We start from the raw sequence: 144179 nt of genomic DNA on the forward strand, positions 1-144179 counted from the left end.
ATGGACCCGGCCAAGGTACAGGCCATTTACGATTGGGTTCAGCCCACTTCTTTGAAGGCCCTCCAGAAGTTTTGGGGTTTTGCTAATTTTTATCGGAAATTTATAGCAAAATTTTCTAGTATTGCCAAGCCATTGACTGATTTGACTAAGAAGGGTGCTGATGTGTTAAATTGGTCTCCGGAGGCTGTTTCTTCCTTTCAGGAGCTGAAGCGAAGATTCACCTCCGCCCCGGTTTTGCGGCAACCTGATGTCTCACTTCCGTTCCAGGTAGAGGTGGATGCTTCTGAGATTGGTGCAGGAGCTGTTTTGTCCCAAAAGGATACTGTAACATCTAAAATTAATCCCTGTGCTTTCTTTTCCCGAAAGTTCTCTCCATCTGAACGTAATTATGATGTGGGGAATCGGGAACTGTTAGCCATGAAATGGGCATTTGAGGAGTGGAGACATTGGTTGGAGGGAGCTAAGCATCAAGTCGTAGTCCTCACTGACCACAAGAATTTGATTTAACTAGAGTCGGCTAAGCGCTTGAACCCTAGACAGGCTAGGTGGGCCTTGTTTTTTACACGTTTTGATTTTGTGGTTTCTTTTCTTCCTGGAACTAAGAATGTCAAGGCTGACGCCCTCTCTAGGAGCTTCTTTGCTGATTCTCCTGTGGTGACCAAGCCTGCTACCATCTTAGGCGAAGGGGTAGTTCTTTCTGCCATCTCGCCCGATTTGAGACGTGCTCTGGAAGAGTTCCAGGAGGACAAACCTGAGCGTTGTCCCAGTGGAAAGTTGTATGTTCCTGACCAGTGGAAGAAGAGAGTGATGTCTGAAGTTCATTGCTCTGCTTTGGCTGGTCATCCAGGTATTTTTGGTACTAGAGATCTGGTGAGTCGGTCTTTTTGGTGGCCCTCCTTGTCTCGTGATGTCAGGAACTTTGTGCAGTCCTATGGGACGTGCTCCCGGTCTAAATCGTGTTCTCGCTCTAGTGGGTTGTTGATGCCTTTGCCTGTCCCCAAGAGGCCATGGACCCATATTTCAATGGATTTCATCTCTGATATGCCTGTCTCTCAAAGGATGACTGTTATTTGGGTGATTTGTAATAGGTTCTCTAAGATGGTTCATCTTGTACCACTCCCTAAGTTGCCGTCTTCCTCTGAATTGGTGCCCCTGTTTTTACAACAGGTGGTTCGCTTGCACGGGATTCCTGAGAACATTGTATCTGACAGAGGAGTCCAGTTTGTGTCTAGATTTTGGAGAACTTTCTGTTCCAAGCTGGGAATTAAGTTGTCCTTCTCCTCTGCTTTTCCCCCTCAGACCAATGGGCAGACAGAGAGAACAAACCAGACCTTGCAGTCATATTTGAGATGTTTTATTTCTGCTGATCAGGATGATTGGGTTTCATATTTGCCCTTGGCCGAATTTGCTTTAAATAATAGAGCTAGTTCTGCCACTTTGATGTCTCCTTTTTTTGTAACTTTGGGTTTCACCCTCGATTTTCTTCAGGGCAGGTGGAGCCCTCTGCCTGCCCAGGGGTTGACACTGTGGTGGAGAGAATGCACCAGATCTGGGACCAAGTGGTGGATAAGTTATCTCTCTCCCAGGAAAAGGCCCAGTGGTTTTCCAACCGACATAGGACCATTGGTCCCCAATTTAAGGTTGGTGATATGATGTGGTTATCATCAAAAAATATTGCTATGAAGGTGGCTTCTCCTAAGTTTAAGCCTAGATTTATTGGACCTTACAAGATTTTGGAGATTATTAATCCGGTCTCTTTTCGTTTGGCTCTTCCTGTCACATTTAAAATCCATAATGTGTTCCATAAATCTTTGTTGAAGAGGTTTGTTGAACCTGTTGTTCCGGGGGTTGCACCTCCAGACCCTGTATTGGTTGAAGGTAACATGGAATATGAGGTAGAGAAAGTACTGGATTCCCGTCTGGCTAGATGGAGACTCCAGTATTTGGTTAAGTGGAAGGGTTATGGCCAGGAGGATAATTCCTGGGTCTCTGCCTCTGATATTCATGCCAAAAGATTGGTGCGTGCCTTTCATCGGGCTCACCCTGATCGCCCTGGTGGCGTGGTTGAGGGTTCGGTGACCCCTCCTCAAGGGGGAGGTACTGTTGTGAGTTCATTTTCCCCTTCACTACTGAGGCCCGAGGAACTCCCTCTTCTGGTGAAGAAAGGTAGTGAGCCTGATTGTCAAACACCTGGGGCTGATGATGATGACTGGCTGAGTGGAGTTAATGACTGGATATAAGGCTACCGACGCCCTTCTGGCCTGCGGGTGATTTCTCTGTGGACTTCTAGGAAACCAGTCTGATTCCTGCTCATCTAAAGCTAAGATTTCTGCTTTGCCTTTTTGCATTAGTGTTTTGTTTTTCCTTGCTTTTCTGGATTCTGCCATTCCCTGCTGGGGTGAGCTGAATCTCCTTTTGCCTGTTGCTCTGTCTTCAGAATATTCCTGAGTACTGACATAGCTTTTTTGAAGCCTAGCGTCTTCAGGGCCTTTTTTACTGTCAGTTTGTTGGCTCTTATTTTCATAGTTTTTTTCACGGATTGCAGACAGCAGCCTTCCTGTCCTTTCCTATCTAAGCTAGCGTGGGCCCCATCTTTGCTCAGTCTATCTTTCTGTCTGTGTTTTGTTCTTTCTTCTTGCTTCACCGTCATTATATGTGGGGGGCTGCCTTTTACTTTGAGGTCTGCTCTGGGGCAGTTTAGATTTCCCTTTCTGTCTTTAGGCTATGTTGTCCTCCGGCTGTGATCGAGGGGCCTAGGGCATCGTAGGAGCCCCCCACAGCTACTGCTAGTTGTGTTGATAGGTTCAGGGGTCTGCAATCCGATAGCTGCCAACTTCTCTGGTTTTCTGGACTTAGCTAGCATTTCTATTTTTGCCTCCTACGGTGACTCAATCATAACACTGTAGCCTGCTTCGGGGACTCCTTACCACCAAGTCCCGACTCACTATCGTTGCTGTTGTGCCCCCAAGTCTTGTGTGGGAATAAAGTGGTGACAACTTCTATTCCTCCGGTGTCTGTTGTGGGACCTTTAGTATCCAAACAACCTCAGGGACCGGACCCCGGCCTTGCGCTTAGAACTTGGGAAGGGTTCTCCTCTGACCCTCCTCCTTAGTTCTCTTCTTCTCCTCATGTTCCGTACTACTCCTTTCCTTCTTATGGAGAGTCAGGCTTTCTATTAATGTTCCTTTCCTGTGCCAGCGGACCCAGGTCACTGAGGTCGGCTGCAGCACTTCCTTCATCCATTCCACTCCGGGGATCTCCTTTTACAGACTGACCTCATCAGACTCCTGTGACTAACTGCCCGAATCCTAACCTCTTCCCGTTCTTTTGATGCAGAACTAAACTCCACCCGCCTCCCAGCACGCTTCGTGTTCCATGCAGGGAGCCACCAAAGGGTGCTTTGCTACACTACTATGTTGTGTGGGATGCAGGTGTTGGAGCGTGGTCAGGTGTCTCCACCTTACCTGGTTGGTGGGGTACCACACCTCAGGAGGAGGTGCAGTACCTCTGTGGCGACTGAACCCTCAGGGGCGCCACATCAGCATTCAGGAATACATTATTTTTTACCAAATCCCCAACTCCATTGCTGAAATGCAGCCCCAAACTTACAAAGAACCTCCACCATGCTGCACTGTTGCCTGCAGACATTCATTATTGTACCTCTATCCACCCCTTTGGTGCCCAAACTGCTTTTTGTTCCAACCAAATATTCCACATTTTGACTAATCAGTCCAGAGCACCTATTGCCATTTTTCTGCACCATAGTTCCTTTGTTTTTATACATAGCTGGTTTCCATATTAAAGTTATAGTTTTTGGCTGCGATTTTTCAATGAAGACCAATTTTGGCAAGACTTCTATGAGCATTCTATTGTTGTAGCTGGATCCAACTGGTTGCTGATAATGCTAAGCTGATGTCACTGCTTTACACCTTCTGATTTTGAAGGAAAGCATGATGAGTCTTTTATCTGCTCAACTAATTTCCTTGGCTGATCACTGCATCTACAGTAATCAACATTGCCAATTTCTTGGTGCTTCTTCTAAAGAGATTGAACAGTAGACCAGAGATTGTAATAAACATAGGATGTTATAAAAAAAACTTATCGCCCAGCTAAGGGTAGTTTCACATTTGCGTTTAAGGCCGCAGCGGCGGCCTGCGCACGGCCGCCGCTAAGCCCCACCCCCAGCCGCGCCTCCGCGGGTAGCTCCGCCTACGGTCGCATGTCGCTGCATGTGTCCTGCGTCCCCTATCTTTAGCACTGGGGACACAGGCCGTGCACAGGTATGCGTTTGGTGGCGCATGCGTCCTTTTGACGCCAAACGCAACCTGTAGCAATTTGGTGCGCTCGGCGCAGCGTCAAAAGGACGCATGCACCGCCAAACGCATACCTGCGCATGGCCTGCGCCCCCAGTGCTAAAGATAGGGGACGCAGGACGCATGCAGCGTCATGCAACCGTAGGCGGAGCTACCGGCGGAGGCGCCGCCAGGGGCAGGGCATAGCAGCGGCCGTGCGCAGGCCGCCGCCGCGGCCTTAAGTGCAAATGTGAAACTACCCTAACCTGTTTTTCTGTCTCTACAGGCCTGCCTTTCAGTTCTATGCACCTCTTTAACTTCTCCCTGTCTAGCGCATTCTCTTTGTCCACTTCACTTCTATGCCTCAGGCGGCACCATGCTGTCACAGGCAAAATGTGAGGTGATGTGCGCCAAAACAGCATGGAGCGCATGGACATTAGAGGTCTAATTGTCTCGTAAATTCCTGGCCTGGGGTAAAGAATCTGTACATGATGGGGGAATGACAAAAGAAGAGGCGCAGAGGACTGCATGGGAGCCTGTGCGGGTGGCGGGACAGGTGAGCTGTGAGATTTTTAGTTTTTTTCTAACTGTTATTATTGGAGTTGTTCAATCTCAATTTTAACATTTTATTCAGGTCAGTGTGCACCATTAGAACTATATCTGATTGTCAAGCTGACAATCAGATACAAAAAGACCCCCTACCACTAACCAATTAAATAAACTACAAATGACAGAAAAAACTGACGGTACATCTAGAACTAGTCTGAATAGGTGCATACCAAAAAACAGCTTGCATATCAAATAAACAATGGTTGCACTCAGTTGCATTACGGCATATCAAATATGAAATATATGAAGTACAAATAGCATAATGGCTTTTGTAATCTAGAAAAAACATATGAGATACTTAGCACAAAATTTGGCCAAAAGATGTGAGCCCATTCACCAAAGTCAAGGTGATCTCATTGAACGGGTCCCTATTCTAACTGCCTACTGTGAACTAACCTCTGGCTAATAACATGGTAAAGCCTGTATATATAGGAAGATAGGAACCAAAATGTGATTGGATGTAATTAAAATCACAACTTGATGAAGGGTGGTGTGCTCAGTCAGAAAGCTAACATACAAATGACAGAAAATTTGTATGTTAACTTTCTGACTGAGCACACTGCCCTTCATCAAGTTGTGATTTTAATTACATCCAATCACATTTTGGTTCCTATCTTCCTATATATACAGGCTTTACCATGTTATTAGCCAGAGGTTAGTTCACACTAGGCAGTTAGAATAGGGACCCGTTCAATGAGATCACCTTGACATTGGTGAATGGGCTCATATCTTTTGGCCAAATTTTGTGCTAAGTATCTCATATGTTTTTTCTAGATTACAAAAGCCATTATGCTATTTGTACTTCATATATTTCATATTTGATATGCCTTAATGCAACTGAGTGCAACCATTTCTTTATTTGACAATTAAATAAACTGACGGACATTGGAGAGAATCTAATATATTAATACTCTTTCCCATGACTAGCCCTCTATGGTTCAGCAAATAAGTCTGGCATGTTTAGAAGTGAAGGCACATACAACTGATGTGTCACATTTCACCCGATCAAAAACTGGCTTCATACCTAGTGACCAGGAGGGGTCTCGTCCGTAATTGATTTTTCTCCATCTGCCAGATCATGTATGATAATTGGTTTCTTATGAGCATATAATACAGACGTGTTCTGTCTCAGTAAATATCGGACATCAAACTAACCAATGTAATTCAGTAGGGGAGTTCAGATGACAATTTTTTCTCTCGGACCGATTGTGAGAGAAAAATCACAGCACACACTATTGTTTTGCTTTTTGTATATCAGATGAGACCTGTGCGCTCAAGTCTATGGGTGCAAAGAAAAAACTGTATCCATATGAAACATCTTTGCTGCATCCGATTGTTATGAATACCTTGTCGTTAGTCCATATAAAAACAAGATGATTATATTCAGTTTCCTATATTAATTATTTTGTAACATGGCAGCTTCTCAATGCTTCAGTATTTGATCATGTACATTTTGAAAATGATGATCTATACATACGGATGTCACATGGAAGTTTAATACAGAGACACGGAAGGCACATGGATAACAATACGAATGAAAATCATCCATTTTTTTATTCATTCGCCTGACCCCAGCCTTAAGAAAACAAATACAAGTTTTTATTTGAAGGTTTTTATTTTTATACAGAAGTATGTTACGGTATATAGTGCAATTTGATTCCAACAGATATAATACTGACAATGTGTTGTTTTTTTCATTGTTGCAATTCACTCATACATTAAAACACGCAACAAAACATCTTTATTGTGAAATGTAGCACTATGTAGTTCTGTAGAATTTTAATTAAAATATATGTCTATATAAACTCTTCTTCTGCTTCTACTACAATGTATAGCTTTTATTTTGTATCCATGTTACACTGAAAAAGAAGGAAAAATGTTCCCTTACATGGTGAACATTAGCATTATTTATTATTAAAGAATTCTCCCTTACATTTTCAATTAATTGAAAGTGTCCTTTTACATCAACATGCTTAAAGGAATTTTCCATCTGGGCAACCCCATTTCTAGGAGGATCTGCTGGTGACCAAGTGATTCATCCCAGCATTTGGGGTTTTATAAAACTTAAAAAATATACAGAAACAAATGACACATGTCTATATGCTCACCATGTAATGCTACCTTAGCTCGTATGTAGTTAGTTTACATTATCTTACCTAGTTATGTGCAACATGGTTGTTGTCATGCTGTAGAGCTTAAGTGAAAAGGATTATCAATATGGGATGAGCGGATCCGTGCAAAGACGGGTTCAACCGAACTTTACTTCAAAGATAAATCTGAGAGTCTCTCTCCTCGGACTCACATTCAGCTAAAACCTATTGTGGAGCAAAGACTCATCAAGTCAGTGCGCGGCTGTAACAACCCTGCCGGCATCAGTGCATGGCCTGCCATCCCCCACACACTAGGTTGGCCTAGTAAAAACGTACCAGGTGGTCGAGAAGTCCCTTAGGAAGCCGGGTGGTGTTGCTTCTCCAACTTGGGTTACCAGATGGAGCCTGAATATCATAAGAGGGGTAGTAGAGCCACTACTGGTGGGATTTCAAGGTCCCAAGGTGTTGTTGAGGAGTTGCCAATGGCCACAGGTAAAGACTTGATCTGCAGGAGATGTCACGTCCTGGACACATAACTACCCGGTGTCCTATGTTCTCTGAACAGATGGACTGCAGCCTAGGGAGACCATGTTCATACTATGCCTATCCCGCCTCCAGTGTGGACTTTTAGCCCAGTGAAGGACCGCAGGCATGTCCTATGACAATAAATGGGGTGCTGGTGTTGGGACTCTTAGACTCAGGGAGTTTGGTGACCCTGATAAGGGACAAACTCCCTCACTATTGATCCCAGGAAAACATGTGGCCGTCCACTGTTGCCAGAGTGACGATAAAAACAAATTGTGGCACTGAAGCCCATGAGGTTGGGGTAGTAAAAGACTTGCTACAACCAGTGCTAATCAGGTGGGACTTGAGCCTGTTCTGGGAATTGTGGGAAAAGGCGAAGGTGCCCACTAACTCAGACAGGAGACGGTCCACCCAAGAAGAATCTTCATTGCAGTCATAAGCGGGTGAATTCCTCTTGTGTGTCATTGCTGGCGACGAGGTCAAGACAGTGAACCATGAGGATTAGATTCCTGAATTGGGGGTTTCTGGGGGGGAATTATGGGACTGCCCAAATGCAAGATCTTATGTTGAAAGGGGATTTTGATAATGTGATAAATGGGGTTTCTCAAGACCTGGGGGTCGACACCAGGTTTCCATATTTTACTTTAAATGAGAAGCTGCTTTATCGGATCACTAACCAAGAGGGGAAGTGATAGAGCAGTTGTTTGTGCCAGGTCCCTATAGGAGTAGGATGTTAGATCTGGCCCCTTCTCTTGTCTTGGTTGGGAATCTAGGAGTAGAAAAAACACAAGAGCAGGTCCTTCAGAGGTTCTACTGGCCTGGTTGTCACTGGGACATTGTTAATTTCTGGTGATCCTGACCTACCTGTCAGCTAATTGCTCCCATATCCCACTTCCACAGTCCCCTAGCGCCATTGCCCATAATTCAAAATCCCATTTGACCGGATTGCCAAGGACTTTGTCGGGCCCTTAGTTAAGTCCACCAGGAGTCACCAATACATTCTGGTGATAATGGACCATGCAACATGGTACCCAGAGGCGGTACCACTGAGAAACTCCAAAAGGTAGCATGACATTGATGTGCCTTACTAAGCAAAGTGAAAACATGAAGAGAACCATTATGTGTAAATCTATGTTCACATTAGTGTCATTATTTCTGTTCATATCAGAGTATATCAAAGTATGACAATTATGGTAAATTTGCCTTGATATGAATTCTGATGAATAACGAAGGGCCCTATTGACCTAGAGTGGGTCTGTCTCATATTCCTTGGGGCTTTTAGTATTTTAGCCATCAAATAAGGTAGTTATGTAATGTCATTACAGCAATATGCTGTTATCAGAATATGTTTTGGTCATCTTACAATGATATACACATTGTAACTGCCAGGGTAGAAACAAGGTGCCGTAAGGAAAGAAAATTTTAAAGGTTGTCAATTGATGTTTCCAATCCCATATATTTTCTCCCTTCCAACTAAAACCATGTTTACACAGTGCACATTTCAGCATTATGTCCATGAGCTTTGTCTGAATCCCAGAAAAATGTGATTTAGACAGAAACCCCCAAAATGAACTCTGTTTGTATTATTTAGATGGGCCCAAGAACATAATATTCTCCAGTCTTGTGCAAGTCTGAAACGGCAGACACATTAAGAAAAAAACACAAACTGAGTCCATTTAAACTCTGTTCAGGATATAGCAGGCACTTGTGGGCTCTGTCTAAATCCCATTTCTTGGGAAATTCAGACATAAAACCTAGATGTAATGCAAAAATGCATTGTGAACAGGGTATATGCTTTTATAAACATCACTATGAATAAAAGATACAATATATATGTGATTAACTAAAAAGAAATAAAGTTTGTGCATTAGCACAGTACTATTGTACACACTGTAATAAAATATACTTCTAAAATATAACGCCAGAAAACATCTAGCTTATAAACTTATATGAAGCTCTAACACTTGTAATTCGCATCATCTATCATATATAATCTGCTCAGGGATATAAAGGACCAACCCACCTGGGTCACTGTAATAGGGAACAACACACAATTTGTACATATTTCTTGAAGCATACATGTTATATTGTTGATTTGTTAGTCTTATGCTTTTGTCTGTCTTTTTCATATTTCTTTTTATATATCCTTTCCACATTCAGGACATAGAATGTCATCTCTTTCGGTAAGAAATCCACGACCAACCAAGGAAATAGCACACTTCTTACAATTAAAGCAATCACTGTGCCATTGACGTTCCTCAAATGATATGTATTTTGTTCCTCCAAGCCCTGGTATTTGAAAGAAATCACAAATATAAAACAACATTACAAAAACTAATACACAATATGAAAATAACTACAGGAATATATTATTGTTCATATAGAGGACCAAAGATCTCCCAAGTATCGCAAAATGAATGACATCCTGGGAATATCACTATACTGTATATAGCATGGAAGTAGCCTTAAAGCAGTTCTGTATATTCTTTGGGTGTGAATACTTTTCTGCCCAATGATGACAAAACTATTCTCGGAGTGATACCTTTAGAATTTGTTATTGTACATATGTATATTCTTTAAAAGAAACCTGTCAAGTTATACATAGGTGTGATCTGCAGACAGCATGGTATTGAGAAAGAAAGGCTGAGCAGAAAGATAAATAGGTTTGTAAGAAAGAATTAGTATAAGTTACAGTATATTTTATTTCTTGAAAATCCTGGTGTTTGTATGTACAGTGGATATAAAAAGTCTACACGTCCTTTTTAAAATGGCAGGTTTTTGTCTTGTACAAAAATCATACAAAGAATAATCTTTTCAGAACTTTTTCCACTTTTAATGTCAGCTCTAATCTGTTCAAATCCATTGAGAAACAAAGTAAAATCATTTTGAAGGGGTTAATAAAAATAAACTAAAATAATGTGTTTGCATAAGTGTGAACACCCTTTTATAACTGGGAATATAGTTGCGTTCACCACTAGTCAATCACATTTAAACTCACGTTTAATAGTAGTCAGTACACAGCCACTGTCATTTACAGGGATTCTGATTAATCCCATATAATGTATAGCTCTTATGATTTTCCTGATGTTTTCTTAGCTGCATTTTACAGCAAAAGCCATGGTCTGTAAACAGCTTACAACACAGCAAAGGGATCTCATTGTTGAAAGTTATCAGTCATGAGTGGGGTACAACAACATTTCCAAGGCATTAGATACATACCTTGTATATCATGGAACACTGTGAATACAGTCATCAATAAGTGGCTTAAATTTGGTGCAAAAGTGACATTACCTAAAAATGGATGTACCTCAAAAATTAATGAAAAGACAAGAAGAAAATTGTTCCAAGAGGCTCCCAAAAGGTGTATAGCAAATTAAAGAATCTGCAGGAATTTCTGACAATTACTGGTTGTGACAACAATCACCCGTATTCTTCATAGTTCTGGTGTGTTGGGCGGAGTGGCAAGATGGAAGCCTTTTTATACATAGAAAACTTCCAAGCCCAACTATATCTTGCCAAAACTTACATCTGCCATAAGAATGTGGTTAAACTTGTTATAGTATGATAAGACCAATATTGAATTTTTTGTCCATAATTCCAAAAGGTAAGTTTGGTGCAAAACAACACTGCACATACCCAAAAGAACCCCATCGCCACAGTGAAGCATGGTGGAGGCAGAAATATGCTTTGGGGCAATTTTTTTCGGCAGTCAATTTTGCATCAAAACCTTCAGGCCTCTGCTAAAAAAAACTGAACATGAAGAGGAATTTATTGTCCATAATTCCAAAAGGTATGCTTGGTGCAAAGGCAACACTGCACATCTCCAAAAGAACCCCATCTCCACAGTGAAGCATGATGGAGACAGAATTATGCTTTGGGGCTATTTTGAACATGAAGAGGAATTTCACCTTTCAGCACAACAACGACCCTATGCATAACTCCAAATCAATGAAAGAATGGCTTTGTCTGAAGATCAAAGTTTGGGAATGGAAAACGCTTTGAAATTATTCTTGGTATGATTTGTTTACATGACAAAAGCCTGGAATTTTAACAGGGATGAGTAGACTTTTTACATCCACTCTATATAAGTCAACTGGATGGTTCCTCTAGTGAATAACAGCGATCTCTGAATGCACATACAGTATCATACAGGAAATAAGATCAATCACTGAATAGGACCCACCACTGGTTCATGTACATACAAACCTCTGAGATATCTAGAAATAAAATGTAGGTTTTATTGAAACTTTCCCACAAAAATGTGTATAAATCTGATCAGCTTTTCCTGCTCTATAATATCCTGCCTGCATTAGATACCATTTTCAACATGACAGCTTCCTTTTAGAGACCTTGTTTGTTGAAAACCGTTTTTCCAAAATCATTTTAGATTGGATTCATATTTGGAAGAAAACATATCAGTCTAAACATTTTTTTTCTTTTTGCATATACTCCTTTTTTGGCTTATTAATACTTCGCATCAATACAAGACTAATGTGAACTAAGATTGTCAGTAGTACAAACTGACATCAGTTATCTCCTATGAGTATTTTGTGTCATTATCAGGGAAGAGTGGACCCGTGGAAGTTCGGATTCTGGTACCCGACCCGAACTTTATTCCAAAGTTCAGTTCAGTTAGGCTACTTTCACACATCAGTTTTTTGCCGTCAGGCAGGATCCGGCTATTTTTAGAAAAAACGGATCCGGCATAAATTTTGGAGAACTGTAGAAACGGATCCGTTTTTTTGCTGGATCCGTCTAGCAGGTTATATCTGTTCCTGGGGGCTGGCCAATTGGATCTGAGCATGCGCAGACTTAAAAAAACCGGATCCGGTGGCTGGATCCGTCTTTTTCTGGATCCGGCGCATTCCGGCGCCCATAGACTTTCATTGTAGCAAAAAGCTGGAAGCGCCGGATCCGGCGCTTCCGGCTTTTTCGCCGGAGACAAAAAAGTTACAGTAGCCGTTTTTTCCAGACGCCGGAATGAGACAAGTTGCCGGATCCGGCAAAAAACGGATGAAACGCAATGCCATCCGGCACGATCCGGCGCTAATGCAAGTCAATGGGGAAAAACTGGATCCGGCATTGCATTTTGCCGGATCCGGTTTTACAAAAAAAAGCCGGATCGCGCCTGAAGGCAAAAAACTGATGTGTGAAAGAGGCCTTACCTGAACTTGAACCAGAACCCAAACCCCATGCAAAAGAATAGAGACCCAGACTTTTGAGCTGGAAAATTCTCTCTCTCTGCAACAGACTTCCCATGGAACTCCAAACATTGCAACAGAAACAGACTTCCGGGAGTTCCATGCAACAGACTTCCATGTTCGATGTTTAACACCGGACACTAGCTGTCCGGTACAAACCCTGAATTTTTAAGATAGGGTTCGCTCATCTTTAGTCATTATGAGACTGTTGTTCACTAAGATTGTTATAGCTATTGCAGTTAACTGTATCTATTGTGGAAAAAATGTTACATGGCTGGGTATGGGACATATGCATGTCCACAGCATCCCATTTTAGGGTTAATAATTTGCTTTTCAGGTGCTGCTAATATGTGCTGCCATCTAATTAGTGGACATTATTTGTTTTCGTTGCAATATTTTTGTCATTTTCTTACTTTATCTATGATTAACAGTCAGCCAGAGTATTTTTCTATGGCCATGCTACTATTTTAATGAAGTCACTATAAAGATTTATTTTATGCTTTTAGTTCACTTTGCTGGATTGAAAAAAACTTTTTTATCATTTCGAACAAAGCTGCTAAATACCTCACAAGCTTTATCAGCGCACAGTGGAGTGGATTGCCCAGGAACAAGACCTAACAACATCCATTTAGCTGGATCCACAAACTTTCTTACAGTGGGGCAAAAAAGTATTTAGTCAGTCAGCAATAGTGCAAGTTCCACCACTTAAAAAGATGAGAGGCGTCTGTAATTTACATCATAGGTAGACCTCAACTATGGGAGACAAACTGAGAAAAAAAAATCCAGAAAATCACATTGTCTGTTTTTTTTTCATTTTATTTGCATATTATGGTGGAAAATAAGTATTTGGTCAGAAACAAAATTTCATCTCAATACTTTGTGATATATCCTTTGTTGGCAATGACAGAGGTCAAACGTTTTCTGTAAGTCTTCACAAGGTTGCCACACACTGTTGTTGGTATGTTGGCCCATTCCTCCATGCAGATCTCCTCTAGAGCAGTGATGTTTTTGGCTTTTCGCATGGCAACACGGACTTTCAACTCCCTCCAAAGGTTTTCTATAGGGTTGAGATCTGGAGACTGGCTAGGTCACTCCAGGACCTTGAAATGCTTCTTACGAAGCCACTCCTTCGTTGCCCTGGCGGTGTGCTTTGGATCATTGTCATGTTGAAAGACCCAGCCACGTTTCATATTCAATGCCCTTGCTGATGGAAGGAGGTTTGCACTCAAAATCTCACGATACATGGCCCCATTCATTCTTTCATGTACCCGGATCAGTCGTCCTGGCCCCTTTGCAGAGAAACAGCCCCAAAGCATGATGTTTTCACCACCATGCTTTACAGTAGGTATGGTGTTTGATGGATGCAACTCAGTATTCTTTTTCCTCCAAACACGACAAGTTGTGTTTCTACCAAACAGTTCCAGTTTGGTTTCATCAGACCATAGGACATTCTCCCAAAACTCCTCTGGATCATCCAAATGCTCTCTAGCAAACTTCAGACGGGCCCGGACATGTACAGGCTTAAGCAGTGGGACACGTCTGGCACTGCAGGATCTGAGTCCATGGTGGCGTAGTGTGTTACTTATGGTAGGCCTTGTTACATTGGTCCCAGCTCTCTGCAGTTCATTCACTAGGTCCCCCCGCGTGGTTCTGGGATTTTTGCTCACCGTTCTTGTGATCATTCTGACCCCACGGGGTGGGATTTTGCGTGGAGCACCAGATCAAGGGAGATTATCAGTGGTCTTGTATGTCTTCCATTTTCTAATTATTGCTCCCACAGTTGATTTCTTCACTCCAAGCTGGTTGGCTACTGCAGATTCAGTCTTCCCAGCCTGGTGCAGGGCTACAATTTTGTTTCTGGTGTCCTTTGAGAGCTCTTTGGTCTTCACCATAGTGGAGTTTGGAGTCAGACTGTTTGAGGGTGTGCACAGGTGTCTTTTTATACTGATAACAAGTTTAAACAGGTGCCATTACTACAGGTAATGAGTGGAGGAAAGAGCAGACTCTTAAAGAAGAAGTTACAGGTCTGTGAGAGCCAGAAATCTTGATTGCTTGTTTCTGACCAAATACTTATTTTCCACCATAATATGCAAATAAAATGAAAAAAAACAGACAATGTGATTTTCTGGATTTTTTTTTCTCAGTTTGTCTCCCATAGTTGAGGTCTACCTATGATGTAAATTACAGACGCCTCTCATCTTTTTAAGTGGTGGAACTTGCACTATTGCTGACTGACTAAATACTTTTTTGCCCCACTGTATATTATTGCTCTGTAGGGTGTAGCAGATGGGTGTTGAACCTCAATCAATCAGTATCACAAGACATGACAAACCCTTTGAGTGCAGAATTGCTTTAAACCTTTTACTTTTCACTGTTGCATTTTTATGCTTCCCTTGTAGAATACAATGCTTTGAAGCATAAAGGAAACATATGTTGAAAATGCATCTGATCTGCAGGCAGGACATTATAGAGCAGGAGGAACTGATCAGATTGATGTATATTGTGGTGGGAAAAGTTAAGCAAAACTTGTATATTATTCACAGAAATCCCTGGTATCTATATAAGTCCAGTGGGCGGTCCAAATCAGTGATCGGCAGTCTTCCCTCTATGACTGAGCATGCAGAGAGAGCTGTCAATCACTGAGTAAGTCCGCCCACTGGACACCTATATATACAAACACCTGGGAACTCTATGAATAAAATATAAGTCCCATAAACCTGTATATTACTCCCTTTAATCTTATATAACACAATTAAATGTCTACAGTTCATACTTTTCAGAGCAGTGCTTTTTAAAAAGGGGTTTAAAAGAATAGGTTAGATTAGGATTTGTTTGACACTTGGCATTTCCACATATCAGCTGTGATCATCTTGGTATGGAGTGGAATACCATAGCTCAACTCCCATTTAAGGCTACTACCAAATCTGATCACACCTGTTCAGTGGAAGTGCCAGGTGTTGGGCCCCCAATGATCTGACAGTGAGTACGTATCTTAAAGATACTGTAGGTCACCATTCAATCTAAAAGTAGTGGCCAACGTTTTTAATGTCAGATATAATAAACTAAATATAAAAAAAATTATGTATATATACCACTTATGGGACTGGTGCATCCAGCACATTTCTTGGCATACAAATTGCAGAAGCAATTCAGGCAGTAAGCAAACTCATCCCGGGAAGTGAATCTTTGCCCAGACAATGGTTTCTTGCAGCCCGTACAAATAAAACATTCCTTATGCCAGGGCTGATCCCGATAGGTGACACCTCCTGTTGTGATGGCCTTGAATTAAAAAAAGAGTTGATATCAGATCTTAGCTTTTGGAAATAAAAGTTTTATTTATCTTGAAGATATGAAATGCTTTAAAAACAAGATCTTAAAGAGTAACTAAATATTAATAAATGTAGTTATTTATTTAAGTCCAGAATGTTATGAAACTTTGAAAATTAATTTATTAGGGGATTAGTCTTCATTCCTGTGAGAGAATTGCATTTTTGTGGCTTCCAAACCCCTTCTTTCCCCCAATCTGATGTCGGAATGTAACCATTTGGAATAACAGATGCTGGCAGTGAAAAGGTCAATGCTCGTCTCCTCCTCCGAGTGTTGTGCTTATCCAATCTCCTGCAGCAGCTGGTCCCCAGATTTAAAAGGGTTGGTCAGGACATTAATGGCTTATCCTAAGGATAGTTCATCAATACCTGATCGGTAGGGGTGTGACATCTGGAAATCGACTGACCATTTGTTCTCAATGTGCTCAGTTGCAAAGCTACCCAGCACAGCTCCATCAACGGTATAGTGGCTACGGCCGGGTACTGCACATTCGCCCTCATCCGAAGCAATAGGCTCCGGGAGCAGCTAATTGGCGGGGGTTCTAGGTGTCCCACCTTCACTGATCAGATATTGATGACCTATCCTAAAGGTAGACCATTCATGTAAAAGTCCAGGACAACCCCGTCAAGATTTGTTTACATGAGTAGATAATCATTTAAATGATGAACGATGTAATCATATCTCACAACTAGTAAACTTCGTCAGACAAGTGTTTATATAGGAAGACAATCATAAATGAAATGGTTGAATAGTGATCATGACATCAAACATCATACACTGTGATCACACGGACAGATAATCTGAAGCATAAGCGCGTTAAGTGCTCAAATCCCACAAGGGCTCATTCACACTTCAGTTTTTCCACATATGAGTGCTATCCGTTTTTTCACGGCTAGCACTCGAACCTGTGATGGTCTATTATGGGGCTGTTCACATGTCCAATTTTTTTACTCGGACCAAGATGTCCATGCAAAATCACAGAGACATGTCAGATTCTTATCCGAGTGTCAGATCAAAATTGTCACTACAAGTCTGTGAGTCTGTGAAAAACATCGGACATCATTCGGATACCAACCGTGTGCTGTCCGTTTTTCACGTACTGATTAGAGAAGATGGAGAAACTTCATTTTTTCCAAAAACTGATGAAACTCAGATCAAACTCTGATGAAAATCACTAATGAAACTCGGTCCGTTTTTCCTGGACATCAAAAAACTGATGTCCGAATAATGTCTAAGTGACACTATTTATTTCAATTACATGAATTCACAAAGTATTGTACAAACATCTCCGCTGATACTGTACAAAGAAAGTGAAATTGAATTAGTGAAGCGAACATTCTTTGCTAGTCACGAACACGTACTCATTCCAATGCTCCAAAAACTACTGAGCCATTTTTTGCCTTGAAACAAGTCAACAGTCTCCATTTACATTACACAATATTCTAAAGTTGAATGAGTTTTTTTTGCTTTCCTACACAATTTCATACACCATGGACGACACGTTAACTTGCTCAACCCAGTCACGCTACACAATCATCGTGACTGATGGATCGTTAGCATTATAATCAATTATTGGCCAGTGTAAATGCAGCTTTTGTGAGACACAGATGCCAAGCTGACTATTTCACTGCCAACACCTGTACTCCCAAATAGACTAGGGAAAAGAATGGCTTTGGAAGCGACAGACATGCAAAATTTCATAACTTTCTAAGATGGACAAAATTATGAAAAAACTAAAACAAAAGTTTAGCTACTCTTTATGTTGTCCTCTTCTACAAACCAGGTAAAAAAAATCTCTTGAACTTTTAATAAGTCATATGTGTTTCGTTAAACGCCTGTTGACAACAAATGTTACAGCTCCCAGATGTTGTTTCCAAGAATTACTAGATTCCTGAATAGCAGATCTGTCTAGTTCGGCTGTGATTTATTCTCTGCTTTGCCATTCAGGAAATTGGGAAACCTGCATAACAATCCTAATGGCAACCATTACATCTCCCACCCAGCATTCCCAAGAATGGAAATAATGGAGAACTTGGTGAATATATGGAATTTTTATCAGCTTGATACTAGGTATACTACAGTCCTGACTTGCTTGATATCTTTTCAATGGTATTTCAATAGTCTTCATAAATCTTATATAATGATGGAGAACTGTCACTTTAGAGCCAAAAATTGACCATCATTATTTCTTCATGTTCCATCTGAGCAACATTGCTAAAATTAAAGGGAGCCTGTCATGTTCCCAAACATTATTATCCTGTAGATATGGGGATAATCTGCCGGTTAATAGCATTCTAAAGCATGGCAAACGGGAAATTAATTTGTTGGAGATTAATGAAGACTTTTTTGATTTGAGATCTCAATCTGCGCATGTGCCATTTTATTGAAGACCAGCCGTAAAATCAAACTGTGCACGCGCCACCCATGCTGAAGTGAAATTTCAAATAGGAGGCAGATTACTGAATAAACAGTGACATGCCATTGAAACCCCAGAGGCAGATGGAAGGGCCGGAGCAGTAGGAGATTTCCCTACCCACAGTCCCACCCTTGTGCAATGAAATATCATTAGAATAAAACTTCAAATCCTGATTAAATAAGACCCACAGATCGGATTGATTCACCAAAGGTATCAATTTAATCTGTATAGCAACACCATTATGACCATACCTTTACTTTATATTGCGAAATCCTACTGACAGGTTCTCTTTAAGGATTCGTTCACACTGCCATATATGCTATCATGTGAGAGAATTGGGTCGATTAGACTAATGACACTGGGATAAAACTCTATCAGAATTTGATTCGAGTGTTATCCGAGTGTGATCCGAATCGCTTGCATGAAAAAATTGTACCACAGGTGCGGAGAAGATGGAAAACATAATTTCTCCATTGTATCTGTTCACGTACATCGGATTCCACTTGGAAGACACCCGAGTGCAATCTGATGATTTACAAGCCCCCGTAGACTTGAGTGCGCGTGATCCGAATTTCGAGGCCATTTGCAGTATGCTGCTATTGTTTTCTCAAGCCAAATCGGTATGAGAAAAAAACTGCAATCAGCACTGCCCCATAGTATGACAATGGGCCAAGTACAGTAATATCCAGTAAACCATCGGTTAGCACTCGGCTGTGTTATACACAAGTGTGAGCTAGCCCTTAAGGAGACACAGTTTATTACTTTTTACTAATAAATTCCTATATAGTGGAAAGTCAGACATACTGTGGGGATTTTGATCACCTACTTTTTTACACTGGATGCAGTGCATTGCAAACTGCTTTTCATAACATGGCACACAAAAGTTTTGGTTTTCTTTGGGGATGAAGCTTTTTGTTCCAATTGGCTGCTGGCATCGGGCACAAATAAAACAAGTCTCATGCCAGCTGTTCCCCTTGTATTCCATCTTGCGGGTTCCTGTATGGCAAAAAAAAAAAAAAAAAATTTGATCCTCATTGCAAGGAATATAACTATTAGATTAGCCCAGAGAGAAACAAACTGTGCAAAAAATACAGAGTGAAGAGACAGAAACAAATCTAATATTTTTGATTATTCTTAATAAAATATACTCAATACATTATAAAAGGGTGTGAAAACACAAGGTGGTTAAAGCAGTTATAAATATTAGAAATTAATATTTGCAGTATTGAAAATTACAAAGAAATTCAGGAACAGTGAACAAAATTCCTTTTATTTCCATCTTCTTACAAGTCCCCAATAATGAACTAACCTGGCATAATTGTTTTCTTGCATTCATTGCACTTGGAAGAATATTCATTAGAGTAACATTCAGTACAAATGAGATGCTCATCCTTAGCAGCAAATGGTTTATCCACCAATGAGCGCTTGCACTGGAAGCAGTGAAAACAGGCTTCATGCCAGTGGCGATCCTTGTAGGAAAGATCCTGAAACATTAGCAGGCCATACATTGGTTAGTATAGTCTTGTATTTTAAGGCAGTTGTACCAAGTTTGGAGTTTATCCCATATCACTGATTGCTGGGGTTGTAACCCCTGAAATCTCCACTAACCGTAGTAATGGGGCTCCGGAGAGCTCAATTTGAAGTTGAGGTTGATCATTCACACGTTCACTCTTCTATGGCTGCAGCAGCAAGCCAAGAACATTTGGTAATCTCCGGCAAAATTAGAGAGCAGGGGTGGGGGAACCTCAGATCCGCGGGACCTTTACAGCCCGCTATGACCTTTTATCCAGCTCCCGGACAGATTTTGGAGGACCACAATTTTTGGGCCGGCTGCTTGTTTTGACGGCCACCGGCCATTGTTATGTGAGCATGTGTTATACTGAGACGCATGCGAAGGATTACGTCCTGACACCAGTGTCAGCTTCAAGACGTACTTTGTGGGTAGAGTTAATGTGCTGATTTGTACGGCCCTTGAAGGATGGTATAAATATCCAAATGGCCCTTGCAGAAAAAAGGTTCCCCACCCCTGTTATAGAGAATGAATGGAGCGGAGATGAGTATGCTTGATCTCTGGCCCCTTCAGACAGGGAACCCCAGCAATCAGGACGTTACCTCATATTCTTTAAATAGAGGATAACTTGCAAACTTAATACAACCCCTTTAACAATGTTGTTTGAGTCACATATCACATATTCAAATATCCACTTATTCTACTATAATAACATACAGTCCTAAAGAATACCTACATTAATTATCCAGCAGGGCGAGCAGCTCCAATGAGTGTCCTTCTAAGTGGAGGACACAACACATTTGAGCATTTCAATGATTTCAGGATGAAAGACACAACACAGCTCTATCTATGACTGTGTATCAGTTCCCTATAAAGTGGGTGGCATGGAGTGTAGGTGTGCACGGAAAATGTAGAGGGGCAGGAGACCCATGACTTTTGGCTCTTCGGGCTGGAGGTCGTCTTAGACTAGTCTCACATTAGCGCTTTTTAGCGCTGCACTTCGTGCACAATAGAATCGCAAACAAAAAACGCATCATGCGTTAAAGATAGGGGCACAGGGCGCATGCGCAAGGACACGCACAAAGCGGAGTGCTAAAAAATGCTAGTGTGAAACCAGCCTTAGCAGGGACACATTTATAAGATTATCTCAGCTCAGGAACATTTTTTTAACACATCCAGTGGTGGAAATTATTATTATTTCAAGAATCTATTGATTAAAATCAACTTTAAAATTAACTTTGTGAGAAAACCCTTTAATAACAACCTCTCTTCGGCTGGCCCACAGGGAAACCGGTGAATCCCTTGATGGGCCGCTATACACGAGTGGGATACGACGACCCTATATGAGTAAGAGTTGGCACAACACACAAGATTCTATATGTACAGTACAAACCGAAGCAGGATCTCATTGTTCATTTAATAAGCCACCCAATTTATTATTCTAAAGAATCATAGGTACATTTGTGAATGAGGGTAATGTAATATTTGCATGTAGCTGAATAGTGGTCCCCCAGAGTCAATGTTATTGGTGGTCTTATGTGGCGCCCCTGAGGGTTCAGTCGCCAGAGAGGTACTGCACCTCCTCCTGAGGTGTGGTACCCCACCATTCAGGTAAGGTGGAGACACCTGACCACACTCCAACAAATGCATCCCACACAACACAGTAGTGTAGCAAAGCACCCTTTGGCGGCTCCCTGCTTGGAACATGAAGCGTGCTGGGAGGTGGGTGGAGTTTAGTCTGCACTAAAAGAGCGGGAAGGGTTTAGGATTCAGTCAGTTTGTCACAGGAGTCTGACGAGGTCAGTCTGTGAGAGAAGATCCCCTGAGCGGGATGGATGAAGGAAGTGCTGCAGCCGACCTCAGTGACCTGGGTCCGCTGGCACAGGAAAGGGACTTTGATAGAAAGCCTGACTCTCCATAAGAAGGAAAGGATTAGTACGGAACGTGAGGAGAAGAAGAGAACTAAGGATGAGGGTCAGAGGAGAACCCTTCCCAAGTTCTAAGTGCAAGGCCAGGGTCCGGTCCCCAAGGTTGTATGGATACTAATGGTCCTGCAGCAGATACCGGAGGAATAGAAGTTGTCATCACTTTATTCCCACACCAGACTTGGGGGCACAACAGCAACGATAGTGAGCTGGGACTAGGTAGTAAGGAGTCCCCGAAGTAGGCTACAGCTGTCTGCCGTACAAGTAGAGTTCATAGGAACATCTGACCGGAGGAACTCCAGTGTAACTCAGTACTGTGAGTACTTCACTAAAGGCGCTAAGTGGGAGACGTTCAGAAAAGGCACATAAGTTGGCGGAGTGTTGGAAAGGAGTACTTCATCTTGTCTGGAAGTTGGCTGAGCTCCTGACCCGGAGGACACGGCACGGATGCGGGCTCATGTGCCACAACAGACTGAGTAAAGCTTTGGAACTACATGCCCTGGTGTCCTCCACTTATTCCTGCGTCAACCTGCCCGGCACTGCTACATCCCCTGCTCCCGACACTACACCATCTAAGTGTCACTTCACCTACTCTGCCCTGGGACTACAGCCCTGCCTGTGGAGGGCTATAACATCCTTGCTGCACCACACCAACTGTCCCAGAGGATCTGTCTGCAGCGTCGGCTTAACATCTTCATTGCAGAACACCACAGGTGGCGTCACGACTCATTCATTCTAATCATCATAAGCACACTGAACATTTTCCCCCTTTTACAATGGGCGCCCAGGGCCACGGGCCGGGTCCCAGCTGCTGTGATATCCCCCATTGAAGCTCATCGGGCCCGGTACCGAGTATCCCACTATTGTCACCCCAAACCAACACTGGTATCAGCAGTTGCAGAATGTCGGTGTCAACCCCTTGACTCCATACTACTACACATGAAAGGAAAGTTGCATAGTGCATATTTATATAAGACTATTGGCTCTCCCAGTTCTTCTTGACAAAAATTAGACATTGAATAATCCCCATCAGTAGTGGACTCCTCAGCGTTGGGGTATGAATTTCTATAATAGTCACTTATTAATCTGCAGTTACAGGTTAGAAGGGAGCAGGAGAGGGCCAGCAGAGAACATTTTGCCTCCCAGGCAGAGTTTGATTTAATATCACTGGAAGCAGCAATTTTCACCTGTGCTCAGTTACTCCATAATATACAGTATTTCATGCACTTCACAAAACTAGCAAATTTATCTGAAAATCAATCATCAATTATTTATCACGTCATCAAAAAAAATTAAGAAGCCCTGTTTTTTATATATTTTACTAAGAACTGCCAGATCACGTGATCCAAATAAATCTGTCACATTACATAATGCAGATTCTGCAGAAAACTTGGCATGAGCAATAATTCTCTCCATAAATAATATGATGACTTCACACAGGATATTTCCCAATGTGGAGGAATCTCTAGCAGTCCAGTAAGGAATATTCTTAATTTCGGCTTATATAAAACATCAATAAAATCTTATATCTAAAGGATAAAAGGGACCATTCCATTGTGCACACCTGTCTTAACCCCTTCACTCCAAAGCCAATTTTCACCTTCATGAACAGGTCAATTTTTACAATTCTGACCAGTGTCAATGTGGTAATAATTCTGGAACGCTTCAATGGATCCCACTGATTCTGAGACTGTTTTCTTATGGCATATTGTACGTCATAATTGTGGTAAAATTTGTTAGATGTGACTTTCTTTTATTTGTGAAAAAAATCAGAAATTTGGAGAAAATGTAAAAAATTTAGCAATTTTCAAACTTTTAATTTTGATGCCTTTAATTCAGAGAGATGAGTCACACAAAATAGTTAATAAATAACATTTGCCACATGTTTAATTTACATCAGCACAATTTTTGAAACATCATTTTTTTGTTAGGAAGTTAGAAGGGTTGGATAACATGGGGAACCCTGTGAATTAGATATATAAGATAAAATATAGCTTTTAATATAATTAATTAAAAGATCAAAGACAACAACAAACACCGTGCACATGAAAATGTGCTCTCTGAGTACACTCTATAATAGATTCCCTTGTCTTGGTACCTGCTTCTCAGCGGAGGTTGGCACCCTACTTTTCAGCGGATATGGTGGCCTCGCTCCACGGCAGCTGATCCTGGGAGTCCCTAGGATAAATGTGGCACCCCTGAGAGTCACCACAGAGGTACTGCACCACACCCAGAGGTGTGGTACCCCACTCTCAGGTAAGGAGGGAGCACCACCCAGGACTCTGACATCTTCCGTCCCTCCCTGCTGGATAGTAAAGGGTGTTGGGAGGTGGGTGGAAATGGTAGGAGTAGGGGAAGTGCTTAGAGAGTGCAAAAGGACAGTGCAGAGAGAGTGAGTCAGACATGAGGAGAAAGTTAAAGTTAAAGTGGAGAGACGTGTGGTGAAGCAGCTCCCTGTCAGGAGGAGCTGCAGGAGCAGACAAGTTTCTGGAAGAGTTGGTCAGCATGAGGACAAGCTGGAGGAAGGAGCTGACAGGACTGGTCAAAGTGCTGACAGGAAAGTTAGAGAAGAAGTGAAGAGGGAGAAGGAAGCTCCTGGGAGGACAGAAAGGATCCTAGAGGCACGGCGCAGCAACCATACTGCCCGTGGGACTCGTTCCACGCCGACTAACGTTGGGTAGAGGGATCAGGTTGCAGTGGGGTACCGCCTCCCTAGCCTAGTGGAGAAATCAGACTCAACTAGTAAGCCGGAGGCAGAGGCACCTGTAGGTGTTTCAGCCACAGCCACAGTTACATCACTGAAAACGCAGCCATATAGGAGCAAGGGGACGCAGAGAGGACGTCGCCCGACAAGGTCCATGGCTGCTGGCTTGGGACACTGTGTCAGGATCCTAGGACTTTCCGGTCTGTTTTGAATGAACTTTTGCCCTTGGTTAAGATGGAGTTTTCGGTCCTGTCGCATCACTTCCTCTTAGCTGCCCTTAGTTAAGATGGAGTTTTCGTTTACATCACTTCCTCCCCAGCTGCATAAAAACCCGCCCCTAAGCACAAGCAAATCGCTTGAGTATATTGATTCCTGGTGTGCTCCTGCCCTGCCACTCTCCCAGATCTTGTTACTCTGGAACAACCCTGCTTCTTGCTTGAGACTTCACCTCTCTGGACCTCTGGATACCGCTGGACTTCTGGCTACCGTACCCGGTTAGTGTTTGTGCCCACTGAAGGTCCCCTTACTGGATCTCCACCGGACTCATCATACCAGAGGCTCGCTACAATTGGACTTCTGTTTGCTATACTGGTTAGTAGTTGTTACCCGGTGCCCGCTGAACATTATCCTGCTGGACATTTGTTATACTCTGGACTTTGCCTGCAATACCCAGTTATATTCTGTACTCAGTGACTCTTAATAACTTACCATCCTTGCTGAACCTTTTGCTATGTGCTGCTGTACGTCTGTGCTCTGAACCCGTTACGTATTTCCACGTTTGTTGTGCACAATTGTATATAAATCACTTGCTTCACTGAGCGTGTCTCTGCCGTCATTGCCCTACGCCATTGAAGTCCTTATACCATACATAAGTATTATACACTGACTGTGAAGTGTTGGGCAGGAGAAGCGGTCAGCCAACACAGTGAGATGGCAGGAGAGGCATATACTGAAGGGAGTCCTGGGAAGGTGTATCTTGACCGACCTGGGAGTTTGCTGGACCCCTCATCTGGATGACACAGTGCCAAGCGGGTATCCATGTACACAAGAACTGTGAGTAAAGCATTAGAAACTGCACTCAGCTGTGTCCTCTCAATTCTTTCTGCAACACCCACTCAGCACTGCTACATCCTTTGCCAAATACTACATCATTACCATCTTCAATATATTACATCTGCCCTGGGACTAAGCTCTGCCTGTGGAGAGCTGTACCAACTCTGCTGCATCATCACCAGTGCCAGAGGATCTGCCCTGCAGCGCTGGTCACCTCTGACCAGAAACCACAGGTGGCGTCATGACCACTTTATTATAAACTTTATTACAAGCTCTCTTATCTCTTGTAAATATCCCTTTAATTGGACGCCCAGGGCCATGGACCGGGTCACTGCTGCCGTGACACATCCTCTTTGAATACTGGCCCGGTATCGAGTATCCCCACTGCCCTGGCGGGTGATCCATAAATATACATGCATCCCTCAGGAAAAGACATATCTGATAAAGGCAGTATAGGAATAATCACAAACCATGAACTGTGCATTTCACTGAGTGTGGATTATCATGATGAGTTGATGCTGCATGGTGCTCGTCTGTGCTCATTTGTTTATGCTAACTCATGTTGTTCAAGCCCCACCCACATCCTGAAATGCTTACAAAAACATAGGGGATAAAAGTATGTCCTCTTCTCAGATAGTGCCTCTCCATATGATGGATCTACAAAGGCCTATGATCCTCGGCACAAAGGTGCCGTTAATCTAGATCAATGATATGCTGGTGCCATTTACGTACATATACATTTTGTCTCTGAATCCATTGACACACTACCAGAAGTGATATGCCAGAAGTGAGTCACCCACGAGAGCCACGTGCCTTCCAGTTGTCATTAGCCGACATTGCAGAAGGTGAAGGGAAGGTGGCATTTGGATTTGGGAGCACATAATTTGCTGAATTTCTTTTAGGGGGGGTGAGGAGCCATTTTGCTTTTCCAGAGCCTTTGTACTACCAATAACGTGGAAGCCCCATAAATTTCTGTTAACAGATGATGGACCTGAGTGGGAATTGCTTTTTCTGTGGATTAATTTGCAGCTTTTGTTGGGGACATTTTATACCACAATTGGAATGACACTTTGGGGTTTCCATCTAAATTTCCAAGTGACGTGATTCAGATGAAACCTCCAAGGGATCCATTCGCTATAATGCAGGAGCAGAGTTACTCTGGACTCTGTCTGACCTCTGCTCAGCAGTGTTCTTTTTTACAGAAGTGCACAAAACTGTGGGAACCTGTTCACTTTTATGCATGCCTAAAAGATTGACACCACCGGATCACAGGCCAGACAGTCTCTTCAGTCATATACCTTAATATAGGAAATCTTCTGCCATGGGTTATGTCCGAATCACGTATTTCAGAGATTTACACGGAAACCATGATGTAAGCGCTCAGTGTAGAGCGCAGGATAAATGTGAGCCAAGCCTCACTGTGTTCTTTGGGGGGGGGGGATGAAAAAATCAACAGCTGGTAAAGAATTGGTTCTATTTATTTTTTTTTTGCTGTTCCTCATGTGGTATTAATGGTTAGACAACTTTATTCTTTGGGTCTGGGTGTTACAAACATGTTCCTCATCATAGAAACACACTGTCTGTTCGGTGTGGCCTGTGCGCAGGTTTTTCCTTGGTTTCTCTGACTTAGAGCAGGAAGGTAAGACTCTGCCTACAGTCCCACCCAGAGCATAGGCATATCATTAACTAAAAACTTCTAATACTGATTACACAAGAACCACAAGATGGATTTATTCAACCCATGTATCATTTTAATCAGTTTAACACTGCCAACCTGAAAATCCCTGTTGTTTATTTAGCAAAATCCTGCTGATAGGTTCTCTTTTATTGTACTTACTTTGCCAACTCACAAAAATAAAGTCAAAATGTTATCATCCAGTTCGCAGCTGGATCTTCCATATCAGTTGTTGCTGTGGGAAACTGCACCACCATGTAACTCATGGGTGCGGTAATAGCTTTGCTCTCTCTGGCTGTGGTCTGTGTTCAGTCTCGCACAGCCAGGCATATACAAAGCCTCCTGCTCTGCTGCTTGTAACTTAACTGACCCAGTCCACACTTTATTTTGTGCTGTAACCACAGCAGTGGCTGTGATTGCAATACTCTCCAGTGTGTTCAGTATGTTTCCATACACATCCTGGGGGACACATAACGACCCTCATATATGACTCCCATCATTGCCTCACTCAAAGGATATTTGGATTAAAATATTCTGAAAAGCTGAATGCCAAAAATACCCTATTATATGCTGACCAACGATCACAATAACTAAATTAGCTACCGACTACTGAAAGTGCTTGGAATAAGTTGTTATCCAGGCACGCTCGTGTGCTGAGTATCATAGGCATGCTCAAAAACTATATTCGAGTCACTGCAGCTCCAAGTCTTGCAGCTGTTTGACAGCCATAACACATGCATGGATTGCCGGTTTGTTACGCAATCCCTCTATGTGTTGTGGCTCTCGAACAGCGGTGAGAGATACAGCCGCAGTGATTCGAACATAGTATTTGAGCTCACTGAAGATACTCTATTAGCACACGAGCGTGCTCAGATAACACCTTATCCAAGCATGTTTGCTCATCACTGCTACTGACAGAATGACAGAAGGAATTCAGTATACACACTGAACTATTTAGTTTAGGCCAGTTTCCCATTTATACAGTGCATTATACTGGACGTACTGTATATGCCTGAGGTGCAAAATCTGTATTCAGATATTCATGCCAGCGTATTTAAATACTAAAATGGGTAAGATGTACTAAAAAAAATCTGTTGAAAACATTTTGTCAGATTTATGTCATACTGATTTTCTTTGGGCATACAAAAAACATAGTTGACCATGTATTTTTTCTCCAAAAACATGAAAGGACAGGGTCCCCTCCCCTCTGTACCAGTCTGTCATTGTAAATTTGTTTACTGTTAACGATACCTATAACTTCTCATGTACAGCACCATGGAATTAATGGCGCTATATAATTAAATAATAATAATAAAAATAATAATAATGAAAGACGTATACACTATTTTTCCACTATTCTCTTGAAAACACATTGAAAGGTTTATCAGTATATCTCAATATGTCAAAAACATAAAAAATGTTCCTGTCTGTAAAAGTCGAATGAGAAAAGAAAAATAAAGTATACTGTAAAAAAACAGCTATATTAGATGTAGATTATGTGGTGTAATGACCGCTGTGTCCCCTAGGGGGCGCTGTGTGGATGTCCCAAGAGAGAGGATGAATGGCAGAACCATGAATGACCGGTATGTATCTCAAGGTGGGTGGCCATGAGATGGAGACTGATGCGTGTGTTGAGCAGAAGTGACACTGCTGAGATGCTGTGTCAATGTGTCAGGGAGAAGTCTCCAGGTAACTAGGGAGACGGGCGACCTAGTTACAAACAAACCCACCCAGGGGGTGTGTTTAGTACACTATAGTAAAAGACTGTGAGTGTGTGAAGGACCTGTGATGAGGTCATAGCCATGTGACCCGGTGGGCGTGGCTACGGACCATATATGGTGGCCAGGGTCGGTCACAGGTGGTGAATGCAGGGATCTGGTTGGTCCAGAGCGGAAGGTCCCGCTAGGAGAGGTGTCTCTTGGCTCACAGCATGTGAGGTGGCTGTGAGCAATGGCGATGTGTGCCTGAGCGTTCCCTGGAGGGAACGAACGTGTGCGGGATGGTGAAGCCGCATGAGGAACCCTGACGGGTAAGATAACGCTGAGGCTGAAGAGCCTGTGCAATGGACATTTGCATAACCTGTGTGAGTACAGGATAACCAGAATGAAGCTCTGTAATGGGCGCTAAGCTGTTGTATATTGCTGCTGTGGGTTTATGATGGAGGAATAAACCTCATGGACTATGTTATGGTTTATGAAAACCCGGTGCCGGATGTGTTTTATTCGCTGCCAAGCGAGAGGTCCCCTAACTGAATGACAGCGCTACCTCACAATGGACATAGAAGGACAGATGACATGTGTGTAAAATTTCAGATAAATGTAGTACGACTTATGACATATGCTTTCGTGCATGTTTGACATATGCGTCCTACGCATACATCCTATGTCTGCAAAATATTTAGAGTCCTCAGTGGTTGATACCTTTTAATGGCTAACTGAAAAGATGGTAATACATTACTGAGGACTCTCAATTCTAAATATTTTTATATCTACTGGCTAACACAGTACAAAGATATATATCTTTCCTGTATCTTATGTCTGCAGACATACAACATCTGTACTTTGAACATTAAAGCCCGATTCATCAAGACCAGCTTTGTTCATGGCAGTTTTGATAAGGGGGCTTGCTGGAGTCATAGGTGTCTGATTCATTAAGCACCTGTCATCATGAAAATGAACTTCAGTCTGCGGGCAACATGTTAAAGAGCAGTAAATAAAGTAAGACAAGCAGAATGTGTACCATCTCTACCAATCAGAGCTATTATCACTTAGCAGAAATGGAATCTACTCATCAGATCCTATTCTTAAAATATTGAACAAACAGGTATAAGGACATGACACGACAACAAGGATGGGAAAGGAAAGGGTAAATCGAGTCCCATAAATATTCCAACTATCTGACCAATGTCACTTCTTACCAACATAGTCTTTATGAGTCTCTTTGAACCTAATATAGATAAAAGAAACCACAAAAGCGCGCCCATAGGGCCTTACCAATGCAGATATAATGAATATAAATTAAATTGTGCAGGGTACTCACCCTCAATAGTTGTGTAAAGCCACAACTACTGTATGCGCTTAGTCACATGCAATGAAGCTGCAGCAGGAGGGTGTAGACAGACAGCGTCTGCTTCCATTACTCAAAGAGGAGATCCCAAGAGGGAAAAAAACACCAGATTCCCGCGCTGCTATATTTCAACCATCAAATCCAGTAGATTGTAGAAATAGGTTCCAATAGCAGTACTTTATTTATGGTACATACAGAGACAACGCATTTCGAGGTCCATTCAGTGACCTCTTCTTCAGGTCGAATGTACAGAAAAATATTGATATTGATATTGGAACCTATTTCTACAATCTACTGGATTTGATGGTTGAAATATAGCAGCGCGGGAATCTGGTGTTTTTTTCCCTCTTGCGATCTCCTCTTTGAGTTTGAACCTAATATGTATCAGACAAAGTCCACGCCATAACACCGTTTGAATGTGATATTTAATAAGGCCGTGAGATATTCCATACCTTTAAAAACGCAGCAGGGAAAAAAGCAGCAATTTTGCCCGTGTGAAATATTGTCTTATTAAAACTTTTTTTCTGATTTTTTTTTTATATAAAGGTCTTTTAGCCGCTGGCATACCCATCATTCAGAAGATGTTTCTGAAAAATGTCAGTTGTCTCTAGTGTGTCACGCCAATCTGGGAGATCTGAGGGTAGAAGATCAATGCGCATTGTGAATCACAGATCTTCCATTTAGGGCTCATACTCACTGGCGAGAAATATGGACGAGTGCAATCCGATAAAAAAATCGGATTACACTCGGACCAATGTTATTCAAAAGGTGACATCTCATTTGCGATTTTTTTTCTCAGCCGAAATCGGACTGAGAAAAAAATCTCAACATGCTGCGTGTTGCTGCGATTCTCGGACGAAACTCACCAATAATAGTCAATGGGTGCGAGAAAAAAATCGGACAGCACTCGGACCATGGAAGTGCTGTCCGATTTCTACACACCGGTGTCCTTTGAAAAGCCGGCAATTCATGTCCGGCTACTGTCACACTGACAGCTCACAAAACACTAGATATATACACATAGAATACATACATATATATATACACATGTCAGTGATACACACACATATATATATATATATATATATATATATATAATATATATAATATACTGTATAATATATATATACATAATATACCAAGAACTGCCAGGCTGCTCAGGTCACCCCCACTGTCCAGACTTATAGAAACATACAGGCAATTAACACCCAGAAACTTATGAAGAACTTGCAGTCTTCATTGGCCCCTATCTCCTCCTTTTCCTGTCCTGATTCTGCATTGAAGCATTACAATGAAACACTTCAAAATGCCCTGGATGAATTTGCACCCCTTATAAATAGAACACCACAACGCAGATGGCGACAACCCTGGCACACGGTGCAAACACGTTTCCTGCAGCGGTGCTCCAGGTGCGCCGAACGTCTGTGGAGAAAATCCAATCTACACGAAGATTTCATCCATTTTAAGCCTATGCTTAGAACATACAACACTGCCCTTCACCTCTCCAAACAAGCCTATTTCAACACCCTCATCACCTCATTGTCCAATAACCCGAAACGTCTCTTTGACACTTTTCATTCTCTACTCAATCCAAGAGTACAGGCCCCAACCACGGAGCTCCGAGCTGACGATCTGGCCAATTACTTCAGAGAAAAAATTGACCAGATTCGACAGGAAATTATCTCCCAATCACCTCATACCATGCACTGTCCTGTCTCCCCCACTGCATCTAGCTCACTCTCTGATTTTGAACCAGTCACAGAAGAAGAAGTAAGCAGGCTCCTTGCATCTTCTCGCCCAACCACTTGCACCAGTGACCCATTTCCGTCACATCTCCTCCAGTCCCTTTCCCCTGCTGTGACCCCTCACCTAACTAAAATATTTAACCTCTCTCTCTCTTCTGGTATTTTTCCCTCCTCATTTAAGCATGCCATCATACATCCACTGTCACGTCGCTGTCAGACTCGGGGCCCGCTGTTCCGCCCTCAGCCACTAGGAGGCGACGGACTGTCACGCCGCCCTCGGGCTCGGGGCCTGCTGTCCAGGCCTCGGCCACCAGGAGACGCCGGACTGACATGTCGTCGTCGATCTCGGGGCCTGCTGTTCCGCCCTCAACCACTAGGAGGCGCCGTGGCTCGTGCCCGAGTGAGGGCGGCAACAATGAAAGGGCTTCTGCGCAGGCGTCTACTGGACGCAGACTCCGCTCCTCTGTCAGTCATGAAGGGGCTGGTGCATCATCATCAGGTCTGGTCCTGGGGGCGGTCCTGATGACATCACCAGCCCGGGAGCCTGTGAGGGACGACCTGATCCCTCAAATACCTTGGGACTGGGCTTGCAAGCCGCCGGATATATTCTTGGTTCCCCTACGTGTTACTTGTGATTGCCTATCGTTAACTCCGACCTCAGCCTGAACTTCTGACTACTCTGTTGCCTGCCGTTTTTGTACCTTGCATTTCTCCTGATTACTGACGCTGACCTCGGCCTGGATTCCTGACCCCCTCTACTGCCTGACGATTTTGTACCTCCGCTACTCTCCCGGTTTTTGACCTCTGCCTGGACTCTCGACGCTGCCTCTGCCTGCCGTTTCTGTACCTCCACTGCTCGCCTGGTTTCCGACCCCCATTTTTGGCTCCCTTCCTGCTGTTCTATTGCGACCGTTCTGCTCTGGCACTCTGCTCCTGTTCAGACAGCGCTTCCTGGGCTCTGCAGTAAATCCAGATCCCTGTATAGGGGTTAAGGGTGTCGGTGCTACTCGGGGCGCTGTCTGGCTGCAGCCCAGACCCGCAGACGGACGCGACATTATATCCGGCCCAAATAAAACTGTCTCTTGTGTGTATATATATATCACACCTATATAAAGACAGTTTCTCTGAATTTTTTTTTCCTTTCCTCTCTTGCCTGAGCTGATTGTTGGACTAAAACACCTGTTACTAAGCCTCAGTATCCAGCCTGGAGGTTCAGTCTCACCTTCCTGCTCGAACATGCTGCAGTTAGGAGACTCCAGGGACAAAGCTGAACGTCAGAGATCCGTACCCCGGGAACATCAGCCTCTGAGCAGCTCTGGCTATGGTTGCGCAGAGGCTCAGGTATTGCCCGCAGATGCGGCCAAAGTTTTACTACCTATTTCGTTGTATTTTGGTCAGGATTCTCTGTGTTTAAAAGCCTATGTCGATAGCGGGTCTGAAGGGAATTTTATGGACTCTTTTGCTGCTAAAAAACTTGGTGTCCCACTACTGAAACTTAATATTCCAATTAAAACCACGGCTATTAATGGCACATCCATTATTCAGGAGGGGGTTAAATTTGTTACTGCTAAGATAACTATGTCAGTAGGAGCACTACATACTGAGCTTATTTCCTTTTTTGTGTTGGACAATCTATCTTCTGCAGTCATTTTGGGAATGCCGTGGCTACGTCAACATAACCCTGTCATTGACTGGCACCTGGGTGATGTGGTGCGCTGGAGTTTGCAATGCCAGGATAATTGCATGTCTGTAGCAGTAAATCAAACCAAGCTAAAAAAACACCCCTTCATACCGTTTGCTCTCAGGGATTATGGAGATGTCTTTTCCGTTATAGAGTCTGAGAAACTACCGCCCCACAGAGAGTATGATTGTCCTATAAACCTAATTCCAGATGCCCGTCTTCCAAAAGGGAGAATATTTAATCTCTCTGGTCCAGAGCGTCAGGCCATGAATGAGTACATAGCGGATAGCTTAAGAAAGGGGTTCATTAGACCATCTATTTCACCAGTTGGAGCTGGGTTCTTCTTTGTAGAGAAGAAAGATGGTGGTCTCAGACCCTGCATTGACTACCGGGAATTAAACGCAATCACTATAAAGAACCAGTATCCGCTTCCACTCATCCCTGATCTTTTTAATCAGCTAATTGGAGCCCGTTGGTTTACTAAGCTTGACCTCCGGGGGGCATACAATCTAATCCGCATAAGAGACGGCGATGAGTGGAAGACAGCGTTTAATACACCTCTTGGTCACTTTGAGTACCTAGTAATGCCTTTCGGACTCAGCAATGCTCCTGCAGTGTTTCAGCACTTTGTTAACGATATTTTCAGGGACATCTGTGGTGTGTATGTCGTTGTGTACTTGGATGACATTTTGATTTACTCCACTGACCCTGTGACACATGCTCAACACGTCCGTTCAGTACTGCAGAGACTGCGGGAGAACTCCTTGTTTGCTAAGTTGGAGAAATGTGTCTTTTTCGCTGAGGAGGTACAATTTTTGGGGTACATGGTCTCAGGCAGGGGGTTCCGCATGGATCCTGCCAAGATCCAACCTATTAAGGCGTGGGTGCAACCCAAATCGCTGAAAGCACTGCAGCGATTTTTGGGATTTGCCAATTACTACCGTAAGTTTATCAGGAGTTTTTCTGAGATTGCCAAGCCACTCACGGATCTAACCCGGAAGGGGGCGGACGTGGCCAACTGGAATCCCGAGGCCATTCAAGCATTTTCTACGTTAAAAGAATGCTTTGTGGCCAACCCGGTTTTAGTACAACCTGACTTAGACCGCCCATTTATTGTGGAGGTGGATGCCTCCGAAGTCGGAGTGGGAGCAGTGCTATCGCAAGGCACTGCAGCCCTCACTCAGCTGCGCCCATGTGCTTTTTTTTCCCGAAAGTTCTCTGCCACAGAGAAGAACTATGATATTGGGAATCGGGAGTTACTAGCAATCAAATGGGCCTTCGAGGAATGGCGTCACTTTCTCGAAGGCGCCAAACACAAAGTCACCGTCATTACAGACCACAAAAACCTGACCTACCTGGAGTCAGCTAAAAGACTGAATTCCAGGCAGGCCAGGTGGGCCTTGTTCTTTTCAAGGTTCGATTTTTTTAATCACCTTTCGCCCTGGCACGAAAAATGTGAGGGCCGATGCCCTCTCTCGCAGTTTTTGCCCCACACAAGCCGAAGACTGTGAACCCGTTCCGATATTAGCCAATGGGATTGTCGTGTCGGCAGTTTCCTTGGACCTTCTGGAGGAGATCCGTAGGTCTCCGGAACGAGCTCCTGACACTACACCCCCCCAAAAATTGTTTGTTCCGAATTCCTTTCGCCTTCAAGTTCTTAAAGAGTCACATGACTCTGTTCTGGCAGGTCATCCTGGGCTCAATAATACCACCAGGTTGGTAACTAGGAACTTTTGGTGGCCGACGGTGGTCAAGGACTGTAAGAACTATGTTTCAGCATGTGAAGTCTGTGCCCGCGCCAAATCCACCCATAATCGCCCTGCTGGCTGACTTCAGTCCTTGCCCACCCCTGAGAGTCCATGGACCCACATCTCCATGGACTTCATCACAGACCTGCCGACCTCAGATGGGAAAACATGTATCTGGGTGGTGGTAGACAGGTTCAGCAAACAGTGCCATTTTATTCCCCTGTCTGGCTTACCTAACTCCGAAACCTTGAGCAAATTGTTCCTTGTGCACATTGTACGTCTTCATGGTGTTCCGTCAAATATTGTGTCCGACAGAGGTACCCAGTTCGTCTCAAAATTCTGGAGGGCGTTCTGTAAACGCATCGGTGTTGAGTTATCCTTCTCCTCGGCCTACCACCCCGAAACCAATGGGCAAACCGAACGTGCTAATCAAGCTCTGGTGCAATACCTCCGTTGTTACGTGTCAGGACACCAGTCCGATTGGGTAGAACATCTGCCATTAGCTGAGTTTGCCTTAAATAATCGCTACCAGGACTCCATTAAAACTACCCCTTTTTTTTGTAACCTTGGATTGCATCCGCGCTTTGGGTCGTTCTCGGCTAGGATGTCGGAGCTCCCTGGGGTAGAGAAAAACATACATCGCTTGAAAACAATATGGTCTGAAGTAAATACGAATTTGAAAGGGGCTCAAGTTAGACAGGCTTCAGCTGCAAACAAACGACGGTCCAAGGGGCCGCACTTGGGGGTTGGGGACAAGGTTTGGCTTTCGACTAAAAACATCAAACTGAAAGTACCGTCTGCCAAACTGGGTCCCAGATTTATCGGCCCATATGAAATTATAGAAGTGGTTAACCCGGTAGCCTTCCGTTTGAAACTTCCGCAGTCATTTAAATTACCTAACGTGTTCCACAAGTCTCTCCTCAAACTGTATCGCTCCCCAATTCACCCTGTCCAGTCCCCTCCTCCTCCTGTTTCGGTCGGAGGGTCCTTGGAGTATGAAGTCCAGGGTATCCTTGACTCCCGCCTTGTGAGAAACTCCATACAGTATCTTATACACTGGAAGGGCTACGGCCCGGAGGAGAGGTCCTGGGTCCCCGCAAGGAACATCCATGCCAAGGCATTAATTAGGAGATTTCATCTCCTTCACCCTGACAAACCGGGTTTTGAGGGTCCGGAGGCCCCTCCTGGAGGAGGGGGGTACTGTCACGTCGCCGTCAGACTCGGGGCCCACTGTTCCGCCCTCAGCCACTAGGAGGCGACGGACTGTCACGCCGCCCTCGGGCTCGGGGCCTGCTGTCCAGGCCTCGGCCACCAGGAGACGCCGGACTGACATCTCGTCGTCGATCTCGGGGCCTGCTGTTCCGCCCTCAACCACTAGGAGGCGCCGTGGCTCGTGCCCGAGTGAGGGCGGCAACAATGAAAGGGCTTCTGCGCAGGCGTCTACTGGACGCAGACTCCGCTCCTCTGTCAGTCATGAAGGGGCTGGTGCATCATCATCAGGTCTGGTCCTGGGGGCGGTCCTGATGACATCACCAGCCCGGGAGCCTGTGAGGGACGACCTGATCCCTCAAATACCTTGGGACTGGGCTTGCAAGCCGCCGGATATATTCTTGGTTCCCCTACGTGTTACTTGTGATTGCCTATCGTTAACTCCGACCTCAGCCTGAACTTCTGACTACTCTGTTGCCTGCCATTTTTGTACCTTGCATTTCTCCTGATTACTGACGCTGACCTCGGCCTGGATTCCTGACCCCCTCTACTGCCTGACGATTTTGTACCTCCGCTACTCTCCCGGTTTTTGACCTCTGCCTGGACTCTCGACGCTGCCTCTGCCTACCGTTTCTGTACCTCCACTGCTCGCCTGGTTTCCGACCCCCATTTTTGGCTCCCTTCCTGCTGTTCTATTGCGACCGTTCTGCTCTGGCACTCTGCTCCTGTTCAGACAGCGCTTCCTGGGCTCTGCAGTAAATCCAGATCCCTGTATAGGGGTTAAGGGTGTCGGTGCTACTCGGGGCGCTGTCTGTCTGCAGCCCAGACCCGCAGACGGACGCGACATCCACTACTTAAAAAACCATCCCTCGACCAAAACTGTGCCGCTAACTATAGACCTGTCTCTAATCTTCCCTTCATCTCTAAACTCCTGGAACGCCTGGTCCACTCCCGTCTTATCCGCTATCTCTCAGAAAACTCTGTTCTCGACCCTCTCCAATCCGGTTTCCGCTCTTTACACTCCACTGAAACTGCCCTCACTAAAGTCTCTAATGATCTGCTAACAGCTAAATCAAATGGTCATTACTCCATGCTAATTCTCTTGGATCTCTCTGCAGCATTCGACATTGTGGATCATCAGCTCCTCCTCACTATGCTCCGTTCCATTGGCCTCAAGGACACCGTTCTCTCATGGTTCTCCTCCTATCTCTCCGACCGCTCCTTTGCTGTATCTTTTGTCGGTTCCTCCTCCTCTCACCTTCCCCTTACTGTTGGGGTCCCTCAAGGATCGGTTCTAGGCCCCCTCCTCTTCTCCTTGTACACTGCCCCTATTGGTCAAACAATCAGTAGATTTGGTTTCCAGTACCATCTCTATGCTGATGACACCCAATTATACGCTTCTTCTCCTGACATCACGCCAGCTTTTCTAGAAAACACCGGCCATTGTCTAAACGCTGTGTCTAATATCATGTCCTCACTATATCTGAAACTGAACCTGTCAAAGACTGAACTCCTGGTGTTTCCTCCCTCTACTAGTGTACCAATACCCGACATTGCCATTTCTGTGTGTGGTTCCACTATTACTCCCCAGCAACAGGCCCGCTGTCTTGGGGTCATACTTGATTCCGAGTTTTCCCTTGCCCCCACATTCGATCACTGGCTCGCTCTTGTCAACTGCACCTCAAAAACATTTCTAGAATTCGACCTTTTCTTACTTTTGACTCTGCAAAAACTCTTACTGTTTCTCTTATTCATTCTCGTCTCGACTATTGTAACTCTCTTCTAATCGGTCTCCCTCTTACCAAACTCTCCCCTCTCCAATCTGTCTTGAATGCTGCAGCCAGGATCATATTCCTCACCAATTGTTACACCGATGCCTCTACCTTTTGCCAGTCATTACACTGGCTACCCATCTACTCCAGAATTCAGTATAAACTTATTACCCTCACCCACAAAGCCCTCCATAGCTCAGCACCACCTTACATCTCCTCCCTTGTTTCAGTATACCACCCTACCCGCGCCCTCCGTTCTGCTGATTACCTGAGGTTAGCATCCTCAATAGTCAGAACCTCCCACTCCCGTCTCCAAGACTTTACACGTGCTGCGCCAATTCTTTGGAATGCACTTCCCAGGTCAATACGATTAGTCCCCAATCCCCACAATTTTAAGCGTGCCCTGAAAACGCATTTATTCAGACTGGCCTATCGCCTCAACACATTAACCTAATCTATCCCTGTGTGGCACAGCCAAAAGTTTTACCATAACCAGATTTCCAGCATCATGTTCCCACATGCTTTATGCATCCATTAGCCCACTGTGTCTCTACTGTTACATACTTAACATTATGGCTGGTCCATACAATCAGGGCAACTGTTACCACCCACCTTTCGTGTCTACCTCTTTCCTCATAGACTGTAAGCTTGCGAGCAGGGCCCTCTTTCCTCTTGGTATTTGTTATAATCTACTGTATGTGATTATTGTTATGCTGTAATGTCTGTACAAATCCCCTCTGAAATGTAAAGTGCTGCGGAATATGTCGGCGCTATAAAAATAAAATTTATTATTATTATTATTATTATTATTACCTACACATAAAATAATATATATAATTCAAATTCAAAGAAGCTTTATTGGCAGGACTAAATACACATTAGTTTTGCCAAAGCAAGTGTACAAAAGGGAATAGGAACTGTAGGGATGTTGGGTAGGGGCTGTAGGAAAGGTGGATGGGGGCAGATCCAGGATGGGACCATAGAAGTCCATGGCATATCATAGTTTTTATTCTCGCAGTCCAATATGTGATGAACAGCAAGCAGGAGGCACGCCGCTGCCACCAAATTGTGACGAACGGTGCGGCCGGTGCCACCAAAACGTCACGATCCCACCACTGGCACCAGCAGGTCAGCAGACGGAGGGACGTGACGCACTGCCGGCACACGGCTTTCACAGGCACAGTGGGGGCTTATCTTAGTTATCCCACCACCGGCACCACGTGACAAAAATACAGCAAGCTAATCTTGCTCTAACAATTTACCGCAGGGGGTATTTTGGATGCCCCACCACTGCTAACAACCTTCCAAGAACTGCGGGGATTTATGTATATCCCACTTTCTCAGTTCCACTTTGGAACTCGCAGCTCTCCGGCGCCCCCCTCACCCTCAGGTCAGTCAGGGAACTGTACCTAGGATAATTAGTCGCCGGATGGGCTGCTTGTTGTGCACGGGCCGCTAGACTACCGCAGTAAGGGAATTATCAATGCTGTAGCTGCAGCCCCTCATTCAGCAATATAAGACCCTTCTGTACTGCCAGCTAGTCTCGCCAGCCGCGCACACCACGCTGCCACCAGCCACGCTTTACTTAATCACAGAGTTAATTAAGAGGGTCCGTGACTAACCCCAAATTAGTAGCAATTATCTAAAAAAGGCGCATAGTTCGTTTCCTAGAGCATGAAGGCAGACTGAATAATTTTATCATTTATTTCCCAAATGGGCAGTGATTACAGATAAAAGTTGCTATAAAGTTGAGACATTAAATATGTACAATACAAATATAAAACAAAGTGGATGAAAGAGCAGAAAGTAACACTCACATGTGCGTAGTTGATATCAGGCAGACCATGTGGCTGAGGGGGGAGGGGCGCTTAACCAAACGTCCCCACTCATCGGCACATCTCTCTCGGGCTTGAGATCCTCAGCTGAACTGAGCTCATTGTCCCCTCGCATCCCTTATGGTCTAGGCTGTGTGACCTCAGCAAAAGGGGCCGGCTGGGGAGGTTCCACCCCCCTTCCTCTAAGTTATGATTTGGCTACAAAACTTAGAATAACTATATCTAAATGAGAAAAGCCCGTACCACCACACATAGGGCATCATTGGTTGTGATTTAACGAATCCAACAAGAAAACATCAAGAATGCACTAGCTAGGACACTCCATTTGGGAGCAATCCATATCTCAGGTTCTGGTGAGGTTATAACCGTGAAAATTAGGACTTAGAAAGCTGGCCTCGTGCCCTTTGCAGAAATGTGGGTTTTATATCTCTGCTGCGTATGGTTTTTGTGGTATGACTTGTTTTAATACTTCCCATAGCTGCATTCAAACCTCGTGGTTTTAGACAAAGGAACATTCTATTTCACTCAGCTTAATTAACATCCTTTGCAGGGGGAGGGGAGGGGGACTTCGACAGGAAATGCCCGGCATCATGTTTCAGATGCAAGCAGGGAGCTGATAAGACTTGGGGGAAGGGGTTGCTGCAAGCTGACAGTGTACAATGTAACTCAGCTGGAAAAGGGAGATTTCTAGAAAGTTCTAGAAATATCATACTTTACTTCAACATACAGATTTCACAGACATTTTACATTACACCTCCCCCTTTTAGAGGGCGCTACGGAGGCATTACCTCTCGGTAATCGGCCATGCGCATCTCAGCGGGTTTGCCCCGGCGGGATTGTCTGAATGTCACTGACAACTGACAAGAGGACACATCAGACAGCAGCAAGCACCGATGGACCGGGGACAGGTGAATATAGCCTATACTTACCCCATCCTGGCTCGGTCTCTGCAGTCCCGTTCTCCCACGGTCTCCCTTCCTGCCTTCAGCAGTCACGTGGTACCACTCATTAAACTCATAAATATGCGCATATTCATGAGTTTAATGAACGGTACCATGTGACCGCTGAAGGAAGAGAGACCGTGGAAAAGCGGGGGGCTGCAGAGACCAAGCCAGGATGGGGTAAGTATGATCTGTGACACCCCCGCTCCCCCTCCCCCGCCGACCCCCAGGTATATGACTCGAATATAAGCCGAGAGGGGGACTTGCAGCCCAAAAAATTGGGCTGAAATTCTCGGCTTATATTCGAGTATATATGGTATTTATATTTATATATATATATATATATATATATATATATATATATATATATAAATAAATCAAAAAAGATGGAGGCAGTACACCACATGAAATTTTAAAAAGAAGTGTTATTTAATAGCCCATATGGCGACGTTTCGGTCTTGAGTGCAGAGCTTTCTCAAGACCGAAACATTGCCATATGGGCTATTAAATAACACTTCTTTCTAAAATGTCATATGGTGTGCTGCCTCCATCATTTTTGATTTCTATTTACAAGGACTGGTACGTGCCTGGGAGGCTTTGCACCCTATTTTTTCCTGTGCTGTTGTTTCTTATTTTTTACATCATATACACTCACTGGCCACTTTATTAGGTACACCTGTCCAACTGTGTGTTAAGACTTAATTTCTAATCTGCCAATCACATGGCGGCAACTCAGTGCATTTAGGCATGTAGACATGGTCAAGACAATCTCCTGCAGTTCAAACCGACCATCAGTATGGGGAAGAAAGGTGATTTGAGTGCCTTTGAACGTGGCATGATTGTTGGTGCCAGAAGGGCTGGTCTGAGTATTTCAGAAACTGCTGATCTACTAGGATTTTCACGCACAACCATCTCTAGGGTTTACAGAGAATGGTCCGAAAAAGAAAAAAAATCCAGTGAGCGGCAGTTCTGTGGCCGGAAATGCCTTGTTGATGCCAGAGGTCAGAGGAGAATGGGCAGACTGGTTCGAGCTGATAGAAAGGCAACAGTGACTCAAATTGCCACCCGTTACAACCAAGGTAGGCAGAAGAGCATCTCTGAACGCACAGTGCGTCGAACTTTGAGGCAGATGGGCTACAGCAGCAGAAGACCACACCGGGTACCACTCCTCTCAGCTAAGAACAGGAAACTGAGGCTACAATTTGCACAAGCTCATCGAAATTGGACAGTAGAAGATTGGAAAAACGTTGCCTGGTCTGATGAGTCTCGATTTCTGCTGCGACATTCGGATGGTAGGGTCAGAATTTGGCGTAAACAACATGAAAGCATGGATCCATCCTGCCTTGTATCAACGGTTCAGGCTGGTGGTGGTGGTGTCATGGTGTGGGGAATTTTTTCTTGCCACTCTTTGGGCCCCTTGGTACCAATTGAGCATCGTTGCAACGCCACAGCCTACCTGAGTATTGTTGCTGACCATGTCCATCCCTTTATGACCACAATGTACCCAACATCTGATGGCTACTTTCAGCAGGATAATGCGCCATGTCATAAAGCTCGAATCATCTCAGATTGGTTTCTTGAACATGACAATGAGTTCACTGTACTCAAATGGCCTCCTCAGTCACCAGATCTCAATCCAATAGAGCATCTTTGGGATGTGGTGGAACGGGAGATTCGCATCAGGGATGTGCAGCCGACAAATCTGCGCCAACTGTGTGATGCCATCATGTCAATATGGTCCAAAATCTCTGAGGAATGCTTCCAGCACCTTGTTGAATCTCTGCCACGAAGAATTGAGGCAGTTCTGAAGGCAAAAGGGGGTCCAACCCGTTACTAGCATGGTGTACCTAATAAAGTGGCCAGTGAGTGTATATATACAGTATATATATACACATGTTAGTGACAAATACAATTAGTCTAGTGTTGTTTCAAAATTATTGTAGTCACTGAAGCTGAGCGGAGTCCCCGGCTGACCTGAGGTGAACTCAGGAGCGTGGGAAAAAGTTCAGAAACTTTCTCACGCTAATCAGGTCATCTCCGGTTGTAAACTAGTTAACCCCTTGTGATGGATTGCAGTGGAGGACCTGACTGAACGGCGGAGAGTTTTGGATATTGTTGTTTTTTTATTTTAAATTTTTATTTTAGGAGAATGATGGCTTCAGTTGGATTGGCAGCATAATACATTTGGTCAAAAACTGTGTGTCATTATTTCATTAAAATAATTTTTAATTAATGTGTGTGTGTCTTTTTTAACCCTTTACTACTATTGTATTAATAATGGATAGGTGTCTTATTGAGACCTCTCCGTTATTAACCAAGCTTAATGTCACCTTTCAATAGCAAGGTGACATTAACCCCTTATTAACCCATGAGCCACCACTAAAGGCAATGGGAATAGAGAGGCTAAGTGCCAGAAAAGGCGCATCTTACAGATGCGCCTTGTCTGCAGTGGCTGGGGGCAGGTTTTTTAGCCGGGGGGCAATAACCATGGTCCCTTCCTAGGCTATTAATATCTGCCCTCACTCACTGGCTTTCCCTCTGGCGGAGAAAATTGTGCGGGAGCCCACGCAATTTTTTTTCCGTGAATTGATCCTTTAACTTAAGACCTATAGCTCCCAAATTTTACACACATACACTACTAAAATTATTAATCAGGGACATATATATATGTTACTGATATAAAATGGTTTACTATATGTAAACCGTGTCTCATATTCTGTCGGCTTTTGCAATTATTTTACAAAAGCCAACAAACGAATTAATGGTTATTCTGCTATCTCTCTCTCTCAAATAAATATATATATATGTGTACGTGTATATATCTATTCTATCTATTCTAACCTATTCTACTCTTTACTGAACGCGGCATCTGGTGGCTTTTACTATATCTATCTATATACATATATATACACATATATATATACATGTTTTGAAGATTATTTTGTTTTAAAACGATGTGTACAGTTTTTTTTTTACAATGCTATTCCCCCTTAACTCCTGGAGCTTTTTTTCGATTTTTTGTTTTCGTTTTCTGCTCCCCTTCTTTCCAGAGCCATAACTTCTCTATTTTTCTGTCAATATGGCCATGTGAGGGCTTATTTTTTTGTGGAACGAGTTGTACTTTTGAACGACACCATTGGTTCTACCATGTTGTGTACTCGAAAGCGGGAAAAAAAATTCCAAGTGCGGTGAAATTGCAAAAAAAGGGGGATGCCACACTTGTTTTTCGCTTGGCTTCTTTTGCTAGGTTCACTAAATGCTACCAATATGATTCTTCAGGTCATTACGAGTTCATAGACACCAAACATGTCTAGGTTCTCTTTTATCTAAGTGGTGAAAAAAAATTCCAAAGTTTGCTAAAAAAACAAACAAAAAAAAAATTGCGCCATTTTCCAAGACCCGTAGCGTCTCCATTTTTCGTGATCTGGGGTCGGGTTAGGGCTTATTTTTTGCACACCGGGCTCACGTTATTAATGATACCATGTTTGTGCAAATATGTTCTTTTGATCGCCCGTTATTGCATTTTAATGCAATGTCGCGGCAACCAAAAAAACATAATTCTGGCATTTTGAATGTTTTTATTGTTACGCCTTTTAGCGATCAGGTTAATCCCTTTTTTTATTGATAGATCGGGCGATTCTGAATGCGTCGATGCCAAATATGTGTATATATGATTTTTTTTATTGTTTTATTTTGATTGGAGTTAAAGGGGGTGATTTTAACTTTTAGGTTTTTTTATTTTTTTTTTTCATTTTTAATCACTTTTTTATTTTTACTTTTGGCAAGCTTCAATAGCCTCCATAGGAGGCTAGAAACATGCCACACCTGATCGGCTCTGCTACATATGGGCGATGAGCAGATCGACCATATGTAGCAGATTTACTGCATTGCTATGAGCGCCAACCACTGGGCGGCCCTCACAGCAATGTGCCTGCAACAACCATAGAGGTCTCTATGAGACCTCTGGTTGTCTAGGCAACGCCTCGCCTGGTGACCGGAAGCGATAGTTAAATGCCCGCTGTCAGCTTTGACAGAGAGATTTAACTAGTTAATAGGCGCGAGCGGATCGTGATTCCGCTCGTGCCTATTGCGGGCACATGTCAGCTGTTTATAACAGCGGACATGTCGCTGCTTTGAGGTGGGCTCACTGCCGGAACCCACCTAAAAGCAGGGGATACTTACCGATGACGTACTATTCCGTCATCAGTAAGTAAGGGGTTAACATGAGTTTTTACATAGAGAGAACTGCTCTGTGTAAAACCTCATGTTAAAATCACATTGCATACGGATGTCATACGCATGTCATACGGATGTTCCGTGGAAAAATCGCACGGAAACCGCATCACACTGGCATGACACTCGCATTACACTCGCATAGCACTTGTCCGTTTTTTCGGTCCGGAAATTGGACCGTTTTTTTTCCTCGCAAATGGGTATGAGCCCTTTGGATCCCATATTAAATGAATTTGGCTTCCTTTGGTGCTAAAGAGGTTAACATGAGGTTAACAACCTTTTCTATGCTGGTCAGAAACATGCAGCTCCTTTTCAGCTGCTTCTGATCTGGTTGACATTAGTACTGTTTTTCCTGCAGCATCTTCTTTGGTGACTTATTTGTTGCTTTTTTTAGGTGCTGTTGTTTTTTTCTTTACATGTATTTATAAAATAGTAAGAGGCTTCCGCCACCTAAAAATGGTCAGATCACTTCTTTTAATCACTTTACAAGCCTGAAGTTGATAAAATAAACTCAAAAAACTGAACATATGGTAGTAAGTCGTTTTTACCTAGAAATATACATGTTCATTCTCTTCAACGCTTATTTAGAGCTTTTTCAGGCTTGTTAGGAAGCGTTCCCACCTGTAAAAGACATGTGCACATACCCTTGGGGTTTTATAGTATCTTCTAAATTTCCCAACAAATATGCACTAGGCCATATCTTCCGGAATACAGACCACGACACTGCCATCTTAAATGGATCTTTGAGAGTGAAAACTAACTACTGATTATGACATAATATTTACAGGAAGACGCTTTGGTATCGATGTTTCTATGTTGTTCAAATGATTCACAGGGTGGCGGGTAAATAGCCAGTGTGGCCCCTTTGCAGTAGTTGTCCCTCAGTCTCTCATGCCCATACACGTGCAGTGCTGCTCTTAGACCACTTGATGCTCTATATACAGACAGAAGCAGCAGACAGCAATGTCGAGACACTACCCAATTTATTATTGTATACATGCTGGATGACAATAAGAAGAAGCAGCAGAAGACCCAGCATCCTTCCTCCCAAGATCTCTACTCCTAGCCACAGGCCCCTTCACCAACTAACCTATGTCATTTGCTGCTGCTCCAGACCTGCGGCTGTTTGGTGGCTGTCTTTGTGTCAGCATGTATTTCATCTCATAGAGCTAAGCGAGGCCCTAGTCCAGACTTCGGGCTTCTGAGGGGGTTCCCAGGATGGTAACTGCTAACATTGAAAAAAATGTGTACTCCCTCTTCTTTTAGGTAAGAAAAAATAAATTATTTTCAAATTCCTGTCATCACTTCTCCTCCATGGGGAAATATAACTCCCAGCATGCCCTGACACTGATAATTGCAAACCTTCAGGACCCGCTAAGAGTTGTAGTACTTTCCACAGATTGCCTTCGGCAAAGGACCTTTTATAATGATGAGTTCACATTTCTGACAAAAGCGGAACTTCAAAGCAGCCACAAACCTCAGTGACATGCACTTATCACAAAAAGGCATAGTTTTCAAAATGATTGTTAATTGGCACACAATTTTGCACATAAGGCCACGTGTTGAGTCAATATTTTACCTCAGTATTTGTAAGCCAAAACCAGGAGTGGAACAATCAGGGGAAAAGTATAATAGAAACACGTCACCACTTCTGGATTTATCACCCACTCCTGGTTTAGGCTTACAGATACTGAGGTAAAATACTGACCAAATACTCAACGTGTGCACTTGGCCTCAAACTGATTTTTATTTGTGGAAAAACAAGCAGCCATGAACAATCAATTCATAAACTGCAAGATTTTGTGATAAAACTGAAGCTGGATTCCATTTTTTGTCCCAATATGGCCGCTGCTTTTATACTTTCTCCTTGCAGGATACGCTATATCATCAGGACCGGTTTAAGACAAAGTGGATACTCATAGAGCATACTGCAGCCACCCTCATAGAGTATACTGTAGCCCCTCTCATAAAGTATACTGCAGCCCCCCTCACAGTGTACTGCAGCAGGTCCCTCATAGAGTATACTGCAGCCCTCTGAGAGTATAACGCAGCCCCACACACAGTACAATGCAGCATCCCCACACACATAGAGTATAGTGCAGCCCTCCACACACACAGTATAGTGCAGGCCCCCACACAAAGTATAATGCAACACATACAGTATAATGCAGCCTCCCCACACACACACAGTATAGCGCAGTTCCCCACACACAGTATAGTGCAGCCCCCCCACACCACAAACAGTATAGTGCAGTCCCCACACACAGTATAGTGCAACACACACTATTCACCTCTCCTCGTTCCCCACGCTGCTCCAGGTTCTGTTCGGTCTTATCAGCTCCACTGCTGGCCCAGTGTGGCGCATGATGAAATCATCGTGCGCCTGCTGAGTCAGAATCAGAGGGGAGGGAGCGTCATCTGACGCTCTCTCCTCCATCACTGCTTTCAACTGTATCGGCATCTCTTACCGGCCCCATAGAGGCCGCGTGGTGTGCCGCTATTGGCAGAGGAGAGGGGGCCTAGGCAGCTGCCTGGTCTGTCTGCCCCTAATGCTGGCCCTGTGTACCATAAAGCTATCTCTGGGAACCTCACCGATTAGGTGATTGGGGTCCAGGAATTCCTGTCTCTCCACATTCTTAGTGGAGATGTGGTGGCCACATTTCTATTCAAATGTATGGCAAATATGTTGGCTGAGATTTCGCAAATTGGGATCAGATAATATTTGCATGTAGCTGTTTTGCGGGCACTGCAACAAGCCAGGTTGGCTAGGGTTTAATCTTAGCAGTGCAGGTATTGAGTAGATGCACTTGACTTGCTTTGCTTTAATTAAGAACCAGGGCCTGTGTTCACCAGTTGTGTTAGTCTGCTGAAGTAAATAGAGTGGAGTGTGGTGCTAGTGAGTGTCCAGCTAAAATGTGAGCAGAAGCTGGAAGAGAGATAAAAGTCTCTTTTTGCATGGTGACTGTATTGGGTCTGCTGAGCTGTCTGTGTGTTGGAGCTGCAGAGAAATGTGTGGAAGTTGCACCCTGTTTTGAATTTGGTGTTGGAAACTGCTGGAGCACAGCCTGAAGGTGATTCTGAGTCATGTTAGGATTGAACCTCTTCTATTTATGAAGTTTGCTCGGGGAGAAAGAACTGTAACCTGATCAGGTGTGCCCACACTGACATACAGTTTATTTATTTATTTTATTAATTTATATAGCGCCATTAATTCCACATTGCTTTACAAACATTATTGGCACTGTCACCATTGGGGCTCACAATCTAGAATCCCTATCAGTATGTCTTTGTAGTGTGAGAGGAAATCGGAACACCTGGAGGAAACCCACGCAAACACGGGGAGAACATACAAACTCCTTTCAGATGTTGTTCAAGTTGGGATTTGAACCCAAGACCCCAGTGCTGCAAGGCTGCAGTGCTAACCACTGAGCGACCGTGCTGCCCTAGTTGAAACCAGAAGTTTAGAAACACTATATAATAAGTCACATATGCATGTGTGTTCAATATCAGAAATGAAATCAGAATAAACCTTTCCCGTTTTAGGTCAATTAGGATTGCCATAATTATTAATATTCGCCAAATGCCAGAATAATGAGAGAGAGAATGTTTTAAGGCATTTCTATTACTTACTGCAAAGTCAAAAGTTTATATACGCTAAGATTACTTTCCCTTTAAACAATTCTGGACTGCCAATATGATGATGCTATGTGTTTGGAAGCTTTTTTTGGCAACATCTGAGTTATTTAGAGACACACCTGTGGATGTATTTTAATGCACACCTGAAAAACACTGCTTCTTTGTGTAGCATCATGGGAAAGTCTAAAGAAATCAGCCAAGATATCAGGAAGAGAATTTTGGACTTGCACAAGTCTGGCTCATCGTTGGGTATTTCAAGACACCTGAAGATGCCTTATTCATCTGTAGAAAACAATTATATGCAAGTACAAACAATATGGGAATGTCCAGCCATCATACTGCTCAGGAAGGAGATGGGTTCTGTATCCCAGCGATGAACATGCTTTGGACATGTGCATATCAACTCAATGACAAAAGCAAAAGACTTCAACCCAAGGACAAAAGCAAAAGACTTGTGATGATGATGGCGGAAGCTGTAAAGATAGTGTCAATATCCACAGTGAAACAAGTATTGTATCAACATGGGCTGAAAGGCCACTCTGCCACGAAGAAGCCATTACTCCAAAAGAAACATAAAAAAGCCAGATTAATGTTTGCAAATGCATACAGGAACAAAGAGATTAATTTTAGGACACATGTTCTGTGGTCTGATGAAACTAAAATTTAACTTTTTGGGCATAATGACCATCGTTACGTTTGGAGGAAAAAGGAGAAGCTTGGAAGCCTAAGAACACCATCCTGACTGTGAAACACGGGCATGGCAGCATCATGTTGTGGAGTTGTTTTGTTGCAGGAGTTGCTGGTGCACTTCACAAAATAGAAGGCATCATGAGAAAAGAAGATTATGTGGCAATACTGAAGCAACATCCAGCAAGTTAAAGCTTGGGCGGAAATGGGTCTCCCAAATGGACAATGACCCGAAGCATACTGCCAAAATGGTAACAATGTGGCTTAAGGATAGCAAAGTCAAGGTTTTGGAGTGGCCATCACAAAGCCCTGATCTCAATCCTATTGAAAATTTATGACCAAAGCTGAAAAGGCAGGTGCGAGCAAGACGACCTACAAACCTGGATCAGTTACACCAGTTTTGTCAGAGGAATGGGCCCAAATTTCAATCAACTATTGTGAGAAGCTTGTGGAAGGATATCCCAAACGTTTGACCCAAGTCATTCAGTTTAAGGGCAATGGTACTGTACCAAATAATAATGAAATATATGTAAACTTTTGACTTTGCAGTAAGTAATAAAAATGTCTTAAAACATTCTCTCTCATTATTCTGGCATTTGGCAAATACTAATAATTATGATAATTCTAATTGGCCTAAAACTGGAAAGGTTTATTCTGATTTCTTGTCAGATATTGATAAAAACATACAACCCCTGGCAAAAATTATGGAATCACCGACCTTGGAGGATGTTCATTTAGTTGCTTAATTTTGTTGAAAAAAAGCAGATCACAGACATGACACAAAACTAAAATCATTTCAAACGGCAACTTTCTGGCTTTAAGAAACACTAAAAGAAATCAAGAACAAAAAATGTGGTAGTCAGTATTGGTTACTTTTTTTAACCAAGCATAGGGGAAAAATTATGGAATCACTCAATTCTGAGGGAAAAAATTATGGAATCACCCTGTAAATTTTCATTCCCAAAACTAACACCTGCATCAAATTAGATCTGCTCGTTAGTCTGCATCTAAAAAGGAGTGATCACACTTTGGAGAGCTGTTACACCAAGTGGACTGACATGAATCATGGCTCCAACATGAGAGATGTCAATTGAAACAAAGGAGAGAATTATCAAACTCTTAAAAGTGGGTAAATCATCATGCAATGTTGCAAAAGATGTTGGTTGTTCACAGTCAGCTGTGTCTAAAATCTGGATCAAATACAAACAACATGGGAAGGTTGTTAAAGGCAAACATACTGGTAGATCAGGGAAGACATCAAAGCGTCAAGACCGGAAACTTAAAGCAATATGTCTCCAAAACAGGAAATGCACAACAAAACACATGAGGAATGAATGGGTGGAAACTGGAGTCAACATCTGTGACCAAACTGTAAGAAACTGCCTAAAGGAAATGAGATTTACATACAGAAAAGATAAACAAAAGCCATCATTAACACCTAAACAGAAAAAAACAAGGTTACAATTGGCTAAGGAAAAGCAATCGTGGACTGTGGATGACTGGATGAAAGTCATACTCAGTGATGAATCGCGAATCTGCATTGGGCAAGGTGATGATGCTGGAACTTTTGTTTGGTGCCGTTCCAATGAGATTTATAAAGATGACTGCCTGAAGATGCAAATTTCCACAGTCATTGATGATATGGGGCTGCATGTCAGGTAAAGGCACTGGGGAGAGGGCAGTCATTACATCTTCAATAAATGCACAAGCTTATGTTGATATTTTGGATACTTTTCTTATCCCATCAATTGAGAGGATGTTTGGGGATGATGAAATCATTTTTCAAGATGATAATGCATCCTGCCATAGAGCAAAAACTGTGAAAACATTCCCTGTAAAAAGACACATACAGTTGTGGCCAAAAGTATTGACACCCCTGCAATTCTGTCAGATAATACTCAGCTTCTTCCTGAAAATGATTGCAAACACAAATTCTTTGGTATTATTATCTTCATTTAATTTGTCTTAAATGAAAAATCACAAAAGAGAATGAAGCAAAAAGCAAAACATTGATCATTTCACACAAAACTCCAAAAATGGGACAGACAAAAGTATTGGCACCCTCAGCCTAATACTTGGTTGCACAACCTTTAGCCAAAATAACTGCGACCAACCGCTTCCGGTAACCATCAATGAGTTTCTTACAATGCTCTGCTGGAATTTTAGACCATTCTTCTTTGGCAAACTGCTCCAGGTCCCTGATATTTGAAGGGTGCCTTCTCCAAACTGCCATTTTTAGATCTCTCCACAGGTGTTCTATGGGATTCAGGTCTGGACTCATTGCTGGCCACCTTAGAAGTCTCCAGTGCTTACTCTCAAACCATTTTCTAGTGCTTTTTGAAGTGTGTTTTGGGTCATTGTCCTGCTGGAAGACTCAAGACCTCTGAGGGAGACCCAGCTTTCTCACACTGGGCCCTACATTATGCTGCAAAATTTGTTGGTAGTCTTCAGACTTCATAATGCCATGCACACGGTCAAGCAGTCCAGTGCCAGAGGCAGCAAAGCAACCCCAAAACATCAGGGAACCTCCACCATGTTTGACTGTAGGGACCGTGTTCTTTTCTTTGAATGCCTCTTTTTTCTCCTGTAAACTCTATGTTGATGCCTTTGCCCAAAAAGCTCTACTTTTGTCTCATCTGACCAGAGAACATTCTTCCAAAACGTTTTAGGCTTTTTCAGGTAAGTTTTGGCAAACTCCAGCCTGGCTTTTTTATGTCTCGGGGTAAGAAGTGGGGTCTTCCTGGGTCTCCTACAATACAGTCCCTTTTCATTCAGATGCCGATGGATAGTACGGGTTGACACTGTTGTACCCTCGGACTGCAGGGCAGCTTGAACTTGTTTGAATGTTAGTCGAGGTTCTTTATCCAACATCCGCACAATCTTGCGTTGAATTTTCTTTTCCGTCCACATCTAGGGAGGTTAGCCACAGTGCCATGGGCTTTAAACTTCTTGATGACACTGCGCACGGTAGACACAGGAACATTCAGGTCTTTGGAGATGGACTTGTAGCCTTGAGATTGCTCATGCTTCCTCACAATTTGGTTTCTCAAGTCCTCAGACAGTTCTTTCGTCTTCTTTCTTTTCTCCATGCTCAATGTGGTACACACAAGGACACAGGACAGAGGTTGAGTCAACTTTAATCCATGTCAACTGGCTGCAAGTGTGATTTAGTTATTGCCAACACCTGTTAGGTGCCACAGGTAAGTTACAGGTGCTGTTAATTACACAAATTAGAGAAGCATCACATGATTTTTCGAACAGTGCCAATACTTTTGTCCACCCTCTTTTTTATGTTTGGTGTGGAATTATATCCAATTTGGCTTTAGGACAATTCTTTTTGTGTTTTTTCATTTAAGACAAATTAAATGAAGATAATGATACCAAAGAATTTGTGTTTGCAATCATTTTCAGGAAGAAACTGAGTATTATCTGACAGAATTGCAGGGGTGTCAATACTTTTGGCCACAACTGTAAGGTCAATGTCATGGCCTGCAAATAGTCTGGATCTCAATCCAATTGAAAATCTTTGGTGGAAGTTGCAGAAAATGGTCCATGACAAGGCTCCAACCTGCAAAGCTGATCTGGCAACAGCAGTCAGAGAAAGTTGGAGCCAGATTGATGAAGAGTACTGTTTGACATTCATTAAGTCCATGCCTCAGAGACTGCAAGCTGTTATAAAAGCCAGAGGTGGTGCAACAAAATACTAGTGATGTGTTGGAGTGTTTTTTTGTTGGTTTGTTTTTCATGATTCCATAATTTTTTCCCTCAGAATTGAGTGATTCCATAATTTTTTCCATATGCTTGGTTTAAAAAAGTTACCATTACTGGCTACCACATTTTTGTTCTTGATTTCTTTTACTGTTTCTTAAAGCCAGAAAGTTGCCATTTGAAATGACTTTAGTTTTGAGCTGTAATCTGCTTTTTTTCAACAAAATTAAACAACTGAATGACCATCCTCCAAGGCCGGTGATTCCATAATTTTTGCCAGGGGTTGTATATTGACATTATGGTACATTTGATTGCTGTAAAATAATGAATAACTAAAGTAGCTACTCTTTAAAAATAATCTGTCATTAGGTTTTTGTTACCCCATCTGAGTGCAGCATGATGTAGGAGCAGAAACCCTGATTCCAGCGATGTGTCACTTACTGACTCTGAGTGATTTGCTGTCATTTTGATAAAATCACTGTTTTATCTGCTGAAGATCTACCAGTTCTCTGCTGAGCTCTGTATAACCCTGCCGACACCACTGATTGACAGCTTTCTGTGAACACTGTGCATAATTATAAAGCTACCAATCAGTGGTGTGAATGGGGTTATACTATATGGCAGCAAGTTTACGCCTAGTGATAATCTCCTCTGGATAAAACAGTGATTTTATCAAAAGTACGGGAAGCAGCCCTATAAGTGACGCATTGTAGGAATCAGGGTCTCTGTCTCTACATTTTGCTGCAATCAGATTAGCTAGCAAAAACCTGGTGACAGATTCCCTATAAGTATTTCACATGAATGATTAATTTTAGGTAGTATCAAATATTATGTTGAGCCTGTACTTGTCTTTGTCTAGTCTCCTAGAGTTTTGTACATATGCAAGTGTTGGGCATGTGCAGGTTCTGTATAGTGCAATCAGCAGCTACATAGTCTCACTTCATTTATTTAAGCTGAAGAAATATTGTCCTGAATAATCCATTAAACTCTGAGAACGGAAATAACGAGCCAAGAACATTTCAAGAAGAATATGCTCATAAGCACACTACTCAGCTTCAGTTTTTATTGAAATCACTGTCCAGAATAATATTTATCCTTCAACTGAAATAAATAAAGAGAAATTCAAGACTTCTGCTGAAAGTTGTTTTTTTCCTGAACTTTTTACATCCATTTAAACTCTACTTCATGTCATAGCGTATATGGCTACCATCTGCAAATATGGACAAACACCAATTAATAATAGGATTAGGCTGTGGTATCCTGCTGCCAAAAATGTCAAAACAGTAAAATACACATTGTTTTTTTTCTGGAGTGATGATCATCCTCCTTTGTATGCGTACAGCTGTAAATTGTACTGTGGACCTCACACTGCAAATTCCATGATAACCAGCCTGGAATGTGGTTAAAGAGTCTCTCCAATTAAAACTGAACCTAACAACTACAACCCCTGGCAAAAATTATGGAATCACCGGCCTTGGAGGTGCCATACTCCTATACAATAGCTGAAAAGATTTGGAGCACAACTTATCATGATTCAGATGCACCCCGACGCGTTTCCCCGTCAATAGCACGGTTCATCAGGAGGTTGAAAAGATAGAGATGTCAGATGCTATTGCATAGGAGTATGGCACTGGATACAGTTCATTTTGTATATTGTGGGATATTAATTATGACTGCGGTTGCCATCATGGGGTACATATGTTCCCTTGATTTGAAATGAAATATCAAGTTTGTCTTATCAAGTTATCTGTTTGGGCCTGTATCAGTTAATAGCCCTCTATTACATGTGATATGGTGGAGTACTAATCATGATTTTTGATGTTTAATTTTTGAGTATTGTGAGGTAGCGCTGTCATTTACTTGGAGAATTCTCGCTAGGCAGCGAACAAAACCAGATCCAGCACAGGTTTTCATCAACCAAACATAGTCCATGAGGTTTATTCGTCGTCATAAACCTACAGCAGCAATATGCACCAGCATGTAAACAGTATAGCGTCCATTATAGTGCTTCACTCTGGTTATCAATGTCCAGCATACAGGCTCTCTTAAGCCCCCGTTACACACTGCGATATCACTAGCAATATCGCTGTAAAGTCACCGATTTTGTCACGATGCAGCGATATTGCTAGCGATATCGCTGCATGTGATACTTACCTCCGACCGGCTCCCCCGCTGGTTATCGCTGATCGCGCGAGAAGCTCCTGGATCATTTCTCGTCGGTCACTTCCTGCTGGGCATCCTGTGGCGCCGACGAGCGACGCGTGGAGCCGGGCGGGAGGACGCAGGATCGCCACGTCTGACAGGTAAGTAGCGACCCCCGTCCCCTGCTATATCGCTGGTGAGATCTGCCTGTGTGGCAGCTCACTAGCGACCACCTAGCGATGCACCAGCGATCCTGACCACGTCATATCGCTGGTCGGGATCGCTGGTGCATCGCTAAGTGTAACGGTACCCTTAGCCTCACAATTATCTCACCCACATCTGGGTCTCCACATGGTTCCGTCACTCATGCTGCAGACGTCCATATCACTCCAGGGAACTTTCAGGCTCTGGCAGCCATTACACACAGCCACACATCGGCTGTTAGCCAGGAGACAATCCTGCGCACGGGACATTCCGCTCTGGACCAACCAGGTCCCTGCATTCACCCCATGTGACCTACCCTGGCCACATTATATGGTCTATAACCACGCCCACCAGGTCATGTGACTATGACCTCATCACAGGTCCTTCAGGCATTTTCACACTCTTTACAACCGTGCTTTAAACACACCCCCTGGGTGGGTTTGTAGATAACCAGGCCCCCCCAACTCTCTAGTTACCTGGAGACTTCTCCCTATTTCATATTAAATCAGCATCTCAGAAAAGACCTTGCTGATCACACACACATAAGTCTCCATCTCAAAGCCACCCACTTTGAGATACCTAACGGCCATTCAATATTCTGCCATTCATCATTTTCCCTGGAACCTCCACACAGCACCCCCTAGCGGACACAGTGGTTACTACACCACAGTATTTGTGCGTTTTAAGATACCCTTTGGAAAATTATCATTAGTTTCAAGACTCTCCATCTCTGCCCTATAACATATTGTTTTCCCACCTGTTTTGGTAGGGCTTAATAAGGCAGTGAGGGATAGCCTATGTTGAGTGGGGGTGCCAAAAAAATCGTTCTTTAGGGTGCCAACCTCCACAGTTAGGCAGGGGCAATTACTATAGGGTATCTGTTAGGCTAGTCTATTTTTGGTATATTTTTTTCATATATACCTTTTTCACTGGGTTGGTGTTTTTTAGAAATTGAATTATTAAAGATTGTTTTTTAAAGGGATTATATGTTCACGTAGGAAGATGAGATTAGGTTGATTCTCCAAAAACTGAAAATGTGATTATAGATGTACCGTAGTTGGCTTTTACTGTGATATTACAGAATAGCAAAAATATGTATACAATGAAATATTAAACCTTATAGAGCAAATCTCCTAATAATTGATATCTTCAAATGAGACATAAATGATCAGTTAAACAGTTCATTTATTTACTCTAATGTGGCCAGTAAGAGAAATAATGACAACAGTTGTATTTTTCACATTCTTAAATGGAATCTGTCAGCAAGATTTCACCCTCATACTATTTATACAGTATGTACATGTAGCCCTTTCAAACAGAAGTCCAGCAATACCTCCACATGGCCTGTCCATTCCTCTATTACAAAGAAATCAGCATTCAAATTGATATGCAAATGAGGTGGTAGATCTGAAGCTTCTGTCACTCCAGCTCTATGTAGCTCTTTCAAAGACCTTAATATGAACAGTTTGTTCCTCCATAACTGAGAATTCAGCATTTGAATTGACATCCAAATGAGGTTGTAAATCTGAAGCCTCTGTCATTCCAGCCCTATTTCCCACCCAGTGGTGCCTCCTCCTGCTTGACTGGTGGCTCTTTTGCCTTAAGTCACACAGCATAGAGGCTGTTGGTCAAGCATGAGGAGGCGGCCATGGTTGGTGAATGCAGCTGGAGTGATAGAGGCTTCAGATCTACAGCCTCATTTTGATATCAATGCAAACACTGATTTCTCAGTAAAGAGGGAATGGACTGGTCATATTAATGCATTGCTGGACTTCTCTGTGAAAGAGCTACATGCACATATATACAGTGGGGAAAAAAAGTATTTAGTCAGTCAGCAATAGTGCAAGTTCCACCACTTAAAAAGATGAGAGGCGTCTGTAATTTACATCATAGGTAGACCTCAACTATGGGAGACAAACTGAGAAAAAAAAATCCAGAAAATCACATTGTCTGTTTTTTTTTCATTTTATTTGCATATTATGGTGGAAAATAAGTATTTGGTCAGAAACAAGCAATCAAGATTTCTGGCTCTCACAGACCTGTAACTTCTTCTTTAAGAGTCTCCTCTTTCCTCCACTCATTACCTGTAGTAATGGCACCTGTTTACACTTGTTATCAGTATAAAAAGACACCTGTGCACACCCTCAAACAGTCTGACTCCAAACTCCACTATGGTGAAGACCAAAGAGCTGTCAAAGGACACCAGAAACAAAATTGTAGCCCTGCACCAGGCTGGGAAGACTGAATCTGCAATAGCCAACCAGCTTGGGGTGAAGAAATCAACTGTGGGAGCAATAATTAGAAAATGGAAGACATACAAGACCACTGATAATCTCCCTCGATCTGGTGCTCCACTCAAAATCCCACCCCGTGGGGTCAGAATGATCACAAGAATGGTGAGCAAAAATCCCAGAACCACGCGGGGGGACCTAGTGAATGAACTGCAGAGAGCTGGGACCAATGTAACAAGGCCTACCATAAGTAACACACTACGCCACCATGGACTCAGATCCTGCAGTGCCAGACGTGTCCCACTGCTTAAGCCTGTACATGTCCGGGCCCGTCTGAAGTTTGCTAGAGAGCATTTGGATGATCCAGAGGAGTTTTGGGAGAATGTCCTATGGTCTGATGAAACCAAACTGGAACTGTTTGGTAGAAACACAACTTGTCGTGTTTGGAGGAAAAAGAATACTGAGTTGCATCCATCAAACACCATACCTACTGTAAAGCATGGTGGTGGAAACATCATGCTTTAGGGCTGTTTCTCTGCAAAGGGGCCGGGACGACTGATCCGGGTACATGAAAGAATGAATGGGGCCATGTATCGTAAGATTTTGAGTGCAAACCTACTTCCATCAGCAAGGGCATTGAAGATGAAACGTGGCTGGGTCTTTCAACATGACAATGATCCAAAGCACACCGCCAGGGCAACAAAGGAGTGGCTTCGCAAGAAGCATTTCAAGGTCCTGGAGTGGCCTAGCCAGTCTCCAGATCTCAACCCTATAGAAAACCTTTGGAGGGAGTTGAAAGTCCGTGTTGCCAAGCGAAAAGCCAAAAACATCACTGCTCTAAAGGAGATCTGCATGGAGGAATGGGCCAACATACCAACAACAGTGTGTGGCAACCTTGTGAAGACTGACAGAAAACATTTGACCTCTGTCATTGCCAACAAAGGATATATCACAAAGTATTGAGATGAAATTTTGTTTCTGACCAAATACTTATTTTCCACCATAATATGCAAATAAAATGAAAAAAAAACAGACAATGTGATTTTCTGGATTTTTTTTTCTCAGTTTGTCTCCCATAGTTGAGGTCTACCTATGATGTAAATTACAGACGCCTCTCATCTTTTTAAGTGGTGGAACTTGCACTATTGCTGACTGACTAAATACTTTTTTTCCCCACTGTACATAGTTTGGGGGGTGAAATCATGTTGACATATTCTCTTGGTCATAATGATTGTAAGTTTTGCCAGCACCTCCGCATGGTCCCTCTCCTCTCACCATGCAGGGAAGACGGATTACTCACCACCTCGGCTGCAGCAGTGTCGTCATGAGCTGCCTCCTCCTTCTCTGTGCGCACTTTGTTTCGGTGGCACTGCTCTTAGAGGGGCAACACGTGCACATGGTAAAATGCCCCCAGTTAACAGCTGGGAGGAATCTTCTTTAGAAGGCACCCACCCAAATAGGGAGGTGCTTGAGCAATCCCTATAGTTAGTCTTAGTGGGTTTGGTGTGTGCAACTGTATGTTGCCAGGTCCCCAGTCCCTAGTCTGTTATAGTTATTTGCGTTTCCTGTGAGCCTAACATAGTTTGTCCGTGCTCCTGTGACACTTCGGCAGTATCCTAATTTTTAAACTGAGTCTGCAATACCTTTACCCGGTCCCATGGTCCCGCTGTGGCCAGTCCTGTTTCCGTGTTGTCCTTGGTCCTAGTGCAGCTATCTCCAGAACTGTTTCCTGATATCTCTGAGTGTAAACAAGAACCTATCTTCAATATTTAAGTTGTCAAATTGTCCGTACAGTCTGTTAGTCTCGGTTACCTGATTGTCAGTGACCTTGGTCATGTTGTAAGGGGTCACAGAAACGGTTTAATGCACTAAACACGTCCTGGTTCTGAATGTCTTACTTTATAAAATAATGTTATGTACTTAATGCTGCTATATGTATTTTATTGTTCAGGGAAGGCGTAGTAATTTAGTTAGCCAACTAGAGGGGAGCATTTTAGCACACTTATATTAGGATAGGCAACAGTTAACTTAGGAGGGGCCAACTGTGGGTAAGCCAGCGAGTTCCCAGCATTTTAGTCAGTGGGGTCAGGGAGCCCAGATAATGCAGTAGGGCATTAGAGCCTGGGCAACACAGTTGACCACATAACGTTCAAGCTAGGAGCCCAGTCGTCCAGGGCTTGTGAACCGAAGGTCACAGCAGCAGAGGAATGCAGAGCCGCACCAAAATGTGGCAGTTGACTACGTGGGCAGGGGTACTCCTGAAGGTAGTTAAGCTGGACAGAATGAACGCTGCAGTACTGGACGAGTTGGTACAACCCGGGAGCATTCTAGAAGAAGTGGGGGAAAGCACAAGAATAGACAAGGATGTGTACTGTGATGTCCATGTGATGTTGCTGTAACTGAGCTGGATGTACTGAGGATGGATTCAACTAAAATTGTTTGTTACAAGTTGAAACTGGACTCTGTCTCTCTTTGTATGAAACTGACAGGAGTGAACCCACAGCAGATCAGAGAGGACCCTGATGGTTCAAAAGGCATAAAAGAAGGTATGCTGCAAAGGGGACATTGTATGTATGTGGTGGGAGACCGGGGCGTGATTGAGCAATCTATGTCAGCCACGACTACAGCCCTGGCACCCCTCACAATGTCTCCTTGTGTCAGCAAACCTGACCCCTGGAATCGGCTGCTGCAGTACTGGTGCTTGCCTAGGAGTGATACCTGGCATCTACCTGCAGCCCAGTCTGTTTCTGTCGTCAGGAGCTCCAGCAAACACCAACCAGGAGGTAGCCTCTTAGGTACACTCCTTCCTTGGTAGGTTCAGCCCTATGGCACAGTGGATCCACGAACCCTGTGCACTACCATTGGGTGTGACAATGATATGTGTTTCTGAGAATCAACGGGATAGACAATTGTATATACATTACACAGCTCCATTGAGGTAGGTTATATGGCATAGCTTTTGTAAAGTGACTCCTTCCAAAATACCAACCCTCCTTTGTATTTACTTCAGGAAAGTGCAGCTAGTTGTATAAATCTTTAAATCGTGCATCATATACACATTCCAAAACCAACTACATTTTTCACTAATTTTTGCCAGATCACTTCACCACAAAATATGCAAGAGTTTGTAATCTACTTACTGGTTTTACAAACTATAACTTGAAATGATTACATGTAATGCGATGGCTTTATTCCAACTACCTTATTAGTACCAGATGTAGTTGTTACTCATTGAACAGAAATAAGCTAAACTAAATGCTATTAAGGATGTCATTAATCATACATCATTTTCAAAGCAGGGGAATAGCTAGAAGGGGTGCAAAGTTATCAATCAAACAGGGATTGGTACATAAAGGCAGCCCTATGCACCCTTGGACACATTAAGATGCCAGTATTATAAATGGCGAATGGTAAGTGAGGACCTTTTCTAGATGTTGTATTGGGTCCAAGATAACAAATCCCTAGGACAAACCAAATACAACGTTTCTGTTATGTGCAGGCTATGAGAGGAAAAGTTCTCTAAAGTAATGCAGAATACTTACAGTAATAGTGGTAATTATAGTCTAATACTAATGTTAAACTTAATCTTTACCCAAATAATATATCTACACATTATCAATTTTTAGGGTAGCAACATGGATAAAAAATTTCCCTTTCCGATTCACACGCTGCTGGTATTTTCCATAAGAAAACTTTTTTGTGGTGAGGATTGTCAGTTACTGTTGTGGGAAAAATTGACTTGTAGTGCAGAACTTCCCTATAGAGTTCAATGGGAAAGTAAAAACGTGCAATGAAGTGCATTGGTTTGCAGATTTTGCAACAGATAACCTGCAGGTCTGCAGCATAATCCGCAAATCAAGAATTAAGAAACTTGAGAAGTTAAAAGGAAATTCTCATTAGATTCATGCTGACCAAACCACGGGCAGCATGAACCAGAACCTGGTTGCACAACTGCAGCCAAGTATATCTTGAAATTCCGGAAAAAGACTAAAGCGAGAGACGTCAGTAAACTCATGAGGGTCTTGGCCAGATTCTACCGGCACAGCTCCAGTTGACTGACAGGTCTCTCTCTATATGCATACATGAGAGAAATGTGCAAGGCACGGAACAAGGCAAGGAAAAGCTGGCTGAGGGCCACACTGGACCTGTCATTCCTCAGAGAGAGACATAATTGACTGCATTCACAGAGCCAGACTCTGAATGGAAGTGTCATAGGGTTTCCTTAGAAGTAAATAAGGCCTTCCAGAGGTTTTTCTGTTGGATTACACAGAGAGTATAGCATGCTCCATTCGATTTCCTATCAACAGAGGTATTATACCCGTCTAGGGGATTCAATTCCACCTCCTGCAGAGCATACATTTGCATGGTTGCGGTGGGGGGGGAGAGTTGTATACGGGTGGGGGCTGTAAGACCTGTATTGTGTATGGGTTCATAATTCAGCATTCATGAACACGGTTGTGCCTGTGTGGATTAACACGAGAAGAGAACATACCGCTACTGTATATTAATTTGTTTACAACATATGACATACAGGATGATAATTAGCCACCATCTGCCTCTAACAACCACGGGTGGAACAGAGCTATGCCCGCCGCTGTTAACCTGTCAAATGCGGGTGTCAATCTGGCGCCGATAGGTTTCCATGACAGCCAGGGGTTTGCTGAAGACCGCTGTGCCTCTCATGATTGTACTTCTGTGAAAGCCAGACCATGGCTAGTGTTCACAGGAGAATGAACATTGTAAATAAGCAAACAAAAAGTACTTGCGGAATTGCAGGTTTTTTTTTGCTATTTCATCACATTTGGATTTTCCCCCCCCCCCGCTTTCCAGTAGATCACATGGTGAAATGAATGATGTAATTCAAAAGTACAACTCGTCCCACAAAAACAAGCCCTCACATGGCTATGTCGATGGAAAATTAAAAAAATGATTGCTCTTGGAGTAATGGGAGGACAAAACAAAGGCACAAACGAAAATTCGCCCTGGCTTAAAGGGATTAAAGTAGGTCGTTAAGCTGTCCACTTTTATTTAACTTTACCTTAAGGCTGGAGTCACACTAGCGATTAAATCGGACGAATGCAATGCGATAAAAAATCGTATTGCATTCGTCCCAATGTTATTCTATGGTGCTGCTCCCATCATGCGTTTTTTTTTCTGAACGTTTCCTCGGACCGAGACAATCGCAGCATGCTACGATTGTCACCGATTTTTGGATCGGACTCGCCAATGCAAGTCTACGGATGAGATTAAAAATCGCATTGAAAACGGACCACAAGTGTGACTTACGATTAAATCGCAAGACTTCTCCAGGTCAACAGGAAAGAGCATCAGGAATTGGCATTGGATGTCAATTTGATGCTTAGATGCGAATAAAATCGGTTCATCGCCGGAAAATGGGATGACAGACGAATCTCTGGACAAGAAACCTTTGTGCGATTTCGTACCGTTAAAATCGGACCGATTTTTAAAACGTTGTGTGTGATTCCAGCCTTTCCTTGTAGATTGTAAGCTTGCGAGCAGGGACCTCACTCCTAATGTCATTGTTTGAATTGTCTTAACTTGTATTGAATTTATTGTCTGTACATGTCCCCGCTTAATTGTAAAGTGCTGTGGAATATGTTGGCGCTATATAAATAAAAATTATTATTATTATTATTAATAAAGACATTTGTCCAACAAAACCTTGAAGACCTTGAAGAAAGGAACCAAAAAGTGGTGGTTGGAAACCGGATACGAAAATAAATGTTAATGCTTCTTTAAGGATAAAGATAAACCCTCTTGGATCGAATAACAAGATGAAAGAGGAATTTGTGAATCATTCTTTAGTAGAAGTTTTTTTTTTTTTTTTGCACAAATCCACGACATTTTCGCTATATAGACTCATTAGAAGTTTTGTATGCCAGCATGAAATGATTTTTCCCCTTATACAGTTATTGGGAAATTACATTTGTTTCAAGTAACAAATCTTAAATAAGAGTTGAAAAGTTCAGATTGATGAATTCCTAAATATTTTTCTGACTTCTTTCCAGCTTTTGAAATTCCTGGTGTCCCATGAAGAAAAAAATGGGATACAACTCCAGAGAATAATTGTTTGCTTTCACTGGAAGAGGAAAAAAATGAGATGGTCTCACTTTTCTTGCTTATTAACACAACTGGATGAAATAGTGAGTCGAAAGAGTTTTCAAGATCTCCAAAAACTATATTTTGAATTGAAAGGAAATAATGTTTAGAACAGAAAAATGTGACTTTATTTACACTGTGAGTTACAAAATGTGATTTCGAAGGGGGATAAAAAAATGTGTGGATGTCTTCTGGCTGCCTTATGCTGCACTGACTGGGTCATGTCAAAGAAGAGAGAGCATAATGTTCTTTCTTTGTACATGTTTTAAACAAGCAGGCTTAGATGATAAGAGTTATGTGAATACATACCACAGCAAAAGTACTGATTCCACACGGGAAGCAGATACATTTCCATATGTAGCATTTGACATTGTAGAGATACTTGTACTTAATACTTCATCCTTTTCCATGTCATATAGGGCAAGTCGTAGGACATGTAGTAAGAATTCATATTTTGGCCTATCCTGAGTACCTAGAACAAGGGGTATAACGATTGTGGTCACAGAGGTCGCTTCCTCTGACTGTGTGGGTGAGCTTTCTGCCGATGCCATCAGAAACTTCAACAGGATGTGCGGCCTCGGGTCCATCTGCAGCAATACAGGCTGCTGGATAATCAGAGGCCAGCAGCTGACGTCGGCGTTTAAGACACATGACTGGGGCGCATGGCAATGACGTCATGCGCTCCCGTTGCTTGCACGCTGAAGCCAGCTGCCGGCTTCAGAATACGATGCCACACGGCAGGGCAGCAGAAGGAATGTGAGTATAATTGTTTTTATTTTTTCATTATGCATTAAGGTATGTTCCCACGGTCAGTAAACGTTGCGGGTTGGGCGCTGCGTACATCTGCAGCGTCCAACCCGCAGCGACCAGATGTTACAGTATAGGGGATGGGATTTCAAGAAATCACATCTCCACTATGCGTGCAACGGCACCTGTGGCTTCTCTGCAGAGACGGACATGTGGCACGTCTTCCCAGACCACAGCATGTCTCCCCAAGATAAATGTCACCTGTACAATGCATTGGATGCAGTGATTCCGCACAGTTCAATGAACACATGCGGAATCACCTGTGTTCAAAAGCCGGCAGTGCTTTGGCTGCAGCGGACATGTGCTGCGTCCAAACGCTGCCTAATACTGAATGCGTGCACATACCCTTAAGGCTATGCACCCACGTATGCAGAAAAAAACGGACTCCTTCCCAGGAAAAACGTGCTTTTTTTGCTTGCTTTTTATGCGTTTTTTACAGGAGCATACTGCTCATAGAATATAGTTAGAAATGCGGATTTTTCCGTGAAATTAATGAACATGCTACGTTTTTTTACCGCGATGCATTTTTTTCATGGTAAAAGACGCATCAATGTGCACAAAAAGTGCAGAATTCATTAAAATGAATGGGATGCTTCTTGTAAGCGTTGTTTAAGCATTTTTGCAGGTAAAAACGCTTAAAAAACGCGAAAAAAACGCTTACGTGGGTACACAGCCTTAAGTACGGCGGCTAAGGGATAAAGGACATATAACAGGATAAGGGACATATTACCTTGATGGGGCCCAGGATAAGGGACATATACCAGGATAAGGGAGATATTACCAGTATGAGGCCCATGATAAGGGATATATACCAGGATAAGGGACATATTACCAGGATGGGGCCCAGTATAAGGGACATATACCAGGATAAGGGACATATATACCATGACAGGTGATATATATGCCAGGATATGGCCAAGGATAAAAGACATATATCCAAATCCAAACTCGGGTGCATGGCGGCTGACGATACCATAATACGGGGAAGGCGGAACCAGGTGCCACTCAAGGACTGACCTCAGGTAGATGGCAGCTGACCCCCCCCAAGGGACAGGAGGCAGGAATGACCAGGAATGGTAGACTTGGCAAGTACTGGCTGACACGGCTGGTATAGTGATTGGCATGACAGACATACTTGGCAGGCAAGACTGGTATCTTGGCAGACAGGTGCAGGGAGGCACAGCTGATAGACAGAAAGGTGGGCGAGGCTAATAAACAAGCTTGCGGGCACAGCTGATAGATAGGCAGGTATACTGGGAAACGAGCACTGGGACCTGCAAACTAGCAAGAATGTTTTAGAAACAGACTAGCAACATTGCACAGGCACCTCCCATCAGGTGGATGGCAGCTGATGGCCAAGGGACAGGAGGCAGGAACAGCCAAGAATGGTAGACTTGATAAGTACTGGCTGGTATGGTGACTGGCATGACAGACACACAGACAGGCAGGTAACGGCAGGTAAAACTGGTATCTTGGCAGACAGGAGCAGGTGGGCCTTATGGACAGGCATATGGGCATGGCTGATAGGCAGGCAGGTGGCCACGGCTGATGGGCAGGCAGGTACAGCTGATAGGCAGGCGGGCACTGCTGACAGATAGGCAGATATACTGGGATACGAGCACTGGGACCTGAGAACTAGCAAGCATATTTTAGAAACAGACTAACAACTTTGAACAGGCACCTCCCATCCGTTGGAGGGGTCTTAAATAACAAGTGTCTCCAAGCCAATTGACAGGGGACACTTTAGGACGCTGTCCATTTAAAAGTGCAGGACCATGTGTGCTCCCTAAGCACAGTGCTCAGGGATCTGCGAGCAGTGGGCAGACCCCAGGCAGCAGCAGGAGAAGGAAGAACTATGGGGCCAATGCGGTAAGTGAGTTGGGATTCCTGCTATGTAGAGATGCCAGTGCTACAGCTCGCCTGTTATTTTTTTTTCAACTTGTGGGTGGAGACTAATAATTCTCCTGATTCTTAATTTGTGATTTTTTTAAAAAGTCACACCCCTGTTGTATTTTTGAGTACACCAGTATTTTGGTGCAACTTTGCCCCATATTTTTTAAAACCAAAATAATTGCATAAAGAGTTCAAGACAGAGAAAGATTTTTTTGACTTTGCAACAAACTGATGAATTATTTTCGCTATTTTGAATACTTTGGCGACAAAACTGGCAACCAATAACACATGTCTATACAAAGAAAGTGACTTAAAAAACCTGCAAATGATGAATCAGAGCCATGGTGAATGAGCACGATAGCCTAGATTTTCTAAAACATTTTTGCACAAGAATAATGATCAGTGCACAATGACTTATTCACCTAAAGACTATTACTTATCTTTTCAACATGGCTAATTTGTGGCCCATCTCTGGGCTGTTTTTCCTATTTTGTCATCTTTCGTTCTGCTCCTTCTCCTTTGTCAGTGTAGGTGCCATGTTTATCTCCTTCTTTTTGTTTTGTCCTTCCTGTTTTTCTTCTTCAACCACGTAGATTATTGAACAATAAAGTCTATCTAGGAACTATATTTAACAATTACCTGCTTTGCATATATAAGATTTTACATATAATTAACCCCTTCCTGACATGGCCAATTTCCATATTTTTAATTTTTCCGTTTTTGTTTTTTCGTCCCCATCCAAGAACCAAAACTTTTTTATTTTTCTACCCACAGAGACATATGAGGGCTTGTTTTTTGTGTGGAATGAGTTGTACTTTTGAATAGTGTATTGGAAAACGGGATAAAAAAATTCTGAGTATGGTAAAACTGACTACGAACGAAAGTGACTTTCTGACATTCTGTTTTTTGGGAACTGTTTTTACAGCATACACCAAATACAGATTTTGCACATAAATTGAGAATTTTTAATGTGAAATGTCAGTCCAGTAGCAGATTTTTCTGATAAAATTTATTACAACGTTGGTGTTTTCGGCTATGTGCCCACGTATGCAGAAAATTTCTGCTTCAAAACCGGACACCTTCCCAGAAAACGCACGCTTTATTTCTGTGCGTTTTTTGCGCGTTTTCCGCACGTTTTTTGCTTAAACTGCGCGTTTTTTATGCGTTTTTTCCATGCGTTTTCTGACTCATAGAAAATAGCAAAAACGCGGACTTTTCCGCAAAATTTATGAGCATGCTGTGTTTTTGGCCTCTAAGCGTTTTTTGAGCGGAAAAAAACGCAGCAATGTGCACAAAAAGTGCGGAATTCATTTAAAATGAATGGGATGCTTCTTTTATGCGTTTTTGAAGCGTTTTGACCTGGACAAACGCTTAAAAAATGCTTACCTGGGCACACAGCCTTCATGTATACTACTGATTTATGAAATAAAAATAAATGTAGCCAGCCGTTACATCCAGGTGGAGAGTAATTGTAGTGATGGCTGTGTATCTGCTTTCCGTTCCTGATGTGTGTGGATCCTAGAATCGTGACCTACATCTATCTATGAGCTATTTATGGCATACAGATACAATTAAGATTTTTTTTTCCTGGTCATTGTAGATGTCACTTAAAGACATAATTTTTTCAGCTGATTGGCAGTTATAAAAAAGGTTTTGAACCAATTACTTCAGTAATCAGAAATACTGTAGCTACATACCTTGCCATCACAGCCGATGGGCTTCTTGCATTCTTCACAGGAGTTGGAATACAGATTCTCATAACATTTCACACAATATGGGTTTTCTTCCCTCAGAAGGTACTTTTTTCCAAATAGAGATTCCTTGCAGTAATGACAATCAAATCTCTCAGTCATTTTAAATACCGTTCACATATAACCTGTAAGAAATCAAACAATTAACACTTAGCAGAAGTGTTTAACTGGAAAAATTTCAAGGATAGGACTTCTATCTCTTCAAGGACTATCACATGATAGTTTAGTATTCACTTTAAATTAAATCAGCCAAACTAATAATAGTAAGTAGTGTTGAGCATTCCGATACTGCAAATATCGGGTATCAGCCGATATTCGCTGTATCGGAATTCCGATACCGAGTACCGATATTTTTTCAGTATCGAATACCGGAATCGGAAGTTCCCATAATGCAATGAGCCACTGTTGTGGCTGTGATTGGCTGCTGAAATGATGTCATCATGATGCGCGGTCTGTGCGCCATCATGATGCGCGGTCAGTGCGGGCCTGCCGGGGGTCTGTGCCGGCTGCCGGCAGTCTGTACGGGCCTGCCGGGTGTCTGTGTCAGCTGCCGGGGGTCTGTGCCGGCTGCCGGCGGTCTGTACGGGCCTGCCGGGGGGTCTGTGCCGGCTGTCGGGGGTCTGTGCCGGCTGCCGGCGGTCTGTACGGGCCTGCCGGGGGTCTGTGCCGGCTGCCGGCGGTCTGTATGGGCCTGCCGGGGGTCTGTGCCGGCTGCCGGGGGTCTGTACGGGCCTGCCGGGGGCCTGCCACGTCCAGATAATTCCGGTACCGGAAAAAACGTTACCGGAGGTATCAGTGCCCGTGTGTATACATGGTACCACCGTGTGACACATGTGTGGCAACCGTGTGCCGCATCAGGACCATACGGACGGCCACCGGGGAAGAAGCACTACAGTAAGGCTGGTTTCACACTTGCGTTTTTTTCGCGGTATTTTAGCGCTAAATAGCGCATGCGTTTTTTTTCCCTATACTTTGCATGGGATGCGCTTATGTGCGCATACACATGCGTTTGTACGCGTTTTTCCGCGCATGCGTTTTTTTGCGGTATGCGCTCGGGCGCACAAAATGCAACCTGTTGCATTTTTTGGGCGTCCGACTTGCCTCAAAAAAACGCATGCGCACGCAATGCGTTTTTTTACAGCAAGACACCCATTATAAGTCTATGGTGAGCATATGTGCGCATTGGCATGCTTATGTATGCGTTTTTTTGCACATGCGTTTTTTTTTTTACCATTAGTTTAGACAATGGAATTTAGGGGTTTGGGTTAGAGTTAGGGTTAGTTAAGGGGGTTTAGGGTTAGGGTCAGGGTCAGGGTCAGGGTTAGGGTTAGGATCAGGGTATGGTTTGGTTAAGGGTTAGGGTCAGGGTCAGGGTTAGGGTTAGGATCAGGGTATGGTTTGGTTAAGGGTTAGGGTTAGGGTTAGGGTTAGGGTATGGTTTGGTTAAGGGTTAGGGTTAGGGTCAGGGTTAGGGTTAGGGTCAGGGTTAGGGTTAGGGTTAGTAAAGTCATGGTTTGGGTTAGTGTGAGGGGCCACCTAATGTTTGGAAAAAACGCAAACGTGGTAAAAACGCACTAAAAACGCATACAAACGCATAAAAACGCTGCGTTTTTTTCATGCATGCTCATAAAAATGCTTGAAAAAAACGCAGCAGTTGTATGCTTTTGTATGCGTTTTTTCAATGCGTTTTTTTGCGGGAAAAACGCGCTGCAAAAAAAAGCAAGTGTGAAACTAGCCTTAGCACTGTTTCCCTGCGGCTGGTGCTGAACGCGGCTGTCATTCTTCTCTCCTGCTCTGTTGTGGCTTTTCAAAATGATTTAAGCCACAAATCTGGAGGTGACAAATATTTTGGTGAATTGGGGCCTATGTGTCTTGGCTGACTAGTCTGAGGCAGATCCCCAGCGACCTTTGAATCCCTTTGACTGACAAGTATCTATCTATGTATATATATGGAAGACAACTGAAGACCCGTCTCTCGGACTAGTCAGCTGACAGTTAGTCAATGGTTGGCTTTGCAAAGTATGTTTACTCTGAAATGCTGCAGTGTTTCAGTGTAGAACACACCCTTTAAAATGCACCAAATTTATCATAGAAGTTCATGCTGGATGATACATTCAGCACAACTCTAGTGCCTACATTTTGCAGTAACCTAGTACACATGGTAGTATTCTAAGCCATATACTCTTCAATCCAAATCACACCCCTCTCCATGAAGCCAAATCAGTTTTGAGTGAGCAACAGAATTTTAGACATATAATAGGTCTAAAACTACATCCGCTAATAAGTGTCAAAATTTGCCACATTTTTTGCCAAAGTCAAGAAGCACTGAGCATAATACATCTGCTGCAGTTTTAAAATTACCAGTTTGGTGTATAAAGTTAAATAATTATCATTCATTGTATAAAACACTTATGTTACATATGCGTGATAAAGATAAGAGAGAGTGTCACGGATGTGGGTTGTGGAACCACTATGCCACGGACCGCGGAGAGCCTGGAGGGGTGTGATTAAGCGACCATCAGACTGTTCACTAAGGGTATGTGCACACGTTGCAGATTGCTGTGCAGAATTTTCCACGTGGAATCTGCATCTCTTGGCAGATTTATTGCGGATTTTGTGCGGTTTTGGCATGCGTTTTTACACCTGCGGATTTCTATAATGGAATGGTTGTTAAAACGCTGCTGAATCCGCACAAAGAATTGACATGTTGCGGAAATTGAACTGCTGCGGATTCCGTGCGGAATTTTCCGCAGCATGTGCAGAGCCAATTTTTTTCACATAGGTTATCATAGTACTGTAAATCACTTGTGGATCCGCAACAAATCCGCAACGTGTGTGTGGTAGGGGGCCGGATTGGGGGGTGGACCGCTGCTTACCCTGTCCAGATGACACAGACACCAGGCAATGCAAGGACGAGGCGGAGGCAGATTTTGGTTGTAACAGTTCCGGATTTATTCGTCGTCCTCCTGACGACCACAGTCACGCACCACAGCCACCTTACAGTTCTCTGTCTCCAGGCCCGGGTACCTGCACCTTTGCTCCAGTCGAAGTAACATCCCTCGCGGATCTTTCGCTGGGGCTGTCCTAGACCAATCTACCGCCAGCGCTTCACCTGCCCGAGGTCGTCGTCCAATCGGTACCCCCGGGGCCTCATCTGTCCTGCGGTCCGTTGGGTCAGGGCCACCCCCCTGACTGTCTTCTTTCTTGTCAGTCCCCCCTGGTCGAGTTCTTCTCTGTTCGCTGTCTTCTACCAAGCTCCTCCCAGGACTAGCCTGTCTGGAACCCTAACCAGTTCTATTTCTCCCCTCTCTCACTGGGAATTCCTCTCCTGGGTTCCTATCTCCCCGTCCCCCATGACTAAGCAGTTTCTATAGCTGTAAGCTGATGTTAAGTCTTGAACTACACTCCCCCTGCCATCTTGTGGTCAAATTTCGGTTTGCACTCCCTTTTCTGTCTTTCCCTGCTGTTACCTTTCTGTCATTGCCAACCTCCGTCTGTAGTGCACCAATCGTCCTCTCCTACTTCCAGTAAAGTCTGTCCGTCAAGTCACCTTCCCCACACTCCCCCTTCCTTTGTCCATTGTCGTCCCGACAATCGTACTCTCTACCTACGTCGTTCTGAAGTTTGTCCACAGTCTGTTGTGGGACCGGTCGTTGGGCGTCTTAGTTACATCTACCTCGCACCCGGAACCTGTTACATACACATTTTTTTGTTATACACACTATTCACTAAATCAACTCTTAACATACTATTATCTTTACTTTAATAGCCATAGGAGTTACTCAACCGGAGTAACCCCTTTTTCGCTTTCTTTTTTTTTGCTTTTCTTTTTTTTTTCCAAACACGTTAACATTATTTTTAACACAATATTCCCCGCACAGCATTTTTGAAACAAGTACTCCCCCTCCCTTTAACAGTAGTACTCCCTTCCCCGCATCTCCGCTATATCAGGAGGGAAAGGTCAAGCAAACAATAAAACATTTTTTTTCAACCTGGACGAAAAACTGTCCTCCTGGCCTGCACAACGGTGCAACGAAATCCCAACAGTCTGGGCCATCTCCTGATAGCTGGTAACAAAGGGGCCCCACAGCCGTGGAGCTCCCGGGATGCAGGGAGTGTCTCTAGGGGTCCTTTTTACGGAGGCTCGTGGCCTTCGGGTTCAACAATTACGGCTACCACGTAGTAGCCGAGGGGGCAGTACTCTTTGTAGTACGATACCAAGTCCCCCTCTCGCAAAGCCCGGCCGTGAGGGATGGAAGTCACTTTGATGTACACTTTCTGGCCAGTTGCGAGGTCCGGGATGAACCCGTAACCCTTCTGCAGGTTGGTGTACACAAGCTGCCCCTTAGATCGGGAAACCGCCATGCCAGCCTCCCCTCTCTCGTGGAGCAGGTTCCAGACCTCCCGCTCCCTGGCCTTTTTCTTCTGGATGACCTCCACAACCCAGACGGAGGGTCCAGTGTAGGCCCCGGAGTCCGATGGGCGGGACCCCGCCGGGGGTTAAGAGTGGGACAGAGGCGGCCATAGATGTCGGCAGCCCAGCAGCCGCTGGGGCCGGGTGGCGGGCAAGGGCAGCCGTGGTTTCAGATAGGCTGCAAAGCCCGACAAGCAGGCCGCAGCTGACTCCGGGGGTGACGCAGATGCGGCCGCGGGGTAGGTCGCAACCGGAGTCGCAGATGGGGCCGGAGTGGTGACCGGCTTCAGGGGATTGGCCGCTGCTGGCAGGTGGAACACAGCAGCGTCGGCCGTGGGCTGGTTCCGCAGCGGCGACACCGCAGAACCCTCCGCAGTCGGTTTTGCAGGAGCGGGGGAGACCGCGCGGTGTGGCCGGGTGGTGGGAGCCGCCTGCGGAGTCGCCGGCAGAACCGGGGGAACGCTCACCTTCCCCAGCACCGTAGCCTCCGATATGTCATCCCACGGCTCCTCCCGTAGCCTCCAATCTTCACCCTGCTGTCCGGCAGGGCTAGCCTCCAGGCTCGTGGGTCCCGCAGGGAAGCTCCCAGGTGACGTCTTCGGCGGCTACTTCCGCAGGGCCCGCAGTCGCTCCTCTTCTCCTTCCGATGTCTTGAGGACTGTCCGTGATTCTAGAAAGCAAGTCTCCCAGCGAGACTCGACCTCCCGACCCCGCCGCCACTCCAGGCGGCCGAGGCCATGGCAACTGCAGCATCGCATCCCGTCCGGTGGGCAACAGTCGAATGGCGCCAAGCAGCCGCAGCCGGCCTTCTCTCCTGGGCCACTCCCGCTCCTGGGTGGGGCAATGGCAGACTTCTCCACCCATCTGCCCGGGTCCAAGATGAGGGGACGGCGGTCTCCGGACATACACCGCTCCCCCCGGGGGTAAGTGGGAGACGGCCCCAGTCCATCCAGAACTGCTGCAAACGTCCGGGCCTCTCCCCAGCGCTGGAGTACCACGGCCATGTTGGATGGCTTCTGGTACCGCCCCGGAACCTCTGATGACAGCGATGATCCGGGACAAAGTCTCCAATTTATAATCCACAGGTGAGCAGTTTTGTAATCCACAGGTATCTATAATCCACCGGTGAACAGTTCCTTAAGAGTCCTCCTGGCGCAGGCCTGCCGCAGAAGATTTCGTATTAGCGGCGGCGATCCTGCCCACTATGCCAAATGTGGTAGGGGGCCGGCTTGGGGGGTGAACCGCTGCTTACCCTGTCCGGATGACACAGACACCAGGAGATGCAAGGACGAGGCGGAGACAGATTTTGGTTGTAACAGTTCCGGATTTATTCGTCATCCTCCTGACGACCACAGCCACACACAGGAGCCACTTTACAGTTCTCTGTCTCCACGCCTGGGTATCTGCACCTTTGCTCCAGTCGAAGTAACGTCCCTCGCAGATCTTTCGCTGGGGCTGTCCTAGACCAATCTACCGCCAGCGCTTCACCTGCCCGAGGTCATCGTCCAATCGGTACCCCCAGGGCCTCGTCTGTCCTGCGGTCCGTCGGGTCAGGGCCACCCCCTGACTGTCTTCTTTCCTGTCAGTCCCCTCTGGTCGAGCTCTTCTCTGTTCGCTGTCTTCTACAGAGCTCCTCCCAGGACTAGCCTGTCTGGAACCCTAACCAGTTCTATTTCTCCCCTCTCTCACTGGGAATTCCCCTCCTGGGTTTCTATCTCCCCGCCCCCCATGACTAAGCAGTTTCTATAGCTGTAAGCTGATGTTAAGTCCTGAACTACACTCCCCCTGCCATCTTGTGGTCAAATTTCGGTACTGCACTCCCTTTTCTGTCTTTCCCTGCTGTTACCTTTCTGTCATTGCCAACCTCCGTCTGTAGTGCACCAACCGTCCCCTCCTACTTCCAGTCAAGTCTGTCCGTCAAGTCACCTTCCCCACATGTGCACATACCCTAAAGCCTCTGATGGTGAGGTTAGACTTGGCTCCCGATGAATACCAGGTTCCACTCCAGAACAGATCAATGGTCGCACAGCAGCTAGACCCAGAAGGACATACTGGATGGAGCAGCAGGCAGAGTTTGTATAAGAGTGCAGAGACAGAGTTTGTATCAGAGTGCAGCAGGCAGGGTCTGCACCAGGGTGCAGCAGGCAGGATCTGCACCAGGGTGAAGCAGGCAGGATTTGTCCCAGGGTGCAGCAGGCAGGATCTGCACCAGAGTGCAGCAGGGACTGGTATGCCACCTTACACAACATAGACTGCAAAACAGGAAGGTTGCTCAGGCACCTCCCCAGTGGGGAGGAAGTAATATATACATAATGCCTTTCAGCCATTGGCTGGGAAGGAAATAACAAGTGCACGCGCTAGCCCTTTAAGAGGGTTGGTGGGAGCCCTAAGGACATGGCTGGAAGCTCTGCTGGGAGCATGCAAGGCATGGAGAAGGGAAGATCCGACCGCAGCGCGGGTGAGTAAATTGAAACGCCGAAGACCCTGCCTGCCAGAGCAGGACTCCGGCATGGTGCTAACAGGGAGGAAGATACACAAGTATATAAGTTATAGCACGAACAGAGGGCACAAGCAGAAAGAATCCATGATAAACAGGAGACACCCACTGAGCTCAGTACTTGCATCTTCAGATATATTTCACAGGTAAATCTTTAAAATGCAAAACAATTCAAGACATTAGCCAGCATTGGAGTGTAAACTGAACCTCTCAAGGTATATAGTCACATATCTAAGAATTAGTTTCTTTCTGTGAGTTGAACATCCCCTATATCTAAATATAGATATTTAGTCACGCTATACAGGCCTTGCATCTGGGAATTTCTACACAAGACCTCCCTGTCACCAGAACTGAATTAGTGAATCAATCAACTAATCTTCAATATTTTTTCTCTAAATTTCAGTATTTTCACATCTATGTCCAAACAATGCCATCCCTTCTCTCGGCTGTCCTGACCGCCTGTGCAAATAAACAGCTTACATCTTGAACTTGTATATTTTCTGTGCATGCTCGTATATTTAATCAAACTAATTCTCTTGTATGTAACACTGAGCCAATTGTTCCACATGATTACCCTGCACCTCTCTTTTTTTTTTGTTAAGACCATCAACCATTTAGAATATTTCACATTTTTCCCAGAGAGGAGATGAAAGTGTAATCCGAAAAGAAAATATCTTAGACATGCTGTTACAGGAAGGAGATCCAATTCCATAGTTCACTAAATTACTAGGTGAATCTACCACATTTTCTTGCCTTCTTTCCAGGTTTGTGCATTTGGGGGATATGATGTACGCAGACAGCCCTCCTAGTACTTATTCTGCTACTATTAAATCTATGCGGGACCTGTTTATTATTTTGGAATAGAAAATCAACTGATCTGGATTGTGTCATTTTGCACACGTGGAATATAAACAGCGCAATGTGAGGATAAGACATAGACTTTGCCTAAATATTTAGAGCACACACATGCAGATGGAGACTAACACTGTCATTGCTGTATAAATGTGGCTCGGTGTTTCTAATACACTTAACCACTATTTATTTTAACACGAATATTAATATTTGATCTAACAGATTTGATTATATATCTCATGCTAAACAGGGGTGATAGCACGTAAAGGAAAGATGTGCCATAGAGCCACATTAAAGTTGTTTGAGTGCATTGCATTGTCATCAATTGTCGAACATATATGTGGTACTAACCGCCCAACCCCTTCTATGTGTAGCAGTAATTCTGGCAAAGGTAAAACTGTAGTTGTATAGTAGAGATTAAAAAAAATATGTCCATAAAGTCGATCTAACGTGTTCCCTTTACCTGATTGAAAATTAATAAAATGCCATAAAGGCATGAACTAAGTCCACCCTAAAAAGGAACACTTTATAAGAAGGATATAGAATAATGTTGGGAGTCCATATCCCAGCAGATATTCGGTAACTGAAATTCACACATGGCAGACAGGTTAACAGGAACTATGTTTTCTTGAAATGTTCTCACTGGGAGGGCAATATAGGAAAGTAGCACTGGCTATGGGATGGCTCGGAGGTTTTGCTCTAAAGCACAGACACGCTCTCTATGGATAAGTGATGAATTCTCTAACTGGTCCTGGCTTACCAGTTAGTTGCCCCCCTCTGCAACAGCCTCCCTCTTCTTATTGTGTGACACCCTGTGTCTTTGCCGCCACAAAATGGTCAAATATGTACTATTTTATATGTGTTTTGTAAATAATGGGAGTTATGCTTTCTCTGCTGGAGACAACTGCACACACAATTTTACCCCACTCCCTTACTTGCCTGAAGTTTAGAGCTTTGCAGAGATACCCTAACTGGAAGGGAAGGAGTTTTTAGCTGGTCTGTGAGGAAAGATGGTGTGAAGAAAAATGGAGAATGTTCTTGGAGCAGTTACATGTGCTCTCTCCAGGAACAATGCTGAGAAGGATCAGAGCTTCAGCCACTAGGCCATCTATGCTTCTAGAGTCGAATGGTAAGTTGAGAGGCTGTGTGGTTTACACAGCCAGCAGTGGAGTATCTTCTCCGAGTAAAACTACAGCAACAGAGAATCAGTGAGGGATTATGCCAGAACAAACACGTGCTTCACATAGGATTCAAGCTGCATGTTGCCGGGGCAGAAAACACTGTGAGTACTGGTAGTACTGGAAGTTTCAGACTCTGGGAAACCTTTGTCCCTGATGGGATTAGAACAGCAGGAAGTCTACACTGAACCACAGCAGAGAAGGATAATTCTCATCATGCAGAGCAGACTGTAAACCTGGTGAGAGAGTTGTATTTTATCCTCTAAACTGCATCTGGACTTCAGTAAATGATAAAGTGACTTTCCTTGTCTCCTGCCTTGTTACTCTGTGCTATCTACTTCTGTCACTATCTCTGGGGGCCAGCCCTAGATGGAGGGGGTTAAACACCTGCACTGCCATCATCATCTACCCCCCAAGGATCATCTGCAGTGCCGGCTATCTTACAGTCGAACACTCCAACTGGCGTCAAGAACTCTTTTTCTAATCTTTTTTTTGTTTTGTTTTCCTTTTTTATTTTTATTTTTAACCCCTATTTCACTGTCCCCGAAGCACAGGCATCGGGCACGGCTGCCACCCCCGTGACCCCCTGAATCCAACGCTGCCGGCGACCTGAGTACCCCGATCTGGGTGATACAACTGCGCTATTCCAGTCACAGAACAAGTCTTGTCACCATTGTAGTGTCTGCTAGCTGTCACCTCACCACTATAAGAACAAATGCAATGCACTTACAGTTGGGGAGAAACAAAGGGTCCTCCTCTTTTTCATACATACCACTTCTTGTAAATTTATGTCAGAGCTTAGATCAGGTCTGCAAAGTAACGCTTATGTATAGTGCCCACAGCTTGGGAGGCAATGCCAGTTACCGTTTCACTTAACTGTGTGCCAGTCTATGCTATTTGAAGTATAAAGATAACTGTGAAATGTGTAGCCAAGCATTGTGTCAAGCTACTTTATCCACATCCTACTACAGTGCCAACTCAATGCCAACCTATGCATACATGATTACTATCAACCACATCCCCAACCTATTATCCTGTGTATGCAGCGCTCTATTGTCTTTATTTCCTATCATTCACCATCTTGTCTACCCAAGTACACCACCTGATACCACAAGTGGATGAAGGATAGGCAGCCCAAACCTCAATTTCACTAATGAATATGCACCAACATTTCATGGCAATTACCATGAATTTCTACTGCCAATGTAAGATTTTTATACTTATTATTATTTATTTTTAGACCATCATTGATTTCATGGTGGTATATATGTGAAAAGGGTTTTACATTCAATATACAAATATAAATTTGCAATGAATTAATGTCACGGGTGTGTTAGATGCTACAGACAGTCGCTCTGCATCTGACAGCAGAAGTTCTCTGCGTTAGGTATTGCCGACACCTTCTTATTCCTTCTGACTTTTGGACCCAGTGGCAACCTCCCTCCGGCTCTAATTGACACACCTGGACCTGGGTGTTTATAGACTCCCAGTCTGCCTCAGGGAGCTATCAGTGATATTCACATTTTCCCTTGTGAAAGCTTAGAGCTATAGCAGTCAGCTTACTTCCTCTCGTGCTTCTGGATGACGTTTGGTGTTATCTCCCTGGAGTTTGCGCAAACTACATTGCTTCCCCCTTGTTTATCCCCCTTCTTGTCTTAAGTGTACAGTGGGGACTGACCAGTGCTCATCCCCCCTCTTCCCTAGCTCTAGGAATATACAGGACATAAGTTCCTGCTTGGCGATTGGTGTGGAACCAATATAGGAACGGTAGGGGAGGAAGGGTGCTATTAGATCTACATAGGGGTCTCCACTCTCCCTTTCCCATTAGTTTGGGCTTCCCTCCCCTCGTGTTGCACTTTGTCTTCCACACTGTGCATGTCAACAAACTAACAATGACAGACTGGAACAGAGGGGGATAGGAGACTGCCCTTGTGGGCTTACAGTCTTCAGGATAATGGGGAAGGGGACAGTAGGATAGGGGTTGTGGCAGTTCCAGTGGTGGCGAGGTGGCAGTGGGGTCATTATAGGCAGAATGCTTTCTTGAAGAGATGGGTTTTCTGTCTCTGTCTGAAAGTTTTGAATGTGGTGGATAGTCGGACGTGTTGGGGTGCGAATTCCAGAGGATGGGGGGATAATCAGGAGAAGTCTTAGAGGTGACTGGGGAGGAACATTCGACTGTGGAGGCGGGAAGTATTTCTTGTGAAGACTCAAGATTATGCGTTGGACAATATCAGGAGATTAGTTTGGAGAGACTTGGAGGAGACTTTGCTCTACACACATTGCATAAATTCACTCCACCACTGCCTATAAACTCACACACAGCTTTGTTATCTACACACTGCAAACATAGCTATGCTGTTCTTGCCCTACATGCATTACCATTTTCCATCTTTTACCAGCAGAAATTTGAATGCATTTAATGTTAGCATATCAGTACTGTATTTGCAATATGTAGGCAGCAAAATATTCTAAATACAACTTCATACACTTCCATATACACTTGTTTAGTTTCTGAAAAGGCAGCAGAATCTCCCTCCCCTTCTATTATTAAACATTTTACTGTACATTAGAACAGCAGGGTAGCTATTTTTTTTCTTTTTTTTTTTTTTAGCATTGTCTGATCTCTCTCTCTCACACTCACACTAGGACTGGCCCATAGGGGAACAGAGGAATCCCCCGGTGGGCCCCTGTGCAGATCTGGACCAACAATCCCATTTTATGGGCAGTACTTCACTTCATTGACTCTATACAGAAAAAAGCAGCATCTCATCATTCGTTAACCAAACTGCCCAGTGTATTATTATATAGAGCTATAGGTAAATTTGGACGAGGGTAGTGTGAGGCCAGGGTCAGACTTGTGAGTACAATGCGAGAAACTCGCATCAATACCCGGCACTAAAAATACATGCAGCCGCACACTCCAGTCCGACTGCAGGCGGCAGTGCCGGGTATTGATGCGCAAGTTTCTCGCATTGTACGCTCAAGTCTGACCCCTTCCTAATATTTGTATGCAGGTGAAAAGTGGGACCCCCAAGGTCACTGTTACTGGTGGGACCTTGGCACCCCAGTCCAACACTGGTCACACTCCACTAAAAAGAAAGAGAACTACACTTTTAGTCCAGTCAGCCAGTCTTTCTTACTGCTTACTTACTTTCCCACTAGTGGAAGTGGAGAGTTTTTTTCTGATGTTGCTGGTGCTACAGAGTAAGGCTGGTTTCACATTAGCATTTTTTTGCGCAGCGCATCGTGCGCGTCCATGCGCATGCGTAATGCGTACCTTTGTTTAACATGGCGTGCGCATGATCTTGCATTTGCATGCGTTCGTATGCGTTTTTGTGCGCATGCGTTTTTTCAAGGTGTGCACCTAGGCGTGCCAGACGCAACCTTTTGCATTTTTGGGTTTGCCGAAAGGCGTCAAAAAAACGCATGCGTACGCTTGCGCGCGGAATGAGACAAAATAATGCATTACGGTCTATGGGAACGCAGACGTGCGCACGGACATGCGCTCATCTGCATTTTCGTGCACATGCGTTTTTGCCGTAAAAATGTGTAGACACTGGTTTTAACCCCTAGAGAACGAATGCGCATAAAAAACGCAAACTTGTGCAAAATCGCATGATGTGTTTTTTGCATGCATTTCTATTGCGCACGATGTGCTGAGCAAAAAAATGCTAATGTGAAATTAGCTTAAGAGAGGAGTAGTTCAGATTTTAACTCCGTCTGCTGCTCCTGAGTTCCTCCAGTCCTTGGTTACTGGTCATAAGTAACCAGAGGGTGCTGCTCACTACAGGGTTGGCCCTTCTGACAATTGCCAAAGTTGCTAGATGTTCAGTCGTGAAACAGGTTATATAGTGTAATGTGTGTATGTGTAGGGTAGTTGTTGTGTGGCATGTATGTAGTGTCTGGATCTAAAGTGCACAAATGAAAAATTGACAGGTCTGGAATCTGAATAAAATTATGGATCTGGACTGAGATCTCTTAATTTTGGGATCTGGTGATTGTATTTGGTGACCATGTTTGAGGGTTTGAATAATTTGGGGATCTGGTCTGGAGTCTGAATTTATTTAGGTGTCCGGTTGAAAAAGATTTTGTGATACATCCTCACACTCGTTTAATCCAGTTTGTGGGCCATCCACAATCCGATGTGCAGATCAGGCTTCTGATGCTTCAAGTGTACTTCACAGGATCATGGCAATTGTGGTTTGGCTCCAGCACTAGTCTAAAAAAATTTCAAAAATCTTTGTGACAAGCAGAATTCTTCTTCTAGAATTGTGCAGTTATTTACATTCTGTATATGCCTGTCTATCTCTAGTGTGCCTTTCGGGAATTAAATATAATATTAATCTTGGGCTGCTCTTTTATCCCAATACACGAATCCCCACGTCCGCACGCTCCGTTGGTTATTATACGCTACCCGGGTTGGTTTCTAACCTAATATAAGCCTGCTGTCAGACGGGGCTTATTTAGAACGAGGAACTGGTGGCAGCATACCGCATAGTTTTAGTGAGGAACTCTGACAGTGACGACCGGGAGGTTTATATATATATATATATATATATATATATCCCCTCACTGGGAGCACCTCAATAACTCGTACCTCTAAGGGAAGCCTTTCCAGTGACTTTTTGCCCTCGGTGCAGTTCCCTGACTGACCTGGGACAAGTGGTGGCGTCAGAGAGCCGATCCCTGCTGGGTCATTCTCTCTCCTCCCCCGAGGTGAGCGAACTCAACACCCCCTTCCCCTGTATGATTCGTCACAGGTGCCAACAATTTTGTCCTGCCCATTTGTGTGGTTTTGCGTGAAATTATGTTACATTTGCCTTTTTTTTCTCTGTTGTTTGTGTTGCTTCAATAAGTGCAAAGGAAATAAACGTGTGTAACAAAACGTGGAACTGTATCTCAGAGAAATACTTCATTTTCAGGAACAATTTCAAGGGTGCCAACACTTTCGGCCATGACTGTATATCCAACCTTTCTTTTTCAGTTACATCTTGCTTCAATTGAAGTTTCATGTAGCTTGTCTCATGTTTTAATATCACCTGTCAGGTGTGTTCAATACGTGCTGTTTGATCATTACTAGGCATGGTGGGTTAGACATACAACATTTAACTATAGCATTATTCAGATATCCATGTACGCAAAAAAACGATTTGTGCGTCATTAGTGCTTTTGACTCAAGTTTCATCAGTGTTTGGTCTGTTTGTCAGTTTTCACCATCAGTGCTTCATTGGTCATTTTCACATATGAAAAAATATATAATTCCCTTATCCCTTGCAATGTTAATCATGGACAACAGACAGACTGCACATTTATGGCATCTGTGTGATATCTATGACTTGGATCAAAAATGGACATGTTGGTTTGATATTTTGACAGACACACGGCCTGCAAAAAATATGGACATGTGGACAGTACCATAGATAATAATGGGTAACCACAGATGAAAAACTACGTGAAAAGCGGACATCTGAATGAGGCATTTGTCTTAAAGTTGAGGGCGACACGGTGACTCAGTGGTTAGCACTGCAGCCTTACAATGCTGGGGTCCTACTAGGTTCCAATACTACCAAGGACAACATCTGCAAGGAGTTTGTATGTTCTCCTTGTGTTTGTGTGGGTTTCCTACAGGTTCTCCGGTTTCCTCCCACATTCCAAAGACATACTGATAGGGAATTTAGATTGTGAGCCCCATCTGGGACAGTGAAGATAATGTCTGTAAAGCGCTGTGGAATTAATGGTTCTATATAAATTAGTAAAATAATAATAAAAAATTGGATCAAATCAAAACAAGTTGATAATTTCAATATGCTTGTGCTTTACTTTTTAAAAAAATTTAGTATAGATTTTTTAAAATTTTCAACCCACTGGTTGATCCAAAACTCAGTTTCCACTATCCCATGTCTGATTGAAATCTTAATTTATTTTTGAGTAATTTGAATTAATTTAGTGGTCAAGAATGGGATTTAAAAATTTAGGGGCCTGGCCAAAAGTCAGAATTAACTTTGAGACTAGTATGGAGCCTTAAATAATTTTAAAGTTTGGTCTGGAACCGATTGTTGTGGTTGCTTCCCAGCTTCGATCTGCACTAAGCCATCAGGTTGTGCTAGATCTATAGGTGAGTGGATTGATTCTCAGGACTCCAGACCATTGGCAAGGTCAGTATTCTCTGGCTTTTGGACAGAGAGTTTGCGAATCTCTTACTTTCCAGGATCCCCGGGACAATTATGGTGTGTTGTTATTTTTGCATTGTCATGCACAAAATACTTCACATTAGCCCAGCTATTCAAAAGCAATGGGGATTCCAGAAGGTAAGAGATTTGCAAGCTTCCTGTCCAGAGGCCAGAGACTACTGACCGGGCCGATGGGAGTCCCGCAAATCGATCCATCCATTTCTACAGGGGCAGCACCGTATATCAAGTATTATGGACAGATAGCACATCAGCAGACACAGTATTGGTGGTAGCAGCAGGATAGGTAGCGCTTACTCCAGAGAAGTGAGCCTGAACTAGGAGGTGAGTACTAATTTTTTTTCTCACCTTTCTCTACCTATGAATAAGCCCTTTCAACAAAAGTCACAATAGAACACATCTAGAACTGATGGGTCTGGCTGAGTGTTGCAAAGCAATATGAGACCCCGTAACAGATTTCTTTTGAGTTGGAGGCGGGGCCCAAGATAATTAGTGAGACTTAATTGCATCACATCCTAGACACCCCTAAACTGGCTCTGATGATGCTGTACCTTTAAGGCCAGGGTCACACTAGCAAAAAAATCGGACGAATGCAATGCGATAAAAAAAATCGCATTGCAATCGTCCCAATGTTATTTTATGGTGTCGCTCCCATCATCTGATTTTGCTCGGCTCTTCGGATCGGACTCGCCAATGCAAGTCTATGGGTGCGATAAAAAAATCAGATTACAAACGGACCACAAGTGTGACTTGCGATAAAATCGCAAGATTTCTCCAGGTCAACAGGAAATAGCATCAGGCATTGGCAGGAAGATTTGGTATGCAAATTTCACTGGCACCATAAAAAAAAACCAGGAAGAACGCCTCCTCGGATCCTCCAGCATGTCCATGCATGTAAATGTTGAAATGCTCATAGTTCTGGTCCAGGAGAGGTTAGAATTATGGGACCAAAGAGATCCCCACTATGCTGACCGGGCACGCAAGGAAGGCAGCGTGGAGAAGAATCTGTTCCCAGATGTTCACTGGTTATGCGGGCAGACCTCGGGAGGAGCAGGAGCAATTTAGTAAGTTCAATCTCCTCCAAAAATGTAAATTTCACTGTAAAAATGTGGAGCCAAAATTCAAAAGACAAATGTGATTTGGTCTAGTTCCAATATGTGGCCTCCTTGGCCAATTATCTTTATGAAAGTACTACGCCATTAATGTCTGCATATTCTCCCAATATAAATTATCCATCCCTGACTGGTGGCCCTATTAATATTAATATTTTCGGACAAATATTGCAATCCTTAGCTAATTGTTCTCACAACAAATGCAGTGCTCTTCTCCTTGTTTTTTGGTCCCTATGTTAGCCAGTATTTTTTTTTTGCAGAAAATAGATGTTCGCATCCATACATCATTAGGTATGTTGGTTAGAAGGTCTTTTGTAGTAGGCCTGAAACCGTTACTCCTTTTTGTAGTATTGGTGTAGAGCCATCAGAAATAGAATTCCTATAATTTGAAATATGTTTGCATAAGCACATTTAACCTGTTGATAACATAGCCATATGTGTGGTCTGAACACTTGTGTTTTGGTTTACATTGCAGTGACTGATGTGATGAGGCGTTGGCGCAGCAGGGTCTGGCCCATCTGCAGAACTTTCAAGAGCCACACCCCCACCACCAAGATCACCACCACCAGAATCTGCTAGCCTGCCAGCACAACATGAGGACCTGGGCAACAGTAGCAGCCCCACCATGCCACTGGATACCTCGCCACAGCCTTCTGCCCTACCACGACGAGGCCGGCGCAGGAGAGAAGGAGCAGCTTCGGGAACAAGGAGGCAGGTGGACCGAGGTGTCTTGGGCTACTTGTCTACAGCTGCTCATGATGATGGGGAGGAGGCTTATGGGCGCAGTCTGGCACAGTACTTCAGGGCAATTCCCCGTGGGTACAGGCTGCATACCAGAGGGCCTCTGAAAATAGTTATTGATGCTAGCACACCACCCAATAATCCCAGCACTGTCTTTCAATTTTTGGAAAGGTGGCAGCTGTCGGCAGAAAATCAAATACACAGGCTGGTTTGACATGAAGTGTCAACTCAAGCATCCTTGGAACCTCTTCCTCCTCCGCCACGGGTGCCAACACCTCCGCCACGGGTGCCAACACCTCCGCCTTAGCCGGCACACATACAGAATGTGGCTCCACAGGTCCAATAATCCAATATATGGGCCAGGGCGCAGATGCACAATATGGCCACTTTAACTTACCCAATGTTGGAGGGTGGCCCCAACATGGGTATGTTAGACATGGCCATATTGGGGGATATGGGCAATTTGGGCAGCCCTACCATCAGGACTACCCCCAACAATTTCCAAATTACCCCTACCCAAACCCACAAATTGATCCTGCCAGGATGCAACAGATGCCAGAGCCAACTGGCAGCGCACAGGGGGACAGTGATTTGGCCCAGCAACCAAGGCCAAATGTCCAAGCAGGACCCCCACCTTCACCACCCCCAACCTACCATAACTTGTAGGTTTGGCTTTTTGGTTTTATACAGTATGTATATTTTTTGGGTCAGATTTTGACATAATAATATGCTGCTAACATTATGCCATATGTTACTAATATGGTTATTTTCTTTTGGCATTAAAAAAAGACAAACAAGTAATAAACTTGTTAAAATTCACAATGTGTGCTTGTTCATGTTCGGACATGTTCTAGATTCATCTTAAATACTAAGGCTGTGTGCACACGCTGCGGATTTTTCTGCGGTTCCGCAGCGGTTTTGGCTGCTGTGGACCCGCAGCAGTTTCTGCTGCGGTGTACAGTACCATGATTCCCTATGGGAATCAAAAACCGCAATGCAGACGGTGCGGAATTTTCCGCGTGGATTATCTGCGGTTTTCAATCCGCAGAAAGAATTGACATGTCAATTCTTTCTGCGGATTCCCCTGCGGTTTGCCATCTCCTCCATTGAGGAGATGAAAAACCGCAGGGCAAAACCGCAGAGCAATCCGCAGGTAAAACCGCAGGTATTTTGACCTGCGGTTTCACCTGCGGATTTTAGAAAATCCGCGCGGATGAATCCGCACCTAATCCGCAGCGTGTGCACACAGCCTAAAGTAGTCACAAAAAACACACAAAAGGTCAAGCCAAAAATCTTTATGAGATCACAACACAACCAAACCACTACATAGATAAGGCATCATCTTGCCAGGGAGTAGCACCCTGAGGTGTAAGAAAATAAGTAGTGAACATATCACGTACTTTGAGTCCCGAGATTGGACGACGGGGTGGGTTCACAAGTGGCGTAGGCCTAGACACATTGCCAGACTCAACTTCAGCATCATCATGTGAGGGGCAATCATGAATTCGTGTGAAGTTATGTAGGACCACACAGGCTTTAATAAATTCATTTGTATTAGCTTCACTCAGCTGAATGGCAGACTGTAGGACCCTCCATTTGGCCGAAAGAATACCAAAGGCGCACTCCACCAGTCGCCGAGTACGTGATAGGCGCAAGTTAAATATTCAATGCCGGTGGTCAAGGTTTCGTCGTGGATATGGCCTCATGACGTGTCGGCTCAATTGAAACGCCTCATCTGCTACATGAACATAAGGCACCGGTTCCAGATTTGAGTTTGGAAGCTGATGTGGTGGTGGTAGGTCCAGCTGATTATTACGCAGCCGCCGACCCATAATGGAAGAATTGAATACTCTGGAGTCTCCAGTTCTTCCATAGGCCCCAATATCTACAATTATAAACCTGTAGTGAGTGCCGACCAGGGCCAACAATACTACAGAAAAATATTGTTTATAATTATAGAATTGGGACCCTGAGTTTGGCGGCTTACGCACACAGATGTGCTTCCCATCCAGGGCTCTTATCCTCTCTTGCTGACAACTTTATCTTCCAAAAGGTAGGGGAGAAAACAAGGGGAACTGCTACCTTGGATCTAATCCTTATAAACGGGGAGGAAATGGTTGAGGAGGTAAAAGTGGCTGGGACCCTAGGAGGTAGCGACCATGCTATTTTAGAATTTTGGATAACTAGAGGAGGAAGACCTGTGAAGACTCAGATGTCAAGGTTAGATTTCAGAAAGGCAGATTTTAAGGGATTCAGAAAGAGAATTGGAGGGATCCAATGGCTGGATATCCTTAAAGACAAAAATGTCCAGGAAGGATGGGAAATCTTGAAAAATGAAATTCTCAAAGCACAATTGTTAACAATTTCGAAAAGAGGGAAGAATAGGAAGCATTTAAGGAAACCAGGATGGATGAACACAGAACTTAAGCACATGCTAAAAAGGAAGAAAAAAATGTTTATAAAATGGAAAGAGGGAGGCATATCTAAAGAAGAATATAATGCTGTCTGCAGAACCTGCAGGGCGCAAATCAGATTACTAAAGCTGACAATGAATTGAGGCTTGCAAGAGATGTCAAAAGCAATAATAAAGGATTTTGGGGATATGTCAAAAGTAAAAGAAAAGTCAAAGATGCTATAGGATTTTTACAGGATGAAAATGATGAAATGGTAAGACAGGATGTTGAGAAGGCCGAACTTTTAAATTCCTGTTTTGCATCTGTTTTCTCTCAGAAAGGAAATGTAACATCAACTGTTCTTCACTGTCCTATTAAGGGAATAGAAGAATCCAGGATATCTACAAACAGAAAGATAGTGAGGAAACACTTAGCTAACCTAAATGAATTCAAGTCTCCAGGTCCAGATGAATTACACCCCAGAGTACTGAAGGAGATAGCAGAAGAAATTTTTGAACCCCTCTCCATAATCTTTGAAAATTCTTGGAGAACAGGAGAAGTCCCAGAAGACTGGAGAAGAGCAAATGTTGTTCCTATCTTCAAAAAGGGAATGAAGGTGGACCCAGGCAACTATAGGCGGGTGAGTCTGACTTCTATACCAGGAAAGATCTTTGAACAAATTATTAAACAATATGTATGTCAGTACCTGGATAAGAATGAAGTGATTAAACAGAGTCAGCATGGGTTTGTAACTAATAAGTCATGTCAGACTAACTTAATTTCCTTCTATGATGGAATCACTGATTGGGTGGATCAAGGAAATGCTGTAGATATAGTATATCTTGACTTCAGCAAAGCATTTGACAAAGTATATCATACAATCCTTATTGAAAAAATGACTAAGTATGGAATGGACAAGACAACTGTAAGGTGGATTCATAACTGGCTTAGTGATCGGACCCAAAGAGTGGTTGTAAATGGCTGCACATCCAGTTGGAAGAATGTCTCAAGTGGGGTACCACAGGGCTCTATCCTGGGCCCTGTATTGTTCAACATCTTTATCAATGATTTAGATGAAGGAATTGAGGGTAAACTGATTAAATTTGCTGATGACACAAAGCTAGGAGGGATAGCTAATACTAGAGAAGAGAGAGGATTCAAAAAGATATAAATAAACTGGAGCAGTGGGCAGCAACTAACAGAATGGTTTTTAACAGGGAAAAATGCAAAGTACTACATCTGGGCAATAAAAATGAAAAAAGCATATACAGAATGGGAGGAATAGGGCTAAGCAACAGCACATGTGAAAAAGACTTGGGTATACTAATAGATCACAGACTGAACATGAGTCAACAGTGTGATGCAGCAGCAAAAAAGGCAAATGCAATTCTAGGATGTATTAACAGAAGCATACATTCTAGATCACGTGAAGTCATTATTTCCCTCTACTCCTCTTTGGTCAGACCTCATCTGGAATATTGTGTCCAGTTTTGGGCACGACATTTTAAAAAAGACATCAACAAACTGGAGCAAGTTCAGAAAAGAGCGACCAGAATGGTGACCGGTCTGCAAACCCTGTCTTATGAGGAAGTTGCAGGATTTGGGAATGTTTAGTTTGCAAAAGAGAAGACTGAGAGGAGACTTAATAGCTGTCTACAAATATCTAAAGGGCTGTCACATTGTAGAAGGATCATCTTTATTCTCATTTGCACAAGGAAAGACTAGAAGCAATGGATGAAACTGAAAGGGAGGAGACACAGATTAGATATTAGAAAAAGCTTTTTGACAGTTAGAGTGAGCAATGAGTGGACAGGCTGCCACGAGAAGTGGTGAGTTCTCCTTCAATGGAAGTCTTCAAACAGAGGCTGGACAGACATCTGACTGGGATGATTTAGCGAATCCTGCTTTGAGCAGGGGGTTGGACCAGATGGCCCAGGAGGTCCCTTCCAACTCTGCGATTCTATGATTCTAATACATTGTGGAAACTGGCACGTGGCCTAAAATCCACGGGAGATACGCAACCAGTCTACCATTTTGGGCTCCGGCATTACCACATGATAGGGTCTGGACCAGATTTCTGAGCAGGTAGACAGGACAATGCCAGATGTTGTGGATTTCCCAATTAAAAATTCTAAATGCAGAAAAGCATATGAAAGGCCAGTTGAAAGGATGCTAAAAAGCAAAGAAAAAAACCATGAGTACACAGCCCAACAAACAACAGATAAAGCTTTAATCAAAGTTATAGTGTATCAATTCTAAAGTATGCATGGTCAACATTCAGGCTGTGTGCCCACATAGCGTTTTTTAAGCGTTTCTGCAGCGAAACAAGCGATTATGCTGCAGTAACGCTTAAGAAAACCATCCAATTGAATTTTAATGAAAAACGCACATGTTGTGCCAATGATGCGTTTTTAACCGCTGCGGAAACGCTCAGCGATTAAAAACGCAGCATGTTCATTAAATTTGCGGAATCGCATGCGATTCCGCGTACCATCAATTATATGGGCAAAAATGCTTTGGAGAACGCATGCAAAAACGCTTGTCAAACGCTTACAAAAGCGCGTTAAAAAACGCATGCGTTTTCCCGGGAGCAGGGTGTGCGATTCTGCTCAGGTTTATTCTGCTTCAGAATCACTACGTGGGCACATAGCCTCAATTACATGCCATGGCTGGGTTCAGTAATACACAAGCATATAATGTATCTTGGGAAATGTGCTTGTAAATATATAATATTAAAGGACAAAAATCTATAAGAATCAAGGTCTGGAAATGAAATATGCTGCTTCACACATCATCAACATATTGCTTTAAGAGATACCGTAAGGTGAGGAGAAGTCGCTCCTCTGCAAAAATTGCTTTGCACATCCTTCTGTCCTGAAACGTGATCCCAGGGCGCACAATCTCCAGCAAAAGATCAAATGTAGCGAGGCTCATCCGACAATATTGAAAGAACTTCTCCGGATGGCTACGCAGAGATGTATAGAGATGGTGGAAATGGCCTTGAGATGTCCTGCGCAACAAAAGTGGATGGACCCACATTTGTCTACGCCTCCTCAGATCGACAATGACAGGGTATGGCTCACCAAAATGTCGGGATTTAACCCAATAGAAAAGATCACGCTCAGTGGTGTTAAAAGTCAGCCTGTCTGTCATGTTTAGCACAAAGCAGAGATAACCAAATCCAAGCACTGACTCTATGGCAAAGGTAGCAGGCTCCCACCTGTTGTAGAGCCCAAAAATATAGGGCTGGATGATGATTTAAATTAGTTTCCGGCCTAAAAACCGTTATTTGTTCATTTTGCAAGCCTCCGAGAAATTATCGCCAGACGGATGTCAAATGGATGCTTACATGCGAATAAAATCGTATCATCGCAGGAAATTCAGATGACAGACGGATCACTGTTCATGAAACATTTGTCCGATGTTGGTCCGTAAAAATCGGACCGATTTTTTTATCGTTGTGTGTGACTCCGGCCTAAGAGTGAAATGCTGTGAGATGCCGATACTGATTCATTTGTGCATACTCAATCATAATTTACAACAATTTTATGAACATGTAATGCACAATTAACGACTATTTAAAGCAATATATTCAAAGTCTATTCAATGAACTATTCATATTTGGAAAAAGTTTTGTGTTTATTGTGTCTATCACTTCATGTTGTTACCAAAGAATATAATGGCACAGCACATAAGTAGTTATGCTGACCAGGATCCAGCAGCCAAAAAAAGTTTCTATTGTACTGTATTAATGTAATTTACGTGGAACACATTAAGCTACTAGAAATATTTCATGTATTTCTGCTAATCTTGGCCTCGATAGTAACTCTTGGCATTGTATCTGATTTTCCAAGTCTAATAAACCTACTGGTGCACACATACATTTGTCCAAAGTTTCATTAAAAATTTAAAGATCTGTCATGCTCATTTCTACTCACTACTTGTACATTATCTAGGTCAGTATGCTCCATAATAACATATGTGAAAGCACATTCTCTTATTTCTCAGGTAAGAAAATATAAGGGGTATGATAAGAGGGAGTGCAATAGTTATTGTGTCCAGTAATGCCAATTTGATATTTACTTGAAGGAGTTGTCCGGTGTTAAACTATGAATCTGCAGTCACTCTACATGAATATTTGTGAATCCTCACATTGCGTGTACTACGCTTAGTGAGGATTCTTCAATGCTTGCGCCAGGATCGCCGGTCATGTGAGAGCAAGTATTAAATATGTATACTTCTGGCCATATTCTGACTAGATGGATGCGGCCTCTCCCAATGCAAGTGTATTGAGCGATGCCGTAAACAGTCTAGTTGGAATGTGACCAAGTATGCACATCGCATACTCGCGGTTACATGATTGTCGTTCCAAGCGCCAGCACAGGAGAATCCTCACAAAGCACTGTACACGCGATATGAGTATTCACAAGTCTGAACTACATAGATTGGGTGCAGACTTGTAGTTTAAGACCGGACAACCCCTTTAATTAGGAAAACATGGCTCCATGTGTTGTGTCTTGTATTGCAGTTCAGCTGTGTTGCTAATTTACAGCTCCTTTATTAACTTGACTGTGTCTAATGCAGACACTTTTGGAATGTGATATATTTTGTAACCCTGTAAACCTCGCAAGGTGTTGTGTTTATACTCAAGAGCCAAGATTTCTACTTACAATGTGCAATGTACAAAATATTAATTGTACAATGTTAATAACAATCATTTTCCTCTAGTCAGTGTCTCGCGCGCCAAACAAACCAGAACTCTCTGAAGTTTAGATTCATGAATTTTACTACAGACACCTTTGTATATTTGGAGAATGTGTATTTGGATAATAAATGGAGGGAAGAAAGAATACTCACCTGTCCCAGCTCTAGTGCCGGGCTGTGCTTCCTTCATCTCATACATCTGACTCCCTCTGTGCTAGTATACATCTATTTGCTATAGGAAACTGGAACGCACCTCTGAAGTCTACATTTAAGGCACACCAAGTGAGCCATAACAGATTTCTACTAAATATACACAAATGCAAAAGCCAATTTCCCAGAGTCAATGAAGAAACGGAAGCTAAAAATGTGTTTGGCTAATGCATAAAAGACAGTGATCCAAAACAGACTTAAAAATCAACCTAAAACCTCTGCACGCAAGAAATAAAAAACATATATCAACGTTAGCAGTGTTTTGCTGGGGAAACACACATTTCAACGACAAAAATGCAAAAATCAATAGCATGCTTCAAGAATGTTTGGAGGCTTTGATTTCCTCCCTAAGAGGTCAGTCTTTTGATATTTGTATATTTAGGCTTTCTGACAGAGCACTCCACCCCTGAGCCTCAGGCACTCAGGCATTTTTAATTACAGCAGGATCCTACTTTCCTATATAAATTTAGGTTTTAGCCCAAGAGAGGTTTCACACAGGCAGGTTCCCAGCAGCGAGAATCGCCTTATCGTGGCTGCAGGGTACATATGAATCAGCCAATTTATGCGCTAAGTATTCTTAATTTTTCTATTTTTTTGCAGCAGTAATGCAATACAAATTTCATATATTTCACATTTGCATGCTATAGTATTACAGAGTGCTACTTGTTGGTTGTCTATGGAAATGGCTACTCTTAGTAAGCACCTGTTCACACATGTTTTCTGTTTGGATGTGCCGCTCAGTCTTTTGATATCGGAAGGATATAGAGTTAGGCTGCATTAAAATCTGCTTGAGAAAATTCGTCCAAGTTTCACTCGATGACGTACTGTCATCCAACTGGCATGCATGTGCCTTCTGCGTGTATATTTTTTACATCCGTGTGGCATCCATTTTTGTACAACATTTTAAAATGTACATGATCAATACAATTTCCTAAGTTAATAATGGCAATATATCTATGAAAATTGGATGCTATACAGATATAAACAGTCCATATGGGATCTGATTTTTTTTTTTTAGCGCACTTATAAACTTGCATAGGCAATCCTAATCCACTACTTGGAAGAGAAAAGTTCATGCTGAAAATGTTCTGGCATCTGAACAGCAGTAGTGAATTACATCTGTCAGTGTGAAGTCCGATCCTTAGTGGGATGGCACACTTACGTGTATAATACGCTCATCTGAATGAGTTCTCAATAGAAGAATCCCCCACTTATCATCCTCTGCAATTTTCCAGAATGGAGAGTGACTACAAAAGTATCTCTCACTCTGTAAGCTCAGCAAATCCATTACATAGCCCATGGATTTACATGGGAACTTCTATATGCAATCCTTCATTTTTCCTGTGGTGGTGCTGCTGTGAACATGAACACTTGGCTAGTCCAGCTCCAGATTACAGCATATATTTGACAGCCCAAGGAGTGATCAATTTATTGTCATGGAATCCTTCTAATAAAAAGTTAAATTCCAAATCAGAGAACCTCTTTAAAGAATACGGTAGTTAAAATCATAGAACACTAATGAACATATGTATTTGAATTTTTTTCTGTAAAACTATCAGTCATCTATCTCTTTGTTTCTAGTACATCTTCCATGAAAATTATTACCCAGCCTTCCCCAAAACATATGGAAATAATTGATGTATCATCATACTACAGATACACTGAATGCTGTCTACACTATTAGGCCGGGGACCGAGTCACACTTACGAGTGTGATGCGAGAAACTTGCACAAACCTCTCGCATCAATTCCCGGCACTGCCGCCGGCACTCAGGACTGGAGTGTTGGGCTGCATGTATTTCTATGCAGCCGCACACTCTGGTCCAAAGTGCCGGCGGCAGCGCCGGCTATTTTTTCGCGAGTTTATCGCATCACACTTGCAAGTGTAACCCCGGCCTTAATGACAAGATAATCTCCCAAGGACATTAATTTTTTGAAATGCCTTTAAAAAGAATGCTGTAAAAACCTTATACCAGGCAATTCTCTCTTCTCTTGCTATACACAGTTACGTCCAGAAATATTTGGACAGTGACACAAGTTTTGGAATTTTAGCTGTTTACCAAAACATATTCAAGACACAGTTATATAATCAATATGGGCATAAAGTGCAGCCTTTCAGTGTGATGCTAGACACAACTCACGGACAGACCGTGAGGCAGGGAAGTCAGACATTCTGGGGTTATTACCAAGAGATCACATAATAAACAAAGGAACTAAGGGAAAAGACGAATGTGTAAGTCAGGTAACAGTCCAGGGTAGAATTCCAGAGAAATAGGGGATAAGCAAAGGGGCAATAACAAACGGGTAGTCAGAAGACTGTCCATCCAAAAGTCAGGCAGCAATAGATCAGAACTCACAGCACAGAAATCAGGCAAACACACACCAGAGAGCATAAGCTTTTGACTGACAGTGATCTGGGCCAGAAAGCTCACCTCAATAGCAGGGAAATTACTAAGAACAGGGAGCACCTGAAGAAATCTCTGAACCTCCCAGTCTCAGATAGGTCAACTGAGCTGTCAATCAAAGCACCGATAGCTCAGCCCACCCCAGCACAGGATAGGATGAGAGAGCTTTCCATCACTGAGTTTCAGTCACTCTGAGTGGAAGAATTGTGACCTTCAGCTTTAATTTGAGGTTATTCATATCCTAGTTGGTGTAAGAGTTTAGGAATAACAGCTTTTTAATATATATCTGTCTCTTTTTAAATGGGCCAAATGTAATTGGACAGTTGATTCCAGGTGTGGCATTTGCATTAGGAGGCTGTTGCTGTGAACCCACAACATGTGGTCAAAGAAGCTCTCAGTGGAAGAGAAACAGATTATCATTAAGCTGAAAAGAAGAAATGCATCAGAGAAATAGCAGAAATGTTTGGTACGGTCAGTAAAAAAAGAGCGCATTGGTGAGCTTGGGAACTCTAAAAGGCCTGGATGTCCATGGAAGACAACAGAAGAGGATGATCGCAGAATCCTTTCAAAGGTGAAGAAATACCCCTTCACAACACCGGCCTAAGTGAAGAATACTCTCCACGAAGTAGATGATTCAGCATCTAAGTTTACCATAAAGAGAAGACTTCAGGAGTGCAAATACAGAGGGTTCCCCACAAGATGCAAACTATTAATCAGCCTTAAAAATAGAAATGCCAGATTAGGCTTCACCAAAAAAACAGCTAAAGATGTACTGCTCAGATTCAACAAATTTAAACATGGTTGATTGGATAGCGCTTTACAGTACAGAAGGACCATGACCCAAAACATACTCCTTAAGAAATCCAGAAGATTTTTAAGGCAAAGAAGTGGAATATACTGCAATTGCTGAGTCAATCAACAGATCTCAACCTCATTGAGCATGCATTTCATATGGTAAGACACATTTTAAGGCACAAAGACCCACAAACAAGCAATAACTGAAGTTAGCTGAAGTAAAGATCAGGCAAGGCATCACAAAGGACACCCAGCGTTTGGTGACATTCATGGCTTCCAGACTTTATGCAGTCATTGGCTACAAAAGGTTGTCTATAAAGTATTAAAAATGAACATTTCATTTTTGATAAAGATAATTTGTCCAATTACTTTTGAGCCCTTGAAATGAGAAGGTTTTGCAGAAAAATGGTTGAGATTCTCAAAGATTTCACAAGATATTTTTTTTCAATGTCTTTAATTAAGCCTGAAAGTCTACACTGATCACAAAAATTTGGTCACTGTCCAAATATTTCTGGACTTAATTGTATATGTCTATTATAATCACTGTGTGCCTGCCATCACAACTCATTGATTATGTATGAAACATAACATCCTGTACAGGAAAGGCCAGAGCAAAGCCGCCCCCCCATGGTTTGGGCAGAGGCAGACATGACAATAGGTTGGAGGGGGTGTAGGGTAGTGAGGGAGTGGGGTGGGGCTGAGTTGGGCATTTATATGGCAAACCATGGGGAGGAGTCTATAGTTTCCCGCTCTCAGGGGTCAAGTTAAGTCCCCTTGCCCGCCCTGAAATTTTTATTTACGGCTGTGGTTGCTGGCGATAATTCTAAGGTCATGGTGGCTTTTGTCAGTTGGGGGGTCTGTGAAGTTGGTTCTAAATTGGTCTGGGGGATCCATGGGGAGATGAATTCCTCAACTGGAATGAAAACATGGTTTTGATCTGGTGAATTTTGGGGGGATTTTCATCAATGGATTGTCGGATCCCCGGAAAGTTTAACTGGACAATAGAACCCTTTGGCTTATGGTGCTTCCAAACCAGTGGTGTAACGGCTGGGATTAATTATGGTTTAATTGTACAGGGTGGGCCATTTATATGGATACACCTAAATAAAATGAGAAAGGTTGGTGACCCAGATCGGCGCGCTGAATTTGCAGAATGGGCAAAACAAAAATTGGAACAGGACCCTCAGTTTACACAGAACATTATGTTCAGTGATGAGGCAAACTTTTTAGGGTGGGCCATTTATATGGATACACAAATAAAATGGGAATGGTGAGAGTTTTCTTGCGTAGGGTGTCTTGCATTGAAATCTGCTGCAATGACCCGGGTACTGCATTCACCAGACATCAAGACAATTTCTATCCGCTTCTCGCGTATTAACCTCTGTGACATGTCAATGGCTGTAAACAAAGATAAACTTGTAAAGAACTCATGAAAGATTAAAGTTACGTTAAAACCAAGAACACCATTGCTTTTCTTGTGAAATTCTCAATAAGTTTGATGTGTCACATGCCACTCTTCTCATTGGAAAAAATAAAGTTGGATCCAAAATCGCCGACTCCAAAATGGCCACCATGGTAACCACCCATCTTGAAAAGTTTTCCCCCTCCCATATACTACTGTGCCACAAACAGGAAGTTGATATCACCAACCATTCCCATTTTATTTATGTATATCCATATAAATGGCCCACCCTGTATTTTACCGTAATTACGTTCACAGTTTACGCTTGGTATTCACCAGATTTTGTGAGCTTCAAGGATCCTGCCAATATTATATTAACTTGCATTTAATATTGTATATTTGTTTAAATAAAGGCTGCTATGGCCCAAATTATCCAAAGTATAATGTCATCGTTTTCATTTGGGGGTCTCAATGGGGGAGATGATTTTGGATAACGGTTGGGAGTTAAATCATGGGACTTATCCCCACGGAACATCGACAACACAAGTGTCATAAACAGCAGGGATACTGCAAGTCATCCTGGAATTGTATCTCCATATAAAGGTGTGGAGTCTGAAGACGCTATGTTATATTAATAGAGGCAAGGCCGCAAGTCTAGAGGTATAACCAGTAGAAAGGGAGATTTTTACCCCACTGTGTAAAGCTTTCACATCAGAATACTGTGCTGTTCAGTTCTGGAGGAATCACCTGCAGAAAGACATTGACTGAACAGCTCCAAGATATAATATATATTGGACAGTTGCACTATTAGGATAACCTGTTATTAAAGGGAATGTCAACAGAATTTTGCTATGTAATCTGACAGCAGTGTGATGTAGGGACAGAGACCCTGATTACAGCAATGTACCACTTAGTTTACTGGGTGCAACAATTGTGATGGAATAACAGTTTTCTCTGCTGCAGACCTTGCAGAACTCAAAATGCTGAGCTGTTTACAACCCTCTCCTCACCATTGTTTGGCAGCTAACTGTATACACTGAATATTGACAGAGACTTGCTAGTTCAGTGTTTGGGGCATGGATGGACTAGGAGGCATGAGGCAGCTTGTCATTTAGTGATACTTCCTGCTGATAAAACACTGATTTTATTGAAACAGTCCAGTAAGTGACACATCACTGCAATCAGGCTCTCAGTCGCTACGTCATGGTGCTCTCATATTACATAACAAAACTCTGCTGACAGATTTCCTTTTAGGAACATAATTTATATAACCTTGAGGGAAGAAATGAAATGGGAACATAATCAAAGCTGCCTGTAAAGAGATTGGCCCAATAATAACATGTGCATGTTTCCGTTTTCCTTTTTTAATAAATTTGCAAAAATTTCTACATTTCTGTTTTTTTTTTCAGGCAAGATGGGGTGCAGTGTACATTAATGAGAAAAAAATGAACTTTTTTGAATTTACCAAACAGCTGCAATGAGGCAAAGAGTGAAAAATTTAAAGGGGTCTGAATACTTTCCGTACCCACTGTAAATGTGGAAAACCTCTTTAAAGGTTTAAGACCTTAAGCTGTTAAGACTGAAGGAAATGAGTGGCGGCTTCTGGCGCTGCCAAGGTGAAGCGAAGTCTAGACGTGCGTCAAGGTGGTCATTTTACTCATACAACGCGTTTCATAGTTGGTTCAACTCCTTCTTCAGGTATCAAGATGTTGAACCAACTCCAAAACGCATTGTATAAACAAAATCACCACCTTGATGCACTTCTGGACTCTGCTTCTCTATGACCCGGAAGACCCCACTCATTTCCTTCAATCTTTTCTGTTTCTTCTCCACCACAGTGTGGGTCAGCGGCTGGAGCATCCTCCTCCTATCGTTCTTTATTCTTCTGAAGATATCATGCTCAGGTAGGGAGACCCGTGACCAGTCCATGCAGAGCAGTCTGATTTGTACGGACGTCTGAATGTGCCCTAAGAAGAACATGGTCAACATCAAACACTGTTTTTTGGTGACACCAATTCATAGATCCCATGTATCGACCCACTCATGATAAAGACCCCAATAAAGTAACATTATGGAATGCTGGTCAAGTTCTTTATATTTAGGTGGGCCATGTGATCTATTTCTGCCATCAATATTCTAATAGTCACAGGGAATATCTTTGTGAATATTCCACTTGTGAATCTAAACACTGAAGTGATTACATCATCACTCATTAATTATGATCTATAAAAAAACTTTACCATTTAGTCATTTTAATTGCTGAAGTTTATTCATTAGAATCAGTTAAAAGTTATTCTGCACTGAATGACAGATTATTAGATAGTCTATTATATATAGATGTATCTATGGAAAATTAGCATGGCAGAGTTCAGCAAATACTGTGTGAAAGTATAAATATTTAAAGTGAACTCATAACAGAGTGCCAGGAAAGCTTTATAATGTTTAACTTATTAGCAGCGGTGGTTGTAGTTATTCAAAGACTCTATGGCAATGACTTGCATGTTCAATTTACTCTGCTGCCCTCAAAAAAAATGGGTGCCTACAAATCACATTGGAGAAAGGAAAGTGAAAACAGACCTTTAGGAATAAATACAGTGGGTACGGAAAGTATTCAGGCCCTTTTAAATTTTACATTCTTTGTTTCATTGGAGCCATTTGGTAAATTAAAAAAAAATCCTTTTTTTTCTCATTAATGTACACTCTGCACCCCATTTTGACTGTAAAAAAGCAGAACTGTAGACATTTTTGCAAATTTATTAAAAAAGAAAAAGTGAAATATCACATGGTCATAAGTATTCCGACCCTTTGCTCAGACACTCATATTTAAGTCACATGCTGTCCATTTCCTTGTGATCCTCCTTGAGATGGTTCTACTCCTTCATTGGAGTCCAGCTGTGTTAAATTAAACTGATAGGACTTTATTTGTAGAGGCTCACACCTGTCTATATAAGACCTCACAGCTCACAGTGCATGTCAGACCAAATGAGAATCATGAGGTCAAAGGAACTGGCCAAGGAGCTTAGAGACAGAATAGTGGCAAGGCACACATCGGACCAAGGTTACAAAAGAACTTCTGCAGTACTCAAGGTTCCAAAGAGCACAGTGGCCTCCATAATCCTTAAATGGAAGAAGTTTGGGACCACCAGAAGTCTTCCTAGATCTGGCTGCTCAGCCAAACTGAGCATTCATGGGAGAAGAGCCTTGGTGAGAAAGGTGAATAAGAACCCCGAGATCACTGTGGCTGACCTCCACAGATGCAGTAGGGAGATGGGAGAAAGTTCCACAAAGTCAACTATCATTGCAGCCCTCCACCAGTTGGGCATTTATGGCAGAGTGGCCCGACGGAAGCCTCTCCTCAGTGCAAGACATATGAAAGCCCGCATAGAGTTTGCTAAAAAACACATGAAGAACTTCAGATTATGAGAAATAAGATCTGGTCTGATGAGACAAAGATAGAACTTTTTGGTGATAATTCTAAGCGGTATGTGTGGAGAAAACCAGGCACTGCTCATCACCTACCAATACAATCTCAACAGTGAAACATGGTGGTGGCAGCATCATGCTATGGGGGTGTTTTTCAGCTGTGGGGACAGGACGACTAGTTGCCATTGAAGGAAACATGAATGCGGCCAAGTACAGAGCTATGCTGGATGAAAACCTCTTCCAGAGTGCTCTGGACCTCGGACTTGGCTGATGGTTCATCTTCCAACAAGACAATGACCATAAGGCCTGTTTCACATTTCTGTTTTTGACCATCAGTCAAAATCTGCCGTTTTTGCAAAAAAACGGATCCGCCATTTTTTTTTCCCCATTGACTTGCATTACCGGCGGATATTGACGGATGGCCATCTGTTGGATCCGTTTTTTTGCGGATCCGTCAATTTTTTTGCGTCCGCCGAGATGCCTGGACGGACCATGTAACGGATCCACATTTTACTACAGCGCATGCCCGGAGGAATGAAGTCAGGAGGAAATTTAACCCTGAAATCATTTCTGGCGGCCAGAGAAGAAAAATCTCTCTCTCGCTCTCTCTCTCCCTCCTTCCCGGGCAGCGGTTCCTTTAAAATTCTTCATTTGGCGGATCCGTCAAAAAATGGATCCGGTGGCATCCATTCACATCAGTTAGGAACGGATCCGCTTTTCCGCCTTTTTAACTGACACAAAAAACTGAAGTGTGAAACAGGCCTAAGCACACAGCTAAAATAACAAAGGAGTGGCTTCAGAACAACTCTGTGACCATTCTTGACTGGCCAAGCTAGAGCCCTGACCTAAACCCAATTGAGCATCTCTGGAGAGACTTCAAAATGGCTGTCCACCAACATTCACTATCCAACCTAAGGGAACTGGAGAGAATCTGCAAGGAAGAGTGGCAGAGGATCCCAAAATCCAGGTGTGAAAAAGTGTTGTTGCATCATTCCCAAGAAGACTCATGGCTGTACTAGCTGAAAAAGGTGCTTCTACTCAATACTGAGCAAAGGGCCTGAATACTTATGACCATGTGATATTTTATTTTTTATTTTTTTTAAATTTGCAAAAATTTCTACATTTCTGTTTTTTTCAGTCAAAATGGGGTGCAGAGTTTACATTAATGAGAAAAAATGAACTTTTTTGAATTTACCAAGTGGCTGCAATGAAACAAAGAGTGAAAAATTTAAAGGGGTCTGTTAGCAGCCAGGATTCTCCCACTGCACAGGATAGATCACAAGCCTTGTCTGGTGCTGTGGTCTCCCATTCAGGCTCAGCTGCTGGGATGTCTGCTCAGCAGAAACTCCAGACCCAGTGCTTTGCCCAGGCTCGTGCTGCATGTGTAGCTGCTGCTGGCTCTCCAGATAAGCCTATGGTGACTACTGGTATACACGTGCAGCGTTGTACTCTGGAGCCCAAGTCCAGATTTCACCCTACTGAGCATGTCCGTGAGGTGGCACCTTCTCATTGGTGCTCAGATGTCAGCTGCTCTGGTGATGTGGCAGCTTCAGATTGGTCCACAGGCAAGGTCCTGTCTGTCTGGACTTGAGCTTAAGATATATAAGCCTCTCAATGGTGCATGCCTGTGCGCTCGTTTCTGTTCGGTGTGTTAGTGGATTCGTCACCACCCTGTGTGCACGTGTGCCACTACTAGCAATGCGAGTGTGTGTTTAAGCAGGCAGTGTAGGGTGGGAACTCCCGCTTGGCTTATCATGAATCGGGTGTCCTAAGTCGCATGTGCAGATCACACACCGTGTATCACAGCAAGCGCAACAACCAGCTTAAACTTTCCTGGGGGGTAGCTATAGGGACACCAACTAGCGTCATACTTGCTGTACCCCTGTAACGTTTAACAGGGTACAGTCCTCAGTGTTCTGCTGTACATTGCCGCTCTGTGGTGTAACAGAGCTTGGTATTTGGTGTTCTGTTCACACAGTGTGACTGTTAACACTATGTGTTTAGGTTGCTGCTTCGCTACCTCTAGTTCGCCATTGTTTACACTAGCTGCAGTTTTACATCTCTGCACGGTTGACCCCGGGTTGCAAACGCACTTTATCATTATATTTTATTTAGTGCGATCCGCCAACCCTAACAGGGTCTGAATACTTTCTGTACCCACTGCATGTTGAAAAAGCAGGAGGACAAGTGGTTATTTTACAATATATAAAAAGGTCTTTCCTGCCACTTGAATGAAGATGAGCTGTAATACCAGACACAGGCCATGACCAGGCATGGTGCCCATAAATAACTGTCAACTGAATGCTACCTCTCCCGATTCCCCCAGAACAGAAATGCTCATGTATGTGTTTTGTTATGGAAGGATTCATCAGGAGGTCCTTACAGTATATATAGTAATTGGTCAATTTTTCTTTAATTTGGAGCAACTTGTGAAGATTATGGTGATTGCAATTATCTCCATTTTACCGATCACAGTAAATGCTGCTAAAGTGTCCATATAATACTTGTGAGCTGTAGACATCTATTATTTACCATCCTGTTGATCAATGATAGTTTTCTAGTGTGTCTGTAAAATGTCTGTCCATGGTTTGTTTTTGTTTCTTTTAAACATCTAGACATCTAGAAAAAAATAATAATTATGTTGGAAACCCTAATGGCTGCCCGATTTGCAATTTTCTCTTCTGGCTCTCGATGATTATACAGTATGCCTTAATAGAACATGTAGTAATAGGGTCTTCTAGCTAGGATAACCTCTTTAACCCCTTAGTGACGGAGCCAATTTTCAGCTTAATGATCAGGCCAATTTTTACAATTCTGACCATTGTCACTTTACGAGGTTATAACTTTGGAACGCTTTAACGGATCCTGCTGATTCTGAGACTCTTTTTTCATGACATATTTTACTTCATGTTAGTGGTAAAATGTCTTCGATATGACGCGTTTATGAAAAAAATGGAAATATGGCGAAAATTTTAAAAATTTCGCAATTTTCAAACTTTTAATTTTTATGCCCTTAAATCAGAGCGATATGTCACAAAAGATACTTAATAAATAGCATTTCCCACATGTCTGCTTTACATCAGCACAATTTTGGAGCCAAATTTTTTTTTGTGAGGAAGTTATAAGGGTTAAAAGTTGACCAGCGAGTTCTCATTTTTACAACAAAATTTACAAAACCATTTTTTTTGGGACCACATCACATTTGAAGTCACTTTGATGGGTGTACATGACAGAAAATACCCAAAAGTGACACCATTCTAAAAACTGCACCCTTCAAGGTGCTCAAACCACATTCAAGAAGTTTATTAACCCTTTACGTGCTTCACAGGAACTGAAGCAATGTGGAAGGAAAAAATTAACATTTAACATTTTTTACAAACATTTTACTTCAGAGCCAATTTTATTTATTTTCACAAGTGTAGAAAGAGAAAATTAGCCACAAAATTTGTTGTGCAATTTCTCCTGAATATGCCAATACCCGATATGTGTGGGTAAATCACTGTTTGGGCGCACGGCAGAGCTCAGAAGGGAAGGAGCACCGTTTGACATTTTAAATGCAGAATTGGCTGGAATTGAGATTGGACGTCATGTCGCGTTTGGAGAGCCCCTGATGTGCCTGAACAGTGAAAACCCCCCACAAGTGACACCATTTTGGAGACTAGACCCCTTAAGGAACTTATCTAGATGTGTGGTGAGAACTTTGAACCCCCAAGTGCTTCACAGAAGTTTATAACGCAGAGCAGTGAAAATAAAAAAAATCATTTTTTTCCCTCAAAAATGATTTTTTAGCCCGCTATTTTTTATTTTCACAAGGATAACAGGAGAAATTGGACCACAAAAGTTGTTGTGCAATTTGTCCTGAGTACACTGATACCCCATATGTGGGGGGGTACCACTGCTTGGGTGCATGGGAGAACTCAGAAGGGAAGGAGCGCTATTTTGGAATGCAGACTTTGATGGAATGTTCTGCAGGCGTCATGTTGCATTTGCAGCGCCCCTGATGTGCCTAAACAGTAGAAACTCCCCACAAGTGACACCATTTTAGAAACTAGACCCCCCAAGGAGCTTATCCAGATGTGTAGTGAGCACTTTGAACCCCCAAATGCTTCACAAAAGTTTATAAACGCAGAGCCGTGAAAATAAAAAATCTTTTTTTTTCCCTCAAAAATTATTTTTTTAGCCCACTATTTTTTTATTTTCCCAAGGGTAACAGGAGAAATTGGACCCCAAAAGTTGTTGTGCAATTTGACCTGAGTACGCTGATACCCCATATGTGGGGGGAACCACTGTTTGGGTGCATGGGAGAGTTTGGAAGGGAAGGAGCGCCATTTTGGAATGCAGACTTTGATGGAATGTTCTGCGGAGTCATGTTGTGATTGCAGAGCCCCTGATGTGCCTAAACAGTAAACCCCCCCCATATTATAACATTTGGCTGAGTGCTATCTGATAAAACATCAGATAGCACTTGGCCATGTTATATGCTCATATGAGCGAGGTCTAATGGATATATTACATAGGCCAACATTACTATTACAATTTCCATTTTAAGTGCAAAAAACATTAGGAAATCCTGAAGATTAGGCTTTCAGTACTAACAATTGGTAACTGTGAACGCAGAGAAGCCGTAAACATTGCACAATGCGCAAATTAAGAAAACCATATGAGTCCTGTAAGGGAAAGTTTGAACTTGAAACCAAAACAAATCCCCGTAAACACATGAAGACGAGACTAAGGAATGTGTTTCTGGAGGTAACAATAACTGCAAATCCTGTGACATAACTGATTAAGTGCACTGTTTGCTTTGGAAATAGCACACTGACGATGGAAAAAAAGTGCTACGCTTGCTGAATCTGCATTTCTGTCACGCAGAATGTAGATAATGAAATAGTATGGGAAAAGTAAGGATGATAGCACGTTTGAATCCATATTTTAGCTTGCTCACCGTACACTGTGGTACTGACTGTGCCTGGGTTACGATTTTATGGACTGTCACATGATGACTGCATTCCACTGCCCAAGGTATGGCCATACAATGGCAGCTTTGTAGTATTTCAGATCCAAGACATCAATGCTCATATCCTATTTATATAAATAGTCTGCCACCTAATTTTCCTGTAGAAAAGCTCACAGAGATTGGTACAGGGTCCCACTTGGTATTTAGTAGGTTATACAAACATGAATCAGACTGGAATAAATGTTTGATATTTTTTTTAATCTTTTTACACTTGCATAAAAAACTCATAGCCGTCCTTGCACCAACTAGTAGGATGCCTGAAGATATTTTGGCTCCAGATATTACTTTGTAAACTGTTCCACAGTTTATCTGACACAAGACATTATTCATGGCTCTCTTGCTTGCACTAGGTGTACTTATTCAACAGAACACTATAATTAAATGAAATACAAATTGTATGTAGTCGCTAGTGATCTGGTTAAATATAATCGCATAAGCGTATTTTTGGCCTGTGCTTTAAAGTGTTCTGGAGGTAATGACGTTATGTATTAAAGGGAACCATGGGCACCATGATTCTGAGTCTGGCTGCACGATTGCAAACAGGTTATGCACATTCAGTGATCAGAGGTTTATTCTGGAATATAAGCTGCGGACAGAATAAACACAAAGTCCAAAAATTGTCTTAGAATTAACTGAACAAAATTTATTGACAATTTAAAAATTACATAATTATAATACAAATCTATAGTAACCTCAAGTAATGAGGGACACTAAATGCTACTGGCTCCTTTAAACACACCATAGAGTATATAGAGTATAATAAAAAATGCTAATATAGGGCTAATTATACAAAAATCATTAAAGTGCAATATGCAAAAAGGAGCATGATATAATTGTAGGATATAATAGTAGGATACTATACATATGGCGTCTATTTGAAATGTAACGCCTGTGCAATGAATAGACCAGATATATAGCTCAGCAGTTCCACAATATTTTACACAATAGCCACAATTTTAGACATAAATGGAACCTCACATAATATTACTCACTCTTGTGTGTGGAGTTCGTGCTGTGTCCCTCCACCCCGACGCGCGTTTCGTCCACACTTCTTCGGTTCCATTCTTTCTAAAATTGTGGCTATTGTATAAAATGTTGTGGAACTGATGAGCTATATATCTGGTCTAGTCATTGCACAGGCGTTACATTGCAAATATACGCCATATGTATAGTATTATACTATTATATCATGTTCCTTTTTGCATATTGCACTTTAATGATTTTTGTATAATTATCCCTATATTAGCATTTTTTATTATACTCTATATACTCTATGGTATGTTTAAAGGATCCAGTAGCATTTAGCGTCCCTCATTACTTGAGGTTACTATAGATTTGTATAATAATTATGTAATTTTTAAATTGTCAAAGAATTTTGTTCAGTTAATTCTAAAACAATTTTTTAGACGTTGTGTTTATTCTGTCCACTCCTTGTATGTTTGGGATTGTAGTGGAATCAACGAGTTTTCTTCTTCAACTAATAAAAGCCCAAAAGTCCACTGTTAATTTCAGCAAGAGTGCACACATTAGTTCCATATCCCAGAGCCCCATCAGAAGTAACAGTTCCCATTTTGTGCATCCCACAGTACCTCCCCATCTGTAATTGCTACAGTGTCTCTATAGTTTCCATATGCTCCAAGATGTCACCAATTTATGATCTTCGTGAGGAATGGGAAAAATGTATGTGCATAAACTGTTCCTGGCCGTGCAACTTTAAAACTTCATTTATGGAAAACCTGTTTCTGCAGCTCTCTTTAGTGAGCAGTCTGATCATAAAGACAACTGTGGGCTCAATTCTTAATATACCGCATGCAAGCCCTGCTCTAATCTGTAGGAAGAACCACTTTTATATCCTAGACCATCAGGTATTTTACTAATAACCCCAATAGATCACCAAGGAGGCAAAAGTTTGTACCCTCAATAGGTCAAGATTTATATAAATTGCTTTAGTTTACAATGGTCACTTTGCACAATATACAGCCATGGCAGAAAGTGTTGAAACCCTTGAAATTGTTCCAGAAAATGAAGTATTTCTCCCAGAAAATCATTGCAATTACACATTTTGTTATACACGTTAATTTCCTTTGTGTGTATTGGAACACAATAAGGCTAGTTTCACATCAGCGTTTGGAGGCGCAGCGGACGCTTGCCGTGAAGCTCCGCCTCCTGCTACGCCTCCTCCCATCAGCTTTGCCTATGGGCGCATGCCGCTGCACGCGGCCTGCATACCCTATCTTTAGCATTGGGTACGCAGGCCATGCACAGGTATGCTTTTGCCACCGCATGCGTCCTTTTGACGGTGCGGCGATCGCACCAAAATGCAACACGTTGCATTTGGCGCAAGTCGCCGCACCGTCAAAAGGACGCATGCGGCGGCAAAAGCTTACCTGCTCATGGCCTGCGTACACAATGTTAAAGATAGGGTACGCAGGCCGCATGCAGCAGCATGCGCCCATAGGCGGAGCTGACCGGAGGATGCACGGCAGGGGGCGGAGCTTCACAGCGAGCATCCGCTGCGCCTCCAAATGTTAATGTGAAACCAGCCTAAGAAAACACAAAAAAGGCAAAGTGGACATAATTTCCCACGAAACCCCCAAAAATTGACAGGACAAAATTGTTGGCAGCCGCAAGTTAATATTTTGTTGCACACTTTTTGGAATAAATAACTGCAATCAGTCTCTTCCTATCAGCATCAACAAGCTTCTTACACCTCTCATCTGGAATTTTGGACCAATATTCTTTTGCAAACTGCTCCAGGTCTCTCATATTTGAAAGGTGCCTTCTCCCAACAGCAATTTTAAGATCTTTCCATAGGTGTTCAATGGGATTTAGACCCAGCACTCATTGTTGGCCACTTCAGAGCTCTCCAGTGCTTCGTTTCCATCCATTTCTGGATGCTTCTTGAAGTATGTTTGGGGTCATTGTCCTGCTGGAAGTCCTAAGACCTAGGACGTAAACCTAGCTTTCTGACACTGGGCACTACATTGACACCCAAAATCCATTGGTAATCTTCAAATTTCATGATGCCTTGCACACACAAACAAGGCACCCAGTGCCAGAGGCAGCAAAACAATCATTCATTAATTTTTCTTTGCCGTCCACGTCCAGGGAGATGAGTTACAGTGCCATGGGTTGTAAACTTCTTGATTATGTTGCACACTGTGGACAAAGGAACATGAATATTTCTGGACTTGTAACCTTGAGATTGTTGATATTTCTCAAAAATATTGGTTCTCAAGTCCTCAGACAGTTCTCTTTTCCTCTTTCTGTTGTCCATCCTTAGTGTGGCACACACAGACACACAATTCAAAGACTGAATCAACTTCTCTCCCTTTTATGTAACACCATTGCCGGCGTCCCCGCATTGTTCCCCTTCCCCCACCATGCAGGGACGCCAGCATACCTACTGCCCCAGTCCTGCAACATGGTCCCTGGAGTGTTCCCTGCTTCCTCCTCCTTCCTCTGTGCACGCTGCACTGTCTCCCAGCAGAGCACCTAGTGCATGCATTTGCTCCCCTGCTCTTAAGGGGAAAGCGCGCATGCATAGTAAAATGCGTGTCTTTACCTGTCCCAAGTGGCCGTCCTGTCTGCTATCCAGAGCCATGCAGTCTGTTCCTGTCCCATGTGGTCGTCCTGCCTTGTCTAGAATTCTCTATTTGAATTAACGTCTCTGTTCCTCGGGGTCAGCTGCTACTGCTGGACGCTGACCCGGAGAGGCACCTGGAGCTACTGGTCACAAAAGCCTGACCTCACCACCTGAGGCTCCAGTGAACACCAAGGTAGCTGCTTAGTTACGCCCTTCCAGGCTAAGTCCAGTCCATGGCACAGTGGGTCCATAAGCCACCTGCGCCTCCTGTGGGTGTGACATTTTATTTGGTTTCAAGTGCGATTTTCTGTTACTTGCCACAGATGACCTTGAATGAGCATCACATGTTTGAAACAAAATTGTTTACCCACAATTTTGGAAGGTGCCAACAATTTTGTCTGGCCCCTTTTTTGTGTTGTTGCAATACACACAAAGGAAATACACATGTGCATAACAAAATATGTGTAATTGCAGTAATTTTCTGGGAGAAATACTTCATTTTCTGGAACAATTTCACGGGTGCCCACACTTTCGGCCATGATCCAGCATAGCTTTTTCGGTTATATCGTGCTTCAACTGTAGCTTGTCTCATGTCTTAATATCATCTGTCAGATGTGTTCAGTTCGTGATGTTTGTTCATTAGGCAACATGATTTTAAATAGTGGATTCATTTAGAACAATTTCAATGGTGCCAACACTTTTGGCCATGACTATATATATATATATATATATATATATATATATATATATATATATATATACTGCTCAAAAAAATAAAGGGAACACTATTCCATTTGCAACAGGCTGTTTGTGATCCCTTTATTTTTTTTGAGCAGCATATACACATGTTGTAGAAATGTAGAAATTGTGCATATCGTTCTACATGGCTAGGTTTATGATCATTATCAGTGGTTTATTGGTTTTCAGGCCCCCAATTCAAAAGTACAAAATGTTTAGGGGGAACATTTTGGACAAAAGAGAACCTATCAATTTCTAACTACAAAATTGCTAAATGTTTGCTTCACATTTTACGGGCAAACTATTTACTGTTTTTCTGCATTTGTGCTCTCTTAGGCTAGTTTCACACTAGCGTTTATTCGACGCAGCGCACGGCACCGCTAAGCCCTGCCCCCTGCCGGCTCCCTGCCCGCCCCATCCTGTCATCGCCGCCTACTATCGCACATGGACGCTTGCGATCTGCGCACCCTATCTTTAGTGTGAAACTAGCCTAATCTGTAATTGTATAAATGAGAGCAAAGAATCGGAAGGAGCAGATAATGCATTCAGCATTGGTGGTCAGTGTTATCCAGAGCATCATCTATTCAATGGGGGGAGTTTATCATGGGTTTTGCTCCAGTTTTTGGTGTCAAGAACTCACATTTTGTCACATAGTGTTTTTTTTTTTTTATACAAGCATTTCCGCTGAAAAGTCACAATTCCCTCTCTAGTAGGGGTGGAGTAACAAGTATGAAAACAACAGGAGACAGCAGTACCTCTACATATAATACATTGTGTGACATTTTGCTAAATTTAGAGCACAATTTTTTCTATAGTACTATACTTTAATGAATCCATTAATAGTTTATCATTCATTTATTTTATTACTAAAGGTAACCTGACAGCAGATTCATATTGTCTAATCCAGGGTTCCCCAACTCTGGTCCTCAAGGCCCACCAACAGGTCATGTTTTCTGGATTTCCCTTGTATTGTACAGGTGATGCAATTATCACCTGGGCAATACTAAGGAAATCCTGAAAACATGACCTGTTGGTGGGCCTTGAGGACCGGAGTTGGGGAACCCTGGTCTAAACCATGTACGAGAAAAATGGACTGATTATTCTAATCAGACTATGATCAGAGTGATCAGATTGTGGTCCAAATATCATCCATTTTTCTCCCATGTGAAAAGAGAAAAAAGTTTTTCCATCTTCTCATTTCTGACATGTCATCCGAGTGCAGTCTGATTTTTTCATGGACCCATAGACTTTCATTGCCGATTTTGATCCGACCCTCAGATCAAGATCGGACATGTCTTTGTTATTCTCCGTGGACTACTCTGTCTGAGGAAATAAAATCGGACATGTGCACAGCCCCATAGAATATGATCGGTACGAGTGCTATCGGTGAAAAAAAAAGGATAACACTTGTATGAAAAAAATTGATGCGTGAACAGGCCCTAAGACTAGCAGGTCCCCGACAGCTTCTCTCCTACCCATTCGCGAAGACTGGTAGGTCTCTTCCTGAAGGCGCTGGGGACCTGCCTTGGATTGGACACCCAAGAAACATAGTCCTCGGAAAACTTTCCAAAGTGGGTACCCTTTGAAGCTTTGCAGCGTTTCAAAGTAAGGGCATGTTCATATGGTACATTTTTGCTGTGTTTTTTTTCTGCAGAAAAAATGCATCGTTTTACAGTAGCAGAATAGTGAATGAGATTACTGAACTCTCATGCACAGGCTGCTTATTTTTTCCTTGCAGCTTTGAACCATCAAAACATTTTCTCAATTTGGAGCATGTCATTTCGTTTTCAGCGTTTTTGCAGCGCTTTTCACCCATTCAAATGTCTTGGGAAAGAACCCAAGTAAAAATATATGCGCATATTTTCGGCAGCGTTTTTCCTGCCAATACTTTTTTGCTGCATAAAAATCTGCTGCAAATATTCAGCGTGTGCACGTACCCTAGACCATACCTGAGTGCAATAACGCAGCCAGTGTCTAATTCATGGCAGCACGAATCTAATGGCATGTTCCTTTTAAAAAGTTTGTACTAATTTAATGTTTTAATTCACATGCAGGGATTTTTTGCAAAATAATGTAGTAATAAAACATGAAAACGAGATATCGCTTAATAAATATACCAATTAATATTCTTATAAATAGCATTTATGTATAATTGCGTCTGTCATTTGTTTATAGGACTTCTCGGTGTCAAGTACACTTTGACACTTTGACGTCCTATTTAACCCGTCCATCAAAAAACTTTTTCTTTCTATCCAAATATTTTAATTTGCATTGTTCATTCATGTTAAAGGTTTTATTTTGTTAAGAATGCAGTAATAAAATAATGGATATTTCATACATTGTTACATTAATGTTTTCTCCACCAAACTGACTTATGTTAAAATGGATAAAAAAAGACATATTGCAGAAATAAAAATTGTATTAAATGAATATCATAGTCTAAAAAAATCTAGTTGTCTATTTTCCCCAGCATTACCATTCATTAGAGACAGCACACAGAACATGTGACAGCAGTACATAGATGATGCCTGCATCTCTCACCTCCTAAGTATTTCCTCCATCAGCCAGCATGCTAACCCCTGGCCAACAAGGAGAGCTATTTCTAACAAAGGAAAGTAGTCTGTACTTACAGAGCAGCAGCCAGCCAGTGCTCTCTCTTCCTCCCAGGGGCAGGGGTTTGGAGGAAGTCACACATCCAGTGGCAGCAGCAATGGTAGGCAGCTGCACAGCTGGAGCACTGACACTGCAGGATCCAGATTGTATGGAAGCAGGCTGCCTTCACAGCAGTGAAACCCCTCATATCATTTTACCATATAAGGAGACGAACACATCCCACTCTCGCACTCTTTTACTCAGCAGCTGGCATCCAACACTTTCTGTTTTCCAAAGGTTGTGGCTTTTTTCATTTTTCAGATAAATGTCTTTGTCGGAAAGTTTCCTGCAATCAAACCGCCTCTTCACCCCCCTCCTCTGTAACCTACTTCATTAAATAGCTCAGGATTAGACTTGAGCGATACCGTCCGATACTTCAAAGTATCGGATCGGAATGGATCGGCCGATCTTTAAAAAAAGTATCGGTATCGCCGATTCCGATACCGGAAGTCCCATTCAAGTCTATGGGACTTCCGGTATCGGAATAAGAAAAACCCTGTTTTTGCCTTGTACAGCCTCTCTGGGGTCTGTACGGGCCTTTCGGGGGGCTGTGCCGGCCTGCCAGGGGGTCTGTGCAGCCTCCGGTGGTCTGTGCCGGCCTGCCGGGGGGCTGTGCAGGCTCCGGTGGGCTGTGCCGGCCTGCCGGGGGGCTGTGCCGGCCTGCCGGGGGGCTGTGCAGGCTCCGGGGGGGCTGCTACCATGACAGTGATTGACACATTAGCCAATGATGGGACAGTAGTAGTCCCATCATCCGGCTAATGTGTTAAATGTTAAAAAAAAAAAAAAAAAATTACATGCTACATACATGCTACATACATACAACATGCATACTACATACATGCTACATTCATACTACATAAATACTACATGCAACATACATACTACATACATACTACATGCTACATACATACTACATGCATGCTACATACATACCACATACATACTACATACATACTACATACATACTACATGCATGCTACATGCATGCTACATGCTACATACATAACACATATATACTACATGCATGCTACATACATACTACATGCTACATACATACCACATACATACTACATGCATGCTACATACATACTACATGCATGCTACATACATACTACATGCTACATACTACATATATACTACATGCATGCTACATACATACTACATGCTACATACATACTACATATATACTACATGCATGCTACATACATACTACATGCTACATACATACTACATATATACTACATGCATGCTACATACTACATGCTACATACATACTACATATATACTACATGCATGCTACATACATACTACATACATACTACATACATACTACATGCATGCTACATACATACTACATGCATGCTACATACATACTACATACATACTACATGCATGCTACATACATACTGCATGCTACATACATACCACATACATACTACATATATACTACATGCATGCTACATACATACTACATATATACTACATGCATGCTACATACATACTGCATGCTACATGCATGCTACATACATACTACATGCTACATACATACTACATATATACTACATGCATGCTACATACTACATGCTACATACATACTACATATATACTACATGCATGCTACATACATACTACATACATACTACATACATACTACATGCATGCTACATACATACTACATGCATGCTACATACATACTACATACATACTACATGCATGCTACATACATACTGCATGCTACATACATACCACATACATACTACATATATACTACATGCATGCTACATACATACTACATATATACTACATGCATGCTACATACATACTGCATGCTACATGCATGCTACATACATACTACATACATACTACATGCTACATACATACCACATATATACTACATACATACAATACATTCATACAATACATACATAGACATACAGTACATATAACATAGAGTAACATACTTACCAATACTTGTCACATTGTTCCCCGAAGCCATTGTCTTTTCCGGAATAAATATTAACATAACAAACCACAAAAATACTCACCCACGATCCGAAGCAGTCCACGAGTGTGTCCCACGACGATCTTGGGTAGAGAACGGCAGCATCAGCTGTTGCTGCCGTTCTCTACGGGCTGCAGGAATCCAATGATGGAAGGTAGGTATCCTTCCGCACTGTATTCCTCCGCCACTTAAAAAAAAAAAAAAAAGTCCCTAGTCTCACTTTATGCCATTGCTGTGTGGGAATTTCCCACGCAGCAATGGCATAAAGTGAGACTAGGGACTTTTTTTTTTTTAAGTGGCGGAGGAATACAGTGCGGAAGGATACCTACCTTCCGTCATTGGATTCCTGCAGCCCGTAGAGAACGGCAGCATCATCTGATGCTGCAGTTCTCTACCCAAGATCGTCGTGGGACACACTCGTGGACTGCTTCGGATCGTGGGTGAGTATTTTTGTGGTTTGTTATGTTAATATTTATTCCGGAAAAGACAATGGCTTCGGGGAACAATGTGACAAGTATTGGTAAGTATGTTACTCTATGTTATATGTACTGTATGTCTATGTATGTATTGTATGAATGTATTGTATGTATGTAGTATATATGTGGTATGTATGTAGCATGTAGTATGTATGTAGTATGTATGTAGCATGCATGTAGCATGCAGTATGTATGTAGCATGCATGTAGCATGCATGTAGTATGTATGTAGCATGTATGTAGTATGTATGTAGTATGTATGTAGTATGCATGTAGTATGTATGTAGTATGTATGTAGTATGTATGTAGTATATATGTAGTATGTATGTAGCATGTAGCATGTATGTAGTATGTATGTGGTATGTATGTAGCATGTAGTATGTATGTAGCATGCATGTAGTATATATGTAGTATGTATGTAGCATGTAGTATGTATGTAGTATGTATGTGGTATGTATGTAGTATGTATGTAGCATGCATGTAGCATGCATGTAGTATGTATGTAGCATGCATGTAGTATGTATGTAGCATGTAGTATGTATGTAGCATGCATGTAGCATGCATGTAGTATGTATGTAGCATGTAGTATGTATGTAGTATGCATGTAGTATGTATGTAGTATATATGTAGTATGTATGTAGCATGTAGTATGTATGTAGCATGCATGTAGTATATATGTAGTATGTATGTAGTATGTATGTAGCATGCATGTAGTATATATGTAGTATGTATGTAGCATGTAGTATGTATGTAGCATGTAGTATGTATGTAGTATGTAGCATGCATGTAGTTTGTATGTAGTATGTATGTAGCATGTAGTATGTATGTAGCATGTAGTATGTATGTAGCATGTAGTATGTATGTAGTATGTAGTATGTATGTAGCATGCATGTAGTATATATGTAGTATGTATGTAGCATGTAGTATGTATGTAGTATGTAGTATGTATGTAGCATGCATGTAGTATATATGTAGTATGTATGTAGCATGTAGTATGTATGTAGTATGTATGTAGCATGCATGTAGTATATATGTAGTATGTATGTAGCATGTAGTATGTATGTAGCATGTAGTATGTATGTAGCATGCATGTAGTATGTATGTAGTATGTATGTAGTATTTTTTATTTTATTTTTTTTAACATTTAACACATTAGCCGGATGATGGGACTACTACTGTCCCATCATTGGCTAATGTGTCAATCACTGTCATGGTAGCAGGCATCGCCAGATGGGACTTGTAGTCCCATCGGACGATGCTTGCACAGACCCCCGGACATCAGCACAGCCCCCCGGCAGGCCGGCACAGCCCCCCGGCAGGCCGGTACAGACCCCCACAGGGTGCACAGCCCCCCGGCAGGCCGGCACAGCCCCCCGGCAGGCCGGTACAGACCCCCACAGGGTGCACAGACCACCGGCAGGCCGGCACAGCCCCCCGGCAGGCCGGTACAGACCCCGGGCAGTCCACACAGCCCCCCGGCAGGCCGGCACAGCCCCCCGGCAGGCCGGCAGAGACCCCCGGAAGGCCCGAAATGACGGCGCATCATGATGCGCACACACCGCGCATCATGATGACGTCAGACTGTCAATCATTTTGAACTTCCGATTCCGATGCCGAATTCCGATATTGAAAAAATATCGGAAGTCGGTATCGGAATTCCGATCCAGCAAGTATCGGCCGATACCCGATACTTGCGGTATCGGAATGCTCAACACTACTCAGGATGAAATATCCCCTCAAAATCAGTCCAGATCGTTCGTGCACAACCACATTAGCCGCCAGGTAACAAGGATCTGTCAGTCATCCGTCTATTACAATCATACGTTGAACATGGAGGGGGCTGCAGTGAGCATTAAGGCCATCGGAATAATATTTTAGGTTTACGACATCCATAGAAAATGATAAAACGGTCTTCACATGAGATCCAATATCTTAAATGTATCATAGGGTTCATCCGTCAATGTATAAAGGCGACTAGATGATGCGCCATACTTGGTAATATAGCAGGTAATTATATGAGACAAGAAATAAGTCTGATTAGTGACACACTTTGAGAGTCACGCTTACAAAAGCCCAGACCTGTCCCACAATCTTTCTTGTCTGACGTCCGTTAAAGTATGTCACACTCACAGACAGAAGAAACCCGTAATGATAAAGAATGTGTAGTACAAAGACGCTATTGATACATGAGCTCCATTGCTGTTAGGTAGGATGAAGCCAGGAGTAATTATGGAGCAAACATCTGGATAGTTCTCTCAGAAACACTCCATTCCCGGCTAATGTCACCGTGACCCCGCATTTTGTTACAAGGGAATGTGTTGCAGTTAATATGGATTAGAAAAAATATCTCCACTCCAACCTGAAAAATGATTTAGGTTGAAACTTAGAGTGAAGCAACTTAAGGGAATATAGTGAAGCATGAAATATTACCTGCTTGGTGGTGCCATGTCAAGACTATGACTATGTTCACACGTTGAGTATTTGGTGAGTGGTGACATGTTTTTATTATTATTATTATTATTATTATTATTATTATTATTTATTTATATAGCACCATTAATTCCATGGTGCTGTACATGAGACGGGGTTGCATCAAAATACAAATATCACTTACAGTAAACAAAACTAACAATGGCAGACTGGTACAGAGGGAAGAGGACCCTGCTCTTGTGGGCTTACATTCTACAGGATTATGGGGAAGGAGACAGTAGGTCAGGGGTTGCAGTAGCTCCGATGATGTTGAGGTGGCTGTGTGGTCATTACAGGTTGTAAGCTTTTTTGAAGCGATAGGTTTTCAGGTTCCATTTGAAGGATCCAAATATGGTGGATAGCCAGTCGTGTTGGGGCACAGAATTCCAGAGGATGGGGGATATTCGGGAGAAGTCTTGGAGGCGATTGGGTGAGGAGCGAATAAGCGTAGAGGAGAGAAGGAGGTCTTGGGAGGACCGGAGATTATGTGAGGGAAGATATTGAGAGATCAGTTCGGAAATATACGGAGGAGAAAGGATATGGATGGCTTTGTAGGTCAGTTAGTAGTTGAAACTGAATACGGTGGGAAATTGGGAGCCAGTGAAGGGATTTGTAAAGAGGGGAAGCACGAGTGTAGCAAGGAGAGAGATTAATTAGTCCGGCGGCAGAGTTAAGGATGGACTGGAGGGGTGCAAGAGTGTTAGAAGGTAGGCCACAGAGAAGGATGTTGCAGTAGTCAAGGCGGGAGATGATTGGAGCATGCACAAGCATTTTGGTAGAGTGAGGGTTGGGGAAAGGATGGATTCTGGAAATATTTTTGAGCTGGAGGCAACAGGAGGTGGCGAGAGCTTGGATGTATGGTTTGAAGGACAGGGCAGAGTCAAGGGTTACTATGAGGCAGAGGATTATCGGGACAGGGGAAAGTGTGAATTCATTTATTGTGGTAGATAGATCAGGTAGGGAAGATATGCGAGATAGTGGAAAGATAATTAGTTCAGATTTGTCCACATTGAGTTTGAGGAAGCGAGAGGAGAAGGAGGATATGGCTGATAGACACTCTGGGATTCTGGAGATCAGAGAGGTGACATCTGGGCCAGAGAGGTAGATTTGAGTGTCATCAGCATATAGATGGTACTGGAAGCCATAGGACTTTATGAGTTGTCCCAGGCTAAGGGTATAGATTGAGAAGAGAAGGGGTCCTATACAGAGCTTTGAGGGACATCAACAGAGAGGGGGTGAGGTGAAGAGGTAGTATGGGAGTAGGAAACGCTAAATGTGCGGTTGGTAAGATATGAGGAGATCCAGGATAGGGCAAGGTCTTTGACACCCAAGGAAGAGAGGATCTGTAGTAGGAGGCAGTGGTCAACTGTGTCAAAGTCATAGGACAGGTCTAGAAGGAGGAGTATAGAGAATTGTCTGTTAACTTTGGCTGTAAGTAAGTCATTTGTACGTTTGGTCAGGGCAGTCTGAGTGGACGGAAGCCAGAATGTAGGTTGTCGAAGAGCAAGTTAGATGCAAAGTGAGAGGAAAGTACAGCGTGGACATGCTGCTCAAGGAGTTTGGTAGCAAATGGGAGCAAAGATATGGGGCGATAGCTGGACATAGTGCTCAGGTCAAGGGATGGCTTTTTGAGTATAGGTGTGATTGTGGCATGTTTGAAAGCAGAGGGGAAGGTACCAGAAGTTAGTGATAGATTGAAGAGATTGGTTAGGGATGGGATTAGTGTAATGGGGAGGTTGGGGAGGAGGTGGGATGGGATGGGGTCAAGTGCACAAGTGGTGAGATGTGATTTGGAGAGAAGATGCAAGCTCTCCTTCAGTGATTTTGAAGAGGGAAGTTATAGGGTTAGGTTAGGGCATTGGTCTGGTATACAAAGGGGTTGTGGCAGTCAGACAACAAAGACTTGTCTTGTTTGGTCTATCTTATTTTTGAAGTGCCTGGCTAAGTCCTCGGCAGAGATTAGGGAGGTTGGGGGGGGGCAGTAGTGGGCGGAGCAGGGAGTTAAAAGTGTTGAACAACTGTTTGGGGTTGTGGGATAAGGAAGATACCAGGGATGTAAAGTAAGCCTGTTTAGCAGAAGTGAGAGCTGATTTGAATGCGAGTGTTTCTTGTTTGAGTGCAGTAAAATCATCTTGCGAATGCGTTTTCTTCCAACTCCGTTCTGCAATTCTGGATACTTGCCGAAGCTTTTTATTGATGTTATAGTGCCAGGGCTGTCTATTGAATCGTTGCACTCTGCTATGCATGACAGGGGCGACAGAGTCGATGGCTGATGCAAGAGTGGCATTGTAGAAACTAGTGGCAGTGTCTGTGTCGTGGATTGAAAATATGGAGGACAGTGGCTGAATAGAGTCAGAGAGTGTGTGAGTTTCTAGATGTGCGAGGTTTCTGCCGGGGTGCTCATGTTGCTGGACATGGGTGACAGGTGAGGAGGACAGTGATGAGAAAGTGAGTAGATGGTGGTCAGATAGAGGGAGAGGGAAGGTTGTGAAGTTAGATAGGGAGCAGAGACAGGTGAAGGCCAGGTCTAATGTGTGTCCGTCTGTGTGGGTGGCTGAGGAGGACCACTGAGTAAGTCCAAAAGATGAAGTAAGGGATAGGAGTTTGGAGGCTGCTGACTGGTGGGTGTCAATGGGGATGTTGAAGTCACCCATGATGATGGTGGGAATGTCAGCAGAGAGAAAGTGAAGAAGCCAGGTGGAGAATTGGTCAATAAAGGCAGTGGTCGGGCCTGGAGGTCGGTATATGACGGCCATTTGGAGGTTGGAGGGGGAGTAGATGCAGACAGAGTGGACTTCAAAAGAGGGGAGGATACGAGAGGATAGAGGTGGGATTGGGTTAAAGGTACAGTAGGAAGAAGGAGAAGGCCCACTCCTCTACCTTGTCTGTTGCCAGGGCGAGGAGTGTGGGTGAAGTGGAGGCCGCCATAACATAGCGCAGCAAGGAGGCTGTGTCAGAGGGTGTCAGTCATGTTTCAGTGAGGCTCAGGAAGGAAAGATTACAAAAGGTAAAGAGGTCGGGAATCAGACGGAGTGGGCATTCCAGAGTGATCCAGAGAGAAGGAGCAGTGTTGTGAATTCGCTTTCTGGCCTACCTCTGGTTACTGCTGAAGGTTGTGGAGCTGGTCAGGTTGACGAAGGGGTTGCGAGTTCTCTTCCTGGGCTCCCTCTGGTGGTTACTGGAGGTAATGGAGCTGATCTGATTAACAGAGGCTTGCCACCTGATAATGAGGACAACAATTGGAGATCTGGGGTTTCAGATTGGATTTAAAACAGCCGACTCCCTCTATCCCTGCTGGTGATTTTTTCCTGCCTCCTGAGGTCTTAGTTTCCAGCTCAGTCCCTGCATGCTCAGCTAAGTGTTCTTTTGCTATTCTGTTCACATTTGATCTGGTTTTGTCTATTTCAGTTTTGTGTGGGTCAGCTAGCTCCGGCTGGGGCTGTGCTGAATCACCATCCATATGTTACTGCTTGTGCCAGTTTGTTTTGTCCCTTATTAGATTGGCCTCTTTTTGCTCTGCTTTCAGAATATACCAGAGTGCTGATATAGTGGGCGAAGTCGTGCGACTTCAGTATTTTTGCATCAGACATGTTGGACCTTTTTGCAGGGTTTTTTGCGTGATTGCAGACAGTGTCTTTCCTTTCCTGTCCTGTCTAGTCAGTGTGGGCCCCATCGTTTGCTCAGTCTATTTTCCTACCTGTGTTTGTGTTTTCAACTTGTCTCACCGATATATGTTTGAGGGCTATCTATTCCTTTGGGGGTCTGCTCTGGGGCAGTTTCATTTCCCCTTTCTTGCTTTAGGCTTAGTTAGCTCTCCGGCTGTGCCGAGGCGTCTAGGATCATCGTAGGTACGCTCCACGGCTACTGCTAGTTGTGTGGATAGGATCAGGGGTCTGCAATCCGCTTAGTTACCAACCTCTCTGGTTTTCTGTGGCTTAGCTTGGGCTTGCTCTCCTCCTTGGTGACCCAATCATAATAGAGCAGGGTGGTGGGCGTCAAGGGAACCAACTTGAGGTTGGCAAGATTTCGGGTGTTTATTTTGGGTTGGAAGCGATAGAAGGGGGTAATAATGGGAGACATGAGCTGTGGGGATCCAGGATTGGGAGATATGTCGCCAGCAGTGAGGAGAAGCAGAGGGAGACAGAGCAGGTGGGAGGAGAGTGGGCGGCTTGTTTTGTGTTTTATTAGGAGAGATCTGAGGTTGAGCAGCAGATCAGCGGAAGAGGTCAGGTTGGGAGGCAAGAGGCAAGGAGAGATTATTACTTGGTTAGAAGGTGCTGGGGTTTGCGGATAGCGAAGGAGAGTGATGAGTAATGGAGCCAAAACTGTTAGAGCGTATCTCAGCATGATGAGAGTAAGTGTGGAAGAAAGAGAAAGAAAGTTTCTATAAGGGTATGTTTCCACGCTGCGTACTTTCAGCACTTTGGATGCAGCTGAAACCCCGCTCCTCCCAAAGCGCCGCCCCCTGTTGTACGCATGGTGATACCGCTTCTGTTCATTGAACACATGCGGAATCAGCGCATCCTATCCATAGACAGGGTTATTTATCTTGCGGAGACGAAGCAGTCTGTAAAGACGCACCACATGTCCGTAATTTCGGGTGTGTCACCCGCGGCCCTGCACGCATAGTGGAGACGTGATTTCATAAAATCACCTCCACGATGATGTAACATCTGGACACTGCGGATTAAACGCTGCGGCTGTACGCGATGCTACAGATCACTTGGAAAACGCTAGCATTCTGCAAGCTAATTACGCTTGCAAAACGCTAGTTAAAACACGGGAAATACGTGGGAATTACGCATATGGAATTCTAGCGTATGTCCCGCGGCAGGGAGTTGCGGAATTCCCGCAGAAATTTCCGTGGCAATTCCGTAACGTGTGCACATAGCCTTGCAGTTAATTGGGGAGAGTCACAGAGACTGAGTAATTTATATTATTAGGTGGTGGAGATTATAGTTAATGGGGGGGCACAGTGCTGCTTATTATTTTATACTGTATTTTGATTGGTGCGTGGCTTATAGTATATTATTGGTGGGGTAATTATCTGTATCCAGGGTCATAGTGCGGGGAAGACACATGCATCTATACTGTATAATGTATGTGACCTTGTTATTTATAGGGCTGCAACGACTATTGTGATAATGTTATCTGTAAAATAATTTGAGTGATATGTCCGTGTTCTGCCAGATAAAAAAATCAGACGTCACACAGACTCGTACAGTTTTATAGATCTAGTCACACATACATGAAAATCACGGATCTGAGAATGAGATCCGTGAGGGTCAGAGAATGTCCTGGCTTCAGAACAACTCTGTGACCATTCTTGACTGGCCCAGCCAGAGCCCTGCCCTAAACCCACTTGAGCATCTCTGGAGAGACATGAAAATGGCTGTCCACCAATGTTCACATCCAACCTGACGGAACTGGAGAGGATCTGCAAGGAAGAATGGCAGAGGATCCCTAAATCCAGGTGTCAAGAACTTGTTGCATCATTCCCAAGAAGACTCATGGCTGTACTAGCTAAAAAGGGTGCTTCTATTCAATACTGAGCACAGGCTCTGAATACTTATGACCATGTGATATTTCAGTTTTTTCTTTTTTAATAAATTTGCAAACATTTCTACATTTCTGCTTTTTTTTCAGTCAAGATGGGGTGCAGAGTGTAAGCACTTTCCTCGAGTTTCTCTCTCTCTCATGCTGAACACTGACTGCCTCTGGAGGCTATTTAAGCCCCAAATCACACACTGCAGTGGAGATAAGGTGGACAACCTCCCACCCTCTCTATGGTTGTCCACCAAAAAACAGCCCTTTAAGCATATTAACTGTGAACCCCTCGCAGTGCATAATGTGCTGGAGGAAGTAAAACTTCTGGGTTTTATATCACTGAAGCCATTTACTGCAGCGATATCTCCCCTCCAGCACATTACCAGTGACTGTGTGTGTGTGTGTCATTTGTATAGTGGATTCAGGTATGAGGAACGGGCAGGCCAGTCCATTTTCATGCCCTTAAATCACAGAGATATGTCACACAAAATACTTAATAAGTAACATTTCCCACATGTCTACTTGACATCAGCACAATTTTGGAACCAACATTTTTTTTTGTTAGGAAGTTATAAGGGTTAAAAGTTGACCAGCGATTTCTCATTTTTACAACAAAATTTACAAAACCATTTTTTTAGGGACCACATCACATTTGAAGTCACTTTGAGGGGTCTATATGATAGAAAATACCCAAAAGTGACACCATTCTAAAAACTGCAACCTTCAAGGTGCTCAAAACCACATTCAAGAAGTTTATTAACCCTTTAGGTGCTTCACAGGAATTTTTGGAATGTTTAAAAAAAATGAACATTTAACTTTTTTCACAAAAAATTACTTCAGATCCAATTTGTTTTATTTTACCAAGGGTAACATATGACATTGGACCCCAAAAGTTGTAAAATTTGTCCTGAATATGCTTATACCCCATATATGCAGGTAAACCACTGTTTGGGCACATGGCAGAGCTCGGAAGGAACGCCGTTTGACTTTTCAATGCAAAGTTGGCTGGAATTGAGATCAGACGCATTTCGCATTTGGTGAGCCTCTGATGTGCCTAAACAGTGGTAACCCACCACAAGTGACACCATTTTGGAAAGTAGATCCCCTAAGCAACTTCTCTAGATGTGTGGTGAGCACATTGAACCCCAAAGTGCTTCACAGAAGTTTATAATGTAGAGCCGTAAAAATAAAAAATCTTATTTTTTTCACAAAAATTATCTTTTAGCCCCTGATGTGCCTAAACAGTGGAAACCTCCCAATTCTAACTCTATCCCTAACCCCAACACACCCCTAACCCTAATCCCAAACTTAACCATAAACCTAACCACAAACCTAACTTTAACCCCAACTCTAACCCTAACTATAGCCCCAACCCTAACCCTAAATTTAGCCCCAACTCTAACCCTAACTTTAGCGCTAACCCTAACCCCAACTATATCCCCAACCCTAACCCTAACTTTAGCCCCAATCCTAAACCTAACACTAATGGGAAAATGGAAATAAATACATTTTTTTTATTTTATTATTCTTCCCTAACTAAGGGGGTGATAAAAGGGAGTTTAATTTACTATTTATAACGGGTTTTTATAGCGTTTTTTTTTTTGTTTAGCAGCTGTCACACACTAAAAGACGCTTTTTATTGCAAAAAATAGTTTTTACATCACCACATTTTGAGAGCTATAATTTTTCCATATTTTGGCCCACAGAGTCATGTGAGGTGTTGATTTTTGTGGGACGAGTTGATGTTTTTATTGGTACCATATTCGGACACAAGACATTTTTTGATCACTTTTCATTTCGATTTTTTGGAGGCAGAATGAACAAACACCAGCAATTCATGAATTTCTTTTGGGGGGGGTTATACCGTTCCGCGTGTGGTAAAATTGATTAAGCAGCTTTATTCTTTGGGTCAGTACGATAACAGTGATACCTCATTTATATCTTTTTTTATATTTTCACACTTTTATACAATAAAAAACTATCTTATATAAAAAATAATTATTTTTGCATCACTTTATTATGAGAACTATAACTTTTTTATTTTTTCGCTGACGACGCTGTGTGGCGGCTCGTTTTTTACGGGACAAGATGACGTTTGCAGCAGTAGCATGTTTATTTATATCCGTCTTTTTGATTGCGTGTTATTCCACTTTTTGTTCAGCGGTATAATGATAAAGCATTGTTTTTTTGCCTTTTTTTTAATGGTGTTCATTAAAGGGGTTAACTAGTGGGACAGTTCTATAGGTTGGGTCGTTACGGACACAGCAATACTAAATATGTGTACTTTTATTGTTTAGATTTTTTAATTTAAATATTTATTTATTGATGGAATAAATATTGATTTTTTTAAATATTTTTACAATTATTTCATTTTTTTTTAAATTCATTCTATGTTTTACACTTTGTCCCACTATGGGACACTCATTTTGTGCAGGTTGATAGCGTCTATATCATACAGATCTGCATGCTATAGAAGCTGAGAGTGCTGCAGCTTTAATGCACTAACCTGAGAGACTTCCTGACATGCACTGCACATGACAGGGTCTCTCAGCTCTGGAGACCCGGATGTCGTCATGACGACATCGGGTCTCCATGGCAGCGATCGGGACCCCACGTCATGATGCGGGGTCTCTGAACCAAAGGCAGAGCTGCTGTCAGCCCCTCTGCCGGTTCCGGAACGCTGCGATCATGTTTGATCACAGTGTTCTGGGGAAAGTGCGTGATCAGTTGCGCTCCCCCCCCCCCCGAGCTCGACTGATTGCACATGACGTACTATCCTGTCCACGGGCATTAAGTCTCAGGGTACATGGACTGGATAGTATGTCAAATGTCAGCAAGGGATTAAAGGTAATTTCAATTTCCCCTCCTGGCACCAGCTTCTTTAGCTTTATTGATAACTCACTGTCTGATTTCTTTGTCTGGCACTTGATGTCACAGGCAATGAAATATGAAACAAACTAAAGAGGTAAGTGCTGGGCTTGGAAACCTCAATGGTGCAGAGGCTGGGGAAGTAATCTCTCATACCCAGAGCACTGCTGAAAATGCTAATTACACAGGAATGCAGTTACAAACAAAAGACCTAGAGGTGTCAAAGGACTTACATTGCAAAGGCCTGCATAATAACCTACCTACAAAATACCATGAAGTATTATAAAATATCAACAAACAAAGTTAATAACCATACGAAAATGTGCCACACTTTAATTAAAATATTATATCTTTATAATATGTTACTTGTAAAAAAGATCATATCAATAGCATATGATAAGATCAAGGAAATGCAAAACATTCAAATCACAAATATACATGTCAATACAATAATTAAAGAGTAACTGTTGTTTTAATTTTTATTTCATAAATCAATAGTACACATAATAATAGGAAACTTTATAATATATCTTATCAAATAGATCTGCTTCTTAGCCAAAATTCATCAGTCATTAGACATAGATTCTTTACTGTAGAGCATTGAGACTATGGAACTCTCTGCCATATGATGTTGTAATGAGTGATTCCCTACTAAAATTTAAGAGGGGCCTGGATGCCTTTCTTGAAAAGTATAATATTACAGGTTATATATGTAGGAGGAGCCGTCCCCGCTGTGTGCCTGAGCCGGAACCAAGGGGGCTGTCACCAAGGTTCCTAGGGAAACTGTTTCCAGGGGACAGAATTAGAGGACAGGACATAGAGAGTTCCAGAGAGGTTGGGGGAGGGGCCAGTATAAAAAGGACTGAGGACGCCAGGAGGAGTGAGTCAGCAGAACGGGAGAGGAGGAAGGAAGCCAAGAAGCGCCAGAGAGCCAGAGCAAAAGCCAGAGCCAGAGCAGAGCGGGGAGAGCAGTGACCAGAGAGACTGCAGGGAGACTCACGGTGGACTGCAGGGAGACGACACTGAGCCGTCCAACAGAGAGACAACGCCCGGCTCCACCCCGCAGGTGCGGCCCGTCCACTCCCGCCCGCGACAGCCGCCGCCCGACTCCATCCCGTGGGTGCGGCCCGTCCGCTCCCGCCCGTGGCAGCCGCCGCCCGACTCCACCCCGTAGGTGCGGCCCGTCTGCTCCCGCTCGCGGCAGCCGCCACCTGACTCCACCCCGTGGGTGCGGCCTGTCCAGTCCACGGTTGCAGCCTGCCCACTGCTGCCCCCAGCTGTTGCCACTCGTCTCCAGCCCACGACTGCGGCCTATCCGCAGCCGCTACCGCCCCGCTGCAGCCCGCAGCCTGCCCCTCGCCCTCAGTGGGACTCTCCGCACAGCCCCAGGCTGTGCCCGCGGCCTACCAGCCGCCACTCCGTATAACTGCGGCTCACCCCTGCCCGGGGGCTGCGGCTTCCTTCATCCCGCTAGCAGGCGGAACCCTGCTGCCCTCACGAGGGGTTGCTCTACCAAAGGACTCAACTAGGGCCTGTTGCACGCCTGGGTGTAGGAACGCCGAGTCACCGGGTACACTCCCCACTCGCTGCTATTCGGCCGGGAAGGCAAAGGAATTATGGAGGTAGAGTTGAATCCGGAAGAGAAACAACCATGGACAGGGGTCTCCTTGTGGGTCCGGAACCATCGGCATCGGTTGCAAACCTTGCACCGAATTGTACACACCAAATTTCAGGACCTGGAACACCCCGGGGGGGGGCGCTGCCTCAACTCATTGACTTCCAGACCGGAGATCGAGTACTCGTGCGGGATCAGCACCCTCAGGACAAGTTAGAACCCCGCTGGGAAGAGGATCCCTATTGGGTATTGTGCCGGATAAGCCCCGATGGGCCAGTGTACGAGATACAATCAGAAAAAGACAAGGACCTCCCCACTCGTACCGTACATCGCAATATGTTACGTTCGCAGACCCTGCACAACCTGAGGCCCCTCCTCAGGTCCCAGAACTCCCACCAGCAGTCTGGGATGAAGACGATGAAGAAGAACCCCAGACAGTACAAACGGACACTTCAGGAGGTGATACTCCAGTGGACCCAGTCGACCCACCAGGCTCGGTCGACCCGCCACTTTCCGCCACCCCAGAAGACTCCACCGCAGTCGGACCACGGCGCTCCGAGCGAACGACAGCTGGAAAGCCCCCCGAACGCTATGAACAGGACCAGTTTGTGTGGCAAAAGAAATTTTCGCTGCAGAAAACCAGCCCAGGCCTCCCTAAGTCCTCACCTGCAGCATACAGGATGGGGGAGTGTAGGAGGAGCCATCCCCGCTGTGTGCCCGGGCCGGACCAAGGGGGCTGTCACCAAGGTTCCTAGGGAAACTGTTTCCAGGGGACAGAATTAGAGGATGGGACATAGAGAGTTCCAGAGAGGTTGGGGGAGGGGCCAGTATAAAAGGGACTGAGGACACCAGGAGGAGTGAGTCAGCAGAACGGGAGAGGAGGAGGAAGGAAGCCAAGTAGTGCCAGAGAGCCAGAGCAAAATCCAGAGCCAGAGCAGAGCGGGGAAAGCAGCGATCAGAGAGACTGCAGGGAGACTCACGGTGGACTGTAGGGAGATGGCACTGAGCCACCCAACAGAGAGACAACCCCCGGCTCCACCCCGCGGGTGCGGCCCGTCCGCTCCCGCCCGCAGCAGCCGCCGCACAACTCCACCCCACGGATGCGGCCTGTCGGCTGCTGCCCGCAGCTGCCGCCCGACTCCAGCCCACGGTTGCGGGCTGCCCGCAGCCGTTGCCGCTTCACTCCAGCCCGCGGCTGCGGCCTATCCGCTGCCGCCCGCAGCTGCCACCGCCCCGCTGCAGCCCGCAGCCTGCCCCTCGCCCTCAGTGGGACTCTCCGCACAGCCCCAGGCTGTGCCCGCGGCCTACCAGCCGCCACTCCGCATAACTGCGGCTCGCCCCTGCCTGGGGGCTACGGCCTCCTTCATCCCGCTAGCAGGCGGAACCCTGCTGCCGTCACGGGGGGTTGCTCTGCCAAAGGACTCAACTAGAGCCTGTTGCATGCCTTGGTGTAGGAACGCCCAAAGACTTCACCAGATCCTCGCCGGTTGGGCGATCCTCGCTGGCTGGGCCCAGCAGCTGCAACACCAGAGCATTGCCGAACAGCACTCCGCCGAACATCAGAAAGATAAGTGACACATTGGAACTAAGGACCCATAGTCGGCCATACCGCGGCCCTATAGTGACCGGCCTTTGCCGGGTTAGTTGTGTTCGCATTATCAGTGTATTCTTGTGATTGGTCCCTGCGAGGACAATTATTGTTAGCTTGTTTCTTGGTTGCACAAGACAGCCCCAAAGGCATCTATAGATATAAAAGTTACACCTTAAAGCCCAAACCGTCTCACGCCTCGTCACTGCATCCCCGTACCTGCGAGTACTACATATACACTAATTTCCTTGATATTGCGTTGATCCAGGAAACTAGCCTGATTGCCGTATTTGAAGTATGTGGAGTCGGGAAGGAATTTTTTTCCCCAGCGTGGAGCTTAGTGTTTGCCGCATGTTTATTTTTTCCTTCCTCTGGATCAACATGTTAGGTTATGGGTTGAACTAGATGGACTTAAAGTCTCCCTTCAACCTTAACAACTATGTTACTAAATTCTCAAGCTAAAATCTGTATGCAGAGAAGACAGACTCTCCCATTACTGAGGAAATAGCACTTGCTGTTGATACAATTCTATGTAGACAGGATTGAGGGAGGAGCTAGAGGCAGAGCTCCTCCCTCCTGCTATCTAGATAGAATCTTATCAGTTTCAACAGCCACCTCTTCACTGAATAGATTTTATCTCAGAGTTGAGGTTACTCTTTAATGTCTATATATAGTCATAGCTGTAGCCATATTTATCAAATTGAGCATCTCAATCAAAATACATGTGAACAAAATGTTCAATATGGGATAATAACAAAGACATGATGATAGGTATGATATAGTCACACAAAGACCATAAGAATGTCCGCACCCCGACACGTATTTCGCCTGCTGCTTTCTCGAGGTCTACCAACACTTTAATTGCTCCTGACACTACGTGCATGAGCACACTGCATTTACTACTGAGCACTGCGGCACGTGCAATGGAGGTTTACATATTGGCGTGTGCGAGCATCGTGGACATCCTATGTGGGCGGAGTCAGAGCATTCTGTTCTCCAGTCCCACCAACGACAACATCAGTGGCAGCCCCAGCCTCTCTTGTAATGTATATGTCCCAGAGTAACCTGTGATGTATATGCCCCCAGTCCCTCCTGTGATGTATATTCCCCCAGCCCCTCCTGTGATGTATATGCCTCCAGTCCCTCCTGTGATGTATATGCCCCCAGCCCCTCCTGTGATGTATATGCCCCCAGCCACTCCTGTGATGTGTATGTCCCTAGCCCCTCCTGTGATGTATATGCCCCCCATGCATTTCAAGGTCCTAGCGTGGCCTAGTCAGTCTCCAGACCTGAACCCAATAGAATATCTTTGGAGGGAGCTGAAACTTAATGCTGCCCAATGGCAGCCCTGAAACCTGAAAAATCTGGAGAAGATTTGTGTGGGTTAAAATTCCTGCTGCAGTGTGTACAGTCATGGCCAAAAGTTTTGAGAATGACACAAATATTATATTTTCACATGATCTGCTGGCCTCTGGTTTTTATGTGTGTTTGTCAGATGTTTTTATCACATACAGAAATATAATTGCAATCATATTATGAGTAGCAAAAGGTTATATTGACAGTTAGAATTAGTTAATGCAGCAAGTCAATATTTGCAGTGTTGACCCTTCTTCTTCAGGACCTCAGCAATTCTCCCTGGCATGCTCTCAATCAACTTCTGGATCAAATCCTGACTGATAGCAGTCCATTCTTGCAAAATCAATGCTTTTATTTTGTCTGAATTTGAAGGTTTTTGTTTGTCCACCCGTCTCTTGATGATTGACCAAAAGTTCTCAATGGGATTAAGATCTGGGGAGTTTCCAGGCCATTGTCCCAAAATCTCTATGTTTTGTTCCCTGAGCCATTTAGTTATCACCTTTGCTTTATGGCAAGGTGCGCCATCATGTTGAAAAAGGCATTGTTGATCGCCAAACTGCTCTTGGACGGTTGGGAGAAGTTGCTCTTGGAGGACATTCTGGTACCATTCTTTATTCATGGCTGTGTTTTTAGGCAAGACTGAGAGAGAGCCCATTCCCTTGGCTGAGAAGCAACCCCACACATGAATGGTTTCAGGATGCTTGACAGTTGGCATGAGACAAGACTGGTGGTAGCGCTCACCTGGTCTTCTCCGAATAAGCCGTTTTCCAGATGTCCCAAACAATCGAAAAGGGGATTCATCAGAGAAAATGACTTTACCCCAGTCCTCAGCAGTCCACTCCCTGTACCTCTTGCAGAATATCAGTCTGTCCATGATGTTTTTCCTGGAGAGAAGTGGCTTCTTTGCTGCCCTCCTTGAGACCAGGCCTTGCTCCAAGAGTCTCCGCTTCACAGTGCATGCAGATGCACTCACACCTGCCTGCTGCCATTCCTGAGCAAGCTCTGCACTGCTGGTAGCCCGATCCCGCAGCTGAAACACTTCTAAGAGACGGTCCTGGCGCTTGCTGGTCTTTCTTGGGCGCCCTGGAGCCTTTTTGGCAACAAGGGAACCTCTCTCCTTGAAGTTCTTGATGATGCGATAGATTGTTGACTGAGGTGCAATCTTTCTAGCTGCGATACTCTTCCCTGTTAGGCCATTTTTGTGCAGTGCAATGATGACTACACGTGTTTCTTTAAAGATAACCATGGTTAACAGAAGAGAAACAATGATGCCAAGCAACAGCCTCCTTTTAAAGTGTCCAGTGGTGTCATTCTTACTTAATCATGACAGATTGATCTCCAACCCTGTCCTCATCAACACCCACACCTGTGTTAATGGAGCAATCACTGAAACGATGTTAGCTGGTCCTTTAAAGGCAGGGCTGCAATGATGTTGAAATGTGTTTTGGGGGATAAAGTTCATTTTCTAGGCAAATATTGACTTTGCAAGTAATTTCTGTTAAGCTGATCACTCTTTATAACATTCTGGAGTATATGCAAATTGCCATTAGAAAAAATGAAGCAGTAGACTTTGTAAAAATTAATATTTGTGTCATTCTCAAAACTTTTGGCCATGACTGTACAAACTTGGTCAAGAACTACAGGAAACGTCTGACCTCCGTAATTGAAAGCAAAGGTTTCTGTACCAAATATTAAGTTCTGTTTCTCTATTATCTCAAGTACTGATTTCATGCAATAGAATGCAAATTAATTATGTAAAAATCATGCAATGTGATTTTCTGTTTGTTTGTTTGTTTGTCTGCTTTTTTAGAGATTTTCTCTCTCAAAGTTGAAGTGTACCTATGATAAAAAATGATGGACATTTGCATTGTTTGTAGGTGGGAAAACTTGCAAAATTAGCAGTGTATCAAATACGTATTTTTCTCACTGTAGATCTTGACAAGGAGAAGCGGTAATTTATATATATATATATATATATCTATATATATATATATATATACATAAAAGAATGAACTAGACACTGGTGATATTCCATTTGATTATGAGCGAGAATTTCCTTTTAATTACTAACACTTGTTAGATTTTAATTAGAACCTATTTTAATCTTTTACTTACTGAATGTAGGATGCTAGGTCTTCTATTTTGTGATGTATGATTCTTCTATAATTTGATATTTGTTGATGTATACACTAGAGCACCAGTCTACCCTTAATGTATGTTTGTGTAATAATTTTTTTTCTTGAAAGTACTGCAGGTAGTAAAGTATAACAATGTATTATAAAACAGTGAAAAACCATATATTCCAGCCTCACAGGGTTGCACACAAGGAAAATGTACAAATAAAATCAGGTATATTAAGACAAATCAATAAGAAAGATCACATAGCTTCACCAATTTGTATCATCATCTGAGATCTAATACCGTTTGATTCCATTATCGTTAGCAGTAGTGGGGTGCATCTAACAACGGAGAACTGTATTCATGAAAAATTCACATATTTGAAACAAGTTTTTCATAGCTCCACATATTACATATCTTTCCATCAAGTAGTAAGAGATGATGGAGGAAGTAGCCCCAAGAGAATACAGGAAGCCAGAGGAGGAAAAGGGGAATTAAAAAAAAGAGAGGAAATAAATAATAAAAGGATGGGGATAGGAAGATACTGGAGAGGGTGAAGGTAAAGGATTTCTCCCACCCCTCTAATAAGGTTTGCAATCCAGGTTTCTTTAGGATTACGGTTGAATAGGCTTTGTTAGGTAAACAATGTCGGGAAAGTCCAATGAATCTTTAAACAGAAACCAATTACGCCAAGCCTTCAAAAATGTTTTATTGTTACCGATACTTTCCGCCCACAGTTCCTTCATATGGGACGTGTAGGACATCTCCTGCTGCCATCCTGACAAAGGACACTCAAATTCTATTTACACGGTATACATTTAAAAAATTTTTTTTTATATATTGCTTTAGATTGAAGTCCTGAGAGTCCAACAATTGCTCAAACTAATGGAAAGAAGCATTCAGCTTATACTGAAGCACACACAGGGCAATGTATGGGATCAATAGAAAATCCATGGGTTCATATAGCACTCTACGCATGCTTGGTCATAAGCCGAGCACGTCTGCCGCTTGGCCTGAGCAATTGGTGGATATCTCAGAATTTGGGCCTCCTCTGATCAGCAGTGCTAACAAATGGACTGCTATATATCAAAAATTAATTGAATAAGCCAAATACAAAAATGTGATTATCATTTGTGGGACAAAAGACAATGTGGCCCCACAATGATTTCTCAGCACAGATGCCCGAGGAACAAATCATGCATTATAATATGAAATGAGAACAATTACACGATAATTTTAAAATTGAAATGACCAAAATATACCTGTTTCTAAGTCTGTCCCATCAGTTTTGTCAATGTACATGGTCTTCCCTAGCTCAACACTCTTCGAAGAGTAGTTACACATACATTTCATACGCAGAGATGATTTACTACACAAAAATATGGAAAATATTCTACGTCAAGCATAGCTCATAGGGCAGAGCATACCAAGCGTCCACACATAAAGCTACACACACACACCCACTTCCACATTCATGCCTTCACTTACATTGTAGAAAAGAGTCTGTTTCAGAGGGGATGGTATGACCCGAAAGTAAAGGTTTGAATCTTCTCATTACAATAAAGGGATTCTCATTGCCTGGCGCTTTAAATAGAAATGATGGAACATAACAAGTCATAACTATTTTATTAATTTTGTCTTTATATTGGAAGTTGTGTTGGACGTTAACAAGAAATAATCTTATAAATGCTCTTGATAGGATCCAAGCAAAAACTGAAGGCAACAAAGATCTCAGATACGGTTTTATAAAGCTGGTTTAGAATTGCCTATTAGTACAGTATTTTTAAGCTCCCACATGTATTTTAATATTTTAGAAGCTATTGGAGAGAATTTTCAGTGCTAACATAGGAAACATCAAATTCGACAATTTAGAACATGGTGAAGAATAGCGCAAATTGCAAAACACAAATTACCATATCAAACGGGAATATTACATTGGTGCTAGCAGCTTGGTGCGTTAGCCGCACATTAGTGTCTAGTGGTTCACGGTCTTGGTGCATTTTTACACACTGATAGCTGCACTTTTTTTTCTAAACTTTTAAAATTGCAAAGATAGATGTAAAAAATTGTCCATAAGACATAGTAGATTTAGCACTAGCTCGTTTTTGTTTTTTTTCTTTTTTGTCACAACTTGTAATAAATTTCTGTCATGTTTTTCTTATTTTAAATGAGAAGATACAAGAACGTAAGCCGGCAAAGGCAGGGCTCTCTCCCCTCTGTACCAGTCTGTCATTTACAGTTTGTTCACTATAATGTATATTTGTGTTTTGTATGTAACCCCTCTCATGTACAGCACCATGGACTCAATGGAGCACTAATAATAATAATAATAAATATCTGACAACACTTACCTACTGTGTATTAAGTCTGGTCCCCGGAGAATGTATGAAGGAGTGAGGAAGTGTGGTGACCTCTCTACAGCTTTGATTGCATGGATTAGTCAGACAATGGCATTGGTTACTAAGATGAAGTGTTCCTGCCTGTTGAGCTATTAATACTGTATCTTCCGTCTAAAGATAAAGATTGCAACACCCCAGATTCAGCATCCTTTTAAGGCATCAATGTTAACCAAGTGCCAAAGTTCGAAAAGGATGCAACTCACTGATCAAGAAACCTTTATCTGCATTCAGTGGAGGTATAACATTCCTTACGATGTACAATCCGTACATCTCATCTTTCTTAGCTATCGTTAATACATATTTCAGCATATACAGTAGCATTGTTAATTCATTTTTTTTCTTATATACCAATATGGATCTCCTTTGGATTTCTTTTCTGCATATCACTACTTGTGACTAGGTACAAACTTCAAGTCAGCCCTTGCTGTGCACAGGGTTTTGGTCCTATCTCTGGGGATTGGTGAGAGTCTCAGAAATTGCACCACCATGATAAGTCCAGTGATATAATATGATAATATGACTGTATTGTATGTACGTGTTTATACAGAAAAAAAATCTAAACCATATTTTTCAGTACAAAGACCCTTAGGCTATGTACACACATGTGGAATTCCCATGGAAATTTCCGCGAGAATTCCGGAATTCCATTCCGCGGGATATATGCGCGAAATCCACATTTTAAATTCCAGCGTATTTCCCGCGGAAAAACTAGCGATTTGCAAGCGTAATTAGCTTGCAGAATACTATCATTTTCCAAGCGATCTGTAGCATCACTTGGAAAACTGATTGACAGGTTGGTCACACTCGTCAAACATAGTGTTTGACGAGTGTGACCAACTTTTTACTATTGAGGCTGCCTATGCAGGATCAGTAGTAAAAGATATAAAGTTAAAAATAATTTAAAAAAACTAAAAAATCGTGTTTTTCTCACCTTCCGGCGTCCCGTGCAGCATTCCCGATCATCGCGATGCTCCCGGCAACTCCCGTTCTAAGGGATGCCTTGCAACAATGACCTTTGATGACGTCGCAGTCTCGCGAGATCGCTATGGTTTCACAAGACCGCGACGTCATCAAAAGGTCATTGTCACAAGGCATCCCTGGGAACGGGACTTGCCGGGAGCATCGCTGAGTCCTGGTGACGCTGCGTGGGATGCCGGAAGGTGAGAATAACATGATTTTTTATTTTAATTCTTTTTTTAACAGGGATATGGTACCCAGAGCCTGGAGGAGAATCTTCTCTCCTCCAGACCGTGGGTACCATCCGCAAATGTTCCGTTTACTTTTCACATGGTGGGCACAGCCACATGCAAAGTAAGCAGAACAATACATTCCTATGTGTGTGGATTTTCCCTCGATTACGCACAAAGAATGAACATACTGCGTATTTTTCCACTATGCAATTCCGTCGCGGAAAAATACGCAGCATTAGCACAGCATGTGTGGAATGCCATAGAATTGCATGGGATACTTTTTTTGCGTTTTTGTTGCAAAATCACACGTTTAAAAATGCCGCGAAAACGCAAAAAAAAGCTCCGTGTGAACTCAGCCTTACTGAATAGAATGAGAAAGTCCTAGACTCATATCTTGAAATGTACTGACACAAAATATTAATTTCAAACATCCATGCATGATTTGGATTGGTATTCCTTTTATGTCTTGCTGTAAGAACAATTTCGGATCTCGCCAGGGGCCTCGACTGTTAGGTAATAAGTAAATGTGTAAGTCATATGTGAAAAATACAGTCTAGTTTCAAATACACAGAATTTCTGGATGTGTGGGAATGCTGTGAAAGTGATCATTGGACAATTTATTGCCACACTGCATTGTTGTGTAAAGGCTCTTTTACATTTAGTGATGCACCAGCGATCCCGACCACGATACGACCCGGTCAGGATCGCTGGTGCATCGCTAAATGATCGCTAGTGAGCTGCCACACAGGCAGATCTCACCAGCGATGCAGCAGCGATACAGCGGACAATACTCACCTTTCAGACGCGACGATCCTGACGTCCTCCCGCCTGTCTCCACACATCGCTCGTCGGCGACACAGGAAGCCCAGCAGGAAGCGCCCGACGAGAAATGGAGCTTCGCGATCAACGACAGACAGCGGGGGAGCCGGTCGGAGGTAAGTATCACACATAGCGATATCGCTGCTACGTCACCAAATCGGTGATGCTTTAGCGATATTGCTAGCGATATCGCTATGTGTAAAACCCCCTTAAGACGTCTGTGATTATTTGGGGTGCACCATATTCCAGACACAAAGAGATCACACATTGTTGCTTCTGAGCATTTAATCCTTTTTAAATTAACCATTGTCCACACTATTTGGAAGCTGTGCTACAGTAGCACTAATGGGTTAAAGCTCTTGGGCTTTTTCCGAAAAGAATCAACACAACTTGCACAAAAACACAAACTAATAAAATGAAATAGTAAGTCAGCAAACAGTTCTAGTAGTTATTTCTGCTTTCTCGTATAGTACCATTATATTTCAGATAGTTACAGACATTATCATGACTCCACAATCTAAATTCCCTATCAGGTATGTCTTTGGTGTGAGGGAGGAAACTGCAGTACCTGACAATATACAAACATTCTGCAGGTGTTGTCTTTGGTGGGATTTAAACCCAGGATCTCAGCTTTTTTGCGCAAATTGTGCCAGAATTCTGGCGCATTTAGCTTGGTAAATCTCCCCTAACATTTTATGTCATCTCCTGGTGTTCAATATTGTAGACAGTGTTCTCTAAAAGTCAGGTGCTGTATTGGGGAACATAGCGTACAGTGTTTTGCAGTCTGTTTCCATAAATGATAATGCCCACTGTAGCACCCCACCTAGAAATTTTCCGTCACAAACATTAATATTTATATACCATTGTACTACTAAATAATATAGTCACGCAGTAATCAAATAATACTCTACCATTACAAACCATGACCACAAAATAAATTATTCCCACCATAGAGAGCCTCATGACAGAAAATGGTTTAAAAAAATAAATAATAAAGTAACTACCATAAGTTGATATATTAAATGATAGATAGATAGATAGATAGATAGATAGATAGATAGATAGATAGATCCAGAAGCATGTAAAATTTTTGGCACCCCAGGTGTCATGTCCCACGACTTGGGAAATCATTTAATATTTGCATTGCTTGTGTTGTATCCTTGTTGCTAGGCAGAAGTTTGCCTTTCCCTGTATTTTGTCCCAACTCTCTCCCTGTAGTCCTGTGATGTATGTTTGTTCCCTCCCTTATTCTCCATTTTGTGATCGTCCCTCCATCTGTATGCATCTTCTTACATGTCCTCTGAAGAATATTCCTTTTTACCTGCTGCTTTCATCATAATACAAGAATTTCAGTTAAAGCATCCCTCTTTTCCTGGAGTCTTCTTACATGAGATCGTGGCTGAGTTAAGCTGTCTGATTAATCGGTATGAACGTGAGTACAGGTCGATACGGAAAGGGCCCAGAAAGAGAGGTCTATCCAGGCACCATACGTTCTACATATCCATGAGTCAGAATAGTAAAAAGGAATAACCTGCCTTCAGAGACAGTAACTCAAGGTCTGTGCTGAATCTCAGTGGAAAAGGACATTTTCCAGATAGACTGTAACCCAGTTCCAGCCAGACCCCAGCGTGCATAGAAGCCACACTGCAGCTGAACAGAGAGGAATATAACTCCCATCATTACGCAAGACCCTGCAGCTGCTCCAGCATTAGATACAAAGTATCAACTCTGTGCAGAGTCTCTGTGTATTTCCTGTTGCTGAACAGTGAGAAGTATAACCCTCATCATCCACTCTTCCTGCCTGCAATCTAATCATGTCTGAAGCAAGGAATACAATGTCCCTACCAGACTTACAAGCACAGGAAAGAGACCCAGACCCCCATCCACCATCTAGCGAAAGGGGAAAACGTACAGTCAAACCCACATGGAAAGTCATGGAGAATTTAGAGACTGCAAAATGTGAATTATATAGTGATGTGTCTTCAGTATGGAAGAAAGTGCTGAGTCATATAGACACTGCATCAAGGCCTGCTTCTCATGAGTTACCACCAGAGGGAGTCCTAGAACAATTATGCACAGCATACCAAATGTATATGGAGAAGAGTGACCAATACATTATTCTCCTGAAGAAACTGAATCTCCCAGAGACTTTAAACGAATTGCAAGGTTTCCAGCAGCTTAATTCTGAAAGAGACTGCACTGTACGTGACATTAAAGCCAAGATAGAGGCTAGAATCGCACGAACACCAGATGCATCAACTCGCTCATCCAAATCGTGTAAGCACTCAAAACGTTCATCTAGGTCAAGTTCATCAAAATATTCTACTCTCACTGAGCAGCTTATAAGAGCACGTGCTAAGGCTGAAACTACTAAGGTACAAGCCGCCTTTGCACAAAAGAGAGCAGAAATGGATGCAGCTGCTGCACAAAAGAGCAGAAATGGATGCAGCTGCTGCACAAAATAGAGCAGAAATGGACGCTGAAGCGGCACGCATGGAAGCTCTAGAGAAGGAATGTGAGCATGCAACAGCCATGGCAGAATTAAAGGTACTCGAGCAGGCTATCAGTGGGAGTCAAAGAGACAGCGTCAGTTTGTGTGAAATGGAGGCAGAAGACCCTATTGAACGCACAAGAGACTACGTGCTAAGCCAAGATGGCGAACCGCAGATCATCACTAACACTCTTGATGGTGTTGACGCTTCTCTAGAGCACCAGGATGCCGATCCACTTACAGAATCCTGCATTCAAGGTCAGTACAATGCTCCCAAACTTGAACTTCCTTCATATTCCAGTATGCGCCAAAACCCTGCATCTCACCAAACTCCACAGGCTAATACCTACATGCAACCCAATATGCCGGCAGGTCATTATACCCTCGACAACCACACAGTGCCACCTCCGCAGGTAGCAGAAACTATACCCACCAAACCAGTTGCTGGACTAAATGCATATGCCACTCCATACTTCCCCATGTTTCAAGGTCAAGACATCTCCACCCCTATGTACAACACCGCTCAGCCTACAATTGTGCATCCTAAGTCAGAAAGAACAGACATGTCCGACTTCGCAAGGTACATGATTCGTCGTGAACTTACTAAAACCGGTCTCACAAGGTTCGACGACCAACCTGAAAATTACAGAGGTTGGAAAAGTGCCTTTAGAACCGTAACTAGTGACCTCGGCATCACTGCTGCGGAAGAGCTGGACCTGCTGATCAGATGGTTAGGACCACAATCCACAGAGTGTGTCAAGAGACTCAGGTCTGTACATATCAGTAATCCAACGGCTGGTCTCATGGCTGCATGGGAAAGACTAGAGAGAAACTTTGGCAGTCCAGAAGCCATAGAGGATGCACTGTTCAAGCGACTACAAAGTTTTCCAAAGATATCAAGCAAGGACAGTTCAAAGTTCCTAGAGCTCAGTGACCTGCTGTTAGAGCTCCAGCTGGCCAAGGCAGACACCCACCTACCTGGCCTCAGCTACCTGGACACTGCTCGTGGAGTAAACCCCATTATCTCCAAGCTACCATACAATGTACAAGAGAAGTGGACTGCAATAGGGTCAAAATACAAGAAAGACCATCAAGTGTCATTTCCTCTGTTCTCCTACTTCTGTGAGTTTATAAAAGACATTGCAGAGCGTAAGAACGACCCAAGCTTTTCCTACGGAGAATCCAGTGGCCCAGCTTCACCTAATTCTCAATACGTGAGCACACGCTCGAATGACAGAAACCACAGGGGTCCAGTGTCAGTGAAGAAGACGGATATTCTTCCCTTACCAACATCAGCCCCAGGCAAGAACAACAAAGGTGAAAAGATAGAGAACCCAAATCGTGAGTGTCCCATCCACAAGAAGCCACATCCCTTAAAAAAGTGCATCAGCTTCAGGAAGAAACCGCTCCAAGAACGCAAGGAACTTCTAAAGAAGTTCGGGGTATGCTATAGATGTTGTGCTTCTACTGAACACCTTGCTAAAGACTGTAAAAATACAATTAAGTGTATGGAGTGTGACAGTGAGGATCACGTACAAGCACTCCACTCGTACCGTCCTGACTCTACACGTACTCCTTCCCCCACCACGAGCCATGGCGGGGAGGACGCAGCTCAAACTGCAAGTCATACCACAATATCTTCTTCATGCACAGAAGTCTGCGGAGAAGGTCTCTGTGACAAGTCCTGTGCGAAGATTTGCCTGGTGAACGTATATCCCAACGGTCACCCAGAGAAAGCCGTGAAGGTGTACGTCCTCTTGGATGATCAGAGCAACCGATCACTTGCAAGGTCAGAACTCTTTGATATGTTTAACTTAAAGGGAAATGCTTACCCTTACACCTTAAGTACCTGCAGCGTTGTTACAGAGGTCTCTGGGAGAAGGGCCAGTGGTCTTATAGCGACATCCCTCGACAACACCGTAGAGATACCCTTACCTACACTTGTCGAGTGCAACCAGATTCCATCCAATCGAGAAGAGATCCCAATGCCAGAGGCTGCTCTTCATCACCCACATCTCAAGGGGATAGCAAACAAGATACCAGCCCTCAACAACAGCGCAGATATCCTGATTCTGCTTGGCAGAGACATTCTCCGGCTGCACAAGGTACGTCAGCAAATTAACGGACCACACGACACACCATTTGCCCAACGCTTTGATCTAGGCTGGGTAATTATAGGCGATGTTTGCATACACAAGATGAAGAGACCTAGTAACACCTCCTCTTACAAAACACACATCTTGCCAAATGGTCGCAGCACTCATTTTCAGCCATGCCCACATCATTACTGGGTGAAAGAGAAAGTGAGCAACACCAAGAGGCAACAGGAATCCTTCAACAACATGAACACGCTCCAGCCCTAGGACGAAAACCTCGGGTCAACAGTGTTCGATTCCACAAGCGAAGACAACAAGTTAGCACCCACAAGGGAAGAAAAAGAATTCATAAAGGTTATGAACAAAGAATTTGTTCAAGATGACTCCAACAGTTGGGTAGCTCCTTTACCCTTTCGTTTCCCAAGAGCGAGGTTCCCAAACAACCTGCAGCAAGCAACTGCAAGGTTCTCATCCTTAAAGTGTACCCTAAAGAGGAAACCAGAGATGGAGAAGCATTTCATTGACTTTATGCAGAACATCTTTGACAGAGATCATGCTGAACCTGCTCCACCACTGAAGGAAGGAGAAGAATGTTGGTACCTTCCATCCTTTGGTGTCTATCACCCTCACAAGCCTAACCAGATCAGAGTGGTGTTTGACTCCAGTGCTCAGTATGAAGGCCTCTCTCTCAACAACCTGCTACTAACTGGACCCAACCTGAACAACAGCCTCCTTGGAGTATTGATCCGCTTCAGACAAGAACCTGTTGCTATAATGGCCGACATTCAGCAGATGTTTCATTGCTTCATCATGAAGGAAGACAGCAGAAACTATCTTAGGTTCCTATGGCACAAAGACAACAATGTCAACAATCAAGTCATAGACTACCGGATGAAGGTCCATGTCTTCAGCAACAGTCCTTCACCTGCTGTGGCGATCTACGGACTGAGACGGACAGCCCAGGAAGGTGAGAGAGAGTACGGATCCGATGCTCGTCAATTCGTAGAGAAGAACTTCTACGTAGACGACGGGCTCAAGTCCTTGCCCACCAGTGAAGAGGCAATTGACCTACTCTCCAGGACACAGGAAATGCTATCCACATCAAACCTCAGACTCCACAAGATCATCTCTAACAGTCAAGATGTAATGAGTGCTTTTCCATCTGAGGACCATGCCACGAACCTAAAGGACCTCAACCTAGGTTCTGATGTTCCTCCCACACAGCGCAGCCTTGGTCTACTGTGGGATATCAAACAGGACACCTTCACCTTCCAAGTGTCGCCCTGTGACAAACCCTTTACCAAACGAGGAGTCCTATCTGTCATAAACAGCATCTACGATCCTCTCGGGTTTGTAGCACCCATCACTATTCAAGGCAAGATACTGTTAAGACAGCTCACTGCCGAGAACACTGATTGGGACACCCCGCTGCCGACTCAGAAACAGCAAAGGTGGGAGACATGGAAGAAGTCCTTGAAGTTCTTAGAGCAACTCCAAGTCCCACGTTGTTATTCTCCAAGATCATCTTTGGCTGCAATCAGAAGAGAAGTCCATATTTTCTGTGATGCATCTACAGAAGCCATAGCCGCAGTAGCCTATCTGAAGACCTTAGAAGCTAATAAGGTGCATTGTGGTTTCATCCTGGGTAAGGCCAAATTAACTCCAAAGCCTGCACACTCTGTACCCAGACTCGAACTTTGCGCTGCAGTACTGGCAGTAGAAATTGCTGAAGTTGTAAGAGACGAAATGGACATTGCAATTGATTCCTTTACCTTCTACACAGACAGCAGAGTGGTACTCGGGTACATACAAAACCGTCACAAATGGCAGACACCCAGTCCCAATCTCCAAGAAGGAGACCTTGTTCTCTTAAAAGACAAAGAGGCTCATTGTAACGACTGGCCAATGGGTCTTATCACCAAGGTCATGCCCAGCGAGCACGGAAAGACTCGTAAGACAGAAGTTAAGGTGACAAAAGGGGGCTCTACCCGAACCTTCTTCCATCCGGTCACTGATCTCGTGCTGCTTCTACCAAAGGAGGACGTCACATGAACTGAACATTGCTCCTGGACGTTGCTCACGGCGGGGAGCATACCTCCTCATCCCC

At 43.4% G+C, this 144179-nt stretch overlaps 1 protein-coding gene across 1 annotated transcript; it reads right to left on the bottom strand.

Annotated features, from left to right (window-relative positions):
* Positions 1 to 6494: 6494 nt before the first annotated feature.
* Positions 6495 to 113190, bottom strand: FHL2 (four and a half LIM domains 2). The gene is made up of 6 exons (XM_073550665.1): positions 113018 to 113190; positions 68683 to 68861; positions 19770 to 19944; positions 19287 to 19456; positions 15810 to 15996; positions 6495 to 9805 (listed from the first exon to the last, which is right to left on the bottom strand). The coding sequence occupies exons 2-6, from the start codon at positions 68836 to 68838 to the stop codon at positions 9654 to 9656; spliced, it is 840 nt and encodes a 279-aa protein (XP_073406766.1). The 5' UTR covers positions 68839 to 68861; positions 113018 to 113190; the 3' UTR covers positions 6495 to 9653.
* Positions 113191 to 144179: the final 30989 nt, after the last annotated feature.

Source organism: Dendrobates tinctorius, unplaced genomic scaffold (genome assembly GCF_039654945.1).
Source record: "Dendrobates tinctorius isolate UK_male_01 unplaced genomic scaffold, ASM3965494v1 ptg000166l, whole genome shotgun sequence".
In the NCBI taxonomy this organism is placed as follows: Eukaryota; Metazoa; Chordata; class Amphibia; order Anura; family Dendrobatidae; genus Dendrobates; species Dendrobates tinctorius.

Excerpts from the sequence above, each read along its gene's own strand:
- FHL2 (XM_073550665.1), bottom strand. The coding sequence starts at position 68,838 with ATGACTGAGAGATTTGATTGTCATTACTGCAAGGAATCTCTATTTGGA. Across the intron at positions 19,945-68,682 it reads CCATCGGCTGTGATGGCAAG|GATCTTTCCTACAAGGATCG; the intron begins GTATGTAGCTAC and ends CTAATGTTTCAG. Across the intron at positions 9,806-15,809 it reads ATGCACCAGTCCCATAAGTG|GGCTTGGAGGAACAAAATAC; the intron begins GTATATATACAT and ends TTCAAATACCAG.